Source organism: Chionomys nivalis, unplaced genomic scaffold (assembly GCF_950005125.1).
Source record: "Chionomys nivalis unplaced genomic scaffold, mChiNiv1.1 scaffold_68, whole genome shotgun sequence".
In the NCBI taxonomy this organism is placed as follows: domain Eukaryota; kingdom Metazoa; phylum Chordata; class Mammalia; order Rodentia; family Cricetidae; genus Chionomys; species Chionomys nivalis.
In genome coordinates, this window is record NW_026646970.1 from 149,521 (window position 1) to 293,699 (window position 144,179).

Consider the following 144,179-nt stretch of genomic DNA (forward strand, 5'->3'; position numbering starts at 1 on the left):
TTGAACTACATAAAGCAACAATGCTTTACCACTGAGTTGAATCCCCAGTGGCCTTTTAGCTCTCCGCCCCGCCCTTTTTTTTTGCCAGTTCTTTCACACAATTGCTCCCCTGTCCTCTTTGTATCATAATCATGCTCCTCTCATTCCCTGTTTTCTTGTGTTGTGGAAGGCCAGTGATTTTCATTTCATAGTCCTTTATAAAAGCCCAGGGACCCTCACTAATCCTCTCCTAAATGTGTGGCTATTACTGTTTGGCTTTTAGTGACGGGAAATGTTCTGTTCTCGTCTGTTAGGAAATCTGGCTGCTGAATTGAGTATTTAGGACCAAAGTTTAGGCAGGATTCCTTATCAAAGCAGCATCCGTGTTGTTTTGAGTTGCTTGTGGTTTTCAGTTGCTGTTGTTTTATACAATAAATAACTTAGTTAGTACCATAAATTTAGTTTACTGTGATTAATATGTTAATTCTCGGTGTAAAACATTTTAATTTTTTACATGGTAGATGTAGTTTCCTGTATCTCAGGCTGTGATCATACTTGCCGGATAGTTGAGAAAACCCTTGAACTTCTCAACTTCATCAAACGCACACTTCCTAAGTGCCGGGATTACCGTCTAGGACCACTGTGCTTAGTCTTATGCCATGCTCGGGTTTGTACCTACGGCTTGCTGCCGATTAGGTGAACATCCCATTAATTGAGCCACGTGTCTAGCACTAGTAATGTATTTGTAGCAACTGGATTTTGGTGTTTAATTTTCTGGCCTCTTGGCTTTAGTAATGTATATGTTATAATTTAAACATGTTATGCATACTCCCCAGATTTTCTCATTATTATTACTGAACACTTTTTCTTCTGGTTCTGTGCTTGTGCATGAATTACGAAGCCTTTTATTTTATGGGAACATTGTTAAGTAGCAACATAAAAGAAAGTTCAGGAACTATCACATGACCCTATATGTTTTAGTTGTTTTTCGTGACTATATTGTTAGAGGATTTGGATTAAATTTTTTACAATTTATTTCATTTTCATTGGTGACCTGACCAGCGGCGGCGGAAGCAGCCCTGGACAGGGAACTCTGAAGTTCCTCATCCCCCACCCTATACTCCCTGGGCTCCCTGCAGGGGCTCTACACCCTGCATACTGCCTCTCTCTTCTTGTCCCACCCAGCTTGCACCCAGAACCCTTCTTCCTTCTGCCCCCTTTCCTCTTTGGGCACGTAACACCATCCAGCTCAGTCTGTCTGGTGCTGGGGGCAAATCCTCAGGGCAAGTAGGCAGGCGAGACTTCCTTTGTTTCTCCAGCCTGCCTGCACCAATCAAGGTAAGGCCTTTGTTTACAAACTACCCAACCTGCATGGAGATCTGATCTAGGTACGAGGAGAGACAGCAGCGGGGTGAGTTTGTGACCTGACCGGCGGCGGCAGAAGCAGCCCTGGACAGGGAACTCTGAAGTTCCTCATCCCCCACCCTATACTCCCTGGGCTCCCTGTAGGGGCTCTACACCCTGCATACTGCTTAATCTTCTTGTCCCACCCAGTTTGCATCCAGAACCCTTCTTCCTTCTGCCCCCTTTCCTCTTTGGGCACATAACACCATCCAGCTCAGTCTGTCTGGTGCTGGTGGCAAATCCTCAGGGCAAGTAGGCAGGCGAGACTTCCTTTGTTTCTCCAGCCTGCCTGCACCAAGCAAGGTAAGGCCTTTGTTTACAAACTGGAATATATACATATTAGAGTACTACTAAGCAGTAAAAACAATGACTTCTCGAATTTTCCGTGCAAATGGATGGAAATAGAAAACACTATCCTGAGTGAGGTATCCTAGACCCAAAAAGAGGAACATGGGATGTACCCACTCATAATCGGTTTCTAGCCATAAATAAAGGACATTGAGCATATAATTTGTGATCCTAGAGAAGCTAAATAAGAAAGTGAACCCAAAGAAAATCGTATAGTCACCTGCCTGGAGAGGGGAAGTAGACAAGATTGCAGGGCAAAAACTGGGAACTTGCCGGTGAGGTGGCATGGGGCAAAGGGGAAATGGGATGAGAAACATGAGAAGGGGAGGATGGGAGGAGCTTGCGGGATTGGGATGGTTGGGATATAGGAAGGGAGGTTACGGGAGCAACAAAGTATATATCCTAACTAAGGGAGCCATCTTAGGGTTGGCAAGAGACTTGACTCTAGAGGGGTTCGCAGGTGTCCAGGGAGATGTCCCCAGCTGGTACCTTGGGGAACTGATGAGAGGGAACCTGAAATGACCCTATCCTATACTGATGAATGTCTTACATATCACCTTAGAACCTTCATCTGGCAATGGATCGAGTTAGAGACAGAGACTCATTTTGGAGCAATGGTCTGAGCTCTTGAGGTCCAAATGAGGAGCAGAAGGAGGGAGAACATGAGCAAGGAAATCAGGACCACGAGGGATGCACCCACCCACTGTGACAGTGGAACTTATTTATTGTGAGCCCACCAAGCCCAGCTGGTCTGGGACTGAATAAGCATGGGTTGAAACTGGACTCTCTGAGCATGGTGGACAATCAAGGCTGATGAGAAGCCAAGGACAATGGCACTAGGTTTCGATCCTAATACATGAACCTGCTTAGTGGGACCTAGCCTTTTTAGATGCTCACCTTCCTGGACGTAGATAGAAGACCATCATCTTCCCGCAGGGCAGAGAATTTGGACTGCTCTTCAGTATCGAAAGGGAGGGGGAATGGTGGGGGGGCAGAGAAGAGGAGTGGGGATAGAAGGAAGGGTTGGGGGGAGGGAGCAATATTTGGGAGGAGGGGAGTGAAATGGGAAAAGGGAAGCAGGTGGAAATATTAATTAAAAAAGAATAAAAACAATGGTGTTTTCTAGTTGAAAAGCTAATCCTGATACATTATTGCATAGAACAGTGTCTTGCTGGCAACTCTATCTTGAGAAGTCTATACCCACCCTTACTACTGTGTGTACAACTGCCACTTTCCTTAACACACACACACATACACACATATGCGTGTGTTTATTTATATTAAACCATTTTCTTAAAAAAAATACCTCGAACTTTCAGGAAAAAACAATTTAGCTCATGCCAAAAAAAAAAGAAAGAAAGAAAAAAAAGCAGTAGGTAGAGGTCAGTGGTGAAGTACCTGAGTGCAAGAAGCCCTGAGTGATATATAAAACAAATGAGCACATGTAAAATGTTAAACATCATTAACAACAATAATTAAAATGAAAACTACAATGAAGCCTGATGCAGTAGCTCACATAGAGGCAGGAGAACACCAGAATGTCAAGAGCAGCCTCAGTTACCTAAGAACCAGTTGGAAAAAAACAAAACACAAAACACCTACAGTTAAAACTGTTACATATATAAGAGAATAACCAAACTTGTAAAGATGGCAACACCAAATGCTAGTAATGATATGAAGGAATTAGAACATTTTGGCAATCAAGTTAGTTACTATAACACTAGCAATTCTACTCATGGATAAGCTAAAAGAATCAAAAGTAGATGTTCAGCCAGGCGGTTGTGGCACACAGCTTTAGTCCCACCACTCATGAGGCAGAGGCAGGCGGATCTCTGTGAGTTAGAGGCCAGCTTGGTCTACAAGAGGTAGTTCCAGGACAGTTTCCAAAAGCTACAGAGAAACCATGTCTCGAAAAGAACAAAACAAAACAAAATTTAAAAAAAAGAAAAGAAAAGCATATGTACAAAGACAAGTCTATATGTATATGTTTATATAAGAGCTTTATTTATAATAGCCAAGACCCAGAGACAACCAAGATGTCTTCATGAGTAAATGATAAAAGGTGGTACAGTTAAACTGCGGCAAACTACTCGGCAATTAAAAAAAGTACACTGTTGCTACATTATAACAAAAGGATAAACCTCAGCGCTAAGTGGAAAAAGTCAGTCCTAGAATGTTAGGTAGGGTATATAAGATATGGTTCTTTGAAAACCTGATACAAAACACATGACTGGTTGTCAGGTTGGAAGAGAAAATACAGGCAGAGGGAAATGGGCCAAGCTATAAGAAAGGTACCCTGAGCATTCCTTGTGATGATGAAGTATGTCAATTTAATTATCAAGGTACAATATCAATACTGTGGACCTGACATCGTAGTATTTATAAGATGTTATCAATGGGGAAAACTGAGTAAAGAGTACAGAGGAATCCCTGTATTATTTTGTTCAACTACATGCAAATTTATAGTCATCTAAAAATGATTCAAATCCTACGATGTCAGATTCTCTTGAACTGGAGTTACAGACAGCTGCGAGCTGCCTGGTGGGTGCTGGGAATTAAACCAGGGTGTAGCATGAGTGAGCTGGCTGGTTGGGGTTAATGTCGCGCCCGGTACCCCACAGAAACAGCTGACCTGAGCTAGTGAGAGCTCACTGACTCTGGACTGACAGCGGGAAAACCTGCAGAAGACCAAATTAGGCCCACTGAATATGGGGGACAGTGTAAGGCTTGGGCAGTCTGTGGGGCCACAGGCTATAGGACCAGGTTTTATCCCTAGTACTTGAACTGGCATCTAGGAGCACATTCTTTTTGGAGCGATAACGTTGCTAAGGGGAGGGCCTTGTTCCTGCCTCAAGTTGAAGTGTCAGACTTTGTTGACTCCCCACAGGATGCCTTACCCTTTATGAAGACTGGATGGGGGAGTGGGATGGGGAAGGTGAGGGAAGCAGGAGGAGAGGAAGGGGTGGGAACGGGGATAGTTATGTAAAAGGAGGAGACTGTATGTTTTAAAAAATCTTAATTAAAAAAATAAAGATAAAAATGAAACATTCTTCTGATGTCTATTTTTTAATAAGTAAAAATCTTGGAGAATGGAGCAATCTGATTTTCTAATTGGCAGCTGCTATACACTCCCTTGCTCTAAGTGCCTTCAGCAAAGGGGATGTCAGTCAAGCAGACAACCAAATCACCCTTACACCACTGGAAATTTGGAACATTCTGAGACTGCCTTAGGGAAGCTGCACAATGATCACAACTGCTTGTTCTAATCACCAGAAAGGAAAACATGAGTCAACACACACACACACACACAAAAAAAAACAGGACATAGGTCATTGTTCTCAACAATCCCAAAATGGAAATTATCAAATTATGCATCACCTTCATGAAAAAAAAAATGTGATACATGTACATTCATACAATGGAGTTTATTCAGCAATAAAAAGAAATAAATTCAGATACATAGCCATATGGATAAACCTTGAAAACCTTTCTGTAAGTAGCAAAAAAATAATTCCTGTATAAATTTATTTACACAACATGGCCAGATGTCCAAAGCAGCAAGTGGGATACCGAATGTGGTGATGCACAACTGTAATTCCAGCATTTAGGAGGTGGGGCAAAAAGATCTAGAGCTCAAAGTTATTCAAGAACAGCCTTGAAAAAAACTAAACAAAACAGGAAAGGAAGAATGGCATGGAAGAGAGGCAAATAATGAACAGTGTTTCTCAAAGAATATGTGTTTGTTTGTGGAAGGTAAAATAGTCCTAAATTAGACTGTGGTGATTGCTGCACAACTCTACCAATATAATGCAAGCCACTCAGTTACACATTTATTTGTTTGTTTGTTTGTTTGTTTGTTTCTGGTTTTTCAAGACACGGTTTGTATGTGAAACAGACCTGGCTATGAAAGAACCCACAGGGGACTAACTGCCCGCCTCTGCCTCATGAGTGCTGGGATTATAGGTGTGCATCACCACCACCTAGGCAGTTACACATTTTAAACAATATGTAGATCATATGCTATCATATGAATTATATCTCAGTAAAGCTACTTTTGAAAGATAGTGTTTCATATACTACAGGCTGGTCTGGAACTTGCAATGTAGCCAAAGATGACTCTCTTATCTCCCTGACTTCCTGCTGTCACCAACCAAGTGCTGGGATACATGCATGAACACTTGGGTATAAAGCTATTTTTTAAATGGCAATGTATTTTATTATTCAAGGTAAACATTTTAAAAACAAAATTTTAATACAATTAGAGTGAATGCCAATTGCTCTGACCCACCAAGCAAAATACGGAAATGACTATTAGTTTAATAATGTGATAAATTACATTAGAAATACAGATATGTGATTTGAAAAATGAAAAACAGAGCTACAGTTCACAACTTATTTGGAATATGAATGTAAGCACTTGAGATGTGAAGGTAATACGGTGGTGACATCATAACCCCATTGATCACAAGATTGACAGGCTGATATGGCTAGCCAGGAAGGTGTTCTTTTCCTTCCTCACTGTTCTAAGTGTGACCTTCTCAATCTGCACTTAAGAGGATGGCCCTCTATGATAATTGACTTTCTTCAGCCAAGGGTTGAAGTATAGCTGTATTTTTATTTCGCAGCCTCTAAAGAAGCTCTCAGCTGGGCATAATTGGTAAGTGCCTTAATCCCATCTGGAGAAGCAAAGGCAGGCAGATTTCTGTAAGTTCAAGGACAGCATTTTCCACGTGGCCATGCAGGGGTGGAGAAATTGCTCAGAAGTTAAGAGCACTGACTGCTCTTCTAGAGGACATGGGTTCAATCCCAGCATCCACATGGTGGTTCACAACCATCTCTAGTGAGATCTCATGCCACCTTCTAGCATGCAAAATTACATGCAGGTAGAATTCTATATACATAATTGATGGAGGAAGTTCATTGGTTAAAAAATAAAGAAACTGCTTGGCCCTCATAGGTTAGTATATAGGTGGCTGGAGTAAACAGAACAGAATGCTGGGAGGAAGAGGAAGTGAGCTTATACAACTTAGCTCTGCTCTCTGGGGCAGATGCGATGAAGCTCCGACCCAGGATGGAAGTAGGCTAAAATCTTCCCGGTAAGCGCACCTTGGGGTGCTATACACATTATTAGAAATGGTCTAGTCCAGGTGCGAGTTAGCAGAGGAGAGGCTAGATATAATAGGCTAAGCAGTGTTTAAAAGAATACAGTTTGTGTGTTGTTATTTTGGGACATAAGCTAGCCAGGCGACCAGGAACTGTGGCAGCAGGAGCACAGCCTGCAGCTCCTACTACAGAATGGCGCCCAACGTGGGGCTCGAACCCACGACCCTGAGATTAAGAGTCTCATGCTCTACTGACTGAGCTAGGTGGGACGATGACACCCTGCGGATATTAAGCGATCCCAATATGGTATGATAGACCATGCCCTCCTGGAATGTTGTTGTGAACACCCTCAAAAAATTGCTTTATTATAAGGAACTAATAGTTATGTCACTGTAAGGTTTAGGAGTCATGTGGTTTCACAAAGAAAAAAGAAGTCCATGAGTACAAGGTACAGTCAGCAGTGAACGGGAACAGACAAGGACAGGGTTGAAGAACTCTACAAAATGTGTATATGTGTTTGTGCATGATACATGCATGGCCATAAGTCTGTGTGTGGTTGTTTGTTTGTGGCTGTCTGTGTGTCCTCACCCTTTGAGCACAAACTTAGACCAGGAATATTCATCAAATGCTTTTATTCCTTAAATCTTTTTGCTTGTTTTTTGAGACAGGGTTTCTCTGTGTTTACTTGGCTGTCCTGGAACTGGCTCTCTAGACCAGGCTATCCTTGAACTCACAGAGATCTGCCTGCATCTAGCTCCCCATCTTGAGGCAAATGGGTGCTTCCCTACTTTAATCTTGGAGACAGGGTGTCTCACTGATATGGGCTAGCAAGTTCCCATACCTGCTCCCTTCCCCAGCAGGCGAAGAAGACACAAGGATGCTGGCATGTCCTGTTGCCACACAGTCCCGTCCACCCATCTCGCCAGCCCTGGTCTCCAGATTTGATACTTCAGAACATTTAGAATTTGCATATTCTTTTGGAGACAGGTTTCCATTCAGCCTGGAACTCACCCATGCCTACCCTGACCTGGAGGTTTTCCTACTTAACATGGCAGAGTGGCTCGAGAGCAGGAATTCCTGCAGTGGGCGGTTAGAGGTGAGAAGATGAGGATCCTGCTCAAGGTCATCGCTGGCTACAGAGTGGCCAGCCTGGGCTATATGAGTCCTTGATTAACCCACAAACTAACAGTGATTCAGTGCAGCTATGGAGGACCTGAAGCAGCAGCATCTTCAGGACTATAAAGTCAGCCTAGACTACATACACACTGTGTTTCAGTCCAGCACGACTTAGAGGGCAAGACTCTGTGTGTGATGTTGGAGGGTCTTCTGTTTTGTGTTGATTTCATTGGTTAATAAAGAAATTGCCTTGGCCATTTGATAGGCCAGCACTTAGGTGGATGGTGTAGACAGAACAGAATGCTGAGAGGAAGAGGGAAGGGAGGCAATCGCCATGCCTCTTCCCTCTGGGCCAGATGCCATGGAACCAGACATCAGGACAGACACGCTGATTCTTTCCCGGTAAGCCACAACCTCGTGGTGCTAAACAGATTATTAGAAATGGGTTAATCAAGATGTGAGAATTAGCCAATAAGAAGATAGAACTAGAGAGCAGTGAGTGCCTGACTAGAGGGCAGGCCTCAAGGTCCCCGCCAGTGAAGACGGGCCCCTGCTGCTGGGGCTGCATTGTCTGTTGTGTTCTCCTGGACATGCTCTGCCTGCCTCCTACTTGCCTTGGTCCCTGGCTCATTGGGGCTACCAGGAGTCACTGTGTAGGTGCTGAGAAGTTCCATCTGAACGGGTGAGTGTGTGCTATCCTGGGGCAGACTGTCCCAGTAGAGAGCACAAACACCCCTCCCCCAGGTCCTGCTGTAGGGCTTTCTTTCCTTCACACACGCCCCCACGCCAACCCCCAAGCCTGCCTTGTCTGCAAGGTCCTTTGCTGTGGAACAGCTTCCTGCCCTTTCACTAAGGCTACCAACCCAGAGCAGTGAGTGCCTGACAAGAGAGCAGGCCTCAAGGTCCCCGACAGGGAACGCGGGCCCCTGCTCCTGGGGCTGCTGGGTCTGCTGTGCTCTCCTGGACCCGCTCCTCCTGCCTCCTACTTCCCTTGGTCCCTGGCTCATTGGGGCTACCAGGAGTCCCTGTGTAGGTGCTGAGAAATTCCATCTGGTCAGGTGAGTATGTGCTATCCTGGAGTACACTGTCCCGGTAGAGAGCACAAACCCCCCTTCACTAAGGCTACCCAACCAGAGCAGTGAGTGCCTGCCTAGTGGGCAGGCCTCAACAACCCCCTAAAGGGAGCGCAGGCACCTCCAGCTTGTACTGCAGTGTTGCCTGTGTTCTACTTGACCCTGCCCTAACCATGCATTCGCCCTTTTTTTCCGCGGGTCATTGGAATACAAGGTGTCCCTGTTTTGGTGTTGAGGAGTTCATCTGGAAGGGAACAGTTCCTGCCCCTACACTGAGAAGATACACCCAGAGAGTTAGTCACAGCAAAGACTGGTCCAAGACACCAGGCCTCTCCTGGCTCCATTTGAAGGAAGAGATGGGCAGGCGCCAATGCAAGAATTCCCCCAACAACTTGAAAGGCAACGTGACATCATCAGAATCCAGGAATCCCAAAATAAGAAGTGTACACCCTAATCCAGAAGAATTAGAAGAATTCGACTCAAAAGTGAATTATATGAAAATAATAGAGGTCCTTAAACAGGAGGGGAAAAACTGCCATAATCAATTAGAGATTACAAACAAAAAGGTAGAGGAAATGAATAAATCCCTCAAAGATACCCAAGAAAACCAAGAGAAACAAGAGAAAGAAATCAAACAGGTAAGGGAAGCAGTTCAAGACTTGAAGAATAAACTAGAAGTAATAAAGAAAACACAAACCGAGGGAAGGATGGAGATGGAAAATTTGAATAAATGAACAGGACCTACAGAGACAAGTACTACCAACAAATTACAAGAGATAGAAGAAAGAATCTCAGACACTGAGGATACCACAGAGAAAATAAATACTATATTCAAAGAAAAAAGCATAACCAACAAATTCTCATCACAAAACATTCAGGAAATCTGGGACACAATAAAAAGACCAAACCTAAGAATTATAGGGATAGAAGAAAGAGAAGAAGTACAGCTCAATGGTCTAGAAAATATTCTTAATAAAATTATAGAAGAAAACTTTCCCAACCTTAAGAAAGATATTCCTTTGAAGGTCCAAGAAGCATACAGAACACCAAATCAACTGGATCAAAAAAAAAAAAAACATCTCCTCGTCATATAATAATCAAAACACAAATATACAGAATAAAGAAAGAATATTAAGAGCTGCAAAGGAAAAAGGTCAAGTTACCTATAAAGGTAAACCTATCAGACTAACACCTGACTTCTATATGGAAACCATAAAAGCCAGAAGTTCCTGGATAGATGTACTGCAGAAACTAAGAGACCATGGATTCAAGCCCAGACTACTATACCCAGCCAAGCTTTCGTTCACTATAAATGGAGAAAAATAAATTTCCAACAATAAAAACAAATTTAAACAATACGTGGCTACAAATCCAGCATTACAGAAAATAATAGAAGGAAAATCACAATCCAAGGAGTCCAACAATGCCCACAATAACTCAGATATCTAATGACCCTTCACCAGTACAACTTGAAGAAGGGAAACACACAAACTCAACTACCAAAAGAAAGAAGGAAGGAAAGAAAGAAAGAAAGAAAGAAAGAAAGAAAGAAAGAAAGAAAGAAAGGAAAAATGACCGGAGTTAACAACCACTGGTCATTAATATCACTTAATATCAATGGACTCAACTCACCTATAAAGAGGCATAGGCTAAGAGATTGAATACAAAAACAGGATCCAACATTCTGCTGCTTACAAGAAACTCACCTCAACCACAAAGACAGACATCTAGTCAGAGGAACGGGATGGGAAAAGTTTTATTAAGCAAACGGACCTAAGAAACAAGCAGGTGTGGCCATACTAATTTCTAAGAATGTTGACTTCAAACTAAAATCAATCAAAAGAGATGGAGAGGGACATTTTTTACTCATAACAGGAACAATTCTTCAGGATGAGGTCTCAATCCTGAATATATATGCCCCTAATATAAAAGCACCCACTTATGTAAAAGAAACGTTACTAAAACTCAAGGCAGTCATCAAACCACACACTCTAATAGTAGGAGCTTTCAACACTCCTCTCTCACCAATGGACAGGTCAATCAGACAGAAACCTAATAGAGAAATAAGAGGATTAAGGGAGGTAATGAATCAAATGGACTTAACAGACATCTATAGAACATTCCACTCAAATAGGAAAGAATATACGTTCTTCTCTCCAGCACATGGAACCTTCTCAAAAATAGTCCACATACTCAGTAAGAAAGCAAACTTACACAGTTAAAAAAAAAATATCGGTAACCACCTCTGTCTTATCAGAACACCATGGAATAAAGTTAGATTTCAACAACAATGCTCTCCCCAGAAAGCCTATGAACTCATGGAAACTAGACAGTCAACGACTGAACCACTCCTGGATCAACGAAGAAATAAAGAAAGAAATTAAAGTCTTTCTTGAATTCAATGAAAACAAAGACTCAACATACTCAAACCTATGGGACACTATGAAAGCAGTGCTAAGAGGAAAGTTCATAGCATTAAGTGCCCACATAAAGAACATGGAGAAGGCACACATTGGAGACTTAATATCCCACCTGAAAGCTTTAGAAAAAAAAGAAGCAGACTCACCTAGGAGAAGTAGAAGACTGGAAATAATCAAATTGAGGGCTGAAATCAACAAAATAGAAACACAGAAAACAATCCAAAGAATCAATGAAACAAAAAGCTGGTTCTTGGAGAAAATCAATAAAATTGATAAACCCCTATCCAAACTAATTAAACGGCGGAGAGAGAATATGCAAATTAACAAAATCAGAAATGAAAAGGGAGACATAACCACAGACACAGACGAAATTCAGAGAATTATTAGATTTTACTACAAAAACCTGTATGCCACAAAATTGGAAAATGTAAAAGAAATGGACACATTTTTAGATAAGTACCATATACCAAAGTTAAACCACGACCAGGTGAACAATCTAAATAGACCTGTTATTCGCAAAGAATTAGAAGTTGTTATAAAAAGCCTCTCCACCAAAAAAAAGTCCAGGTCCAGACGGCTTCAATGCAGAATTCTACCAGAACTTCCAATAAGACCTAATACCTATACCCCTTAATGTATTTCACAATATAAAAACAGAGAACTCATTGCCAAATTCCTTTTATGAAGCTGCAGTTACTCTGATACCAAAACCACACAAAGACATAACCAAGAAAGAGAATTACAGGCCAATCTCACTCATGAACATCGACGCCAAAATACTCAATAAAATACTGGCAAACCTAATCCAAGAACACATTAGAAAAATTATCCATTATGATCAAGTAGGCTTCATCCCAGAGATGCAGGGCTGGTTTAACATACGAACATCTATCAATGTAATCCATCATATAAATAAACTGAAAGAAAAAACCCATATGATCATTTCATTAGAAGCTGAAAAAGCATTTTACAAAATTCAACATCCCTTTATGATAAAGGTCTTAGAGAGATTAGGGATACAGGGGTTATACCTAAGTATAATAAAAGCTAGTTATAAAAGCCGACAGCTAACGTCAAATTAAATGGAGAGAAACTCAAAGCTATTCCACTAAAATCAGGAACACGACAAGGTTGTCCACGCTCTCCATACCTCTTTAATATAGTGCTTGAAAATCTAGCAATAGCAATAAGACAACATAAAGGGATCAAAGGGATTCAAATTGGAAAGGAAGAAGTTAAACTTCCATTATTTGCAGACAATATGATAGGGTACATAAGCGACCCCAAAAACTCCACCAAAGAATTCCTTCAGCTTATAAACACCTTTAGTAGCGTTTTAGGATACAAGATCAATTCCAAAAATCAGGTGCCCTCCTATGCACACCTAACACTTAATATACCTGTCAGGGAATGAGAGCCAATTCTCATCTATGATTGCAGATAGAATGTGTTCCCTTAGTATATTTCTGTGGGTGTGTAATTTTTAGGGTGGGTCACTCAAGGTATTATGTCAGTTTATTTGTTTTAATTTTCTGTGTCTATTAAACCAATTGAAATTTTTATATTGTATTTGCATTATTATTGCTGTTTATGGCCATCTTCAGTGCTTGGTGATTCCCTGGGGGTTTAACATATGACAGAGCAGCTGACCTGCCTGAAAGTTGTTTATGTGCAAGAAAAACACACAAACACAGAGGCAGAGGCAGAGAAAGACACAGAAAAGAGAGACTCACCAGTGGCTGTGTGTTCGAGTGGATAGAGGGCAGGGGAACAAGGCAATTAGCTGGGACCTTTAGTCTGTATTTAAAAAGAATAAATGCGTTTTTCTAGGTGCTTCTGATATATGAACTGTTAGAGCAGTGGAACTTTAGAATAACACACAAATGCAATCACTCTGTGGCACAATTTCTCTCCAAGATATATAGGTAGCTTTCTTTTTTCCTTCTTTTTCTTTCTTTCTTTCCTTCCTTCCTTTCCTTCTTCCCTCCCTTTTCTTTCCCTCTAGCCTTCGTTTCCTTTCCTCCCTTTCTCTCTCCCTCTCATCTTTCTTTTCCTTTGTCTCTTCAGTAGGGTATACTCTCCCACCCAAGTTGGCACTCAGCACACACCCGTATTAGCTTCCAGCTCACAATGATCCTCCTGTCTCACTTCCATACTGGTATTGAGATCTGCCTACCTCTGCCTCCTGAGGGCTGGAACTAATGAATGTGCCACCAAACCTGGTTCCTAAGGATGCTTCACAAGGCCACGTGGCATCATATTTTTCATTTACCCAAAATTACACATAATACAAATGTGTGTATACAAACAAAGAAATAGTTTAAATGAGATTAAGCCACTTTGACTGACCATCTTCCCCTCAAGAGCTATAAACTACCTAATAAGGAACCCCAGTAACGAATACGAAAAGCCCCCTTTTGAGTGTTAGTTCAGGTAGTCCAAGAGACTGCTGAAAGAGTACAGGCTATGGTCATTGCCTTGGCTATCAGAAGGTGGGGCTCAGTTTCTATTGCTGTATATACTATGCACTTTTGACATTAGACTCAGAGCTGTATCTCCCCTGAAATTCTCCTCCCTGAGGAATAACTTTCATGGAACTGGAAGGTATTTTTCAAAATATGAGAGAATGAAGCAACCAATAGTCCTACGAAGTACAGCAAGCACCAGCATAGAAGATCTCTGTTAAGGTGCATTCATGACACTCTATGTTTTGTTGGTAACCAGAAGTTGTCTACTGGGATTTAAAGCCCACTTTGGGGTGGGGTGTTGGGGAAAGCATGCCTGGTACTGAAACTTAGTCACCTATTGGGCTAGTGAGGTTATGGGTCATAGAGGAGTGTGTACTACTGCTACTTTATTAAACCAGTATAATTCCAAATGCCTTCTAAATACTTTATAAGTCACTCCCAACCTCACCAAAGAACTTCTCTTTCCAACAGACAGTAACCATTACAGAACACAAGTAGCCTAAATATAGAGAACAACTGATCATGGGTGCCCAACCCCGGTGGATTCATCTACAACACAACTCCTGTACCCAAGACTCAGGGAACATTTCAGAAGACAACCTCAGAAAGATTTCAAAAGTCAGAGATGAGGAATTCTGCTATGAGTTTGTGTCTCCTAGAAGCCACAGGGAAACTAAACCTGTGATAATGCAACTGTATGGCTGCTTAAACAAGACCTGATTGAGGAAAACAACAATAGGCAAGCTAATGCAGAAGCGGGAAACAGGTGGTGCCCCAGCCCTGGAGAAGAACTACAAGCAACTAAGGAATGCTGAGAAAGAGAGAGAGGGAGAAGGAGTCTTTCCCATGGGAGCCTCCAAGTCAGTTCTCCAATACCAAATGGCCAGTCTTTTCTTATTTTTCTCCCCCCTCCTTCTCTCTCTCTCTCTCTCTCTCTCTCTCTCTCTCTCTCTCTCTCTCTCTTTTAGTTTTTCAAGACAGGGTTTCTCTGTAGCTTGGGAGCCTGTCCTGGAACTAGCTCTTGTAGACCAGGCTGGCCTTGAACTCACAGAGATATGTCTGTCTCTACCTGCTGAGTGCTGGGATTAAAGATGTGTGCCACCATGGCCTGGCAACCAAGTGGCAGTCTTGAAATCATGTACATCAACACTGATAGTATTGCATCTCTATATTTATCTGTGTATACACACACATACACACACACACACACACACACACATTAGCACACAATTAGAGAGGAGGAGGCCAGGAATTTAAAAGGTGTTAGTTGGGGTAGTGCATAGATGGAGGGAGGAAGGAAAGGGAAATAATGTGATTTTATTTTAATTAAAACAAACAGGTGTGGTGGTACATCCTTAAACCCAGAATTTGGAGGGCAGAGGCAGGTTGGTCTTTGTGAGTTCAGGGCCAACCTAATCTACCTAGAATGTTTCAGGTCAGCTAGGCCTACCTAATGAGACCCTGTCTCCAAACAAAACCAAAACCAAACTAACTGTTTGTGGTGGGGCTTGCTGGTAGGGTTTGGTTAAGAGGTGGAAGAAGTGTTGTCATAAAAACAGACACGTGGACCAATGGAATCAAATTGAAGATGCAGATGTAAAGCCATATATCAGCCCATCCCTCCTGGGCTCCCTGCAGACACTCTACTCCCCACAGACTACCTCTCTGTTCCTATCCCACCCAGCTTGCATCAAGAACCCTTCTTCCTTCTGCCCTCTTCCTTCTTTGGGCATATAACACCACCTAGCTCAGCCTGTCTGGGCACTGGGGGAGAATCCTCAGGACAAACAGGCGAGTAGGAGTTCCTTTGTTTCACTGGCCTGCCTGTACCAAGCAAGGTAGGCGCATTGTTTACAAAATACCCAACTAGCATGGAGATCTGAGCTCGGTACCAGGAGAGCCATCATTGGGGTGAGTTTGTGACCCACAGCAGCAGCCCCAGACAGGGAACTCAGAAGTTCCTCACCCACCACCCCTCCTGGGCTCCCTGCAGAGACTCTACTCCCTGCAGACTGCCTCTCTGTTCCTATCCCACCCAGCTTGCTCCAGAACCCTTCTTCCTTCTGCCCCCTTCCTTCTTTGGGCACATGACACCACCTAGCTCAGCCTGTCTGGGTGCTGGGTCGAATCCTCAGGGTAAACAGGCAGGCAGGAGTTCCTTTGTTTCACTGGCCTGCCTGCACCAAGCAACGTAGGCGCTTTGTTTATGAATACCCAACCAGCATGGAAAACTGAGCTTGGTACCAGGAGAGCCATCATTGGGGTGAGTTTCTGAACCATGGCAGCAGCACAAAGGTAGGCGCTTTGTTTATAAAATACCCAACCAGCACAGAGAGCTGATCTTGGCACCAGGAGAGCCATCGTTGGGCAAGGAGATCTGATATTGTCACCAGGAGAGACATCATTGGAGCACCAGGAGAACGATCACTGGGGAGTACTATCATTGGGAAGGTACAACAGTAGGCAAGGAGACCTGATCCTGTAAAAGAAGATCCATAGGAGAGCATTCAGAGGAAGAGATGGCCAATCACCAATGCAAGAATTCATCCAACATTCTGAAAAATAATATTAAACCACCAGGACCCAGCGAAAACACAACAGGAGAACATGAACACCTTAATCATGAAGAAGTAGAAAAAATGACTTTATGAAAGTGTTTGACACCCTTAAACAGCATGTAAAAAATGCCCTTATAGAAATGGATGAGAAGTATAACAGAAAGTTTGAAGAATTGAGTAAATCAGTGAATGATACCCTAAGAAACCAAGGAAACACAATCAAACAGATAATGGGAACAGTTCAAGTTTTGAAAACTGAAATTGAGGCAAAGAAGAAAACACAAACAGAAGGCTGGCTGGACATGGAAAATCTAGGTAAATGAATAGAGACTACAGAAACAAGCATAACCAACAGAATACAAGAGATAGAAGAAAGAATCTCAGATTCTGATGATACCATAGAGAAAATAAACACGCTGATCAAAGAAAACAGCAAGGCCAACAAACTCTCATCACAAAACATTCAGGAAATATAGGACAAAATAAAAAGACCAAACCTAAGAATAATAGGAGTAGAAGAAGGGGAAGAAGCGCAGCTCAACGGTCCAGAAAATATATTTAATAAAATTATAGAAGAAAACTTTCCCAACCTAAAGAAAGATATACCTACAAAGGTTCAAGTAACATAGAGAACACCGAATAGGCTGGATCAAAAAAAAATCCCCTCGCCATATAATAATCAAAACACAAAGCACACAGAACAAAGAAAGAAAATTAAGAGCTGCAAAGGAAAAAGGCCAAGTTACTTATAAATGTAAACCTATCAGAATTACACCTGACTTCTCTATGGAATCAATGAAAGCCAGAAGGTCCTTGATAGATGTACTGAAGAAACTAAGAGACCATGGATGCAAGCCCAGACTACTATACCCATCCAAGCTTTCATAGAATATAAAGGGAGAAAACAAAATTTTCCAGGATAAAAACAAATTTAAACAATACATAGCCAAAAATCCAGCCTTACAGAAAGTAATTGAAGGAAAATCACAACCCAAGGAGTCCAACAATGCCCACGATAACTCAGATATCTAATGACCCTTCACCAGCACAACTCAAAGAAGGGTAAAAAAGAGAGAAAGAAAAACTGGCCAGAGTTAACAACCACTGGTCATTAATATCACTTAATATTAATGGCCTCAACTCACCTATAAAGTGACACAGGCTAAGACATTGGATATGAAAACAGGGTCCAACATTCCTCTGCTTACAAGAAACACACCTCAACCACAAAGACAGACATCTACTCAGGGTAAAGGGCTGGGAAAATATTTATCAAGAAAATTTACCTAGGAAACAATGAGGTGTGACTATACTAATTCCTAACAAAGTTGACTTCAAACTAAAATCAATCAGAAGAGATGGAGAGGGTCATTTTTTACTCATAACAGGAACAATTTATCAGGACAAAGTCTCAATCCTGAATATCTATGCCCCTAATATAAAAGCACCCACTCATGTAAAAGAAACATAATTAAATCTCAAGGCAGTCATCAAACCATACACACTAATGTAGGAGATTTTAACACTCCTCTCTCACCAATGGAAAGGTCAATCAGACAGAAACCTAACAGGGAAATAAGAGGATTAAAGTAGGTAATGAAGCAAATGGACTTAATGGACATCTATAGAACACTGCATCCAAATAGGAAAGAATCTACCTACTTCTCTGCAGCTCATGGAACCAAAAATTGACCACATACTCAGTAATAAAGCAAACATCCACAGTTAAAAAAATATTAGCAACCACCTGTATCTTATAGATTACTTTGGATTAAAGTTAGAATTCAACAACAATGCTACCTCCAGAAAGACGACGAACGCATGGAAACTGGACAGTCAACTACTGAACAACTCCTGGATCAAGGAAGAAATAAAGAAATTAAAGTCCTTCTTGAATTCAATGAAAATGAAAACTCAACATACTCAAACCTATGGGACAGTATGAAAGCAGTGCTAAGAGGAAAGTTCATAGCACTAAGTTGACAGATGAGTTTATCCTGCCTATTCCCAGAGTGACTTACTTCTAAAGAGCACACAGAGGCTTATATTAATTATGAAATATTTGGCCGATTAGCTCACACTTATTATTGGCTAACTGTTACATTTTATATTAACCCTTAATTCTTATCTATGTTTAGAAACATGGCTTATTACCTTTTCTCAATAAGTCATTCTCATTATTTTTTTCTGCCTCTAGCTGATAAGTCACTCTGCCATCCCCTTCCCATATTTCACTTAGTGTAGTAGCCTCAACTGTATTACCTGCCTATTTACAGGAAAGTCTGTACCTTTCCAGTGACTAATCTTTATAGTCTACAAGAATGTTATCCCACAGTAGTTCCCCTTTTTTCTTTAATACAAAGAGCTCTGTTTGATTTCATTTGTTTAGCTTTAGTATATATATTGAAGTTAGAAGTTGCAGTCTATAGGTGTGAATGGCCTTAGCCAATGAAAAGGCATATCATGTTAGTCACAAGGAAGTTGAATTTTCATATTTAATGTGTTCCCTTATCTGGAGTTTGGCAGAGATTGGAGAGTTTGAGAGCTTGGCCAAACTTTCTGAAATTAAAAGAAAAGCATCCTTTTTGTCTCAAAGTATAGAAGACCAAATTATGAATATATGGGTTTTGAAATTTCAGTCCTATATATACACTCTATGCATCAGCCTTGAGCCCTCGTCATGCTAAGAGCTGATAGTCCTGCACATATTGGTCATCTAAAAATTTTCTAGCAGAATATTTAGAGTCATTTGCTTAGACCTAGAATGACTCTGTATCAAGTAATTTGTTTCTATGGCTTCTGCTGACTCATGTATATAGTGAGGGAACTCCCAAGTTAGTTTACCTGTGTGCCTCCTATAGTTTGAGGGATTGTCCTGACCTTGTGGAAAAGTGTCTTGATACAGTGTAACTTAGTAGACCAGAATTCCAGGGTAAGGCTCCATATTGCAAAAGTGGCCAGGTTTGAACTCAGTTTTCTTGAAGTGTTGGGACATTTTGTTTACTACTGTGGAATAAAGCTCTTATATCCTGTATATATTTGTTATTTGTGTTGGTTCAATAAAATGTTCATTGGCCAGAATCCAGGCAGGTAGTATAGGCAGGGTAAACAGACTAGGAGAATCCTGGGAAGAGGAAAATATTCATTCTACAATCGCCATCCAGATGTATTGGAAACAAGATGTGAATGCTGCACTGAGTAAGCTACCAAACCACAAGGCTAATCTTAGATAAGACTTATGGGTTAATTTAAGGTATAAGACCTAGCTAGGTATATGTGTGAGCTACTGGACAAACAATGTTGTAATTAATGTAGTTTCTGTGTGAAAACTTGGGTCTCCATGACCAAGTAATGAAAGGGCTATCTGTATCTACAATTTGCTCTTCTTTCTGTATGTATTTCATGATTTCTTTCCATATACCTTTCACCATCTCTCTATCATCTCTATACTCCATCATTTATTTTTCTATACTATCATCTTTTCCTGTATTATCTCTAGGTCATCTCATTGTCTATCATCTCACTATAATCTCTTTGTCATCTCTTTATCATCTCTATCATCACTCTGTCATCTCATTATCATCTCATTTTCTATCATCTCTCTATTGTCTCTATGTCTATCCTCCAGCATTTATTTTTTTTGTCTCTCTTCCATCCCTTTCTCTATCCCATGTATCATCGTTTCTATTTCTCTATCATGGCTCAATCATCACTTCCTCTATCATCACTTTATCCTCCATGTCTTTGTCTATCATCACTACCTCTTTCATCTCTTTCTCTATCATCTCTTCCTCTATCATTGCATTTACTATCATATCTTACTATGATAACATTTTCTTTATCATCTCTTTCTGTATTGTCTATTTTCTATCATCAGTTTCTCTAATACCTCTGTCATCACTTACTCTATCATCTTGTTCTCAATCATCTATTATTCATTTCTCAATTACCTCTTTCTGCCATCATTTCATTCTCCAGTCTATCATCTCCTATTCTACCATCTCTCTATCTTCTCTTACTCTATTATTTCTCTGTCATCTTTCTCTATCTTCTATTTCTCTACTATGTCTTTTTCTATCATCTCTTCCTCTATCATATTTCCTCTATCATGATTTCCTCTAACACTTCTCTATCATCTGATTCTCTCTCATCTTTTCTTCTATCATCTCTTCCACTACCATCCCGTACTCTACCATCACATTTTCTAGCATCTCTTCTCTAGCATCTCTTTCTCTATCATATCTTCTTCTATCATCTTTTGCTCTATCATCTCTTGCTCTTTAATCTCTATGTCATCTCTTTATCTATGACCTCTTCATTATCATCTGTCTTTATCACATATGTATCATCTCTTCTATAAGATCTCTATCACATATTTTTTTAGCATCTTTTCCTATTTCTCTTGATCTTATTAATGGTAGGCAGAAAATTCCACTGATAAAAATGTATCTCTTGGTATGGTATTATTTTATTTAATTTATTTATTGAAAATTTCCACTTCCCTTTTTCAAATTTCACTCACACTCTGCCATCCCCCTCTCTGTCCCTCTGGAGTTCTCAGAGATAACAGAGTGCCCTACCCAGTGGGAAGTCCGAGGCCTTCCCCACTCCATCCATGTCTAGGAAGGTCTGAATCCAAACAGACTAGGCGTGCAAAAATCAGTACACGCAGTAGAATCAAAACCCAGTACCATTATCATTGGCTTCTCAGTCAGTTTTCAGTGTCAGGCACATTCAGAGAATCTTGTTTGATCACATACTCATTCAGTATCAGTCCAGCTGGACTTGCTGAGCTTCTATTATATATGTCCCATAGTCTCTGTGTGTGGAAGCAATTCTTGAGGTCCTAACTCCCTTACTCATGTTCTCTCTCCTTATGATCTTCATCTGAACATTGGGAACTAAGTCCAGTGCTCCAATGTGTGTCAGTGTCTCTATCTCCATACATTGCTAGATGAAGGTTCTAAGGTGATATGCAAGATTTTTATCAGTAGGGCTATGGAATAAGGCCAGTTCAGGGACACCCTCATCTGCTGCAAGATGAAAGAGCTAGGGACATCTTCCAAGGCACCTGGGACCCCCTCTAGAGCCAAGTCTTTTGCCAAACCTAAACTGGTTCCCTTCCTTGTGATATCTTCTTTTCTGCTCCGATATCCATCCTTCCTCAATCTCATTCATCCCTATTCCCAATCCTCCCATTCTCCCTTCTCTCTCCCCACTGCCACCCCCATGATCCCAACTTTCACCTGGCATACTTGTCTACATCCAGTAACTAGGAGGATAAATATATGTTTTTCTTTGGGTTCTCCTTCTTGTTTTCTTCTGTAGGATCATGAATTATAGGCCCAATGTCCGTGGCTTATGGCTTGAATCCACTTCTGATGGAGTTCATAACTTATTCATCTTTTTGTATCTAGGTTATCTCAGTAAAATATTTTCTATTTCCATTCTTTGAATGCAAAATTCAAGATGTCATTGTTTTATTGTACTGAGTGCATCTCTAAAGTGAATATATGCCACACCTTCTTTATCCATTTTTCTATTGAGGGGCACCTAGGTTGTTTTTAGGTTCTGGCTATAACAAATAGTGCTGGTATGAACATAGTTGAACAAATGCTTTTGTAGTATGATTGGGTATCTCTGGATGTATTCCCCAAAATTGAAATTACTGGATTCCAAGGTTGGTTGACTCCTCTATTATAATGTATCATACATCTCTACTTCTGATCAAGGTATCTATAAGCTGCTTCCATTTTGAGGCTGTTGTCATCATTTGTTGCACATTTGTTCAAAGATTGTTTAATATTGTAATATGAAGTAATAGTCTTTACGTTATATATTAAAGTAGTAAGTATTATAGGTTAATATTCACCCATGTTTTCCATACTTATATTTACACTAATCAGGTTCTCATGATACATAGAGACTGTATTCTGTACAGATAGGTAATCATCAAACACTTAAAGGAACTGCAGAAACTGGGATTTAAATAACTTAGGTTTTTTTGATGTGAGACACAATGGCTCTTTGCAGCACTGATCTATTCCTGAAAGAATGTTGAGCATCAAAGACACTGTACTTGGAGTTTGTACTATTCTTTGTAAAACTGGGCTTTGATGAATGAATTGCACTTGTTTGACTGATAAAATGCATGGTGTCTGGACTGGAAAGCAAGATACAAGAAAAATGACTGTCAAACCTTGCCAAAATAGGGTAAGATTGTTTTCAAAATCTTCCTGCCTCTATAAAAGGGCTGTCAGTTACTCTAGGCCTTAGCCAAAGTGGTTTGCTTCAACATTGCAAATGAGACACTGGGTGATTTCCCAGGTAGACATATGTCTCTGTAATCTACTGTACATTTTGGAAACAGCTTTATTCCATTTATTGGCTACTCAAGTAATATTCTATCTCAATTCTCAGGCCTTGATGGAGGTTGAAGACTTGATAGTTGTAGATAACTTCCTCTTATGGTCTAGCCAACCCATTTCTAATACAAGACTAAGACTCCTGGGAATAAAATAATCATTGAAACTTTGAGCATATATTTCTTGCTCAATATTGCCTATACTGGCTATCAATCTAACTTTTATACTTGATATCTGTTCTTATTATATGTAGTCCTGTATTGGTTTTGAACATTCTTATTAGGTAAAAGAGGAGGTGATGTGGAAACTCCTTTGGCCAATGGCCTTTGAGAGGCTGGACCTTGTGTGGTGTGACTTTGTGGTACCAGAAACACTTAGGAGAGCCCATTCTGTGTCTTGTGCAAAGCAACAGCCTCTCGTCAACCTGGGGAGCTACTGGGAGAAAAAGATTCCAAGAGTGTGGTAAACTTCAATGATTTTTTTCTTACTGAAGAGTTGCTGACAGGAGGAGTTACTGTGGGTAACTCTCCAGGTTTTCTCCCTTACTTAAGCTAATGGTAGTAAGACTGGCAATTCTGTCTTAGGAAAGTATCTTTTAGGTCATATTTTTACTTGGGACAGCTGGCAAATGAAGCTATCATGAATTTGATGCTCTTCCAGCCCTCCTGTTTCTTTTTAAGTTGTTGGTAACATACGCGGCCTTATGCCTAAGCCAAGAACTTTTTCCCATGAAGTGGCCATTGAGGACAGGTCCTCTAGGCCTTAGCTCTTATTGGGGAGCTATTAGCAATTGAAACTGCCATCAGATATGTTTTCCTGGCCTCATCAAACACTGAGTTCTTATTGGAGGAGTAGATGGAGGATGGGGAAGGGAGAAGTTGGCAGGAGTGGAAGGACAGTGGATTGATTTAACTCGGGTATGTAAAATGAGATTGTCCTAAAAAGAAAAAAAAAAGAAAGAAAAAAAAAACCACTACCAGAAGAGGCCCAGACATTTATTGGGGACGTACTGGCAGCTGAATCTGAAATCAAGGAAGTGCATTATTCCCTATCACTTTACTTATAGGCTACTGACAGTTGAGGCTGCCATGGAGGATGTGCTTTCCAGGCAATATCTTATATTGCCTAGGCCCACTTGCTACTGGATGCACTAAGGTAACACCCACAGTGGTATTACTGTCATGTATCAATTAGCAGTAATTGTTAGCCCCATAGACATTCACTTATTCCATTCAGATAGCCACGGTTCCATCTTTCCATATGACTCAAGGTTAATAGCTAGTTTAAAGGTAAAGCAAACTGTGATGAGCAGCAAGTGACAGAAACCCACTGGAAACACTAGGAGCCAAAAGTGTTGATTCTTTGCTGGGCATGGTGCATCCTGGCATATGAGGAGGAGGAAGGTGTCATATGCAAGCAAGGACTGAGAAGCCCCCAATTCTCATCTCTGCCATTCCTTCTTTATTGCCTGCATGATGGCTTATATGCCTCATCACTCCCTCTTAGATTAGATTTCAATAAATGACAGATATCACTTGTCATATTAACTGCTGCTTATCGAATATTTAAGAAAGCATTATCTGTGTTTACTTATATTCATCAGGCACTTCAACCTCAAGTCCTGATTGATTATTTCTCCTTGCTGTGCTCTGTTGGTCTTTTGATTGCTTTCATGATTCTGAAAAATTCCTTTCTCAAATTTCTTCTCCAGAATTCCCACAATGGTTAGTGTTCTTTCTCAAGACAAACAAATGACATTATTATTATTATTACTATTATTACTATTGTTATTGATGTTACTTTTATTATTGTTGTTGTTTTTCTGCTGTGATTTTATCCTGAAAACTTATCCACAGGGATTCACTGGGGTTCTCAATTGTACAAAGAGACATTTCTACAAATGATTACTTCAACTCCATGCTTTCTAATCATTTTATTATTTGTCTGATTGTGTTCATTGCAGCCAAATTATTGTTTTCCAATTAGTCCTTAGTCTAAGACACTGTATGTGACCTGTCCCTATTCCATAGCACATTCCCACACTTTGTGTTCAGACTGTGACATGCTTATACAATCCATTCTCTCTTTGTTGAACAACCTCTGGCTGGTATTATTTCATGTCCTTGTTCCAAGTTCTGTTTGTACTTCCAATGGGTCCTTTTAAATATCCATGCTGTTTCTTCACAAGTGATGGTATCTTTGATCATCAGGATGAGCTGCAGTTGCTTCATTTCAAAGTTGTTTCTTCTGCATCAAGATGCTGACACTTTGCAAATAGCCATTTTCTTAGACTTCCAGTCAGCGGCAGAATCCATTAACGATTCTTACCTGAGCCAATTAAGGCATATATGGTGGCTGCCAGGTGGTGGATTTCTAATTTCATGATTCCTTTGCATTTATGAGTTGGAATGCCACCCCAAGGACCCAGTTTTCTCCTCCACTGTTTTTTTAGTCCAAGCAGTTGGGATTCAAACATTTTCTTCCAAAGATTTAAAATGGCAGCTATTATTGTTTTCTGCGATGTTAAATTGTCCCTGGTCGGCAACCAACAAGCCTTCATGCCATCTCATGTTTTCCTTTTGACATTTGTGTTGTTTGAGAACTTAGTTACTCCCTGGATGCATGAGATATTTTAGGCTTCTGCCTTCTGCTTCCCTCTGCCTATCAATCCACCATTTCTCCATGGAGTGCTGTTATCTTCTTCTTCGGGGAATAATATCAGAAGTTAAACCCCAGCACTTGGAATGGTGAATACTGAATGAGTCTGATGTTTGCATCTGTGGCCTTTCAGAGAACTAACATCAGGAAAAGCCTTTTATATAAACACACGTACACTCACTACTGTATACACGTGAAAACCTATAGGTCAGCACATGAGTTTTCTCACTTGTTCTCCCTGATCTACTTCGTGCTTAGAGTTCCCATTGCATCTCCTTTCCATTTTAAGACTCACTTTTCTAGTGGAAAAGCTGTTGCTCTCATTCCTCACTATCCCGATATGGTTTTATTGCTAAATCACCTGCTAGACTGTAAAAGACACAATCTAAACAGGGCTCAGTGTGTGTGTATAGAGTAAATTTGAATCTTTATTCTGAGAAGTTATAATCAATGTGTCAGGAAGTTACTTACAGCTACTTTTAGTAGTATTGTGCATTGGAGGCACATTACTCATTTTGCATATCAAGAACTAGGCAACTGGAGGAATCTTCTCTGTCTTTTCCTGGGTCCTAGAAGCCATGAGACTTTCAATAATGTATTAATTATATTTCTTTTAATCTATTAATATCATCTCTCTCTTATTATTCATCTATCCATCCACCCTTCCATCTATCCATTTATTCCTCATTTGTATATCAAATATCTAATACCTGTCTCTCTGTCTCTCTGTCTATCTATCTTTCTATTTATCTTGTCTTAGTTATGGTTTCTACTGCTGTGAAGAGATAACATGACCACCAGCAGACTTATAAAGGAAAGCATTTAATTGGGTTCTGTCCATTAACATCATGGCAGAATTATACCAGACTTCAGGGAGACACGGTGTAGGAGAAGGGAAGAGTTCTACATCCAGACCCTTGGGGAGCACGAATGAAGAATAAGACACTGGACCTATGTTGAGCTTCAGACATCAAAGAGTATCTCTGGTGACACTCTTTCTCCAACAAGGCCACACCTCCCAATAATGTCTGTTAACCAAAGCCTCTGACAACACTGGTATTAAATTATTGACCTTAATTCTGCTTGACAAACTACTCTTAATAGAAGGATTTAACATTTGCTGAACCTAGACTCAGATCTCACACAGTATGCCAAGCAGGTCCAACTGTGACGAGATATTGAAAAATCTCCAGCTGCACCCATTAGGTAGTGTCTACACTATAGGCATTCCTGTGAAGGTAAGGTGACAATGTTTAAGAGCACTGTAGCTCTGAAGACAAGGAGAGATCTTAGGGTATTGTCACTGAGTTCTCTGTTTCCTTCTGCTTAAAAAGCCCAGATTCTGCATTCTTGAAAAAAGGGTCCCATATGCATTTGGAATAATTGTTATCCATGGTATTTGTCAGCTTCTTTGTTGCTTTCAAAGGACATACAATCTTCTTTCTATTTATCTTACCCAGCCATCTTCTGTGGTATCATTCAGTTGAACACTCTTGGAAATACACTTCTGAAAGGCTGTCTGCCCATATTAGTGTGAAGTCTAACCCTTCCCAGATCAGGAGATGAGGAGTTATTTCCCCCGACAGATGATTTCCGTACATCTTAGGCAGTGGATGATAGTGCTGTGATGTTGATCATGGCAATTTCTTTTTCAATTTGCTGAGAGAAGGGAGTGATAGATATACATGGATGATGGTAAGGAGCAGAAATCTAAGCAACTGCAGGAAGAGAGGAAACATGGAAACAGCGACACTGAGAAACATACAACAGGGTTGTGATTCAGGGACAGCCTTGATTTGCTATAGGACACTTATCCTTGCACTTGAAACTCAAGCTGGTAGAAATGTCAGTGTCTCTTTAACAGCTCCCCTAGGACATATAGGGATAATTGAGCTGGCTTCATTCTCCAGAGCCCATCATATCCCCTAGTCTCGCAGGAGACTTTTCAGTTCCAAGTGATAAAACACAATTCAAACTGGCTTTAGGGAAAGGCAAAGTTTAGTTAAAGCCGAAATTCATCTAGGCATCAAAAGACAGTGAGTAACCTTCAGATGGGACTGGAATCGTGATTAAAATATCTTGACCAGGATGCAGGTCTTGCTTTCTATTTTTTTTTTTTTTACTGACATTATAATGGACACAATGTTAGGATATTTTACCTGGCTGTTTTAAGGTCATTTGAGTTTTAAAAAGCCTAAAGTGGTCAGTTGAGGTAACTCTAACAAAAACATTATGCCATAAAATGACTGGTCTAGCTAAATGAGGAAGATAGAACATACAGTGTCCAACAGTTTGCCACGGCAAGGCAGGAAAAGCCACCCATGCCTGGATTTGGAGGAGAGTTTCAGGGAGAACTAAAGGGAAGGGGCAGGAAGGTCCATGTGGCAGATGGGGTATACAAGTGCTTACTTATAATCAGTACTCTGTTTAACTTTGTGATATTGTTTTCTTAATTTGAACACCATTGGAATTCTGTAGTCACTGTGCTGTGAATTCAAAAATGAGCAATCACTTTCTATATGAGAATCAATTTAAGACTAACATACTGAAAAGAGAGTTTGTTTGTCAGTGATAAAGAAGCTGTGTGTATACAGGCCTGAGTTCAGACTCCAGAGACCTTATTCAAAGCTTTCCAAGGTGGAGTGTGTGCTTGTAATGTCACTGCATGGGAGGCAGACACAGTGGATTCTGGTACTGTCTGGCCCAACTGCATCTTCTATTCAGGAAATCCTAGGTCCCTGTAAGTGATACTGTCTTAATTAGCATGGTAGATGATTTCTGAGGAATGACCACTGAAGTTGTCCTTTGGTCAAATCACACACACACACACACACACACACACAGAGAGAGAGAGAGAGAGAGAGAGAGAGAGAGAGAGAGTGAGAGAGAGAGGAAAAGCCACCAAATAACCTTCCAAACCACATAACTGCAGATGCACAAATGCTAATTGTTTAATACACTTGCCATCATTTTTGTGTCAAGTGGCAGTCATGTGTGCAAGATTAGATGGTTGAACAGTGCCCCTTCCAATGGGAATGAGATTTTAGCTATTGGGTGGCTTAATTTTCTTCATTGTGAGGCAGAACCCCACCCAACATTCTGGAATCTTCCAGCTATCAGGGTCCCATCCCATTTTAAGAACTCCATCTATTAACATCTCCATAAGGTCTCAAAGAGTGTCACTGCTACTGGCTGTTAAATATATTGTAGCTGCTTTGGAGTGGTTGGGAAAAGAAGCCAGCTCATCAGGTGTGTGGTACTTTAGTTGAAAAATTCACATTATCGTTATCAGACCTGGAAGTAAGAGGGAGAGCAGAATGAACTATATGAGAAATACAGCAGGTGAACATGACAGGAGCTGTAATGGGAAGAATTTGTTTCCTTTAAAGCATGGAGAAAGACTTGTGAAGACAGACAGCATAAATGGGTGTCAACCTGTAGAAGAAGAAAAATAGATCCATATTGTTCATCATGCACAAAATGCAACTACAAATAGATTAAAGACCTCAATATTAATCTGACCACACTGAACTTGATAGATGAGAAGTTGAAATGAGTCTGCAATACATGGACCCAGGAGACCACTTCCAGTGTAGAACCTGAGTAGCATAGACCATGAGACCAAAAAGGAATAAATGTGACACCTCCTGAAAGTGAGAAGCTTCTGTAATGCAAAATACATTGTCACTAAGACAAAAAGGCATCCTTTTGAATGTGAAAAATCTTCACCAGTTTGTAATCAAAATTCTGATCTCCAAATATGTAAAGAAATCCAGAAACTAGACATTAACACTCAAGTTACTGCAATTAAAAAGGGGTACTTAACTGAACACAGATTTCTCAACAGAAGACTTTCAAATGGGCAAAAGACAATGCCATGCTTAGTCTTTTTAGCAATCAGGGAAATGCACATCAGAACATCTCTGCTATACCATGTTACAACTGTCAGAATGGCTAAAATCAAAAACACCAATGATAGACTATGCTGAAAAGGATGTAGAGTAGAGGAACACCCATCCCTTGTTGTCGGGAATGCAGACTAGTGAAACTACTTGGAAAATCAATGTGGCAGTTTTTCATGAAACTGGGAGTCATGCTACCTCAGAACAGAAGAATTCCACTCTGTAAGAGCATTGTGCTCTTGAATACAGTTCCGTGCTTGTTTGAAGTAAAAGAGTGACTACTATTTTTAATAGAAATGATTAAATTTTTTTTATGAGTGTGAGTTTATCTGCACATTAGTGTGTTCACCATGTGCATTCAGTGCTTGTGTTGGCCAGGGTCAGATGTTCTATTACTGGAGTTACAGATGTTTGTATGGGTGGGAGGAATTGAAACCGGGTCCTCTGGAAGACAAGCAAGTGACCTTAAATGCTGAGCCATCTCTCTCATGCAAGAATGATAGTTCCCTTTCAGGGGAAGGCCTAATTACTAACAGACCTAACCACCAAAACCTGTGGAGGATATTTTGTTGTCCTAACAGGAGTCCAGGTGGTGGGTGACTCACTCATTCGCCCTCCCTCCCCTTCTCACTCTTGTCACCTGCTTGCTAACTTGTGCCCTTTTCTCTCTTGCTTAGGACACAGAACTCTTGAACAACACCATCCTCACTGGAAACATCATAGGGTTCAAGAAGAAAATTCTGTGTTGGATGTCTTGGAGTATCTGGAATGCTGCTGGCCTGATAAAGATTTTGTGAAGGTACCAGAGAAACACTCATGCTCTGATGTTTCATTCTCTCTGTCTTTAAATCTCCAGAATGTTTTCTTTCTTTTTCTCTCCCTTCACCTTCACCATGTTCACACTTCTCACTCATACATGTTCTGTCTGAATATCTGTCATTTGAATCATTGGAGATGACCTTACAGAAGAGGAGATTATTGTCAACAAAGAAGCTTTTGTTTCCTTTGCTGGTTTTTGGTCTCAACAAATGATCTCTTCCCTTTTCCCTCTTCTTCCTTCCTCTCTGTCTTTCTCATAAGAGGGCTGCTTCCTTTACTTTGGCAATCGATACATCATTGCAGGTTTGACCAACTGGCAATGCCTAGTTGAATTATTTACTGAGTAGTCTTTCATTATGTACCCTACTTCATGCAGCAGCTGTCTGCATTATCTAGATGAAGTCTCATACCAATAAAGCCTCCTTTACTTTGGCTCAAAAACTAATTTGGGGTCAATGTAAGATAATAAAACACACAAGCTTGATGCGTTAAAATTTTATTAATATACATTAAAGTAAAAACTATTAAAATAACAAAATAAATGGAGAAAACAAAATTTTCCAGGATAAAAACAATTTTAAACAATACATAGCCACAAATCTAGCCCTTCAGAAAGTAATTGAAGGAAAATCACAAACCAAGGAGTCCAACAATGCCCACATTAACTCAGACTTCTAATGACCCTTGACAAGCACAACTTGAAGAAGGGAAACACACAAACTATACTACCAAAAGAAAGAAAGAAAGAAAGGAAAAATGGCCGGAGTTAATAACCACTGGTCATTACTATCACTTAATATCAATGGACTCAACTCACCTATAAAGAGGCACAGGCTAAGAGATTGGATACAAAAACAGGATCCAACATTCTGCTCCTTACAAGAAACACACCTCAACCACAAAGACAGACATCTACTCAGAGTAAAGGACTAAAAAATGTTCATCAAGCAAACGGACCAAAGAAACAAGCAGGTGTGGCCATACTAATTTCTAACCAAGTTGACTTCAAACTAAAATCAATCAAAAGAGATGGAGATGGACATTTTTTACTCATAACAGGGACAATTCACCAGGATGAAGTCTCAATCCTGAATATATATGCGCCTAATATAAAAGCACCCACTTTTGTAAAAGAAACGTTACTAAAACTCAAGGCAGTCATCAAACCACACACACTAATAGTAGGAGATTTCAACACTCCTCTCTCACCAATGGACAGGTCAATCAGACAGAAACCTAATAGAGAAATAAGAGGATTAAGGGAGGTAATGAATCAAATGGACTTAACAGATATCTATAGAACATTGCAATCAAATAAGAAAGAATATACCTTCTTCTCTGCAGCTCATGGAACCTTCTCGAAAATAGATCACATACTCGGTAACAAAGCAAACTTACACAGTTACAAAAAAATATCGGTAACCACCTGTGTCTTATCAGATCACCATGGATTAAAGTTAGAATTCAACAACAATGCAATCCCCAGAAAGCCTATGAACTCATGGAAACTGGACAGTCAACTACTGAACCACACCTGGATCAAGGAAGAAATAAAGAAATTAAAGTCTTTCTTGAATTCAATGAAAAGAAAGAATCAACATACTCAAACCTATGGGACACTATGAAAGCAGTGCTAAGAGGAAAGTTCATAGCATTAAGTGCCCACTTAAAGAACACGGAGAAAGCACACATAGGAGACTTAATAGCACACCTGAAAGCTTTAGAAAAAAAGAAGCAGACACACCTAGGAGAAGTAGAAGACTGGAAATAATCAAATTGAGGGCTGAAATCAACAAAATAGAAACACAGAAAACAATCCAAAGAATCAATGAAACAAAAGCTGGTTCATGGAGAAAATCAATAAGATTGATAAACCCCTATCCAAACTAATCAAACGGCGGAGAGAGAATATGCAAATTAACAAAATCAGAAACGAAAAGGGAGACATAACCACAGACTCAGAGGAAATTCAGAGAATCATTAGATCTTACTACAAAAACCTGTATGCCACAAAATTGGAAAATGTGATAGAAATGGACACTTTTTTAGATAAGTACAATATACTACATTTAAACCAGGATCAGGTGAACAATCTAAATAGACCTGTTAGTCATGAAGAATTAGAAGTTGCTATAAAAAACCTCCCGACCAAAAAAAGCCCAGGTCCAGACGGCTTCAATGCAGAATTCTACCAGAACTTCCAAGAAGACGTAATACCTATACTCCTTAATGTATTTCACAGTATTGAAAAAGAGAAGTCAATGCCAAAATCCTTTTATGAAGCTGAAGTTACTCTGATACCAAAACCACACAAAGACACAACCAAGAAAGAGAACTACAGGCCAATCTCACTCATGAACATCGACGCAAAAATACTCAATAAAATACTGGCAAACAGAATCCAAGAACACATTAGAAAAATTATCCATTATGATCAAGTAGGCTTCATCCCAGAGATGCAGGGCTGGTTCAACATACGAAAATCTATCAATGTAATCCATCATATAAATAAACTAAAAGTAAAAAACCATATGATCATTTCATTAGATGCTGAAAAAGCATTTGACAAAATTCAACATCATTTGTGATAAAGGTCTTAGAGAGATTAAGAATACAAGGGTCGTTCCTAAGTATAATAAAAGCTATTTATAGCAAGCCATCTGCTAACATCAAATTAAATGGAGAGAAACTCAAAGCTATTCCACTAAAATCAGGAACATGACAAGGTTGTCCACTCTCTCCATACCTCTTCAATATAGTGCTTGAATTTCTAGCAATAGCAATAAGACAACATGAGGGGATCAAAGGGATTCAAATTGGAAAGGAAGAAGTTAAACTTTCATTATTTGCAGACGATATGATAGTGTACATAAGTGACCCCAAAAACTCCAGCATAGAACTCCTTCAGCTGATAAACACCTTTAGTAGCGTTGCAGGATACAAGATCAATTCCAAAAAATCAGTTGCCTTCCTATACACAAAGGATAAGGAAGCAGAGATGGAAATCAGAGAAGCATCACCCTTCACGATAGCCACAAATAGTATAAAATATCTTGGGGTAACTATAACCAAGGAAGTAAAGGATCTATTTGACAAGAACTTTAAGTCAATGAAGAAAGAAATTGAGGAGGATACCAGAAAATGGAAGGATCTCCCTTGCTCTTGGATTGGGAGGATCATCATAGTAAAAATGGCAATTCTACCAAGGGCAATTTATAGATTCAAAGCAATCCCCATTAAAATCCCAAAAAAATTCTTCACAGATCTTGAGAGGACAATACTCAACTTTATATGGAGAAACAAAAAACCCAGGATAGCCAAAACAATCTTATATAATAAAGATCGTCTGGAGGCGTTACCATCCCTGACCTCAAACTCTATTACAGAGCCTCAGTATTGAAAACAGCTTGATATTGGCATAAAAACAGAGAAGTCGATCAATGGAACCGAGTAGAAGACCCTGATTTTAACCCACAAACTTATGAACACCTAATTTTTGATAAAGAGGTAAAATTATTCAATGGAAAAAAAGAGAGCATCTTCAACAAATGGTGCTGGCAGAACTGGTTGTCAACGTGTAGAAGAATGAAAATAGATCCATATCTATCACCATGCACAAAACTCAAGTCCAAATGGATTAAAGATTTCAATATTAGTCTGAACAATCTGAACCTGAGAGAAGAAAAAGTGGGAAGTACTCTACAACATATGGGTACAGGAGATCACTTCCTACGTTTATCCCCTGCAGCACAGACATTAAGGACAACATTGAATAAATGGGACCTCCTGAAACTGAGTAGCTTCTGTAAAGCAAAGGACATTGTCACTAAGACAAAAAGGCAACCCACTGACTGGGAGAAGTTCTTCACCAACCCTGCAACAGACAAAGGTCTGATCTCCAAAATATATAAAAAACTCAAGAAACTAGACTTTAAAATGCTAATTAATCCAATAAAAAATGCGGCACTGATCTGAACAGAGAATTTTCAACAGAAGAAATTCAAATGGCCAAAAGACACTTAAGGTCATGCTCAACCTCTTTAGCGATAAGGGAAATGCAAATTGAAACAACTTTGAGATACCATCTTACACCTGTCAGAATGGCTAAAATCAAAAACACCAATGATAGCCTTTGCTGGAGAAGTTGTGGAGAAAGAGGCACACTCACTCATTGTTGGTGGGAATGCAAACATGTGCAACCACTTTGGAAATCAGTGTGGCGATTTCTCAGGAAATTTGGGATCAACCTACCCCAAGATCCAGTAATACCACTATTGGGAATAAACCCAAGAGATACCCCATCAAATGACAAAAGTATCTGTTCAACTATGTTCATAGCAGCATTGTTTGTAATAGCCAAAACCTGGAAACAACCTAGATGCCCTTCAATGGAGGAATGGATGAAGAAAGTGTGGAATATATACATATTAGAGTACTACTCAGCAGTAAAAACAATGACTTCTCGAATTTTGTGTGCAAATGGATGGAAATAGAAAACACTATCCTGAGTGAGGTATCCCAGACCCAAAAAGAGGAACATGCGATGTACTCACTTATAATAGTTTTCTAGCCATAAATAAAAGACATTAAGCATATAATTTGTGATCCTAGAGAAGTAAAATAAGAAAGTGAACCCAAAGAAAATCATATAGTCATCTGCATGGAGATGGGAAGTAGACAAGATTGCAGGGCAAAAACTGGGAACTTGCCAGTGAGGTGGCATGGGGCAAAGGGGAAATGGGATGAGAAACATGAGAAGGGGAGGATGGGAGGAGCTCGGGGGATTGGGACGGTTGGGATATAGGAAGGGAGGATACAGGAGTAGCGAAGTATATATCCTATCTAAGGGAGCCATCTTAGGGTTGGCAAGAGACTTGAATCTTGAGTGGTTCGCAGGTGTCCAGGAATATGTCCCCAGCTGGTACCTTGGGCAACTGAGGAGAGGGAACCTGAAATGACCCTCTCCTATACTGATGAATATCTTGCATATCACCTTAGAACCCTCATCTGGCAATGGATCGAGGTAGTGACAGAGTCTCAGTTTGCAGCAACGGTCTGAGCTCTTAAGGTCCGAATGAGGAGCAGAAGGAGGGAGAACATGAGCAAGGAAATCAGGACCACGAGGGATGCACCCAGCCACTGTGACAGTGGAACTGATTTATTGGGAGCCCACCAAGGCCAGCTGGTCTGGGACTGAATATTCATGGGTTGATTCTGGACTCTCTTAGCATGGAGGACAATGAAGACAGATGAGAAACCAAGGACAATGGCACTAGGTTTTGATCCTAATACATGAACTGGCTTTGTGGGAGCTTATGCTGATTAGACGCTCAACTTCCTGGACGTAGATAGAAGACCTTCCTCTTCCCGCAGGGCAGAGAATTTGGACTGCTCTTCAGTATTGAGAGGGCGGGGGAATGGTGTGGGGGGAGGAGAAGAGGATTAGGGATAGGGGGAAGAGAGTTGGGGAAGGGGCAATATTTGGGAGGAGGGGAGGTAAATGGGAAACGGGGAGTAGGTGGAAATTTTAATTTAAAATGAATAAAAAAATAAAGAAAAGTTAACAGATGAATTGCAAAAAAAGAAAAAAAGAAAATTAAGGCGATGTAAGACATTTTCAGCTAAATGACAGCGGAGAGAATTTGCTGATAATGTTGCAGCACTATAAGAGATGCTAAATGAAAGTTTCAAGCCAAAGGAAAAATGCCATCGCATGGAAATTTAGGTCTTAAAAGGCAAAGAAATGATGTGAAATTGAAAATGTTGTTCTACATTCTATAAAGCTAATTAGCTTGTTAAAGTAAAGCTGGTGATAGTATATTGGGATTTAAGTATATTTAGAAGTGAAATAAAGAGCAGTGGTGCCGAGGATGGTAAAATAAATAAATAAATAAATAAATAAATAAAAACTAATTTGGGGTCAATGTAAGATAATAAAACACACAAGCTTGATGTGTTAAAATTTTATTAATATACATTAAAGTAAAAGCTATTAAAATAACAATAAAAAGCCTCATCATGCACATCCTGGCTTAATTTGAATACCAGCAAAGGAACACCCAGCTTGTAGTTGAGATATCTGGAAATGGGATACTTCTCCCGAATTCTCTTTATTAGTGATCGATGAATATTTTGGCTCCAAATTTTTTCGGAACCTTATGGATGTTTCATTGTCCTTAATTTTGTCAGAAAGATTTAAGATTTGTATTTATGTTGTCCCCACTATTTTTTGCATATTGGTTGCTCATTGCTCTTCTAACAGAATCCACAGAGAAAAAGGATTCTAAATTTGAATCAATCAGAGAGCTCCCAGTTCCAATTGGCTCAGATAGTGTAGGAAATTCACCCAAAGATCCTGCTCTTCAGATCTCATCTGCTTCTTTTGAGAGGTGAAAGGAGACCTGGTCTTAGGCTTTTCCAACTTACATTATACATCTGTTTATGTAGAGGTCAGAAGACAGCTTTTTCTCTCCCTTCACCACCACCATGTTCACACTTTTCTCTCTTGCATGTTCTGTCTGAATGTCTGTCATTTGAAGGAATGGAAATGCCCTTACAGAAGAGGAGATTATTGTCAACAAAGAAGCTTCTGTTTCCTTTGCTGGTTTTTTGTCCCAACGGATGATCTGTTCCCTTTTCCCTCTTCTTCCTTCCTCTCTGTCTTTCTCTTAAGTGGGCTGCTTCCTTTATTTTGGCAATCGATACATCATTGCAGGATGTACCCACTGGCGATGCCTAGTTGAATTATTTACTGAGTAGTCTTTCTTTATGTACCCTACTTTCCTGCAGCAGCTGTCTGCATTATCTGGATGAAGTCTCATACCATTAAAGCCTCCTTTACTTTGGCTTAAAAACTAATTTGGGGTAAATGTAAGATAATAAAACACACGAGCTTGATGAGTTAAAATTTTATTAATATACATTAAAGTAAAAGACTATTAAAATAAAAAGCCTCATCATGCACATCCTGGCTTAATTTGAATACCAGCAAAGTAACACCCTTATTGCATTTGAGATATCTGGACATGGGACACTTCTACCCAATTCTCTTCATTTGTGATCAATATTTTGACTCCAATTTCTTTCAGAAACTTCTGGATGTTTCATTGTCCTTACTTTCTGTCAAAATTCTTTAAAATTAGTATTTATGTTGCCCCCCCTTTTCTTTGCATATTGGTTGCTCATTGCTCTTCTTACAGAAACTGCAGAGAAAAAAGGTTCTAAATTTGAATCAATCAGAGAGCTCCCAGTTCCAATTGGCTCAGATAGTGTAGGAAAATTAAATTCACCCAAAGATCCTGCTCTTCACATCTCATCTGCTTCTTTTGAGAGGTGAAATGAGACCTGGTCTTAGGCTTTTCCAACTTACATTATTCATCTGTTAATGTGGAGGTTACAAGACAGCTGTCTAGACTCATGTTCTTCCTTCCACTCTCTGGGTCTTTGTTTCCTGGGTCTGGGCTGGTTTAATACTTATAATATGGCCTTGCCTTAGAACTCCTGGCAATCCTTGTGCTCGTTAGGTTAAACAAATTAAACAAAGCAAGGGCTTCCATATTAGGAGTCAATAAAAACCTGAGTTTAGGAGATAGGTACATATGAGACAGACTGACAATGCATATCTTCACACATGGAAACACACATACAAACACACACACACACAGCCATATATTTGAGACGGGTTACCTCATTGAACCAGATGGTTATTCATTTTTCCAGAACAGGTGGTCTAATTGGTGTATAAGTATGGATATGGTTGGCTCTAGATCAAAGAGAGGTAGCTTAGTGCCAGACTTGGCCGAGAAGTGCCTAAGGATGTGTATGTGTGCCTTCATACATATGGAAGCTGTTTCATTCTTTGTGTGTGTGTATATATGTGTGTGTGTATTCATGAATGTGAGTGTAAGTGGGCATTGCCACAGTAAGCATGTGGGCTTGAGGAGAGGAGAGGACAACCCAGCATATCAGTAGTTGCTTTCCATTTTGTTTGATATGGTGTCTTTATTGTTTTTGTTGCTTATTCAAGGCTAGTTGACTAGCTAGCTTCTGAAGAGTCTCCTGTCTCCACCACCCAATTTGTCTTAAGAGAACTGGACTTGCAGATACTTGTACACATCCTGATTTTACGTTGATTCTGAGAATTCAGTCACAGTGCCTTTCACTTTCATGGCAAGTGTTTTGCCTACTGTGGCAACTTCCTGGCCCATGAGTTAATTAATGTTACTATTATTTAATTCAGTAACATTTCTATTAGCCATAGTTTTCTATAGTAACAGAACTTATAGAAAAATTTTTAACACAATGGTTTATAGGTTGTGGCCTTGTTAATCCCACTATGAAAGGAATGTCCAAAAGCAAAGTAGGTATTCAGTCCGAGACTCTGAATGTGTCAGCTAGTCTTTTGTACACACAAGAATTATAAAGAATTCTGTGTTAATGCTGGTGAGGGAATAGCCTTGCCTTTGAGAGCAAGCAGGCCGAGAAAGAGATTCCTCCTTTCATCTTTTTTTTAATAAAAGCTGCAAGCAGATGGTGTGGCCCAGACAAAAATGCCTCTTCCTACCTCAAAAGAGTCCTATCTCAAAGATCCAGATTAGGAGTGTGTCTTACCACTTCAAAATTGAAATTAAGAAGAAATACCCCTCCATAAATATGCCCAGGCATTAAAATACTTATTAACTCTAAATGTAGTCAAGTTGACAACTAAGAATAGCCATCCCATCATTATGAATATATTGTCTATTCATATAGAAATCTGTATTTCTACCTCATAAAATCCTCCAAGGTTGTATGGCCACAGATCTACTTCACTTCCTATGAGACTTTTCTTAAGTCGGGCAGAGATGCCCCTTCATTGGAATGTCAATCCTGTTCACTGCAATCTACACCACCAGTTTAACAACTTGTAGGGGTGCAGGGATGTCACATTTACATGCTGATTTTCTGGTTTAGATTTTGCAGGAATCTAGAAAGGTTATTATTCAGGGCCCCTCTTTTTTAAAATAATGGGACACATACTACAGTTCATCCCAACACTCTGGTGGCAAAGTCTGTCTATGTAAAATCTGAAAGCGGCATTGGGAAGTGTGTGACTTAGCAATGATGTGAAGGGATGGAGGATTCTGGAAATCCAATCACAGAAAGAAATATTGAGTAAGGTAGGTGGCCAACTGGCCAGTCAACTCCAGAGGAATAAAATGTCATTGTATCAGGGGCCATCATAATGCTCTTCACATCTGTCAAGGAGCAATGTGGGGTAGATGCAGTGTGAATTTGCCTTTCAGCTCTTCAGAGTGTGGGTTCATTCTCAGTGGAAAGAAAAGTATGGTCATGCACTGAGTTCCTTGGTTAAGATTTTAGACTTTGGCAATGAATTCAGATCTTGATTCCATCCTTCTTTTCTGTTGGAACTTTGTTAGACTGTGTAACATGTCTAAGCCTAGCTTCCTTATGTCTTAGGAAGAGAGGAGACAGGATTCAAAAGGCCAAATGAGAGAGTGGACAGTGTTCTTATAGAAAGATTTCTTCTAATGTCATTGTGTGAGGCAGGCCAAAGTGATGGAGGAGGGCTGTATGTCTATAGGTTTATAAAGAAACTGCCTGGCACTTTTGATAGGACAGCAGGTTAGATAGGCAGAGTAAACAGAACAGAATTCTGGGAGAAAGAAGCTGAGTAAGACAGACACCATGCCACTCCTCTCTGAGACAGAAGCAGCTTAAGAATCTCCCTGGTAAGCCAGCAGCTCATGGTACTATACAGATTATTTGAAATGGCTTAATCACGATGTGAGAACTAGCTAATAAGAGGCTAGAAATAATGGGTCAAGCAGTATTTAAAAGAATACAGTTTCTGTAAAATTATTTCTGGAAAAGCTAGCCAGAGCTAGAGACAGCTGGCAGGATGCAGCCTGCCATTCCTATAACACCAAAGAGCAGTCAAAGTTAAGCTCAAAGCTCTGCCACTGAAATGTGTATAATATAAATTGGAAACACAGTTGTTTAAAAAGATGAGTGTAACATTTTATGGAAATGTGTATGCATGCATGCAGAGGCCAGAATTAACTGTGGGTGTCTTCCTTACTTACTCTCTGTCATGTTTAAGATACATCATATCTTTGAACCTGGAGCTGTCCAATTCCCCTTGACCAAAGAGTGAGACTCAGAGACCCAGGTGTGGCTGTCTCCACAGAACTGAGTGATGGGTTTATATCTTTAATTCTGAGATTCTTGCACAAGTTGAAGGGATCAAATTTATGTTCTTCATTTGTATGGCAAGCACCTTAATGACTGAGCCATGGCTGAAGAACAAGACAGTTGGTTAAAAAGTATTGAGCTCTGAGTTAATATTCTGAAACAGAAAAGGGAATGGTATGACTTTAAAAGAAATGTTGGGGAGATTGAGATGAGAGACATTAAAACATGAATGCAGTTGCTTCCTCCCCTCAAGACTCCTGGTGGATGTGTCCAGAGGGCTACTGAATTATCACAGCATGGGGAAACGGCGAACTGTGACGTCTGTTTGGGCTCAGGTCTTGATATCAAATTTAGGGTGTAAATATATAAAAGTGTACATCCAGAGTAGCATGCTATGGTTGGTCTATCCCAGTAGTATATTTCATTTGAAAGCAGATGTTAATTTCTGTAGATGCTCATTTTAGAGGGGCATGACAGCAGATGCTCAAGGCAGAGGTGCATTGTTATAGATGCTTAAGGCAAAGAAATATTGCTCCAGATGCTCAAGGCAGAGATACATCATTTTAGATGCTTAAGGCAGAGATTCATTACATGGGATTGAAATGGCATTCCATCTCCTGAGCTTTGACTGCCAGGATTTGTGGCTCATTAACCTTTAAAAATGCTTTCATTATCTTCCTGGAACTGGGACATGGGGTTCTTCATTTTCAGTTACCACCTTTGTCTCATCACTGCCTATATTTCGCATATTCTCAGTTTTTTATACTTTCTGATTAGAAAAGCCATCTTTTGCAGTCTTAGCTTCTTCCAGAATGTAACTGAATATATTCTCTGGAACTCTGCAACTCCCCATGGTGTTACATGTCTTAGCTTTGGTATTACGTCCTCTGCTTCCATTGATGCTCAGAATTCTTCATCTGTTTCTTGTTGCTGCCAATGTGATTGTGGCCATGTATGTCATATCTCAAGCTGGATGCTCTATCTGTTTTTATTATTCCTGCAAGTGGTTCAATGCACTGTACCTGAGATAGAGACTCCTCTGGGGGAGAAGACGAGCAAAGAGGACATTTTGATGCCCTGGTATTACAACGCCTGATGAGATGCTTCCTCAAGCATCAAGCATCCTGTTTATATGATCAGAAGAAAGGCAGATGTGACAGTGTAGACTGACATCATAACATCCTGGAAGATGCATTTTTTCCCAATTATGTTAGTTTTGAATCTTCCCCAAGGGTCCTTCATAAGCCGTTTGTTATATCACTGAGACTTTTGGTTGAGACTCTAGTGAGATATGCCTCCTTCTGCCAATGGTGAGGATAACTCCAGGGAAAAAGGTCATCTGTGCCACACTCTAGCTGACCCTCTCAGAGTAGAAACTTCCAATGCTTGGGCTAGCTGCTTGGAGATTTTGTGGCCTAGACAGGAGTAGTGACTATGGAAAATGCTGTGGCTGTTTCCTACTTAGCTCAGGTCTCCTCCTCCATTTTGAAATCCTACAGGGTAGTGCTCTCATACTCCCTCTCCTTTTCTTTTATCTCTCCTGTGTGAACCCATAATTTTACTTTCTTATCTGACTCTGACCCTTCCATCTCCACATATAAAGTTTTTTAATGCCAATATGTAGTTTTGGTTGATAGACTCTATCCTGCAGGAAAGCTACTTAGATAGGAAAAAAACAACTCAAATTAGTTATAGAGAGTATGATAACCTGAGCAGATTCACAAGGCAACATCCTCCAAACAGTATATTGGCAGTAAATATATAACCGAGCAATCATCACAGACAAATAGAGATGTTTAGATGAGGCTCAGATCAACTGAGCCAAGATTAAAAAAAACACTCTTCAGATCACTGATCTGCCTCAAGGCTGCACAGTGAATTTCAGGTTCTCAGCCTTACTGAACTATTAACCATGCTGGGGTGGGCTTTGTTGAACCAACTGCTATTGAGTCATTTCTAATTTATAGGTGAGTTGAGCCCATTGATATTAAGTGATAGTAATGACCACTGAGACACTGTGTCTGAGCTAATGGGAGCTCAACAAAACAGCTGTGCTGGAACTGACAGAGCCTGGGATCAAAGTGGAAGCATTGTATGTGGCTGACAATTGGGGCAGAAGGAGAACCAAATGATAATGGCACTGGGATTTGTCTGTACTGCACATACAGGCTTTAATCGATCATATTATATGTAGATGCATACCTTCCTCAAAAGGGATGGAGGGGGGGAAAGGGCTTCCCACAGGTCAAGGTACCCTGCCCTCTATGAGGACTGGATTTGGAGTGGAGAGGATTGGTGGTTGCATGGTAGTTAGGGGGAGGAAGAAAGGTAGTGGAAATTTGAAATTTATTATATACGAAGGAAGAAAAAATCAATAGAAGATAACCAATGGAGAGATGGGGTGTAAGAAAAAAAACTTTCATGTGAGTTGTTGACTCAGACACCAAAGATTTTTCAGAAAAATAAGATACAGGGATTGAGTTGCTTGGGCAAGAGTGTGACTTGAGTAATTGTGAAGATGAGTGGGGGCTTATTTTGGGTCCCCTGGTGGCTGTATACAGCTTTTGAGGAGCTGAATGTTGGATGTTTCTCTGGGTAAATAGGGAAGTAACAAGCTTGTGAGGGGATTTCTGACATAAGTAGAGCCTTGGTGATGTCACAAAGCCTTGGTTCGTTGGGTAGCAACTCTGTTCCACTCAAAGCACTAGTCTTCCATGAAGGTGGGTTTATTATCCTCACAGTGCCTGAGGAGGACAGTTCAGCTCCTGGTCTCCAGAACTGTTCAACATTTCCGGAAGATGGAATCTGGAGAGGTAGGACATTTTCTTTTGGTAAATATGTTTCCAAAGCAACTAAGACCTCTGTCGTACAAAAAAGTTTTCCTTCAAATGTCCTGCGGGTCCACCATTTCTGTTGTTACCAGCTCCTATATTTGATAGCTGTGGGGATGGTGAATGCCAGCTATTCTTCCCACTTTATCTTTGCTAACAATATCAAATTCATCAATCCACTAAAATGGCAAAGCTCCTCTTTGTCCATAGGTGTTTTAAAAGATACTAATTATTTCTCAATGGCTGCTGTTGCCCAGAATAATGAGTCTTTCAGGTTGAAGTGGTCTCACAGTACTCACTTCCACAATGAAGACACAGAATGGCTTTATGTAATAGACCTGGGTATGGATCAGGAGACCCAATGCAGAGAGCCAGTGGATTGGAGTGCCATGACCTTGGGCAGGCTGTCTTGGATTGAGCCCCCTACCTATTAGCTTGATGTCGAAGGAGACTTGTGGATGTCCTTCGAATTCTTTGTTATCTGTTCAGATTTTTCTTACTCGTTTCGGGGATAGGCATACCTTCTCCTCTCATTGACTTAGTCAGTCAGAAAGTAGGTTTCTCAGCAGAGGTCATTTGCCTTTGGGCAGCAGGAATGTGTCTCTGAGATTGATATACTGAGCTGTAGAGAAAAATTTGCAAATTGTCCTATTTATTTCTTAAGAGAAAATTACAGTTAGGTATGCAAACCTGTTGATCAATATCTTTGTCTCCTGCACCACAGTTCTTCCAGAAAAGAGCCTTGACCTCATAGCCTCCCCTTGTTGTCCTTGCAGGCACTCATGGTTGAGGCCACGACTTGGTTTCTGAATTAAACAGAAGGAAATTTCTTTCAACCTAGAGAGTGGGCAGCTATGAAGCCCAAGCACAGAAAGATAGCCAAGAAACAGCGGACCAGGAGGTCAGTGGCCTATCTCAGTAAGTCTACAGCCATGATGAAGATGCCTCTTAGTATGAGATGCATGCCACCTGTCCAGAAGAGGAATGGGTCATCTCTCCAGAAGCAAAAACTGAGGAGGCCTTTTGAGGCCCTGGAGAATATTGTCGGCCGCAGAATTTCTCACGGCTGGAAGGAAGCCAATGTACCAGTCACCCAGTGGAAAGCCATCATTCTAGATCAACTGCCAACAAATCCCTCTCTCTATTTGTTGAAGTATGATGGGATAGATTGTGTCTATGGATTGGAGCTTCACAGTGATGAAAGGATTATAAACCTTAAGTTCCTGCCTAACAACGTACCATTTCCTCAGGAGACAGACACTCATCTCTCAAACACCATAGTTGGCAGAGCAGTGAAACATACATTTGAGGGCACAAATGGCTCTAAGGATGACTGGAAGGTGATGGTCCTAGAGGAGGTGCCAATCATGAAGACCTGGTTCTATATTACCTACAAGAAAGATCCGGTCTTGTACGTTTACCACCTCCTGGTTGACTACCTTGAAGGCAACCTCCACATGATGCCAGGCTCTATGGAGGAGTGGACTGGGGTGGTCCAAGATGAGGTGCAGACCATGAAGACCTGTTTCTACATTACCTACAAGAAAGATCCAGTTGTGTACCTTTACCACCATCTAGATGACTACATTGAAAGCAACCTCCACATTATGCCAGGATGTCCTCCAATAGGGGTGAATTTGGAATTAGGCAGGGATTCCTTGGCAGGCAAAAGCTTGCAGCACAACGAAAAAGATGGAACCCAAAAGATAGGTAAAATTATTTACCAAGTTCCCACCAAACCTTCCGTGCATTTCATCAAGTGTGATAATGACTTCCATATCTATGTCTATGATTTGATGAAGATCTCTTAAAGTGAAATTCACAAATTTTGGGGGTCAGACTTAAAACTGTGTTTGGGGAACTCTTTTTTTCAGAAATACCTCAGGTCTTCTATTAATCCTGGTATCTTTCCCAATGGAATTTTTTTTTGCTCTAAAAATAAAATTTGTGAATGTGTTATGTTGTTTGGTCAACGATGGAGTTTCGGGTGGATGGGACATCACAGAAAGACAGGCCTCAAAACAAAACAGGACTTATGGTCTTTTCCCCTTGGAGAGGGAATGATGAAAGGAGATGCAGTGTGTGGAAGAGGACAAGATGGCTGTTTAGGAAACAGAGGAGAGTGGCCAAAAAGATGTAGGATCTCAGAGAGGGAAAATGCGGGAGGGAAAAACATGTCATATGGAAAGATGTGACATCGAGGTGTTGGGACTTAAGAGGATAGAGAGTGATCATGAAGGGTCACAAATGTGTACTCAGAAGCAAAGAAAATTGGGTTTCATTTGATTAATGGTTTAATTCATACCATCTGGAAGTCACTGGGTATATGAACTCCACTGGAGGATGTTTAGTGACCCGGATCCTCCTGCCTAAAGAAAAGTGTCTCCTCTCAGTGGCTCTTCCTCAATGGGGTGGACCTCAGGCTACCTACTTACTTTTGCCAGGCTTCTATCTACTACCTATTTTGTCATGCCTTGATTCTTTCTGTCTTGCACTCTCACAGGTCTTATGCATGCCATTCAACCCCTGTGAGTTCATTTAAACAATTGGCCTGCCTTAACTGTAAAACATTCTTCCCATGTCATTGATCATGTTCTGTGGGATTTGGGCTATAAAACTCATGACCAGACTCACCCGCACCCAGGCTAAACTAGTACACATTGAATCACATTGGTGTGTGACATGCACAGATATGATGAATGCACCGAGCTCCATAAAATCAGTTACCTAGGGAATCAGTGATGTTAGGTGAAGTGTGGCAAAGACCCCACAAACCCATCAGACCTGAGGATACCAGTATGATATTGATGCCTGACTCCCATCATGCAAGGATCCTGACATCATTAACAGGGCAGTTTTGGTTCCTTCATCTTCAAAAACTTGGTTAGTAAGGTTGGAGTTGTCAAACTGCCATTCAGGGCCCAGCATGTAGGTCACCTGTGCCAGGTCAGGTGATTTGGCTACAATGTGGGTGAAAACTTGTACCAGGGCATGCTGGTACCCTCGCCCCTTCTTCTCCTCAACATCATCATCACTCTCCTGGGTGGGTCTTGAGCACAAAGAAGGCAAAATGGACTAAGCTTCCTCCTTAGTGGATAACCTTATCTACCCTCAATTTGGACTGACTTTCAGAGGGCATGCAGCACATTTTATCCTATTAGCCATCTCTTTCATTAGATCACTCACTTATCCAATGAATGATTGAATTTATCCATTCCTCCATGTCTCTATCTTCTTCAATCCCTTATTCCATTTCCCCATGTCTCGTGTCTACAGGTTGCCAAGATAAATCTACTATGTCTCTTCTGTTCTAGAAACTTTCATTTGTAAAGAACTTGCCCTCTCAGGGGTGGATTTTTCTGAGTTCTCTGTAGATGGAGACCATATGAGGAGGAACAGAGGAGCAACCATGACAACACTTGCGCAGTAGAGTTAGGCAGATTACAGATTGATGCCTGGCAAGCCTGTACAATGAGTCAGATTCCCATGAGCTCTGTCACTGTGATCTCACATAGATAACTCATTCAGTGTTCACGTCCAGGACATTGAGTTTTAATTTTTGTCCTAATCTGGTAAAGAAACCAAGATGAGGAGAATAGAGGAGCCTGATGTAAGGACACAAAATGGGTCATTTGAAAAGGTAAGACTACATGCCTCCATGTGTGCTGCCACCCTTCTTAGGAAATCCATCTTTCCTTAGATTAGGTATAGGCAACCCAAGTATCCAGCACACTGCTAACCACAGGTTTGAACCTAACTGCCTTTGATTTCTGAAAAAATTGCTGTCCCGTTAAGGTCTCACAACAACACAGCAAGGTATGTAAGAATGCCCCACCATCACCTTAGAGCAATTTCAGGACACCAAAGAGCCAGCAAGTTATCTTTATTGGAAATACAAATGTTTCTGGAGGGACAAAAGGATGTACAAAAAAAAAAAAAAAAAAAAAAAAAAAAAAAAAAAAAAAAAAAAAAAAAAAAAACGATTGGTGTACTCACTACGATTTTATGTGATATGGCCCACACAGGCTTCTGGTTCTGAATACTTGGTCCTCAGGAAGTTTTGTAGGTTGTGGAGACCCAGAACCTAGCTGGAGGAATTGCGGTCTGAAAGCTCAAGCCTTGATGTTTCAGGGCATCCTTTCACTGGTCCCCAATGTTTACTGATTTCCTTACAGAGAATGAGAGGCCTCCTACTCCTGCTGCCATGGCTTCGGCAACCTGAACAATGAGAACCCCCTTCACACCCTGGTTGCTCTCATCACATAGGAAGGTGTAAGTCACAAACAATCTCCCACACTAGTTTAGAATTATGATTCATAAAATGGTTATTACTTTTAAGGGGCAAACCTTACAGATTGCCATGCCAGACAACAGCCCTCTGCAGGATGAGGAGAGGAGCCTAGTAGCTGGATGTGGAGATGGATGCAAGAGAGCAAGCTGAAGGCAGTTGCTACATTTTGAAAGAGAGAGACACCACACCCCAATGGCCTTTATCTCAGTTGCTATAGCCTGAAGGAGCAGAAAGAGCTCCTGCAACACACATATTTGGACATAGCAGCAAAATTTACCACTATGTGACAAAAACCTATTTTAGTTTATTTTTTCATGCTTTCAGGTACATGGCAGAGACAGGCTCTGCTTCGTGCATTTGTGTGACCAATGATTTCCCTTTAAGAAAAAACCCACAAACGCTCCCAACAACATCATCAGCATTCAACAACATGTCCATGATTTCTTTGCTTTGCCTTTGATTGAGTGGTAAATCATGCTGCTAGTTAATCTGTGCAAGCAATGTGAATTTCTCTGTAAATATATAGACAGAATTGACAGGTATCTTAAACATGTCATGGGGTCACACTGCAATGGAGTGGGTTAATCATCACCATGTGACAGTGACATATTTAAGATCTCTCCTTTGTCATTAAATCTCAGAATTGTCAAGATGTTATGTTTTTGTGCAGACTTCTCAGGGTTTTCTCCCATTCATGGTTTCCATGGATGTTTGCTAGTTACGCTTACATGTCTTTTGCCAGATTCTGTCAGTTTTTGGCATGCACTCTCAGCTCCACAACTTCTCCTGCCCTAAGATTCTAGTTCCAGGCATTTTAGACCCTTGTGACTGTTGCACGAGTGTCTCATGTTCCGCCTAAATGATTTGGAATGTTATTTAGCCTGAGTTTTAACTTCCATCCCTGAGTTCATTGACTTTCCTTGACCATCTTTCTTGGGCCACTGAGCTGAACTACTAGGGGTTTGCTCCAGTTACTTCTCCATGCTGAGACAGCCTACACTCTCAGTACAACTGTGATAGTGTTTCTGTAGCAAGTATTCTTCTCAAGATAAGAAGAAATTTCAATATTATAATCCATCTGCTGTTATTGTGTCTTAAACACACAAACACACCCCCATAAGTTAATGCACACACACTGTTGATATCTCAACTTAGGGTGCCGTTCTGGGGTTAGTAAGAGGCTTCTCTCTAGAGGTGTTCCCAGAAAGCCATGGGGTGACACCAACGAGGACCTTGGGCAGGTGAGCTGTGGGTGCCTGCACTGTGCCATGTCCCTAGGCACTACGGGTGCTTTGTCCCATAATCAGACTGATGACTATCTTGAATATCACCATAGAACTGTTGTACAGAAAAGGATGGAGATAAAGACAGGGACCCACATCAGAAAACTAGACTGAGCTACCAAGCTCCAGTTGAAGAGCTGAAGGGGAGAGAATAAGAGCAAAGAACTAAGGAATACAAGGGCTTGGTCCACCCACTGAGACACTGTGTCTGAGCTAATGGGAGATCAACAAAACCAGCTATGCTGGGACTGACAGAGCATGGGATCAAAGTGGAAGCATTGAATGTGGCTGACAATTGGGGCAGAAGGAGAACCCAATGATAATGTCACTGGGATTTGTCTGTACTGCACATACAGGCTTTAATCGATCATATTATATGTAGATGCATACCTTCCTCAATCTGGATGGAGGGGGGGCAAGGGCTTCCCACAGGTCAAGGTACCCTGCCCTCTATTAGGACTGGATTGGTGTGGAGAGGATTGGTGGTTGCGTGAGTAGTTAGGGGGAGGAGGAAAGGAAGTGGAAATTTATGAAGGAAGAAAAAATTAATAGAAGATAACCAATGGAGAGATGGGATCTAAGAAAAAAAAACTTTCGCCGGGCGGTGGTGGCGCACGCCTTTAATCCCAGCACTTGGGAGGCAGAGGCAGGCGGATCTCTGTGAGTTCGAGACCAGCCTGGTCTACAAGAGCTAGTTCCAGGACAGGCTCCAAAACCACAGAGAAACCCTGTCTCGAAAAACCAAAAAAAAAAAAAAAAAAAAAAAAAAAAAAAAACTTTCATGTGATTTGTTGACTCAGACACCAAAGACTTTTTCAGAAAAATAAGATACAGGGATTGAGTTGCTTGGGCAAGTGTGTGACTTGAGTAATTGGTAAGATGAGTGGGGGCTTATTTTGGGTCCCCTGGTGGCTGTATACAGCTTTTGAGGAGCTGAATGCTGGATGTTTGTGTGGGTAAATAGGGAAGTAACAAGCTTGTGAGGTTATTTCTGACATAAGTAGAGCCTTGGTGATGTCACAAAGCCTTGGTTCGTTGGGTAGCAACTCTGTTCCACTCAAAGCACTAGTCTTCCATGAAGGTGGGTTTATTATCCTCACAGTGCCTGAGGAGGACAGTTCAGCTCCTGGTCTCCAGAACTGTTCAACATTTCCGGAAGATGGAATCTGGAGAGGTAGGACATTTTCTTTTGGTAAATATGTTTCCAAAGCAACTAAGACCTCTGTCGTACAAAAAAGTTTTCCTTCAAATGTCCTGCGGGTCCACCATTTCTGTTGTTACCAGCTCCTATATTTGATAGCTGTGGGGATGGTGAATGCCAGCTATTCTTCCCACTTTATCTTTGCTAACAATATCAAATTCATCAATCCACTAAAATGGCAAAGCTCCTCTTTGTCCATAGGTGTTTTAAAAGATACTAATTATTTCTCAATGGCTGCTGTTGCCCAGAAAAATGAGTCTTTCAGGTTGAAGTGGGTCTCACAGTACTCACTTCCACAATGAAGACACAGAATGGCTTTATGTAATAGACCTGGGTCTGGATCAGGAGACCCAATACAGAGAGCCAGTGGATTGGAGTGCCATGACCTTGGGCAGGCTGTCTTGGATTGAGCCCCCTACCTATTAGCTTGATGTTGAAGGAGACGTGTGGATGTCCTTCGAATTCTTTGTTATCTGTTCAGATTTTTCTTACTCGTTTCGGGGATAGGCATACCTTCTCCTCTCATTGACTTAGTCAGTCAGAAAGTAGGTTTCTCAGCAGAGGTCATTTGCCTTTGGGCAGCAGGAATGTGTCTCTGAGCTTGATATACTGAGCTGTAGAGAAAAATTTGCAAATTGTCCTATTTATTTCTTAAGAGAAAATTACAGTTAGGTATGCAAACCTGTTGATCAATATCTTTGTCTCCTGCACCACAGTTCTTCCAGAAAAGAGCCTTGACCTCATAGCCTCCCCTTGTTGTCCTTGCAGGCACTCATGGTTGAGGCCACGACTTGGTTTCTGAATTAAACAGAAGGAAATTTCTTTCAACCTAGAGAGTGGGCAGCTATGAAGCCCAAGCACAGAAAGATAGCCAAGAAACAGCGGACCAGGAGGTCAGTGGCCTATCTCAGTAAGTCTACAGCCATGATAAGATGCCTCTTAGTATGAGATGCATGCCACCTGTCCAGAAGAGGAATGGGTCATCTCTCCAGAAGCAAAAACTGAGGAGGCCTTTTGAGGCCCTGGAGAATATTGTCAGCCGCAGAATTTCTCACGGCTGGAAGGAAGCCAATGTACCAGTCACCCAGTGGAAAGCCATCATTCTAGATCAACTGCCAACAAATCCCTCTCTCTATTTGTTGAAGTATGAAGGGATAGATTGTGTCAATGGATTGGAGCTTCACAGTGATTAAAGGATTATAAACCTTAAGTTCCTGCCTAACAACGTACCATTTCCTCAGGAGACAGACACTCATCTCTCAAACACCATAGTTGGCAGAGCAGTGAAACATACATTTGAGGGCACAAATGGCTCTAAGGATGACTGGAAGGGGATGGTCCTAGAGGAGGTGCCAATCATGAAGACCTGGTTCTATATTACCTACAAGAAAGATCCGGTCTTGTACGTTTACCACCTCCTGGTTGACTACCTTGAAGGCAACCTCCACATCATGCCAGGCTCTATGGAGGAGTGGACTGGGGTGGTCCAAGATGAGGTGCAGACCATGAAGACCTGTTTCTACATTACCTACAAGAAAGATCCAGTTGTGTACCTTTACCACCATCTAGATGACTACATTGAAAGCAACCTCCACATTATGCCAGGATGTCCTCCAATAGGGGTGAATTTGGAATTAGGCAGGGATTCCTTGGCAGGCAAAAGCGTACATCACAACGAAAAAGATGGAACCCAAAAGATAGGTAAAATGATTTACCAAGTTCCCACCAAACCTTCCGTGCATTTCATCAAGTTTGATAATGACTTCCATATCTATGTCTATGATTTGATGAAGATCTGTTAAAGTGAAATTCACAAATTTTGGTTGTCAGACTTAAAACTGTGTTTGGGGAACTCTTTTTTTCAGAAATACCTCAGGTCTTCTATTAATTCCCAATGGAATTTTTTTTTTGCTCTAATAATAAAATTTGTGAAGGTCTTATGTTGTTTGGTCAATGATGGAGTTTCTGGTGGATGGGACATCACAGAAAGACAGGCCTCAAAACAAAACAGGACTTATGGTCTTTTCCCCCTGGAGAGTGAATGACGAAAGGAGATGCAGTGTGTGGAAGAGGACAAGATGGCTGTTTAGGAAACAGAGGAGAGTGGCCAAAAAGATGTAGGATCTCAGAGAGGGAAAATGCGGGAGGGAAAAACATGTCATATGGAAAGATGTGACATCGAGGTGTTGGGACTTAAGAGGATAGAGAGTGATCATGAAGGGTCACAAATGTGTACTCAGAAGCAAAGAAAATTGGGTTTCATTTGATTAATGGTTTAATTCATACCATCTGGAAGTCACTGGGTATATGAACTCCACTGGAGGATGTTTAGTGACCCGGATCCTCCTGCCTAAAGAAAAGTGTCTCCTCTCAGTGGCTCTTCCTCAATGGGGTGGACCTCAGGCTACCTACTTACTTTTGCCAGGCTTCTATCTACTACCTATTTTGTCATGCCTGGATTCTTTCTGTCTTGCACTCTCACAGGTCTTATGCATGCCATTCAACCCCTGTGAGTTCATTTAAACAATGGCCTGCCTTAACTGTAAAACACTGTTCCCTTGTCATTGATCATTTTCTGTGGGATTTGGGCTATAAAACTTATAAACAGACTCACCAGCACCCAGGCTAAACTAGTAGTACATTGAATCACATTGGTGTGTGACATGCACAGATATGATGAATGCACCGAGCTCCATAAAATCAGTTACCTAGGGAATCAGTCATGTTAGGTGAAGTGTGGCAAAGACCCCACAAACCCATCAGACCGGAGGATACCAGTATGATATTGATTCCTGACTCCCATCATGGAAGGATCCTGACATCTTTAACAGGGCAGTTTTGGTTCCTTCATCTTCAAATCTTTGTTAGTAAGGTTGTAGGTGTCAAACTGCCATTCAGGGCCCAGCATGTAGGTCACCTGTGCCAATTCAGGTGATTTGGCTACAATGTGGGTGAAAACTTGTACCAGGGCATGCTGGTACCCTCGCCCCTTCTTCTCCTCAACATCATCATCACTCTACTGGGTGGGTCTAGAGCACAAAGAAGGCAAAATGGACTAAGCTTCCTCCTTAGTGGATAACCTTATCTACCCTCAATTTGGACTGACTTTCAGAGGGCATGCAGCACATTTTATCCTATTAGCCAACTCTTTCATTGGATCACTCACTTATCCAATGAATGATTGAATTTATCCATTCCTCCATGTCTCTATCTTCTTCAATCCCTTCTTCCATTTCCCCATGTCTTGTGTCTACAGGTTGCCAAGATAAATCTACTATGTCTCTTCTGTTCTAGAAACTTTCATTTGTAAAGAACTTGCCCTCTCAGGGGTGGATTTTTCTGAGTTCTCTGTAGATGGAGACCATATGAGGAGGAACAGAGGAGCAACCATGACAACACTTGCGCATTAGAGTTAGGCAGATTACAGATCGATGCCTGGCAAGCATGTACAATGAGTCAGATTCCCATGAGCTCTGTCACTGTGATCTCACATAGATAACTCATTCAGTGATAACGTCCAGGACATTGCGTTTTAATTTTTGTCCTAATCTGGTAAAGAAACCAAGATGAGGAGAATAGAGGAGCCTGATGTAAGGCAACAAAATGGGTCATTTGAAAAGGTAAGACTACATGCCTCCATGTGTGCTGCCACCCTTCTTAGGAAATCCATCTTTCCTTAGATTAGGTATAGGCAACCCAAGTCTCCAGCACACTGCTAACCACAGGTTTGAACCTAACTGCCTTTGATTTCTGAAACAATTGCTGTCCCGTTAAGGTCTCACAACAACACAGCAAGGTATGTAAGAATGCCCCACCATCACCTTAGAGCATGTTCAGGACACCAAAGAGGCAGCAAGTTATCTTTATTGGAAATACAAATGTTTCTGTAGGGACAAAAGGATGTACAGAAAAAAAAAAAAAAACGATTGGTGTACTCACTACGATTTTATGTGATATGGCCCACACAGGCTTCTGGTTCTGAATACTTGGTCCTCAGGAGGTTTTGTAGGTTGTGCAGACCCAGAACCTAGCTGGAGGAATTGCGGTCTGAAAGCTCAAGCCTTGATGTTTCAGGGCATTCTTTCACTGGTCCCCAATGTTTACTGATTTCCTTACAGAGAATGAGAGGCCTCCTACTCCTGCTGCCATGGCTTCTGCAACATGAACAGTGAGAACCCCCTTCACACCCTGGTTGCTCTCATCACATAGGAAGGTGTAAGTCACAAACAATCTCCCACACTAGTTTAGAATTATGATTCATAAAATGGTTATTTCTTATAAGTGGCAAACCTTACAGATTGCCATGCCAGACAACAGCCCTCTGCAGGATGAGGAGAGGAGCCTAGTAGCTGGATGTGGAGATGGATGCAAGAGAGCAAGCTGAAGGCAGTTGCTACATTTTCAAAGAGAGAGACACCACACCCCAATGGCCTTTATCTCAGTTGCTATAGCCTGAAGGAGCAGAAAGAGCTCCTGCAAAACACATATTTGGACATAGCAGCAAAATTTACCACTATGTGACAAAAACCTATTTTAGTTTATTTTTTTTCATGCTTTCAGGTACATGGCAGAGACAGGCTCTGCTTCATGCATTTGTGTGACCAATGATTTCCCTTTAAGAAAAAACCCACAAACGCTCCCAACAACATCATCAGCATTCAACTACATGTCCATGATTTCTTTGCTTTGCCTTTGATTGAGTGGTAAATCATGCTGCTAGTTAATCTGTGCAAGCAATGTGAATTTCTCTGTAAATATATAGACAGAATTGACAGGTATCTTAAACATGTCAGGGGGTCACACAGCAATGGAGTTGGTTAATCATCACCATGTGACAGTGACATACTTAAGATCTCTCCTTTGTCATTAAATCTCAGAATTGTCAAGATGTTATGTTTTTGTGCAGACTTCTCAGCGTGTTCTCCCATTCATGGTTTCCATGGATGTTTGCTAGTTACGCTTACATGTCTTTTGCCGGATTCTGTCAGTTTTTGCCATGCACTCTCAGCTCCACAACTTCTCCTGCCCTAAGATTCTAGTTCCAGGCATTTTAGACATCTTTTGACTGTTGCACGGTGTTTCATGTTCCGCCTAAATGATTTGGAATGTTATTTAGCCTGAGTTTTAACTTCCATCCCTGAGTTCATTGACTTTCCTTGACCATCTTTCTTGGGCCACTGAGCTGAACTACTAGGGGTTTGCTCCAGTTACTTCTCCATGCTGAGACAGCCTACACTCTCAGTACTACTGTGATAGTGTTTCTGTAGCAAGTATTCTTCTCAAGATAAGAAGAAATTTCAATATTATAATCCATCTGCTGTTATTGTATCTTAAACACACAAACACACCCCCATAAGTTAATGCACACACACTGTTGATATCTCAACTTAGGGTGCCATTCTGGGGTTAGTAAGAGGCTTCTCTCTAGAGGGGTTCCCAGAAAGCCATAGGGTGACACCAACGAGGACCTTGGGCAGGTGAGCTGTGGGTGCCTGCACTGTGCCATGTACCTAGGCACTAAGGGTGCTTTGTCCCATAATCAGACTGATGACTATCTTGAATATCACCATAGAACTGTTGTACAGAAAAGGATGGAGATAAAGACAGGGACCCACATCAGAAAACTAGACTGAGCTACCAAGCTCCAGTTGAAGAGCTGAAGGGGAGAGAAAAAGAGCAAAGAACTAAGGAATACAAGGGCTTGGTCCACCCACTGAGACACTGTGTCTGAGCTAATGGGAGATCAACAAAACCAGCTATGCTGGGACTGACAGAGCATGGGATCAAAGTGGAGGCATTGAATGTGGCTGACAATTGGGGCAGAAGGAGAACCCAATGATAATGGCACTGCGATTTGTCTGTACTGCACATACAGGGTTTAATCGATCATATTATATGTAGATGCATACCTTCCTCAATCTGGATGGAGGGGGGGCAAGGGCTTCCCACAGGTCAAGGTACCCTGCCCTCTATTAGGACTGGACTGGTGTGGAGAGGATTGGTGGTTGCGTGAGTAGTTAGGGGGAGGAGGAAAGGAAGTGGAAATTTGAAATTTATTATTTATGAAGGAAGAAAAAATCAATAGAAGATAACCAATGGAGAGATGCGATCTAAGAAAAAAAAACTTTCATATGATTTTTTGACTCAGACACCAAAGACTTTTTCAGAAAAATAAGATACAGTGATTGAGTTGCTTGGGCAAGTGTGTGACTTGAGTAATTGGTAAGATGAGTGGGGGCTTATTTTGGGTCCCCTGGTGGCTGTATACAGCTTTTGAGGAGCTGAATGCTGGATGTTTCTGTGGGTAAATAGGGAAGTAACAAGCTTGTGAGGGGATTTCAGACATAAGTAGAGCCTTGGTGATGTCACAAAGCCTTGGTTCGTTGGGTAGCAACTCTGTTCCACTCAAAGCACTAGTCTTCCATGAAGGTGGGTTTATTATCCTCACAGTGCCTGAGGAGGACAGTTCAGCTCCTGGTCTCCAGAACTGTTCAACATTTCCGGAAGATGGAATCTGGAGAGGTAGGACATTTTCTTTTGGTAAATATGTTTCCAAAGCAACTAAGACCTCTGTCGTACAAAAAAGTTTTCCTTCAAATGTCCTGCGGGTCCACCATTTCTGTTGTTACCAGCTCCTATATTTGATAGCTGTGGGGATGGTGAATGCCAGCTATTCTTCCCACTTTATCTTTGCTAACAATATCAAATTCATCAATCCACTAAAATGGCAAAGCTCCTCTTTGTCCATAGGTGTTTTAAAAGATACTAATTATTTCTCAATGGCTGCTGTTGCCCAGAATAATGAGTCTTTCAGGTTGAAGTGAGTCTCACAGTACTCACTTCCACAATGAAGACACAGAATGGCTTTATGTAATAGACCTGGGTCTGGATCAGGAGACCCAATACAGAGAGCCAGTGGATTGGAGTGCCATGACCTTGGGCAGGCTGTCTTGGATTGAGCCCCCTACCTATTAGCTTGATGTCGAAGGAGACGTGTGGATATCCTTCGAATTCTTTTTTATCTGTTCAGATTTTTCTTACTCATTTCGGGGATAGGCATACCTTCTCCTCTCATTGACTTAGTCAGTCAGAAAGTAGGTTTCTCAGCAGAGGTCATTTGCCTTTGGGCAGCAGGAATGTGTCTCTGAGCTTGATATACTGAGCTGTAGAGAAAAATTTGCAAATTGTCCTATTTATTTCTTAAGAGAAAATTACAGTTAGGTATGCAAACCTGTTGATCAATATCTTTGTCTCCTGCACCACAGTTCTTCCAGAAAAGAGCCTTGACCTCATAGCCTCCCCTTGTTGTCCTTGCAGGCACTCATGGTTGAGGCCACGACTTGGTTTCTGAATTAAACAGAAGGAAATTTCTTTCAACCTAGAGAGTGGGCAGCTATGAAGCCCAAGCACAGAAAGATAGCCAAGAAACAGCGGACCAGGAGGTCAGTGGCCTATCTCAGTAAGTCTACAGCCATGATGAAGATGCCTCTTAGTATGAGATGCATGCCACCTGTCCAGAAGAGGCATGGGTCATCTCTCCAGAAGCAAAAACTGAGGAGGCCTTTTGAGGCCCTGGAGAATATTGTCGGCCGCAGAATTTCTCACGGCTGGAAGGAAGCCAATGAACCAGTCACCCAGTGGAAAGCCATCATTCTAGATCAACTGCCAACAAATCCCTCTCTCTATTTGTTGAAGTATGATGGGATAGATTGTGTCTATGGATTGGAGCTTCACAGTGATTAAAGGATTTTAAACCTTAAGTTCCTGCCTAACAATGTACCATTTCCTCAGGAGACAGACACTCATCTCTCAAACACCATAGTTGGCAGAGCAGTGAAACATACATTTGAGGGCACAAATGGCTCTAAGGATGACTGGAAGGGGATGGTCCTAGAGGAGGTGCCAATCATGAAGACCTGGTTCTATATTACCTACAAGAAAGGTCCTGTCTTGTACGTTTACCACCTCCTGGTTGACTACCTTGAAGGCAACCTCCACATCATGCCAGGCTCTATGGAGGAGTGGACTGGGGTGGTCCAAGATGAGGTGCAGACCATGAAGACCTGTTTCTACATTACCTACAAGAAAGATCCAGTTGTGTACCTTTACCACCATCTAGATGACTACATTGAAAGCAACCTCCACATTATGCCAGGATGTCCTCCAATAGGGGTGAATTTGGAATTAGGCAGGGATTCCTTGGCAGGCAAAAGCGTGCAGCACAACGAAAAAGATGGAACCCAAAAGATAGGTAAAATGATTTACCAAGTTCCCACCAAACCTTCCGTGCATTTCATCAAGTTTGATAATGACTTCCATATCTATGTCTATGATTTGATGAAGATCTGTTAAAGTGAAATTCACAAATTTTGCGGTCAGACTTAAAACTGTGTTTGGGGAACTCTTTTTTTCAGAAATATCTCAGGTCTTCTATTAATCCTGGTATCTTTCCCAATGGAATTATTTTTTACTCTAAAAATAAAATTTGTGAAGGTGTTATGTTGTTTGTTCTGGTGGATGGGACATCACAGAAAGACAGGCCTCAAAACAAAACAGGACTTATGGTCTTTTCCCCCTGGAGAGTGAATGACGAAAGGAGATGCAGTGTGTGGAAGAGGACAAGATGGCTGTTTAGGAAACAGAGGAGAGTGGCCAAAAAGATGTAGGATCTCAGAGAGGGAAAATGCGGGAGGGAAAAACATGTCATATGGAAAGATGTGACATCGAGGTGTTGGGACTTAAGAGGATAGAGAGTGATCATGAAGGGTCACAAATGTGTACTCAGAAGCAAAGAAAATTGGGTTTCATTTGATTAATGGTTTAATTCATACCATCTGGAAGTCACTGGGTATATGAACTCCACTGGAGCATGTTGAGTGACCCGCATCCTCCTGCCTAAAGAAAAGTGTCTCCTCTCAGTGGCTCTTCTGCAATGGGGTGGACCTCAGGCTACCTACTTACTTTTGCCAGGCTTCTATCTACTACCTATTTTGTCATGCCTGGATTCTTTCTGTCTTGCACTCTCACAGGTCTTATGCATGCCATTCAACCCCTGTGAGTTCATTGAAACAATTGGCCTGCCTTAACTGTAAAACACTGTTCCCTTGTCATTGATCATGTTCTGTGGGATTTGGGCTATAAAACTCATAAACAGACTCACCCGCACCCAGGCTAAACTAGTAGTACATTGAATCACATTGGTGTGTGACATGCACAGGTATGATGAATGCACCGAGCTCCATAAAATCAGTTACCGAGGGAATCAGTGATGTTAGGTGAAGTGTGGCAAAGACCCCACAAACCCATCAGACCCGAGGATACCAGTATGATATTGATGCCTGACTCCCATCATGCAAGGATCCTGACATCATTAACAGGGCAGTTTTGGTCCCTTCATCTTCAAAAACTTGGTTAGTAAGGTTGTAGGTGTCAAACTGCCATTCAGGACCCAGCATGTAGATCACCTGTGCCAGGTCAGGTGATTTGGCTACAATGTGGGTGAAAACTTGTACCAGGGCATGCTGGTACCCTCGCCCCTTCTTCTCCTCAACATCATCATCACTCTCCTGGGTGGGTCTAGAGCACAAAGAAGGCAAAATGGACTAAGCTTCCTCCTTAGTGGATAACCTTATCTACCCTCAATTTGGACTGACTATCAGAGGGCATGCAGCACATTTTATCCTATTAGCCAACTCTTTCATTGGATCACTCACTTATCCAATGAATGATTGAATTTATCCATTCCTCCATGTCTCTATCTTCTTCAATCCCTTCTTCCATTTCCCCATGTCTTGTGTCTACAGGTTGCCAAGATAAATCTACTATGTCTCTTCTGTTCTAGAAACTTTCATTTGTAAAGAACTTGCCCTCTCAGGGGTGGATTTTTCTGAGTTCTCTGTAGATGGAGACCATATGAGGAGGAACAGAGGAGAAATCTTGACAACACTTGCGCAGTAGAGTTAGGCAGATTACAGATTGATGCCTGGCAAGCCTGTACAATGAGTCAGATTCCCATGAGCTCTGTCACTGTGATCTCACATAGATAACTCATTCGGTGTTCACGTCCAGGACATTGAGTTTTAATTTTTGTCCTAATCTTGTAAAGAAACCAAGATGAGGAGAATAGAGGAGCCTGATGTAAGGCCACAAAATGGGTCATTTGAAAAGGTAAGACTACATGCCTCCATGTGTGCTGCCACCCTTCTTAGGAAATCCATCTTTCCATAGATTAGCTATAGGCAACCCAAGTGTCCAGCACACTGCTAACCACAGGTTTGAACCTACCTGCCTTTGATTTCTGAAACAATTGCTGTCCCGTTAAGGTTTCACAACAACACAGCAAGGTATGTAAGAATGCCCCACCATCACCTTAGAGCATGTTCAGGAAACCAAATAGGCAGCAATTTATCTTTATTGGAAATACAAATGTTTCTGGAGGGACAAAAGGATGTACAAAAAAAAAAAAAAAAAACGATTGGTGTACTCACTACGATTTTATGTGATATGGCCCACACAGGCTTCTGGTTCTGAATACTTGGTCCTCAGGAGGTTTTGTAGTTTGTGGAGACCCAGAACCTTGCTGGAGGAATTGCGGTCTGAAAGCTCAAGCCTTGATGTTTCAGGGCATCCTTTCACTGGTCCCCAATGTTTACTGATTTCCTTACAGAGAATGAGAGGCCTCCTACTCCTGCTGCCATGGCTTCTGCAACATGAACAGTGAGAACCCCCTTCACACCCTGGTTGCTCTCATCACATAGGAAGGTGTAAGTCACAAACCATCTACCACAACAGTTTAGAATTATGATTCATAAAATGGTTATTTCTTTTAAGGGGCAAACCTTACAGATTGCCATGCCAGACAACAGCCCTATGCAGGATGAGGAGAGGAGCCTAGTAGCTGGATGTGGAGATGGATGCAAGAGACCAAGCTGAAGGCAGTTGCTCCATTTTGAAAGAGAGAGACACCACACCCCAATGGCCTTTATCTCAGTTGCTATAGCCTGAAGGAGCAGAAAGAGCTCCTGCAACACATATATTTGGACATAGCAGCAAAATTTACCAGTATGTGACAAAAACCTATTTTAGTTCATTTTTTTCATGCTTTCAGGTACATGGCAGAGACAGGCTCTGCTTCATGCATTTGTGTGACCAATGATTTCCCTTTAAGAAAAAACCCACAAACGCTCCCAACAACATCATCAGCATTCAACAACATGTCCATGATTTCTTTGCTTTGCCTTTGATTGAGTGGTAAATCATGCTGCTAGTTAATCTGTGCAAGCAATGTGAATTTCTCTGTAAATATATAGACAGAATTGACAGGTATCTTAAACATGTCAGGGGGTCACACTGCAATGGAGTGGGTTAATCATCACCATGTGACAGTGACATATTTAAGATCTCTCCTTTGTCATTAAATCTCAGAATTGTCAAGATGTTATGTTTTTGTACAGACTTCTCAAGGTTTTCTCCAATTCATGGTTTCCATGGATGTTTGCTAGTTACGCTTACATGTCTTTTGCCAGATTCTGTCAGTTTTTGCCATGCACTCTCAGCTCCACAACTTCTCCTGCCCTAAGATTCTAGTTCCAGGCATTTTAGACATCTTTTGACTGTTGCACAAGAGCCTCATGTTCCGCCTAAATGATTTGGAATGTTATTTAGCCTGAGTTTTAACTTCCATCCCTGAGTTCATTGACTTTCCTTGACCATCTTTCTTGGGCCACTGAGCTGAACTACTAGGGGTTTGCTCCAGTTACTTCTCCATGCTGAGACAGCCTACACTCTCAGTACTACTGTGATATTGTTTCTGTAGCAAGTATTCTTCTCAAGATAAGAAGAAATTTCAATATTATAATCCATCTGCTGTTATTGTGTCTTAAACACACAAACACACCCCCATAAGTTAATGCACACACACTGTTGATATCTCAACTTAGGGTGCCGTTCTGGGGTTAGTAAGAGGCTTCTCTCTAGAGGTGTTCCCAGAAAGCCATGGGGTGACACCAACGAGGACCTTGGGCAGGTGAGCTGTGGGTGCCTGCACTGTGCCATGTCCCTAGGCACTACGGGTGCTTTGTCCCATAATCAGACTGATGACTATCTTGAATATCACCATAGAACTGTTGTACAGAAAAGGATGGAGATAAAGACAGGGACCCACATCAGAAAACTAGACTGAGCTAGCAAGCTCCAGTTGAAGAGCTGAAGGGGAGAGAATAAGAGCAAAGAACTAAGGAATACAAGGGCTTGGTCCACCCACTGAGACACTGTGTCTGAGCTAATGAGAGATCAACAAAACCAGCTATGCTGGGACTGACAGAGCATGGGATCAAAGTGGAACCATTGAATGTGGCTGACAATTGGGGCAGAAGGAGAAGCCAATGATAATGGCACTGGGATTTGTCTGTACTGCACATACAGGCTTTAATCGATCATATTATATGTAGATGCATACCTTCCTCAATCTGGATGGAGGGGGGGCAAGGGTTTCCCACAGGTCAAGGTACCCTGCCCTCTATTAGGACTGGATTGGTGTGGAGAGGATTGGTGGTTGCGTGAGTAGTTAGGGGGAGGAGGAAAGGAAGTGGAAATTTGAAATTTATTATTTATGAAGGAAGAAAAAATCAATAGAAGATAACCAATGGAGAGATGGGATCTAAGAAAAAAACTTTCATGTGATATTTTGACTCAGACACCAAAGACTTTTTCAGAAAAATAAGATACAGTGATTGAGTTGCTTGGGCAAGAGTGTGACTTGAGTAATTGGGAAGATGAGTGGGCGCTTATTTTGGGTCCCCTGGTGGCTGTATACAGCTTTTGAGGAGCTGAATGCTGGATGTTTCTGTGGGTAAATAGGGAAGTAACAAGCTTGTGAGGGGATTTCTGACATAAGTAGAGCCTTGGTGATGTCACAAAGCCTTGGTTCGTTGGGTAGCAACTCTGTTCCACTCAAAGCACTAGTCTTCCATGAAGGTGGGTTTATTATCCTCACAGTGCCTGAGGAGGACAGTTCAGCTCCTGGTCTCCAGAACTGTTCAACATTTCCGGAAGATGGAATCTGGAGAGGTAGGACATTTTCTTTTGGTAAATATGTTTCCAAAGCAACTAAGACCTCTGTCGTACAAAAAAGTTTTCCTTCAAATGTCCTGCGGGTCCACCAATTCTGTTGTTACCAGCTCCTATATTTGATAGCTGTGGGGATGGTGAATGCCAGCTATTCTTCCCACTTTATCTTTGCTAACAATATCAAATTCATCTATCCACTAAAATGGCAAAGCTCCTCTTTGTCCATGGGTGTTTTAAAAGATACTAATTATTTCTCAATGGCTGCTGTTGCCCAGAATAATGAGTCTTTCAGGTTGAAGTGGGTCTCACAGTACTCACTTCCACAATGAAGACACAGAATGGCTTTATGTAATAGACCTGGGTCTGGATCAGGAGACCCAATACAGAGAGCCAGTGGATTGGAGTGCCATGACCTTGGGCAGGCTGTCTTGGATTGAGCCCCCTACCTATTAGCTTGATGTCGAAGGAGACGTGTGGATGTCCTTCGAATTCTTTGTTATCTGTTCAGATTTTTCTTACTCGTTTCGGGGATAGGCATACCTTCTCCTCTCATTGACTTAGTCAGTCAGAAAGTAGGTTTCTCAGCAGAGGTCATTTGCCTTTGGGCAGCAGGAATGTGTCTCTGAGCTTGATATACTGAGCTGTAGAGAAAAATTTGCAAATTGTCCTATTTATTTCTTAAGAGAAAATTAAAGTTAGGTATGCAAACCTGTTGATCAATATCTTTGTCTCCTGCACCACAGTTCTTCCAGAAAAGAGCCTTGACCTCATAGCCTCCCCTTGTTGTCCTTGCAGGCACTCATGGTTGAGGCCACGACTTGGTTTCTGAATTAAACAGAAGGAAAGTTCTTTCAACCTAGAGAGTGGGCAGCTATGAAGCCCAAGCACAGAAAGATAGCCAAGAAACAGCGGACCAGGAGGTCAGTGGCCTATCTCAGTAAGTCTACAGCCATGATAAGATGCCTCTTAGTATGAGATGCATGACACCTGTCCAGAAGAGGCATGGGTCATCTCTCCAGAAGCAAAAACTGAGGAGGCCTTTTGAGGCCCTGGAGAATATTGTCGGCCGCAGAATTTCTCACGGCTGGAAGGAAGCCAATGAACCAGTCACCCAGTGGAAAGCCATCATTCTAGATCAACTGCCAACAAATCCCTCTCTCTATTTGTTGAAGTATGATGGGATAGATTGTGTCTATGGATTGGAGCTTCACAGTGATTAAAGGATTTTAAACCTTAAGTTCCTGCCTAACAACGTACCATTTCCTCAGGAGACAGACACTCATCTCTCAAACACCATAGTTGGCAGAGCAGTGAAACATACATTTGAGGGCACCAATGGCTCTAAGGATGACTGGAAGGGGATGGTCCTAGAGGAGGTGCCAATCATGAAGACCTGGTTCTGTATTACCTACAAGAAAGATCCGGTCTTGTACGTTTACCACCTCCTGGTTGACTACCTTGAAGGCAACCTCCACATCATGCCAGGCTCTATGGAGGAGTGGACTGGGGTGGTCCAAGATGAGGTGCAGACCATGAAGACCTGTTTCTACATTACCTACAAGAAAGATCCAGTTGTGTACCTTTACCACCATCTAGATGACTACATTGAAAGCAACCTCCACATTATGCCAGGGTGTCCTCCAATAGGCTTCTGTCTGCTACCTATTTTTTCATTCCTGGATTCTTTCTGTCTTGCACTCTCACAGGTCTTATGCATGCCATTCAACCTTTGTGAGTTCATTTAAACAATTGTCCTAAAATAACTCTAAAACACTGTACCCTTTTCATGGATCAAGTTCTGTGGGACTTGGCTATAAATGTCATTAACAGACTCACCTGCACCCAGGCTAAACATGTACACATTGATGTACATTTTTGTGTGACATGCACACATATGATGAATGCACCGAGCTCCCTAGAATCTGTTACCTAGGGAATCTGTGATGTTAAGAGGAGTGTGGAAAAGATCCCACAAACCCATCAGATCCGAAAATACCAGTACGATATTGATACCTGACTCCCATCAAGGGGTTTTGGGGAGTGTGTCAATTAGGATTGAAGTGAGGGGATGGAGGATTCTGGAAATCAAATCACTGAAGGAAAGATTGAGTAAGGTATGTGGCCAACTGGCCCATTAAATACAAAGGAATAAGATGTCAATATATCAGTGGTGAGTTGTCCAACATAATGCTGTGCATATCTGTCTAGGGCCAATGTGAAGTTAATGCAGTATGAACTTGCCTTTCAGCTCCTCAGAGTGTGAGTTCATTCTCAGTTGAAAAAAAAGTATGGTCGTGCAGTGAGTTCCTTGGTTAAGATTTTAGACTTTGGTAATGAATTCAAATCTTGATTCCATCCTTCCTTTTTTAGACTGTGTAACATGTCTAAGACTAGCTTCCTTTTGTCTTTGGAAGAGAGGAGGGAGGATTCAAGAGGCCAAATGAGATAGTGGAGAGGGTTCTTACAGAAAGATTTTTTCTAATGTCATTGTATGAGGAAGGCCAAAGTGATGGATGAGGGTTAAATGTCTATAGGTTAATAAAGAAACTGCCTTGGCCCTTTTGATAGGACAGCAGGTTAGATATGCAGAGAAAACACAGAATGCTGGGAGAAAGAAGCCTAGTCAACAGACGCCATGCCCCCCTCACCCCCCCCAGACAGAAGCAGCTTATGATTCTCATAAGCTCATGGTGCTTCACAGATTATTTGATATGGGTTAATCAAGATGTGAGAATTAGCAACTAAATGGCTAGTCCTAATGGGTAAAGTATTATTTAAAATAATACAGTTTCTATGTAATTATTTTGGGTAAAGCTAGCCAGTGTGGGAACCTGGTGGCAGAAAACATTCAGCTGTTCCTACAACTCAAAAGAGCAGTCAAAATTAAGCTCAAAACTTCACCACAGAAATGTGTATATTTAGAAATTCAAAAGACAGTTGATTAATATATGAGTGTAACTTTTTATGGAGATGTGTATACATGCATGCAAAGGCCAGAATTAACCGTGGGTGTCTTCCTTAATTACACTCTGTCATGATTAAGATACGTCATCTCTTTGAACCTGGAGCTGACCAATTCCCCTTGACCAAACAGCGAGTCTTAGAGACCCAGGTGTTGCTGTCTCCTCAGCACTGAGTGATGAGTTGATATCTTTAATGCTGAGATTTTTGCACAAGTTTGAAGGGATCAAATTTATGGTCTCCATCTGTATGGAATGCACCTTACTGACTGTGCCATGGCTGAAGAACAAGACAGTTGGTTAAAAAATATTGAGCTGTGAGCAAATATTCTGGATCACAAAAGGGAATGGTATAACTTTAAAAGAAGTGCTGTCGAGATTGAGATGAGAGACATTCAAACGTGAATGCCTTTGCTTCCTCCCCTCAAGTCTCCTGGTGGATGTGTCCAGAGGCCTACTGAATTATCACAGCATGAGAAAACTGGGAACCGTGAAATCTGTTTGTGCTCAGGTCTTGATATCAAATTTAGGGTGTAGTTATATAAAAGTGTACATCCAAAGGAAACATGCAATGGTAGGTCTATCCCAGTAGTATATCGCTTTTTAAAGCAGATGTTAATTTCTGTAGATAATCATTTTAGAGGGGTATGACAGCAGATGCTCAAGGCCGAGGTGCATTGCTATAGATGCTTAAGGAAAAGAAATATTGCTCCAGATGCTCAAGACAGAAATGCATCATTGTAGATGCTCAAGGCAGAGATTCATTACATGGGATTGAGATGTAATTTCAGCTCCTGAGCTCTGACTGCCAAGATTTGTGGCTCAATAACTTTTAAAAATGATATCAGTATCATGTTGGGATAGGGACTTGGGGTTCTTCATTGCTCAGTGACCACCCTTGACTCCCTCACTGCCTCCTTTTTGCATTCCCAATTTTTCTACTTTCTGATTATGAAAGCCATCTTTTGCAGTCTTAGCTTTTTCCAGAATGTAACTGAATTTACTCTCTGAAACTCTGAAACTACCCATGGTGTTACATGACTTAGCTTTGGTATTAGGTCCTCAACTTCCATTGATGCTCAGAATTCTTCATCTGTTTCCTTGTTGCTGCATATGTAATTGTGGCCATGTATGTTATACCTCATTCTGGATGCTCTACCTATTTTTCTGTTATTCCTGCAAATGGTTCATCCCAATGTACCTGAGAGAGAGAACACTCTGAGGTAGAAGACAAGCAAAGAGGACATTTTAATGCCCTGGTATTACAATCCCAGATGAGATGCTTCCCAAACCAGCAGGCATTCTGTTCATATGATCAGTAGACAGGCAGATGTGCCTGTGTAGATTGACATCATCACATCCTAGAAGATGTATTATCTCCCAACTCTGTTAGTTATAATGCTTCTCCAAGTGTCCTTAATAAGCCTTTTTATTTTCATCTGTGAGATTGTTGTTGAGATTCTAGGGAGACATGCCTCCTTCTGTCCATGATGAGGATAACTCCAGGGAAAATGGTCATATGTGGCACACTCTGGCTGCCCCTCTCAGAAGAGAAACTTCCAATGCTTGTGCTAGCTGCTTGGAGATATTGTGGCCTAGACAGGAATAGTGACTGTGGAAAGAGCTGTGGCTGTTTCCTTCTTAGCTCAGGTCCCCTCCTCCATTTTGAGACTATAGGGTAGTGATCTCATACTCCCTTTCCTTCTCTTTTCTCTCTCCTGTCTGCGTCCACAATTGCAACTTCTTATCTGACTCTGACCCTCAACCTCCCCATTTATAGATCTTTAATGCCAACATGTAGTCTTGGTTGGTAAACACTATCCTGCAGGGAAACTACATAAGATAGAAAGTAACCAACTCAAATTAATTATAGAGAGTCCATTAAACTGAGCAGATTCAATAGACCCCTTCCTCCAAACAATATTTTGGCAGTAAATATATAACCGAGCAATCATCACAGACAAATAGACATGCTTAGATGAAGCCCAGATCAAGTGACCAAACAGATTTAAAAAAAAAAAAACACTCTTCAGTTCAACAAGCTGATTTGTTTGTGGAGGCCACTCAATTAGTTAGTTTTCTGACCACGTTGATTTGAAATAATCACATAAAACCTATATTATTCACAATAGTCTTTGGCCAATAGCTTAACCATATTTCTAGATTCCTCCCTCATTCTAAACTAACCCATTTGCATTTATCTGTATCACCACTAGTTCATGTCTTACCAACAAATTTTTGTAGCTCCAGAGTAGGTGATTTTGCCTGGTGGTGTCTAGGTGGCTTCTCACTGACCCCACCTCCTTTCTCCCAACATTGTTTACTTTTACCACCTAGGTCTATTCTGCTAAGCTACTGGCTGAAATAATGTTATTCATTAACCAATAAAAACAAACATAGTCAGAAGGACTTCCCAAACCAACCCTTTGTCCAAAGTATAAATTCCAAGAACTGGTATAAAAATTTATTATTAAATGAAGTACTTGAAAGAGGTTGATGTTTATTCTCACGATCTGGAATTAATGTGTTGGTGGGGAACCTACTTCCTCAAGATGGGCTAGGAAATTTGGCTTTTGATATTCATCATTTTGTATCACTTCTCTTAATGTCTTCATTATTTTATGAGCACACCACTGTTTTCCTGTGTGACTCTTTTGATATAGGGGTTTGCCATTGAATTTAAAGACCATCATAACCTGAAATGACCAATTTTGAGAATCTTAAGCTTCTATTTACCAAGTTCTTTTTTTAAATAAAATCCCTCAGATGGCTACCTTAATTAAGATATATGCTTCCCTGCTCCCATATTCATACTTACTTTTTCCCAATCATCCCAATTCCCCAAGTTCCCCCCATCCTCTCCTTCTTACTTTTCTCCTCCCATCCCCTCTTATCCTATCCCACCCCACCCCCCAGATCCCAAATTTTTGCTTGAGAATCTGGTCTACCTTTCATATCCAGGACAATAACTATATGTTTTTCTTTGGGTTCACCTTCTTATATAGCTTCTTTGGGATCACAAATTATAGATGCAATGTTCTTTGTTTATAGCTAGAAACCAATTATGACTGAGTACATCCCATTTTCATCTTTTCGGGTCTGGGACACCTCACTCAGAAAAGTGTTTTCTATTTCCATGCATTTGCATGCAAGATTCAAGAAGTCATTGTTTTTTACCACTGACTAGTGCACTACTGTGTATATTTTCCACACTTTGTTCATCCATTCTTACATGGAAGGGCATCTAGGTCATGTCCAGATTCTGGCTATTACAAATAATGCTGCTATGAACATAGTTGAACAAATGATTTTGTAATATGATAGGGAATCTCTTGGGTATATTCTCCAGTGTGGTATTGCTTTGTCCTTGGTTAGGTTGATCCCAAATTTCCTGAGAAACCGCCACACTGATTTCCAATGTGGTTGGACAAGTTTGCATTCTGACCAGCATTTGATGAGGGTACCCCTTCCTCCACAACCTCTCCAGCAAAGGCTATCATTAGTGTTTTTGATTTTAGCCATTTTGACAGGTGTAAGATGATATCTCAAAATTGTTTTGATTTGCATTTCCCTGATTGCTAATGAGTTTGAGCATGACCTTAAGTGTCTTTTGTCCAATTAAACTTCTTCTGTTGAGAATTCCCTGTTAGTTCAGTGCCCCATGTTTTAATTGAGTTAATTAGCATTTTAAAGTCTAGTTTTTTGATTTCTTTATATATTTTGGAGATCAGACCTTTGTCTGTTGCAGGGTTGGTGAAGATCTTCTCCCAGTCAGTGGGTTGCCATTTTGTCTTAGTGACAGTGTCCTTTGTTTACAGAAGCTTATCAGTTTAAGTAGGTCCCAATTATTCAATGTTGCCTTTATCATCTGTGTTGCTGGGGTTATACATATAAAGCAATCTCCTGTGCCCATATGTTGTAGGGTACTTCCCACTTTCTCTTCTCAGGTTTAGTGTGTTCAGATTGATATTGAGGTCTTTGATCCATTTGGACTTGAGTTTTGTGCATGGTGATAGATATGCATTTATTTTCATTCTTCTACAGGTTGACATCGAGTTCTGCCAGTACCATTTGTTGAACATGCTTTCTTTCTTCCATTGTATACTTTTAGCCACTTTATAGAAAATGAGGTGTTCAGATGTTTGTGGGTTAAAATCAGTATCTTCTATATGATTCAATTGGTCGAATTCTATGATTTTATGCCAATACCATGCTGTTTTTATTACTGTAGTTCTGTAATAGAGTTTGAAGTCAGGAATGGTAATGCCTCCAGACATTTTTTTATTGTATAAGATTATTTTGGCTATCCAGGATTTTTTGTTTTTCCATATAAATTTGATTAATGTCCTCTCAATATCTGTCAAGAATTTTGATGGGCCGGGCGATGGTGGCGCATGCCTTTAATCCCAGCACTTGGGAGGCAGAGGCAGGTGGATCTCTGTGAGTTCGAGACCAACCTGGTCTACAGAGCAAGTTCCAGGACCGGCTCCAAAGCCACAGAGAAACCCTGTCTCGAAAAACCAAAAAAAAAAAAAAAAAAAGAAAAAAAAAGAAATTGCCTTTGCTAGAATTGCCATTTTTACTATATTGATGCTCCCAATCAAAGACCAAGGGAGGTCCTTCCATTTTGGTATCCTCTTCAATTTCTTCCTTCAATTTCTTAAAGTTCTTGTCAAAGAGACCTTTCACTTTCTTTTGTTAGAGTTACCCCAAGATATTTTATGCTGTTTGTGGCTACGAGAAAGATGATGCTCTTAGTGGGAACTAGGACTTGGGTATATCTCTTTTATGTCCTGGTTCCCTACTCTACTGTGTATTCACATGTTCTCATTACAAAGACTATGTTACTTGGCAAGAGGCACTACATTTTACTTAACCCTGTGTGATTTGTTTTTCCTTTGTTAAATAGTATCTTTAATGTATTTGAGAGAAAGGAAAAGAAATGCTATTTCAATATCTTAAATATGCCTTAATCCTTGGTCATCTTTCTTTCTGAGGGTTGGTTTTGTGTTAATTTCATGTGTGTACTTGCAAAATGTCATGGTTTCATTCCGTTTGCTGTGACAAAGCATCGTGACAAACAAGCAATCAAAAAGCATCATGAGAAAAACAACTTAAGGGAGAGAAAAGGTTTAATTTGGTTCACCATTTCAGAGGGATTGGTTCAATAGCTTTGGGAATAGCATAGCAACAGGAGTGTGAGGCTGACTGGCCACATTGCCTAAACAGTTAGGAGGCAGAGAGAGAAGAGGAAGTTGGGTGATTCTATAGATTCTTAGAGCCTATCTTCAGTGGCATACTTCCTCCAGCAATTCTATGCCTCCTAAAGGTTTTGCAACCTCTTTAAAGAGCAGCACATGTTGCCGATAAAATGTTCAAATATGGGAGCTTATGGGGGACATTTCTCACTCAAACCACAATAAGTTCTATGACAGTAGCTTCCAGAAATAACCAGTGAAAACTATTATCACCGATGAAGGGCAGCTTCTCATACTCAGGGAGAGATAAATATTAACTCATGCACAACCTAAAGATTGCTCCTGTAACTTTAAGCTGTCATAATTACATGCACAATGTATAGGCATCAGGTAGATTCATAAAAATGCAACCTTGAAAGTCTAATCAATATTAATACTTTAAAGTCTTTTAACCCCATGTAAGGATCCTTCTTTGAAGAAGCTGGTCTGTGATAGAAGAAGAGGCGACAAGTTGAATTACAGGGAAAAGGATAAAATGTTCTCTAGCTTGATCAGCTGTTTGAGGAGCTGGTCAGTGAAGCTCCATGGGAAATGAGCACAAGCCCCACAGTAGCAGCTTTATTGGATCAGTGTGTGCCAGCACAGTAGGCTGTTTGATCGAAGTCTCCCTAAGTATTTGGGCTTCCAGAGTAGATTAAATGGAAGTCAAGTGTGTTCTGAGAGGGCTCCTCAGAGAGACACAGGAGTTGACATCATCCCTCAAGCAGTGGGAACAGGCCAGGTGTAACAGACAGGGAGAGGGGGATTTGACAGGACAAGGATGAATTCTGGAATGAGCAACTATTATTTCCATTGTATTTTGACATCATAGAAACCCAAATAAATCTGCCTCTTTCAATTTGACTTGAAAGAACATAGAGAGAATTCTAAAAAATCAAAGAGACAAAGCCATTTCTTTTCCTCTTTTAATGTACAATGCTTCACACAAAAAAATACTATATAATAAAGCCCAACTCTTTGTCTATTTCTGGGCACAAATTTCCTTCTTTTCCATCATTGCCAGGAGCCACACAGCTAAGAAAAAGTTGTCAGGCAGTTTGGCTCTTGGTCATTTTGCTGGTACTTTGGAAACTTTTTGTTTCATTTCGTGTTGGAGATGTGTGATATATTGTTCAGGCATATACACTGTGTATTCTCAATCTTTTTTTTCTGAAACTTCATTACTGAAGGCGCAAGTCATAAACAATCCCACACCAGTTTGGAATTGTGATTAATAGGGTGGTATTTATTTAAAGGGGAATAAACTTACAAATCACCATCCCAGACAACAGCCCTCTGCGCACGCAATTAGGAAGAAGTCTAGTCGCCAGAACCAGAGCAGGAAGTAAAGAGAGAGAGGAGGGAAGTAGCCACTTGTTTTTTTAAAGGGAAAGAGACCATGCCCCAATGGGCTGGTATCTCGGTGGCTATTGGCTGGAGGAGCAGAAGGACGTCCCACAACACCCCCCCCTTTTGTTTAAGTAAGAGAGTTCTAAACCTACTATGAAATTATATACAATAAGTAAAAATATCCGAATCTAACTAGCTTAGGTCTTATATAATAAATAGCTGGGCTAAGTCATGAGTCGAAAGTAACAACATTTATATAGTCTTCAACCCCATCGAAGATCTGTGAAGGGAAATAATGTTTCCTGAGTAATTAGAAAGTGCAATCAAACACCTTCCAAAACATGCAACAAATCACAGAGACAACTAGCTACCTGGACAATCACCCAAGGTCACTTTTGCAGTGTTGAAGCAACCAACTTTGGCTAAGGCCTAGCATAACTGACACACCATTTTCAACGTCAAGAAACTTGTCAAAACTATCTTACCCTGTCTTGGCAGGATATGACAGTCCTGTTTTTTCCATTCACAGATACTCTGTATTTCTGTCAGTGGTTGAGGTATGAGCATTTCTTTACCCAAAGGCCAGTTCAGCCAAGAAGAAAGGCTCCAGGTGGAGTGTCTTTGGTGCTCAACATTCTCTCGGGAATAGAGCGGTGTTGCCAGGAGCAATTGTGTCTCACTACCACAAAACTCTGAGTTAGATTAAAAGACATTTTCTACAGCTCTTTGAAGAGGTTGAAGATTATCTATCTATACTGAGTATAATCTCTATGTATCTAAAGAACCTGATTAGTCTAATTATAAATGACAAACTTAGAATACTATTGATCTATATAATTCTCAATACCTATCTAACTTAAAGACTAAGACAATAAACAACTGTGAAACAAATGAGGATAATGACCTCCAAATATAAGCAATGTACAAATATACATTGCAGTATGGTAAATATATATCAATACACAAGCAAAATGTAAGTATCTTAATCAGAGGTAGAAATGTACACTGCAATATGGTAAATATATACAATATATATCAATACAATATATGTCAATACATAAAAAATGTTTTTAAACAGAGGTAGAAACATGCATGCATACAATAGTCAATATAATTTCACTTTGTATCAATATATAAGAATCGATACCAATTCATTTGTCTCAAAACAATAACTCACAAGTACCAACAAGTACCAATCTATTATCCCTCTTTTTTTTTCCCAAATGATCCCCGAGCTTATAAAATTTTTTCCCCAACCCTCAACCATATACCAATTTATAATCAACCCCTAAATGATGTCCCTAAACCCAAGGGCAAACTTTACTGGGAGAGGGGACGTCGTCCTCTAGAGTTACTTCTAGCTGTCATGGGGGCGACGTACTTTCTGGGGGATCCTGTGAAATTAAAATGATGGTTAAATTTCAAGATCGATGTCTTTTAAAATTGCAAGTCGTCTCTGACATATTGTGCAAGTCTGGCCAGAATGTTGTATAAGAGGTGCACCATTTCAGCTAACCAAGTTGGGATCATCTTGTGCAGCTGGTACCCAAAACAGGTCTTGTAGTAGCTCTATCAGTATCATGACGTCATATCAACCAGGTGTAGTCGTTGTTATGGGGCCCCATCTTCTTCCTGGAAACTTTAAATGTCACTTCAGGAAAAACTCATTGTTCATTGTGAAAAACTTAAACATTAATCATATAGACACACACACACACACACACACACATATATATTCAATGAAAGGAATGATAGATATATTCAATGAAAAGTATGATAGATATTAAGAAAAGCCAAGATGTTTTCTAAACTCATATTTCTTTCTATCACCTATCATGGCTCTTGACAATAGACAGAAACTCCAGAAACTCTGGGTTTTTCTCTTACCAACAGGCTTGGAATTGGAGAGGGACTGAGCCAGAGTCCACCTTCAAAACCAGCTCTATAAATTTAGAAATATGGTTTAGTATATTTTACTTACACAACTTATTCAGTTTTCTTGATAGTTCCTATTGGGCAGGTATTTTTCCATCTGTCAGTATCCAAACATCCAGGATCCCTTGAATTTTTCAAAGATGAGTGTTTTCCTGTGGAGATAAGAACAGAACCCTGCCCCCATTCTATATGTTTTTCTTACCACCTGTAGGAATATCATCATTGTGGATGAGTTGTCATTTCTCCTTTCCAAGAGGTTTCTTCTCTTCAAATCAAACCTTTATTAATTTTGATGGTACCCACAATTTTTCTTCTCCTGTGGAAACCAGAGCAAAACCCCTTCTCCAACGTAGCACATCTCCTGGCTTTCATTGAGAGGTCAGGACATTTTTGAAGTAAATTGGTTGATTTAGTTCAGCAGACTTTTCCATTATCCAATGTCTTTCTGCTGCTGCCGTTCCTTTCTCATTAGCGTTAAGAAATTTCAAGGTCAATAAAGCATTATGTAATCTATTTCTGGGAGTATTTTTGGTCCCTTTCTGTTTGTTCAGCATATCGTTTATAGTACAATTTGATCTTTCTATAACTGCCTGACCTGTGGGATTATGTGGTATACCTGTAATGTGTTTTATATTATAATAAGCAAAAAAGCATTTCATTTTCTTAGATACATATGCTGGACCATTATCTGTCTTTATTTGTGCAGGTATTCCCATGATGGCCATAACTTCCAATAGATGTGTGATTACTGAATCAGCCTTTTCTGAGCTCAGGGAAGTAGCCCATTGAAAACCTGAATACGTGTCTATGGTGTGGTGTACATATTTTAATTTACCAAATTCCATAAAGTGGAACACATCCATCTGCCAGATTTCATTTCTCTTAGTACCCTTTGGGTTACTCCCTGCAGGCAACGGTGTTTGATTATAGAAGGAACAAGTAGGACATCTCTTTATAATGTCCTTAGCTTGTTCCCATGTAATGGAAAATTCTTTCTTTAGGCCTTTACTATTGACATGATGCTTCTTATGAAATTCTGAGGCCTGCAACATGCTTCCAATCAATAATTGATCAATCTCAGCATTGCCTTGTGTTAGAGGACCAGGCAGACCTGTATGGGACCGGATGTGTGTTATGTACATTGGACAAAGCCTGTTCCTGATTATGTCTTGTACCTGGATAAACAATGAAGTCAACTATGTGTCATCTGGTATAAATTCAGTGGTTTCAATATGCAAGATAACTCTTTCTGCATATTGTGAATCTGTAACTATATTAAGAGGTTCTTTAAAATCCCTTAGCACCATAAGAATGGCATATAATTCTGCCTTCTGGACAGAATTATAAGGGCTTTGTTCCACCTTACTCAATTAATCTGACTTATAACCTGCTTTCCCTGATTTATTTGCATCAGTATAGAACGTACAGGCTCCAGTTATTGGAGCATCACGTACAATTCTAGGAAGAATCCAAGAAGTTCTCTTTATGAGGTTAAGTCTACCACTTTTGGGATAGTTGCTATTAATTTCTCCCAAAAAATTAGCACAAGCTCTTTGCCATGGTTCATTGTCTTCCCATAACTTTTTTATTTCTTCAGTAGTAAAAGGCACTATAATTTCTGCTGGGTCTATACCTGCTAGTTGATGAAGTCTCAGTTTACCTTTTATAATTAATTCAGAGACTTTTTCCACATAAGTTTTTAATTTTTTACTTGGTTTATTAGGTATAAATATCCACTCTAAAATAATATCTTCCCTCTGCATTAGAATCCCTGTAGGAGAAATTCTGGAAGGTAATATGACTAGGATGCAGCTAAGATTTGGGTTCATCCTATCCACATGTGCCTCCTGTAATTTTTCCTCAATCATTGTCAGTTCCTTTTCTGTTTCAGCTGTCAGTTTTCTTGGACTATTCAAATCTTTATCACCATCTAAGGTTTTGTTTAAATGAACTATTAGATCAGGTGTTATGCCAACAGCTGGTCGTAGACTGGAAATGTCTCCTAACAATCTTTGGAAGTCATTAAGAGTCTTTAACCGGTCTCTCCTAATTTGTGCCTTTTGTGTTTTAATTTTCTCTAACCCTATTCTGTAACCTAGGTAATTAATAGAATTTCCTCTTTGAATCTTTTCAGGGGCAATTTGTAATCCCCACCTAGGCAAGACTTTCTTTACTTCTTCAAACATCCTTTCTAAAGTATCTTTATTTGAATCAGATAACAAGATGTCATCCATGTAATGGTAAATTACGGACTTGGGGAATTGTTTACGAATTATTTCCAATGGCTTACTTACAAAATATTGGCACAATGTAGGACTATTGAGCATACCCTGTGGGAGGACAGTCCATTGATATCTCCTATTAGGCTGAGAATTATTATAAGTAGGCACTGTGAAGGCAATTTTTTCTCTATCATTTTCTTGTAATGGTATGGTGAAAAAACAATCTTTCAAATCAATAACTATAAGAAGCCATCCTTTTGGTAATAGAGAAGGCAAAGAAATTCCAGATTGTAGTGGGCCCATAGGTTGAATTACCTTGTTGACAGCTCTTAAATCTGTCACCATTCTCCATTTACCGGATTTCTTTTTTTTACAACAAACACAGGAGAATTCCAAGGGCTGGTTGATTCTTCAATATGGTGAGCATCTAGTTGCTCTTGCACCAGCTGTTCCAATGCCTGTAATTTATCTTCAGCTAGAGGCCACTGTTTTATCCATATTGGCTTCTCAGTTAGCCATTTTAAAGGTAGGGCTGTTGGTACCTCTAAAGGTTCGGTATTTGCTGTATGTTCTTGTACAGCCTGAATGGCTGGTGACGTTTTCCCATAATATCTCATCATGTCCTTCCCAGAATTATGAGTTCCTGGAACTACAGGAATGTTAATCTGGGTATTCCATTGCTGTAGCAGGTCGCGGCCCCAGAAATTTATTGCGATATTGGCAATATATGGCCTTAGTCTTCCTATTTGCCCTTCAGGCCCTATGCATTCAACCCATCTTGTGCTTTGTTTTACACGAGATAGGGTTCCAATTCCCAGGAACTGAACATCTACCTCTTGAAGAGGCCAATTCGGATGCCAAGATTCTGGAGTAATGATACTTACATACACACCTGTGTCTAATAAGACTTCAATAAAAGTGCCATTTATACAGACTCTTAGCTTTGGTCTTTGATCATTAATAGAAGTCTGCCAAAATATGCGTTTACTCTGTCCTACTGGGTTTTTTGACTCATCCTCCATGCGTAATTCATCATTTAGACCAGTAATATTTTTTAGGGCAGAAATTGGAGCTTTTAATTTTCTTGGTGAGGCACGTTCTCTACTGTGACTGGGAATGACTGGGCCACTGTTGGCTTGGGGGCCTGCGAGAGGCCCCTCAAGGAGTTTCCCGGCGGTATCGGGTTGCCTTGTCTGTCTGTTGTTGTCCTGCATTCGCTGGACCAATGTTGGCCTTTACCGCATCTCCTACATATACCTGAAGGCAGAGGTCTCCTATTTTTGTCATTCCCAGAAGGGATATTATTCCTAGAAATCCTTTGCCTGCAATCCCTTTTCAGATGTCCTAATTTACCACAATTAAAACACCTGGCAGTTTGATGTCTCCTCATTGCTTGGGAATTCGCTTCTCCTACCCAAGTTTCATCATTATAGCTAAACGTCTCAACATTCATTGTATGCTGAATCCATTCATCCATAGGTGCTGATCTAAACTTTAAAGGCCTAATTATCTTTTTGCATTCTATGTTTGCATTCTCAAAAACTAGAGATTCAAGAAGTAGTCGTCTAGCTTCTGGGTCTATTAGCCCTATGTCCAGAGCCTTATTAATCTTTGCAAAAAGTCAATAAAGGGTTCTCTCTGTCCCTGCCTAATTCTGGTATATGATTCAACCCTTTTTGCTGGATCTTGTAGCCTATTCCAAGCATTTAAAGCTGCTTGGTGACATAAACACAGTACTTCATCATCATAAAGAGCTTCTACCTGTGGATCAGCATATTGTCCTACACCAAGAATTTGATCTTGGGAAACCTCCACACCTTTTGCTCTTCCTTGCTGTTCCATATGTTTGGATTCTTCTCTGAAATAGATTCCAAACATCAAGGAAGGTCCATTATCTAAAACTGCAGACACTAACTGATGGAAATCGTGGGGGGTAGCTCTAGCATTAGAAGCCCAAGTCCTTATCATTTCCTTAATATATGCAGAGTGCAAGCCAAAGGTAACAATAACTTGCTTAATTTTTTTTAGATCATTCATTGCTATTGGCATCCATCTAGCTTCTCTGACTCCCTTTGAGCCTTTAGAAGTTGACGCTTTATTAGAATGAATTACAGGGTATGTCGCTAATACCCTGGGTAAGCCAGATCTAATAGCTGGTGGTGGCATTGTATCCTGTCTTTGTGACTTCTCACTCTGTTCACCAACTCCAATAATTTCTTCAATCATTTCAAGTCTTCTTATCATTTTCTCTCTTAAATCCTGAATCTCCTGAGCTACATGTGTTTCTAGTGATTTCACTGAGGTATCAATTTTTTTGTCCGCATTCTGCACCTGTGATTTCAAAGCTTTTGAATCCTGAATCTCCTGACCTGTATTAGTTTCTGTTAATGATTGTATGGTTCTTAGGACCATATTTTTCCTAAGTAATAGAATATTCAAAAGAATACTGAAATCTACTAACCAGTAAATTAAGTTATCTCCATAGTGATATAAACCTTGCATGAAAAAACCCATTGTTTTGGTAGTCAAAACAGTAAAATTCATGTTGGAAACGAGAACTTTCATATTACCTATTATCCAGCAGGTGGCGCTGTTCCCAAGTCGCGACGAAAACAGGGTCCTGTTTCAGTGTCCGCCTAGTATTTGTTAAATGCCAGTTGCTCAACAAAGTAAATGTAATTAAATCAATTCCGTACATGGAACCATAAACCCAGAATCCAGGGGTAGAGAAGAGTAACCCAGAAGCCGTGTATGCCTCCAGGTGACAGAGTTGTCCCAAGGGGTTGCAGCTTTCCGCAACCGGTAACCGCGTGCTCTGGTTAGTTCCGCTTAAGAGCTGCGCTTGCAAGGGAGATTTGAAAGTGATACAGAAAAGAGAAAACCATGTGGGCAGAGACTATGCAGGCCTGTGAAATTTAAATCCACATAGCGAGGCAAACGATAAGCTGCGTTGAGACTTGAAGTCAATCTGAGGTGTCTAAAGGGAAAATATAAAAAACTGCAGCAAGAAAAGCAACTGCATGATGATTTATGTTAAACTGCTGGCTCCACGCACAAGGCACAGGCCGCAAGGAACAGGCCATGGCCGAACTGGCGGCCGGCAGCCGAGCGGGGGGAAGGAGGGGTCCTAAAACCAAACGTTGGGTGCCAGATGAAGACGCAAGTCATAAACAATCCCACACCAGTTTGGAATTGTGATTATTAGGGTGGTATTTATTTAAAGGGGAATAAACTTACAGATCACCGTCCCAGACAACAGCCCTCTGTGCACACAATTAGGAAGAAGTCTAGTCGCCGGAACCGGAGCAGAAAGTAAAGAGAGAGAGGAGGGAAGTAGCCACTTTGTTTTTAAAGGGAAAAAGACCACGCCCCAATGGGCTGGTATCTCGGTGGCTATTGGCTGGAGGAGCAGAAGGACCTCCTGCAACACATTACACTTTCAATATCAATTAGAGCATATTTTAATTTTTGTCTAATTAAGAATAAGCATCCTGGCACTACTTCTACCTTTATCTAGGCAATCTTGGAATGAGCCATCTTGAACCTACATACTTCCAGCATCTCTCAGGAGTTGTGCAACTTCACTTCCTTCCCACCCATTACATGATTTGAATACCTGTTGCTCTCCTTCTCTAGACAGAGACCTGGGCAGATCTGGTTGCTGGTACCTATGACTTCCATGGATACAATTATTGTCTGCTGTACATGTGCTCCCTGGGAATTAAGTGATTCAAATACATTTTGTTATTTGATGTAAGTGTAATTAGATAGTGGGTGGAACTATCAGCTTTATTGGAATTAATTGAAACAAACTGCCAAGTTCAACTTAGTCACACACATGTAAGATTCAGTCCCAAGTAGGGGTGTATCTAGGGACAGGATATATGTGACAAGGCTAGTGACCACTTCTGCCATATGTTTCCTAACAACTTTTCAGAGCAGTAATGGATGTCCATGAAAGGTAAATCTTTAAATGAATACCGGATAGGCTTTCTTTTATGTTATAGGTGTTTTTCCAATGCATTGATGTTATCAAAATTACTCACCATCAATATCACAGTTGACTTTTTTCAGTTTTTTTTTTATTAATTTATTTCTTTATTAAAGATTTCTGTCTCTTCCCTGGCACTGCCTCCCATAACCTTCCCCCTCCCCCATCAGTCCTAAGAGCAATCGGGGTTTCCTGCCCTGTGGGAAGTTCAAGGACATCCCACCTTCTTCCAGGTCTATTAAGGTGAACATCCAAACAGCCTAGGCTCCCACAAAGCCAGTATGTGCAGTAGGATCAACACCCAGTGCCATTGTTCTTGACTTCTCAGCAGTCCTCATTGTCCGCTATGTTTATTGAGTCCAGTACTATCCCATGTTTTTTGAGACCCAGTCCACCTGGCCATGGTGAGTTTCCAAAAGAACATCCCCTTTGTCTCAGTATGTGGGTGCACCCCTCGTAGTCCTGAGTTCCTTGTTCATGCTCTCTCTCCTTCTGCTCCTGGTTTGGGGTTGTAGTCTGTTGCTCCAATGTGGGACTCTGTCTCTGTCACCTTTCATCGCCTGATGAAGGTTAAAATCCAGGAGGATGTCTATATGTTTTCCTTTGTGTTCACCATCTTATTTAGCTTTCCTAGGGTCATAAATTATAGAGTCAATGTCCTTTATTTATGGCTAGAAACCAAATATGAGTGAGTACATCCCATGTTCCTCTTTTTTTGGGGGTCTGGCTAACCTCACTCGGGATAGTATTTCTATTTCTGTCCATTTGAATGCAAAATTCAAGAAGTCATTGTTTTACTGCTGAATAATATTCTAATATGGATATATTCCATACTTTCTTCATCCATTCTTCCATTGAAAGGCATTTCGATTGTTTCCAGGTTCTGGCTATTACACACAATGATGCTATGAAAATAGTTGAGCATATACTTTTGTTGTATGATAGGGCATCTCTTGGGTATATTCCCAAGAGTGATATTGCTGGTTCAGGAGTATGTTGATCCCGAATTTCCTGAGAAAGTGCCACACTGCATTCCAAAGTGGTTGCACAAGTTTGCTTTTCCAACAGCAATGGATGAGTATACCCCTTTTTCTACAACTTTTCCAGCAAAGGCTATCATTGGTGTTTTTGATTTTAGCCATTCTGACAGGTGTTAGATGACATCATAAAGTTGTCTTGATTTGGATTCTCCTTATCTCTAAGGAAGTTGAGCATGACCTTAAGTGTCTTTTGGACATATGAACTTCTTCTGTTGAGAATTCTCTGTTCAGTTCATTGCCCCATTTTATAATTGGGTTGATTAGCCTTTTACGGTCTAATTTATTGAGTTCTTTATATATATTGAAGATCAAACCTTTGTCAATTGTGGGGTTGGTGAAGATCTTCTCCCAGTATGTGGGTTGCCTTTCTGTCTTATTGACAGTGTCCTCTGCTTTACAGAAGCTTCTCAGTCTCAGGAGGTCCCATATTTTCAAAGAGGCCCTTAATAACTGTCCTGTTGTGGTTATACGTAGGAAGTGGTCTCCTGTGCCCATCTGTTGTAGAGTACTTCCCACTTTCTCTTCTATCAGGTTCAGTGTGTTCTGACTCTTATTGAGGTCTTTAATCCATTTGGACTTAAGTTTTGTGCATGGTGATAGACATGGATCTATTTTCATTCTTCTACAGATTGACATCCAGTTTTGCCAGCATAATTTGTTGAAGATGATCTTTTTTATCCATTGTATGCTTTTAGCTCCTTTATCGAAAATCAGGTGTTCATAGGTTTGTGGGTTAAAGTCTGGGTCTTCTTTACATTCCGTTGGTTGACTTCTCTGTTTTTATGTCAATACCAAGCTGTTTTCAATACTCTAGCTCTGTAATAGAGTTTGAAGTCAGGGATGGTAATGCCTCCAGACAATCCTTTATTGTATAAGATTGTTTTGGCTATCCTGAGTTTTTTATTTTTCCATATAAAGTTGATTATTTTCTTCTCAAGGGCTGTGAAGAATTTTGATGGGATTTTGATGGGGATTGCATTGAATCTATATATTGCTTTTGGTAAAATTGCCATTTTTACTAGATTGATCCTCCCAATCCAAGAACAAGTGAGATCCATCCATTTTCTGGTGTCCTCTTCAATTTCTTTCTTAAAAGACTTAAAGTTCTTGTCAAAGAGATCTTTCACTTTCTTGATCAGAGTTACCCCAAGATATCTTATGCTATTTGTGGCTATCGTGACAGATTTGTGGCTATCGTGACAGGTGATGCTTCTCTGATTTCCCTCTCTTCTTCCTTATCCTTAGTGTATAGGAAGGCACCTCTTTCTTGGAGTTGATCTTGAATCCTGCCACATTACTAAAGGTGTTTATCTGCTATAGGAGTTCTTTGGTAGCGTTTTTGTGGTCGCTTATGTATACTATCATATCATCTGCAAATAACAAATTTTCACTTCTTCCTTTCGAATATAAATCCTCTTGATCCCCTTATGTTGTCTTTTTGCTATTGCTAGAACTTCAAGCACTATATTGAAGAGGTATGGAGAGAAAGGACAGCCTTGTCGTGTTCCTGATTTTAGTGTGATGGCTTTGAGTTTTTCTCACTTTAATTTAATGTTTGCTGTTGGCTTGCTGTAAATAGCTTTTATTATATTTAGGTATGACCCTTGTATCCCTAATCTCTCCAGGACCTTTATCATAAAGGGGTGTTGGATTTTGTCGAATGCTTTTTCAGCATCTAATGAAATGATCATATGGTTTTTTTCTTTCAGTTTATTATATGATGGATTACATTGATAGATTTCCCTATGTTGAATGAGCCCTGTATCTCTGGAATGAAGCCTACTTGATCATAATGGATAATTTTTTTTCATGTGTTCTTGGATTTGGTTTGCCAGTATTTTATTGAGAATTTTAGCATCACTGTTTAGGAGTGAGATTGACCTGTAATTCTCTTTCTTGGTTAAGTCTTTGTGAGGTTTTGGTATCAGGGTGACTGTAGCTTCATAAAAGCAATTTGGCAGTGACTCTTCTGTTTCTATATTGTGAAATACCTTCAGGAGTATAGGTATTAGGTCTTCTTGGAAGTTCTTGTAGAATTCCACATTGAAACCATCTGGTCCTGGGCTTTTTTTGGAAGGGAGGTTTTGGATAACAGCTTCTAATTTTTTGCGACTAACAGATCTATTGAGATTGTTCGCCTGGTCTTGGTTTAGCTTTGGTATATGGTACTTATCTAAAAAAATGTCCATTTCTTTTGCATTTCCAGTTTTTTGGCATACAGGCTTTTGTAGTAAGATCTAATGATTCTCTGAATTTCCTGTGTGTCTGTGGTTATGTCCCCTTTTTCATTTTTGATCTTATTTATTTGAGTGTTCTCTCTCTGTCGTTTAGTTAGTTTGGATAAGGGTTTGTCGATCTTGTTAATTTTCTCCAAGAACCAACTTTTTGCTTCATTGATTCTTTGGATTGTTTTCTGTCTTTCTATTTTGGTGATTTCAGCCCTGAGTTTGATTATTTCCAGTCTTCTACTCCTCCTGGGTGTGTCTGCTTCTTTTTTTTTTCTAGAGCTTTAAGGTGTGCTGTTAAGTCCCCATTGTATGGTTTTTCTGTTTTCTTATGTGGGCACTTAGTGCTATGAACTTTCCTCTTAGCACTGCTTTCATACTTTCCCATAGATTTGAGTATGTTGTCTCTTCAATTTTATTAAATTCACGGAAGATTTTTATGTTTTTCTTAATTTCTTTCTTGACCCAGGTGTGGTTCAGTAGTTGACTATTCAGTTTCCATGAGTTGGTCGGCTTTCTGGGGGTAACATTGTTGTTGCCTTCTAAATTTAATCCATGCTGATCTGATAAGACACGGGTGGACACTGATTTTTTTTGTATCTGTGGAGGTTTTCTTAGTTACCAAGTATTTGTTTAATTTCAAGAAGATTCCATGAGAAGAAGGTGTAGTCTTTCCTATGTGAGTAGAGTGATCTATAGATGTCTGTTAAGTCCATTTGCTTCATTACCTCCAATAATTCTCTTATTCTCTATTAGGTTTCTGTCTGATTGACCTGTCCATTGATGAGAGAGGTGTGTTGATGTCTCCTACAACTAGTGTGTGTGTGGTTTGATGTCTGCCTTGAGTTTTAGTAATAATTCTTTTACATAAGTGGGTGCTTTTATATTATGGGCATAGATATTTAGGATTGAGACTTCATCCTGATGAATTTTCCTGTTATGAGTATAAAAAGTCTCAACCTCTTCTGATTGATTTTGTTTGAAGTCAGTTTTGTTAGAAATTAGTATGGCCACTCCTGCTTGATTCTTAGGCCCGTTTGCTTGAAAAACTTTTTCCCAACCCTCTAGTCTGAGTAGATGCCTGTCTTTGTGGTTGAGATGTGTTTCTTGTAAAACAGCAGAATGTTGGATCCTATTTTCGTATCCAATATCTCAGCCTGTGCCTTTTTTTTTCTTTTTTTTCTTTTATTTATTTTTTATTCTTTTTTAATTAAAATTTCCACCTGCTCCCCGTTTCCCATTTCCCTCCCCTCCTCCCAAATATTGCCCCCTCCCCCCACTCCCCTTCCCCTATCCCCACTCCTCTTCTCCTACCCCCACACCATTCCCCCTCCCTCTCGATACTGAAGAGCAGTCCAAATTCTCTGCCCTGCGGGAAGCCGAAGGTCCTCTATCTACGTCCAGGAAGGTGAGCTTCTAAACAAAGCCAGTTCATGTATTAGGATTGAAACCTAGTGCCATTGTCCTTGGCTTCTCATCAGTCTTCATTGACCGCCATACTCAGAGAGTCCGGAATCAACCCATGCTTATTCAGTCCCAGACCAGCTGGCCTTGGTGGGCTCCTAATAAATCAGTTCCACTGTCACAGTGGGTGGGTGCATCCCTCGTGGTCCTGATTTTTTGCTCTTGTTCTCCCTCCTTCTGCTCCTCATTTGGACCTTAAGAGCTCAGACCGTTGCTCCAAATTGAGAATCTGTCTCTACCTCGATCCAAGATCCAGTAATACCACTATTGGGAATATATTTTTATTCCCAATGATTATTATAATGTGAGGGTTTTTTTTTGACTCATTCTATTCGGTATTCTCTATGCTTCTTGAACTATTATAAGAATATCCTTTTCTGAAGTTCATTGAATATATTTTTGGGCCTTTGAGCTGCAATTTATCTTCTTCTTCTAACCCTATTATTTTTATGTTGGGTCTCTTTATTGTGTCCCTGATTTCCTGGATGATTTGTGATGAGATATTTTTAGATATGCTGTTTTCGTTGAACAGTGTGTTTATTTTCTCTATATGGTCTTCAGCATCTGAGATAGCTTCTTCTATCTTTTGTATTCTGTTGGTTATGCTTGCTTTTCTCTGTAATCTCTGTTTGTTTACCTAGATTTTCCATATCCAGATGGCCCTTGTTTCTTGTTTTCTTCATTACCTTCATTTTAGTTTTCAAGTCTTGAACTGTTTCCATTATCTGTTCATTGTTTTTTCTTGGTTTCCTAGGGTATCTTTTCGGAATCATTTCTTCAAACTTTTTGTTATTCTTCTCATCCATTTCTTTAACGGAGTTTTTCACATCCTGTTTAAGGGACTCTATCATTTTCATAATGTCTATTTTTTCTATTTCTTCGGCATAAGTGTGTTCCAGTCTTCCTGTTAAACGTTTATTGGATTCTGGTGTAATCATGCTTTTCAGGTTGGTGGAGGAAATTGTCTTCTCATTTCTTCCTTCCATTGCCTTCTGATGGATCTTCTGGTACAGAATCAGAGCCACTTGCTGGCCAGGGACATCTAAGAAAAATGGACTAGCTTGCTGTTTCCAAACTGAGTGAAACAAAGAAAATCCTGCCCGGTTGCACTCACCACACCATCCCAGAGCCTCAGCCCTCAAACAGTCTGAGCAGGGGTATTTTATGGCCTCACAGAAGGGAATGTGTTCCTGGGAGCAAGCTGGAATGGAATCGGATAAGAGAGGCAGTAACTGGGGAGAGAAGCTCCTGCAGAATGACCACAAAATTTAGGGCGTTTGGGGGTGTCTGTGCTCCATTAATAGCATCGGCCAACCATTCAGGAACACACTCAACTTGCTGATGGATCTACTCTTCAGAATCAGGACCACCTTCTGTTCAGGGAACTCACAGATAAGAGGACTAGCTTGCTGCTTGAAGATCAGTGAAACAAACAAAATTCCTTCCTGGCTGCCCTCACCTCCTGACTTTATTTATTTTCCTATCTAAATAACAAGGCATATGAAAGAATATACAATAATGTGACTTGCTTGTTTTGGCAAGGGTCATTCATTACATAAATTCAGACTTGTTCTCTATTGTCATTTGATTGGAACATATCAGTACACTCTAGTGAGCCTTGAATTGACAACTAAAAGGCAGAGAAGCATTTCTATGTTGAAGCATACTCAATACAAAGCATAAAATTATGGATAGGGCAGAACGGGATGCAGAGAAATGTAACCTTAACTCTTGAGCACATAACTGTGAAAGAAGATTATAAGAAAATGCTTTACACTAAGTATCAAGATCACTAAAATTTGTACCCAAATTTTTCATTTGGTGTACATGCACTACACAAAAAGAACACTGCATATGCCAGACCGAGATCTCATGTAAGGGAAAAACAAATTTTTAATTTATTTATTACTTTAAAACAATCTATTTTATATACTAGTCCCAGTTCTTACTTCCTCTGTTTCGTACACTCCCCCCAACTTATACCCTCCCAAACTCCCATCCACTGCTCAGAGATGGAAAGTCTTCTCATGGAAAGTCAGCAAAGTCTGATACATCACTTTGATGCAGGATCAAGTCCCTCTCCCCTTATCTAGTGTGAGCATGATAGCCATCCCTCCATAGTAAATGGGGTTGAAAAAACGAATTCAAGAAATAGGATTACATACCAGTCTTACTGCCAGTGGACCCACAGTCTGCCCAAGCCATATACATGTCAGTCACATTCAGACAACCTAGTTTTGTTCAATGTGGTATTCTCAGATGTCATCCCTGAGTCAGTGAGCTCCCACTAGCTCAGGTAAGCTGTCTCTGTGGGTTACCCCACCATGGTCTTGACTCCATTGCCTGTATACTCTCTTCTGCCTCTCTTCAACTGGACCTCAGTAGCTTTGCTCACTGTTTAGCTATGGATCTTAGCATCTTTTTCCATCAGTGGTTGAATAAAAATTCTACGATGATATTAGAGTGGTCAAGAATGTGATTACAGATGCAGGCCAGTTCAAAACCCTCTCCACTAGTACTAGAATTTTTATCTGGGACTGTTTTTATGGATTACTGAGAATTTTTCTGGCAGCAGTTTTCTCTCTAAGCCTAGTATTGCTTTCTATATCAAGATATTTTCAGGGCAGACGCACGTGCTCGGGGAGACCAGTGGGCAGACGCACGCTGCGGGTGGAGACCAGCGGGCAGAAGCGGCAGAGACAGGCATGCAGACGCGGCAGGAGACTGGCACACAGACATGGTGGAGACCTGCGGGTAGAAGTGGCAGTGACAGGTGCGCAGATGCGGCGGAGACCGGCAGAGGTGGGATAGTCTAAGCATGAAACAGTGAAGCCCACACTGAGAGCAGATCACCCCACTACTATTAAATCAAGTAGGTTTCTTGGTGCCTAACCTACAGATTGGGAGGCCTTGTATTGGCGAGATCCACTGGCCTGCCCTGAAGACACTCCTGGGTGGGGAGAGTGTTCTTGGCCCAGGGCGGGACACAGGAAATGTAGCAGGGGCATTCCCAGACCCCCTTGACCCCTCAGTTAGTGTATGAGGGATGGTACCCTCTGCTGGGGCTGCTCTTCCTCTGCTGTGACCTCTCTCCCCCTGGCCCAGCTTGCGCCCAGGGGACGCCATCACTCTCCCTCCCTTAAGCAGGGCCATGGGATCACCCAGTTTAGCTTATTTGGGCTCTGGGTCAGGCGCTCAGGACAAAGGGCAGTGGGAGATTCTCTGTTTTGGTGGCTAGCCCACAGAGTGGTAGGCCTTTTTTTGGTGAGATCCCTGGCAAACGGGGAGCCTGGCCCTGTTCCTGAAGACCCTTCTGAGTGGTGAGAAGGATCTTTGCCCGTGGTGGGAGACAGGAAACGAAGCAAGGGCATTTTGTAAGCGAGGCCACTGGCCCAGCAGGGAACCTGATCCTGCCTTAAAAGACCCATTAGATCACATTGATAGGAGGAGATGGACAGGTACCAAGGAAAGAATTCACCCAACAATCTGAAAACAACATGAAAACACCAGAACCCAATGATCTTACATCAGAAGGACTTGAACACCCTAAAACAGAAGTAGTGGAAAAATTGACTTTATGAAACAATAGAGTCCCCTAAACTACATAAAAAATGCCCTTATAGAAATGGATGAGAAATATAACAAAAGGTTTGAAGAAATGGGTAAATACGTGAATGATACCCTGGGAAACCAAGAAAAAACGATCAAACAAGTAATGGAAACAGTTCAAGAATTGAAAACTGAAATGGAAGCAAGGAAGAAAACACAAACTGAAGACCAGCTCGGTATGGAAATTCTAGGTCAACCAGCAGAGACTAAAATATCAAGCATAATCAATAGAATACAAGAGATGAAGAAAGAATCTCAGATTCTGAGGACATCATAGAGAAAGTAAATGCACTGATCAAAGTAAACAGCAAAGTCAACAAATTCTCATCACAAAACATTCAGGAATTATGGGACACAATAAAAAGACCAAACCTAAGAATAATAGGTATAGAAGAAGGAGAAGAGTCACAACTCAAAGGCACAGAACATATTTTTAAGAAAATTCTGGAAGAAAACTTTCCAGAACCCAATGACTTACATCAGAAGGACTTGAACACCCTAAAACAGAAGTAGTGAAAAAATTGACTTTATGAAAGCAATAGAGTCCCTAAAGAAAGATATTCCTTTGAATATTCAAGAAGCATCCAAAACACCAAACAGACTGGATCAAAGAAAAACATCCCCTCACAATATAATATTCAAAACACAAAATATAGTGATTAAATAAAGAATATTAAGAGCTGCAAAGGAAAAAGGTCAAGTAACTTATAAAGGTAATCCAATCAGACTTACACCTGACTTCTCTATGGAAACCATGAAAGCCAGAGGTCCTGGATAGAGGAACTGCAGAAACTAAGAGACCACGGATGCCAACCCAAACTACTAGACCCAGCCCAGCTATCATTCACTATCAATGGAGAATACAAGACATTCTAGGTAAGAACAAATTTAAACAATACGTAGCCACAAATCCAGCCCTGCAGAAAGTAATAGAAGGAAAATCACAACCCAAGGAATCCAACATTGCTAACACTGCCTACAATAACTCAGGCATCTAGCAACCCTTCAACAGCACAACTCAAAGAAAGGAGACACACAAACTCTACTACCAAAAACAATAAGAATAACTGGAGCAAACAACCACTGGTCATTTATATCACTTAATATGAATGGTCTCAATTCACCTATAAAAAGGCACAGACTTAGATGTTGGAGACAAAAACAGGATCCAACATTCTGCTGTTTTGCAAGAAACACATCTCAACCACAAAAACAGGCACCTACTTAGAGTAAAGGGTTGGGAAAATCTTTTTCAAGCAAATGGTTCTAAAAAAAATCAGGTGTGGCCATACTAATTTCTAACAAAACAGACTTCAAACTAAAATCAATCAGAAGAGATCGAGATGGACATGTTATAATCATAACAGGAACAATTCATCAGGGTGAAGTCTCAATTCGGAATATCTATGCTCCTAATTTAAAAGCACCCATGTATCTAAAAGAAATATTACTAAAATTTAAGGCAGACATCAAACCACACACACTAGTAGTAGGAGACTTCAACAAACCTCTCTCACCAAGGGACAGGTCAATCAGACAGAAACCTAATAGAGAATTAAGGGAATTGTTGGAGGTAAAGGCTTAACAGACATCTATAGAACACTCCACCCAAATAGGAAAGAATATACCTTCTTCTCTGCAGCTCATGGAACCTTCTCCTAAATTGACCACATACTCGGAAACAAAGGAAACCTCCACAGATACAAAAAAAAATCAGTTTCCACCTGTGTCTTATCAGATCACCATGGATTAAAGTTAGAAGGCAACAACAATGCTACCCCAAGAAAGACAACAAACTCATGGAAACTGAACAGTCATCTACTGAACCACACCTGGGTCAAGGAAGAAATTAAGAAAGAAATTAAAGTCTTCCTTGAATTTAATGAAAATAAAGAGACAACATACTCAAACCTATGGGACACGATAAAAGAAGTGCTAAGAGGAAAGTTCATAGCACTAAGTGCCCACTTAAAGAAAACGGAGAAAGCATACATTGGGGACTTAACAGCACACTGGAAAGCTCTAGAAAGAAAAGAATCAGACTCGCTCAGGAGGAGTAAAAGACTGGAAATGATCAAACTGAGGGTAGAAATCAACAAAATAGAAACACAAAAAACAGTCCAAAGAATCAATGAAACAAAAAGTTGGTTCTTGGAGAAAATCAACAAGATTGACATACCCCTATCCAAACTAATTAAACGACAGAGAGAGAACATGCAAATAAAGAAGATCAGAAATGAAAAGGGGGACATAACCACAGACACAGAGGAAATTCAGAGAATCATTAGATCTTACTACAAAAGCCTATATGCCACACAACTGGAAAATGCAAAGAAATGGACATTTTTTTTTAGATAAGTACCACATACCAAAGCTAAACCAAGAACAGGTAAAAGATCTAGTAGACCTGTTAGTCGCAAATAATTAGAAATTGTTATAAAAAATAGTCCTTCCTAAAGAAGTCCAGGAGCAGATGACTTCAATGCTGAATTCTACTTGAACTTCCAAGAAGAGCAAATACCTATACTCCTTAACATATTTAACAATATAGAAACAAAAGAGTCATTGCCTAATTCTTTTTATGAATCTACAGTTACTCTGATAACAAAACCACAAAAGACATAACCAAGAAAGAGAATTATAGGCCTATCTCATTCATGAACATTGATGCAAAAATTCTCAATAAAATACTGGCAAACCAAATCCAAGAACACATTAGAAAAATTATCCATTATTATCAAGTAGGCTTCATCCCAGAGATGCAGGGCTGGTTCAACATATGCAAATCTATCAATGTAATCCACCATATAAATAAACTGAAAGAAAAAAACCATATGATCATTTCATTAGATACTGAAAAGCATTCGACAAAATTCAACACCCCTTTATGATAAAGGTCTTGGAGAGATTAGGAATACAAGGTTCATACCTAAATATAATAAAAGCTATTTAAATCAAGACAACAGCTAACATTAAATTAAATGGAGAAAAACTCAAAGCCATCCAACTAAGATCAGGAACAGGACAAGGATGTCCACTCTCTCCATATCTCTTCAATATAGTGCTAGAAGTTCTAGCAATAGCAATAAGACAACATAAGTGGATCAAGGTGATTTGTATTGGAAAGGAAGAAGTTAAGCATTCATTATTTGCTGATGATATGATAGTATACATAAGCGACCCCAAAAATTCTACCAAAGAACTCCTACAGCTGATAAATACCTTTAGTAATGTTGCAGGATACAAAATCAACTCAAAAAAATCAGTTGCCTTCCTATACACTAAGGATAAAGAAGCAGAGAAGGAAATCAGTGAAGCATCACCCTTCACGATAGCCACAAATAGCATAAAATATCTTGGGGTAACTCTGACCAAGGAAGTGAAAGATCTATTTGACAAGAACTTCAAGTCTTTGAAGAAAAAAATTGAAGAGGACACCAGAAAATGGAAGGATCTCCCTTGCTCTTGGATTGGGAGGAATAACATAGTAAAAATGGCAATTTTACCCAAAGCAATCTTTAGATTCAATGCAATCCCCATCAAAATCCCATCAAAATTCTTCACAGATCTGGAGAAGACAATAATCAACTTTATATGGAAAAGCAAAAAACCCAGGATAGCCAAAACAATCTTATACAATAAAGGACTGTCTGAAGGCATTACCCTCTCTGACTTTAAACTCTATTATAGAGCTACAGTATTGAAAAAAGCTTGGTACTGCCATAAAAACAGAGAAGTTGACCAATGAAATCGAATAGAAGACCCTGACTTTAACCCATAAACCTATGAACACCTGATTTTGACAAAGGAGCTAAAAGTATACAATGGAAAAAAGAGAGCATCTTCAACAAATTGAGCTGGCAAAACTGGATGTCAATCTGTAGAAGAATGAAAATAGATCCATGTCTATCAACATGCACCAAACTTAAGTCCAAATGGATTAAAGACCTCACTAACAGTCAGAACACACTGAACCTGATAGAAGACAAAGTGGGAAGTACTCTACAACACATGGGCACAAGAGACCACTTCCTACATACAACGACAACAGCACAGACATTAAGGGCATCATTGATTAAATGGGAACTCCTGAGATTGAGAAGCTTCTGTAAAGCAAAGGACACTGTCACTAGACAAAATGGGAACCCACTGACTGTGAGAAAATCTTCACCAACCCTGCAACTGACAAAGGTCTGATCTCCAAAATATATAAAACACTCAAAAAACTAAGACCGTAAAAGGCTAATCAACCCAATTACCCAATTATAAAATCTGGCACTGAGCTGAGCAGAGAATTCCCAACGGAAGAATTTTAAATGGCCAAAAAACACTTAAGGTCATGCTCAACTTCCTTAGCGATCAGGGAAATGCAAATCAAGACAACTTTAAGATACCATCTTACACCTGTCAGATTGGCTAAAATCAAAAGCACCAATTATATCCTTTGCTGGAGAGGTTGTGGAGAAAGGGGTACACTCATCCATTGGTGGTCGGAATGCAAACTTGTGCAACCACTTTGGAAAGCAGTGTGGTGGTTCCACAGGAAATTTGGGATCAACCTACCTCTGGACCCAGCAATACCACTCTTGGGAATATACCCAAGAGATGCCTTATCATACAACAATATATGCTCAACTATGTGCATAGCAGCATTGTTTATAATAACCAGAACCTGGAAACAACCTTGATGCCCTTCAATTGAAGAATGGATGAAGAAATATGGAATATATACATATTAGAGTCCTACCCAGCAGTAAAAAACAATGACTTCTTGAATTTTACATGCAAATGGACAAATATAGAAAACAGTATCCTGAGTGAGGTAAGCCAGCCCCAAAAAGAGGAACATGGGATGTACTCACTCATATTTGGTTTCTAACCATAAATAAAGGACATTGAGCCTAGAATTTGTGATTCTCGAGAAGCTAAATAAGAAGGTGAACACAGTGAAAAACATATAGGCATCCTCCTGAACAGTAACCTTCATCACACGATCAAAGGAGACAGATACAAAGACCCACAGTGGAGCACCAGACTGAAATCTCAAGGTCCAAATCAGGAGCAGAAGGAGAGAGAGCACGAGCAAGGAACTCAGGACCATGAGGGGTGCACTGAGATAATGGGGATGTTCTATTGGGAACTCACCTAGGCCAGCTGGCCTGGGTCAGAAAAAGCATGGGATAAAACCAGACGCACTGAACATAGCGGACAATGAGGACTACTGAGAACTCAAGAACAATGGCAATGGGTTTTTGATCCTACTGCACATACTGGCTTTGTGGGAGCCTAGGCAGTTTGGATACTCCTCCTACTAGATGGGATGGAGGTGGATGGTCTTTGGACTTCCCACAGGGCAGGGAACCCTGATTGCTATTAGGGCTGATGAGGGATGGGGACTTGATTGGGGGAGGGAAATGGTAGGTGGTGGTGGGGTGGAGGCAGAAATCTTTAACAAACATAGAAATAAATAAATAAGAGATATTTTCTTCATTTTTATCCATCTCTGTCCTTCTTGAATCTCAACCATCCCATTCTTTCATTTCTCCTTGCCTTCCCCTTCTTCCATCTCCATCCTCTTCCTCCCACCTTTCCTCCTCCACTGTTCCCAATTTTTTCGGGTGCTCTTTTCTGTTTCTACTTCCCAGGGCTATCCATGCATGCATCATTTAAGATCCTCCATATTACCTTCTTGTTGACAGATGAGTTTATCCTGCCTATTCCCAGAGTGACTTACTTCTAAAGAGCACACAGAGGCTTATATTAATTATGAACTATTTGGCCGATTAGCTCACACTTATTATTGGCTAGGGCTAGCTGTTACATTTTATATTAACCCTTAATTCTTATCTATGTTTAGAAACATGGCTTATTACCTTTTCTCAATAAGTCATTCTCATTATTTTTTTTCTGCCTCTAGCTGATAAGTCACTCTGCCATCCCCTTCCCATATTTCACTTAGTGTAGTAGCCTCAACTATATTACCTGCCTAGTTACAGGAAAGTCTGTACCTTTCCAGTGACTAATCTTTATAGTCTACAAGAATGTTATCCACAGTAGTTCCCCTTTTTTTTCTTTGAAAGAAAGAGCTCTGTTTTATTTCATTTGTTTAGCTTTAGTATATATATTGAAGGTAGAAGTTGCAGTCTATAGGTGTGAATGGCCTTAGCCAATGAGAAGGCATATCATGTTAGTCACAAGGAAGTTGAATTTTCATATTTAATGTGTTCCTTTATCTGGAGTTTGGCAGAGATTGGAGAGTTTGAGAGCTTGGCCAAACTTTCTGAAATTAAAAGAAAAGCATCCTTTTTGTCTCGAAGTATAGAAGACCAAATTATGAATAGATGGGTTTTGAAATTTCAGTCCTATATATACACTCTATGCATCAGCCTTGTGCCCTCGTCATGCTAACAGCTGATAGTCCTGCACATATTGGTCATCTAAAAATTTTCTAGCAGAATATTTAGAGTCATTTGCTTAGACCTAGAATGACTCTGTATCAAGTAATTTGTTTTTATGGCTTCTGCTGACTCATGTATATAGTGAGGGAACTCCCAAGTTAGTTTACCTCTGTGCCTCTTATAGTTTGAAGGATTGCCCTGACCTTGTGGAAAAGCATCGTGATACAGTGTAACTTAGTAGACCAGAATTCCAGGGTAAGGCTCCATATTGTAAAAGTGGCCAGGTTTGAACTCAGTTATCTTGAAGTGTTGGGACATTTTGTTTACTACTGTGGAATAATGCTCTTATATCCTGTATATATTTGTTATTTGTGTTGGTTCAATAAAATGTTCATTGGCCAGAATCCAGGCAGGTAGTATAGGCAGGGTAAACAGACTAGGAGAATCCTGGGAAGAGGAAAATATTCATTCTGCAATCGCCATCCAGATGTATTGGAAACAAGATGTGAATGCTGCACTGAGTAAGCTACCAAACCACAAGGCTAATCTTAGATAAGACCTATGGGTTAATTTAAGTTATAAGAGCTAGCTAGGCATATGTGTGAGCTACTGGACAAACAAGGTTGTAATTAATTTAGTTTCTGTGTGAAAACTGGGTCTCCGTGACCAAGCAATGAAAGGGCTATCTGTATCTACAATTTGCTCTTCTTTCTGTATGTATTTCACGATTTTTTCCATATACCTTTCACCATCTCTCTATCATCTCTATACACCATTATTTCTTTTTCTATACTATCATCTTTTCCTGTATTATCTCTAGTTCATCTCATTGTCTATCATCTCTCTATAATCTCTTTGTCATCTTTTTATCATCTCTATCATCACTCTGTCATCTCATGATCATCTCCTTTTCTATCATCTCTCTATTGTCTCTATGTCTATCCTCCAGCATTTATTTTTCTTGTCTCTCTTCCATCCCTTTCTCTATCCCATGTATCATCTCTTCTATTTCTCTATCATGGCTCAATCATCACTTCCTCTATCATCACTTTTTCCTCCATGTCTTTGTCTATCATCACTTCCTCTTTCATCTCTTTCTCATCATCTCTTCCTCTATCATTGCATTTACTATCGTATCTTACTATGATAACATTTTCTTTATCATCTCTTTCTGTAGTCTATTATCTATCATCAGTTTCTCTACTACCTCTGTCATCACGTACTCTATCATCTTGTTCTCGATCATCTATTATTCATTTCTCAATTACCTCTTTCAGCCATCATTTCATTCTCCAGTCTATCATCTCCTATTCTACCATCTCTCTATCTTCACTTACTCTATTATTTCTCTGCCATCTCTTTCTCTGTCTTCTATATCTCTACTATGTCTTTCTCTATCATCTCTTCCTCTATCATATTTCCTCCATTATGATTTCCTCTAACACTTCTCTATCATCTGATTCTCTCTCATCTTTTCTTCTATCATCTCTTCCACTATCATCCCGTACTCTACCATCGCATTTTTAGCATCTCTTCTCTAGCATCTCTTTCTCTATCATATCTTCTTCTATCATCTTTTGCTCTATCATATCTTGCTCTTTGATCTCTATGTCATCTCTTTCTCTATGACCTCTTCATTATCATCTGTCTTTATCACTTATGTATCATCTCATTCTCTAAGATCTCTATCACATATTTCTTTAGCATCTTTTCCTATTTCTCTTGATCTCATTAATGGTAGGCAGAAAATTCCACTGATAAAAATGTATCTCTTGGTATGGTATTATTTTATTTAATTTATTTATTGAAAATTTCCACTTCCCTTCTTCAAATTTCACTCACACTCTGCCATCCCCCTCTCTGTCCCTCTGGAATCCTCAGAGATAACAGAGTGCCCTACCCAGTGGGAAGTCCGAGGCCCTCCCCACTCCATCCATGTCTAGGAAGGTCTGAATCCAAACAGACTAGGCGTGCAAAAATCAGTACACGCAGTAGAATCAAAACCCAGTACCATTATCATTGGCTTCTCAGTCAGTTTTCAGTGTCAGGCACATTCAGAGAATCTTGTTTGATCACATACTCATTCAGTATTAGTCCAGCTGGACTTACTGAGCTTCTATTATATATGTCCCGTAGTCTCTGTTTGTCAAGGCAATTCTTGAGGTCCTAACTCCCCTACTCATGTTCTCTCTCCTTATGATCTTCATCTGAACATTGGGAACTAAGTCCAGTGCTCCAATGTGTGTCAGTGTCTCTATCTCCATACATTGCTAGATGAAGGTTCTAAGGTGATGTGCAAGATATTTATCAGTAGGGCTATGGAATATGGCCAGTTCAGGGACACCCTCATCTGCTGCAAGATGAAAGAGCTAGGGACATCTTCCAGGGCATCTGGGACCCCCTCTAGAGCCAAGTCTTTTGCCAACCCTAAAATGGTTCCCTTCCTTGTGATATCTTCTTTTCTGCTCCGATATCCATCCTTCCTCAATCTCATTCATCCCTATTCCCAATCCTCCCATTCTCCCTTCTCTCTCCCCACTGCCACCCCCATGATCCCAACGTTCACCTGGCAATCTTGTCTACATCCAGTATCTAGGAGGATAAATATATGTTTTTCTTTGGGTTCTCCTTCTTGTTTTCTTCTGTAGGATCATGAATTATAGGCCCAATGTCCGTTGCTTATGGCTTGATTCCACTTCTGATTGAGTTCATAACTTATTCATCTTTTTGTATCTAGGTTATCTCAGTAAAATGTTTTCTATTTCCATTCTTTGAATGCAAAATTCAAAATGTCATTGTTTTATTGCACTGAGTGCATCTCTAAAGTGAATATATGCCACACCTTCTTTATCCATTCTTCTATTGAGGGGCACCTAGGTTGTTTCCAGGTTCTGGCTATAACAAATAGTGCTGGTATGAACATAGTTGAACAAATGCTTTTGTAGTATGATTGGGTATCTCTGGATATATTCCGCAAAATTGAAATTACTGGACTCCAAGGTTGGTTGACTCCTCTATTATAATGTATCATACATCTCTACTTCTGTCAAGGTATCTATAAGCTGCTTCCTTTTTGAGGCTGTTGTCATCATTTGTTGCACATATGTTCAAAGATTGTTTAATATTGTAATATGAAGTAATAATCTTTACGTTATATATTAAAGCAGTAAGTATTATAGGTTAATATTCACCCATGTTTTCCAAACATATATTTACACTAATCAGGTTCTTATGATACATAGAGACTGTATTCTGTACAGATAGGTAATCATCAAACACTTAAAGGAACTGCAGAAACTGGTATTTAAATAACTTAGGGTTTTGTTGATGTGAGACACAATGGCTCTTTGCAGCACTGATCTATTCCTGAAAGAATGTTGAGCATCAAAGACACTGTACATGGAGTTTGTACTATTCTTTGCAAAACTGGTCTTTGGTGAAGGAATTGCACTTGTTTGACTGATAAAATGCATGGTGTCTGGACTGGACAAGCAAGATACAAGAAAAATGACTGTCAAACCTTGCCAAAATAGGGTAAGATTGTTTTCAAAATCTTCCTGCCTCTATAAAAGGGCTGTCAGTTACTCTAGGACTTAGCCAAAGTGGTTTGCTTCAACATGGCAAATGAGACACTGGGTGATTTCCCAGGTAGACATATGTTTTTGTAATCTACTGGATATTTTGGAAACAGCTTTAATGCATTTATTGGCTACTCAAGTAATATTCTATCTCAATTCTCAGGCCTTGATGGAGGTTGAAGACTTGATAGTTGTAGATAACTTCCTCTTATGGTTTAGCCAACCCATTTCTAATACAAGACTAAGACTCCTAGGAATAAAATAATCATTGAAACTTTGAGCATATATTTCTTGTTCAATATTGCCTATGCTGGATACTCCCTGGGCTCCCTGCAGGGGCTCTACACCCCACATACTGCCTCTCTCTTCTTGTCCCACACAGCTTGCATCCAGAACCCTTCTCCCTTCTTCCCCTTTTCTTTTTTGGGCACATAACACTATCCAGCTCAGTCTGTCTGGCGCTGGGGGCAAATCCTCAGGGCAAGTAGGCAGGCGAGACTTCCTTTGTTTCACTGGCCTGCCTGCACCAAGCAAGGTAGGCGCTTTGTTTACGAACTACCCAACCTGTATGGAGATCTGATCTCGGCACCAGGAGAGACAGCAGTGGGGTGAGTTTGTGAACGGTGGAGGAAGCAGTCGTGGACAGGGAACTCTGAAGTTCCTCATCCCCCACCCTATACTTCCTGGGGTCCCTGCAGGGGCTCTACACCCCGAATACTGCCTCTCTCTTCTTGTCCCACCCAACTTGCATCCAGAACCCTTCTTCCTTCTGCCCCCTTTCCTGTTTGGGCACATAACACCATCCAGCTCAGTCTGTCTGGCACAGGGGGCAAATCCTCAGGGCAAGTAGGCAGGCGAGACTTCCTTTGTTTCACTGGCCTGCCTGCACCAAGCAAGGTAGGGGCTTTGTTTACGAACTACCCAACTGGGACGGATATCTGATCTGGGCACCAGGAGAGACAGCAGTGGGGTGAGTTTGTGACCGGAGACGGAAACAGCCCTGGAGAGGGAACTCTGAAGTTCCTCACCCCCCACCCTATACTCCCTGGGCTCCCTTCATGGGTTCTACACCCCGCATACTGCCTCTCTCTTCTTGTCACACCCAGCTTGCATCCAGAACCCTTCTTCCTTCTGCCCCCTTTCCTCTTTGGGCACATAACACCATCCAGCTCAGTCTGTCTGGCACTAGGGGCAAATCCTCAGGGCAAGTAGGCAGACGAGACTTCCCTTGTTTCACTGGCGTGCCTGCAACTAGCAAGGTAGGGGCTTTGTTTACAAACTACCCAACCTGCACGGATTTGATCTTGGCACCAGGAGAGCCATCAGTGGGAGAGCTAATCTCAGCACCAGGAAAGCCGTCTTTGGGCACGGAGATCTGATATTGGTACCAGGAGAGACATCACTGGAGCACCAGGAGATCTATCACTGCAGAGTGCCATCAATGGGAAGGTACATAAGTAGGCAAGGAGACCTGATCCGGTAAAAGAAGACCCATAGGGGAGCATTCGGAGAAAGAGATGGGCAGGTGCCAATGCAAGAATTCACCCAACAATCTGAAAAACTATATGAAACCACCAGAACCCAGCGACCTCACAACAGGAGGACATGAACACCTTAATCATGATGAAGAAGTAGATAAAATTGACTTTATGAAAGTGATTTACACCCTTAAACAGCATGTAAAAAATGCCCTTATAGAAATGGATGAGAAGTATAACAGAAAGTTTGAAGAATTGAGTAAATCAGTGAATGACACCCTAGGAAACCAAGGAAAAACAATCAAACAGATAATGGAAACAGTTCAAGACTTAAAAACTGAAGTGGAGGCAAAGAAGAAAACACAAAGAGAAGGCTGGCTGGACAGGGAAAATCTAGGTAAACGAATAGAGACTACAGAAGTAAGCATAACCAATAGAATACAAGAGATAGAAGAAAGAATCTCAGATTCGGAAGATACCATAGAGAAAAAAAACACGCTGATTAAAGAAAACAGCAAGGCCAACAAATTCTCATCACAAAACATTCAGGAAATATGGGACACAATAAAAAGACCAAACCTAAAAATAATAGGAATAGAAGAAGGAGAAGAAGTGCAGCTCAAAGGTCCAGAAAATATATTTAATAAAATTATAGAAGAAAATTTCCAAACCTAAAGAAAGATATACCTATGAAGGTTCAAGAAGCATACAGAACACTGAATAGGCTGGATCAAAAACAAACATCCTCTCACCATATAATAATCAAAACACAAAGCAAACAGAATAAAGAAAGAATACTAAGGGCAGCAAAGGAAAAAGACCAAGTTACTTATAAAGGTAAACCTATCAGACTTACACCTGACTTCTCTATGGAAACCATGAAAGCCAGAAGGTTCTGGGTAGATGTACTGCAGAAACTAAGAGACCATGGATGAAAGCCCAGACTACTATACCCAGCCAAGCTTTCATTCACTATAAATGGAGAAAAAAAAATTTCCAGGATAAAAACAAATTTAAACAATACGTAGCCACAAATCCAGCCTTACAGAAAGTAATAGAAGGAAAATCCCTAATCAAGGAGTCCAACCATGGCCACAATAACTCAGACATCTAGAGACCCTTTACCAGCACAACTCAAAGAAGGGAAACACACAAAATCTACTACTAAAAAAGTGACCGGAGTTAACAACCACTGGTCATTAATATCACTTAATGTCAATGGACTCAACACACCTATAAATAGGCACAGACTAAGAGATTGGATATGAAAACAGGATCCAACATTCTGCTGTTTACAAGAAACACACCTCAACCACAAAGACAGGCACTTACTCAGAGTAAAGGGTTGGGATAAGGCTTATCAAGAAAATGGACCTGAGAAACAAGCATGTGTGGCCATACTAAATTCTAACAAAGTTGACTTCAAACTTAAATCAATCAGAAGAGATGGAGAGGGACATTTTAAACTCATAACAGGAACAATTCATCAGGATAAATTCTCAATCCTGAATATCTATGCCCCTAATATAAAAGCACCCACGTACGTAAAAGAAACATTGTTAAAACTCAAGGCAGCCATCAAACCGCACACATTAATAGTAGGAGACTTTAATACTCCGCTCTCGCCAATGGATAGGTCAAATAGACAGAAACCTAACAGAGAAATAAGAGAATTAATGGAGGTAATGAATCAAATGGACTTAACAGACATCTATAGAATATTCCACCCAAATAGGAAAGAATATACTTTCTTCTCTGCAGCTCATGGAACCTTCTCAAAAATCGACGACATACTCGGGAACAAAGCAAACATCCACAGTTACAAATAAAATCTGTAACCACCTGTATCCTATCAGATCACCATGGATTATAGGTATAATTCAGCAAAAATGCTACCACCAGAAAGCCTACAAACTCATGGAAACTGAATAGTCAACTACTGAACCATACCTGGATTAAGGAAGAAATAAAAAAGAAATAAATGTCTTCCTTGAAGACAATGAAAATAAAGAAACAACATACTCAAACCTATGGGACACTATGAAAGCAGTCCTGAGAGGAAAGTTCATAGCACTAACTGCCCACTTAGAGAAAACAGAGAAAGCACACATTGGAGACTTAACAGCCCACCTGAAAGCTCTAGAAAAAAAAGAAGCAGATTCACCTAGAAGGGGTAGAAGACTGGAAATAATCAAACTGGGGGCAGAAATGAACAAAATAGAAGCACAGAAAACAATTGAAAGAATCAATGAATCAAAAAGCTGGTTCCTGGAGAAAATCAACAAGATTGATAAACCCCTATCCAAACTAATCAAACGGCAGAGAGAGAATTTGCAAAGTAATAATATCAGAAATGAAAAGGGGGACATAACCGCAGACACAGAGGAAATTCAGAGAATCATTAGATCTTACTACAAAAGACTGTATGCCACAAAACTGGAAAATGTAAAAGAAATGGACACTTTTTAAGATAAATACCATATACCAAAGTTAAACCAGAACCAGGTGAACAACTTAAATAGACCTGTTAGTCGTGAAGAATTAGAAGCTGTTATCAAAAACCTACCTTCCAAAAAAAGTCCAGGACCAGATGGATTCAATGCAGAATTCTACCAGAACTTCCAAGAAGACCTAATACCTATACTCCTTAATGTATTTCACAATATAGAAACAGAAGAGTCATTGCCAAATTCCTTTTATGAAGCTACGGTAACTCTGATACCAAAACCACACAAAGACCCAACCAAGAAAGAGAATTACAAGCCAATCTCACTCATGAACATTGACGCAAAAATCCTCAACAAAATTCTGGCAAACCGAATCCAAGAACACTTTAGAAAAATTATCCATTATGATCAAGTATGCTTCATCACACAGATGAAGGGCTGGTTTAACATACGCAAATCTATCAATGTAATCCATCATATAAATAAACTGAAAGAAAAAAACCATATGATCATTTCATTCGATGCTGAAAAAGCATTTGACAAAATTCAACATCCCTTTATGATAAAAGTCTTGGAGAGATTAGGGATACAAGGGTCATACCTAAATTTAATTAAAGCTATATACAGCAAGCCGACAGCTAATATCAAATTAAATGGAGAGAAACTTAAAGCCATCCCACTAAAATCAGGAACACGCCAAGGCTGTCCACTCTCTCCATACCTCTTCAATATAGTTCTCAAAGTTTTAGCAATAGCAATAAGACAACATAAGGGAATAAAGGGGATTCAAATTGGTAAGGAAGAAGATAAACTTGCATTATTTGCAGATGATATGATAGTGTACATGAGCAACCCCAAAAACTCCACCAAAGAACTCCTACAGCTGATAAACACCTTTAGTAATGTGGCAGGATAGAAGATCAACTCCAAAATTCAGGCACCCTCTTATACACAAAGGATATGGAAGCAGAGAGGGAAATAAGAGAATCATCACCTTTCACGATAGCCACAAAAAGCATAAAATATCTTGGGGTAACTCTAACCAAGGAAGTGTTTGACAAGAAATTTAAGGCATTAAAGAAAGAAATTGAAGAGGATACAAGAAAATGGAAGGATCTCCCTTGCTCTTGGAATGGGAGGATCAACATAGTAAAAATGGCAATTCTACCAAAGCCAATTTATATATTCAATGCAATCCCCATTAAAATCCCATCAAAATTCTTCACAGATCTTCAGAGGACAATAATCAACTTTATATGGAGAAACAAAAAACACAGGATAGCCAAAACAATCTTATACAATAAAGGATCTTCTGGAAGCATTACCATCCATGACTTCTAATCCTATTACAGAGCTACAGTAATGAAAACAGAGTGGTACTGGCATAAAAACAGAGAAGTCGACCAATGGAATCTTATAGAAGACCCGGATTTTAACCCACAAACCTATGAACAACTGATTTTTGATAAAGGAGCTAAAAGTATACAATGGAAGAAAGAAAGCATCTTCAACAAAAGGTGCTGTCACAATTGGATGTCAACCTGTAGAAGAATAAAAATAGAGCCATATCTATCACCATGCACAAAACTCAAGTCCAAATGGATCAAAGACCTCAATATCAATCTGAACACACTAACCTGATAGAAGAGAATATGGGAAGTACCCTACAACATGTGGGCACAGGAGATCGCTTCCTATGTATAACACCAGCAGCACAGACATTAAGGGCAACATTGAATAAATGGGACCTCCTGAAACTGAGAAGCTTCTGTAAAGCAAAGGACACTGTCATTAAGACAAAAAGGCAGCCTACTGACTGTTAGAAGATCTTCACCAACCCTGCAACAGACAAAGGTCTGATCTCCAAAATATATAAAGAACTCAAGAAACTAGACTTTAAAAGGATAATTAAGCCAATTAAAAAATGGGGCACCGAACTAAACAGAGAATTCTCAACAGATGAAGTTCAAATGGCCAAAAGATACTTAAGGTCATGCTCAACCTCCTTAGCGATCAGAGAAATGCAAATCAAAACAACTTGGAGATATCATCTTATACCTATCAGAATGGCTAAAATCAAAAACACCAAGGATAGCCTTTGCTGGAGAGGTTGTGGAGAAAGGGGTACCCTCATCCATTGCTGGTGGGACTCAAACTTTTGCAACCACTTTGGAAATCAGTGTGGTGGTTTCTCAGAAAAATTGGTATCAACCTACCCCTGGACCCAGCATTACCACTCTTGGGAATATACCCAAGAGATGCCCTATCATATGACAAAAGCATTTGTTCAACTATGTTCATAGCAGCATTATTTGTAATAGCCAGAACCTGGAAGCAACCTAGATGCCCTTCAATGGAAGAATGGATGAAGAAAATGTGGAATATATTCACATTAGTGTACTACTCTGCGGTAAAAAACAATGACTTCTCGAATTTTGCATGCAAATGGATGGAAATAGAAAATAAGATCCTGAGTGAGGTAACCCAGACCCGAAACGAAGATCATGGGATGTACTCACTCATAATTGATTTCTAGCCATGGATAGTGGCCACTGAGTCTATAATTTGTGATGCTAAAGAAGCTAAACAAGAGGGTAAACCCAAGGAAAAACATATAGATATCCTCCCAGCTATGGGAAATAGACAAGATTGATGGGCAAAAAATTGGAATCTTGGGGGTGGGGTGGGATGGGGATGAGGGGTGATGGGGAGAGGAAAGTGTGAAGGAGAGGATGAGGGGAACTGTGGAAATCGGGGTGATTGGGGATATCGGAAGTTTGGATAGGGGAGCAGAGAAACTCATACCTTAGTTAAGGGAGCCACCTAAGAGTTGGCAAGAGACTTGAACTTGGAATGGCTACCAGATGCCCAGGGCAATGTCCCCAGGTAGTTCATTGGGGCACCTGAGGATAGGGAACCTGAAATGAACCCATCCTATAATCATACTGATGAATATCTTGCATATCGCCATAGAACCTTCATTTGGCGATGGATGGAGATAGAGACAGAGACCCACACTGCAGCACCGGACAGAGCTCCCAAGGTTATAATGAGGAGCAGAAGGAGAGAGAACATGAACAAGGAAGTCAGGACCATGAGGGGTGCACCCAACCACTAAGACAGTGGGGCCGATCTTTTGGGAGCTCACCAAGGTCAGCTGAACTGCTACTGAAAAAACATGGGAAGAAACCTGACTCTTTGAATGTGGCAGACAATGAGAGCTGACGAGAGGCCAAGGAGAATGGCACGGGAACCTTCATCTGGCGATGGATCGAGAGAGAGACAGAGACCCAATTTGGAGCAACGGTCTGAGCTCTTAAGGTCTAAATGAGGAGCAGAAGGAGGGAGAACATGAGCAAGGAAATCAGGACCAAAAGGCATGCACCCACCCACTGTGACAGTGGAACTGATCTATTGGGAGGTCTCCAAGGCCAGCTGGACTGGGACTGAATAAGCATGGGTTGAAACTGGACTCTCTGAACATGGCGGACAATGAAGGCTGATGAGAAGCCAAGGACAATGGCACTAGGTTTCAATCCTAATACATTAACTGGCTTTGTGGGAGCTTAGCCTGTTTGGATGCTCACCTTCCTGGACCTAGATAGAAGTGGGAGGACCTTGGTCTTCCTGTAGGGCAGGGAATTTTGACTGCTCTTCAGTATCGAGAGGGAGGGTGAACTGACTGGGAGGAGGACAAGAGGAGTGGGGATAGGGGGAGGATAGCAGGGGGAGGGGCAATATATGGGAGGAGGGGGAGGGAAATGGGAAACGGGGGGCAGTTGGGAATTTTAATTAAAAAAGAATAAAAAAAATGAGAAAAAATATTGCCTATACTGGCTATAAATCTAACTTTTATACTTGATATCTGTTCTTATTATATGTAGTCCTGTATTGGTTTTGAACATTCTTATTAGGTAAAAGGGGAGGTGATGTGGAAACTCCTTTGGCCAATGGCCTTTGATAGGCTGGACCATGTGTGGTGTGACTTTGTGGTACCAGAAACACTTAGGAGAGCCCATTCTGCCTCTTGTGCAAAGCAACAGACTCTCGTCAACCAGGGGAGCTACTGGGAGAAAAAGATTCAAAGAGTGTGGTACACTTCCATGATTTTTTTCTTACTGAAGGGTTGCTGACAGGAGGAGTTACTGTGGGTAACTCTCCAGGTTTTCTCCCTTACTTATGAGCTAATGGTAGTAAGACTGGCAATTCTGTATTAGGAAAGTATCTTTTAGGTCATATGCTTACTTGGGACAGCTGGCAAATGAAGCTATCATGAGTTTGATGCTCTTCCAGCCCTCCTGTTTCTTTTGAAGTTGTTGGCACCATATGTGGCCTTATGCCCAAGCGAAGAACTTTTTCCCGTTGAAGTGGCCATCGAGGACAGGTGCTCTAGGCCTTAGCTCTTATTGGGGAGCTATTAGCAATTGAAACTGCCATCAGATATGTTTTCCTGGCCTTATCAAACACTGAGTTCTTATTGGAGTAGTGGATGGAGGATGGGGAAGGGAGAAGTTGGCAGGAGTGGAAGGACAGCGGATTGATTTAACGCGGGTATGTAAAATGAGATCGTCCTAAAAAGAAAAAAAAGAAAGAAAAAAACCACTGCCAGAAGAGGCCCAGACATTTATTGGGGAGGTACTGACAGCTGAATCTGAAATCAAGGAAGTGCATTATTCCCTATCACTTTACTTATAGACTACTGACAGTTGAAGCTGCCATGGAGGATGTGCTTTCCAGGCAATATCTTATACTGCCTAGGCCAACTTGCTTCTGGATGCACTAAGGTAACACCCACAGTGGTATAACTGTCATGTATCAATTAGCAGTAATAGCCCCATAGACATTCACTTATTCCATTCAGATAGCCACGGTTCCATCTTTCCATATGACTCAAGGTTAATAGCTAGTTTAAAGGTAAAGCAAACTGTGATGAGCAGCAAGTGACAGAAACCCACTGGAAACACTAGGAGCCAAAAGTGGTGATTCTTTGCTGGGGCATGGTGCATCCTGGCATATGAGGAGGAGGAAGGTGTCATATGCAAGCAAGGACTCAGAAGCCCCCAATTCTCATCTCTGCCCTTCCTTCTTTATTGCCTGCATGATGGCTTACATGCCTCATCACTTCCTCTTAGATCAGATTTCAATAAATGACAGATGTCACTTGTCATATTAACTGCTGCTCATCTAATATTTAAGAAAGCATTATCTGTGTTTACTTATATTCATCAGGCACTTCAACCTAAAGTCCTGATTGATTATTTCTCCTTGCTGTGCTCTGTTGGTCTTTTGATTGCTTTCATGATTCTGAAAAAATTCCTTTCTCAAATTTCTCCTCCAGAATTCCCACAATGGTTAGTGTTCTTTCTCAAGACAAACAAATGACATTATTATTATTATTACTATTATTACTATTGTTATTGATGTTACTTTTATTATTGTTGTTGTTTTTCTGTTGTGATTTTATCCTGAAAACTTATCCACAGGGATTCACTGGGGTTCTCAATTGTACAAAGAGAGATTACTTCAAATGATTACTTCAACTCCATGCTTTCTAATCATTTTATTATTAGTCTGATTGTGTTCATTGCAGCCAAATTACTGTTTTCCAACTGAGGCCTTAGTCTAAGACACTGTATGTGACCTGTCCCTATTCCATAGCACATTCTCACACTTTGTGTTCAGACTGTGACACGCTTATACAATTCATTCTCTCTTTGTTGAACAACCTCTGGCTGGTATTATTTCATGTCCTTGTTCCAAGTTCTGTTTGTACTTCCAATGGGTCCTTTTAAATATCCAGGCTGTTTCTTCACAAGTGATGGTATCTTTGATCATCAGGATGAGCTGCAGTTGCTTCATTTCAAAGTTGTTTCTTCTGCATCAAGATGCTGACACTTTGCAAATAGCCATTTTCTTAGACTTCCAGTCAGCGGCAGAATCCATTAACGATTCTTACCTGAGCCAATTAAGGCATATATGGTGGCTGCCAGGTGGTGGGTTTCTAATTTCATGATTCCTTTGCATTTATGAGTTGGAATGCCACCCCAAGGACCCAGTTTTCTCCTCCACTGTTTTTTTAATAAAAGCACTTGGGATTAAGAAACATTTTCTTCCAAAGATTTAAAATGGCAGCTATTATTGTTTTCTGCGATGTTAAATTGTCTCTGGTCGGCAACCAACAAGCCTTCATGCCATCTCATGTTTTCCTTTTGACATTTGTGTTGTTTGAGAACTTTGTTACTCCCTGGATGCATGAGATATTTTAGGCTTCTGCCTTCTGCTTCCCTCTGCCTATCAATCCACCATTTCTCCATGGAGTGCTGTTATCTTCTTCTTCGGGGAATGATATCAGAAGTTAAACCCCAGCACTTGGAATGATGAATACTGAATGAGTCTGATGTTTGCATCTGTGGCCTTTCAGAGAACTAACATCAGGAAAAGCCTTTTATATAAACACACGTACACTCACTACTGTATACACGTGAACACCTACAGGTCAGCACATGAGTTTTCTCACTTGTTCTCCCTGATCTACTTCGTGCTTAGAGTTCCCATTGCATCTCCTTTCCATTCTAAGACTCACTTTTCTAGTGGAAAAGCTGTTGCTCTCATTCCTCAGTATCCCGATATGGTTTTATTGCTAAATCACCTGCTAGACTGTGAAAGACACAATCTAAACAGGGCTCAGTGTGTGTGTATAGAGTAAATTTGAATCTTTATTCTGAGAAGTTATAATCAATGTGTCAGGAAGTTACTTACAGCTACTGTTAGTAGTATTGTGCATTGGAGGCACATTACTCATTCCGCATATCAAGAACTAGGCAGCTGAAGGAATCTTCTCTGTCTTTTCCTGGGTCCTAGAAGCCATGAGACTTTCAATAATGTATTAATTATATTTCTTTTAATCTATTAATATCATCTCTCTCTTATTATTCATCTATCCATCCATCCTTCCATCTATCCATTTATTCCTCATTTGTTTACCAAATTTCTAACACCAGTCTCTCTGTCTATCTATCTTTCTATTTATCTTGTCTTAGTTATGGTTTCTACTGCTGTGAAGAGATAACATGACCACCATCAGTCTTATAAAGGAAAGCATTTAATTGCGTTCTGACCATTAACATCATGGCAGAATTATACCAGACTTCAGGGAGACATGGCGCAGGAGAAGGGAATAGATCTACATCCAGACCCTTGGGGAGCGGAATGAAGAATAAGACACTGGACCTATGTTGAGCTTCAGACATCAAAGAGTATCTCTGGTGACACTCTTTCTCCAACAAGGCCACACCTCCCAATAATGTCACTCCCCATAGGCTGATAGAGTATCATTTTCATTCAAACGACCACATATCTATTAATCATTTATATTTGGATGATCAATTATTATTTACCATCGCGCTATAATTTATCTGTCACATATGTGTATATTTGTTACTCTATCAGTCATATATCTATCCATCTATCTACTTATCTACCTATGTTAACTCCTATTTATCACACTTTCAATCTATTAGGTGTATCTATGTATCTATTAGTCTTTCTATGTATTTATCTCTGTATCTCTAAGATATGTATAATTATTCCTCTGTACATGTTTCCTCTATGTTTCTATATTATTCTATTGATGTATCAATCTATCTATCTGTATATATCTGTATGTTGATTATTATATTAATCAATGTCCATTTATATAATTCTTTCTGTCCATTAATCTATCTATTCTCTATCTATTTTCCATCTATATAACTTTTTATCTATCTACAATCTCTCTATGTGCTTTTCAATTTTCATATCTGTTATTTCCCAGTATTAAGTCATAACCTTTTAAAGTTCCCACCATCCACTCTCTCCCTGTGTTTTGCCCATAAGATTTTGATCAAGATCTGTCTGTTAACCAAAGCCTCTGACAACACTGGTATTAAATTATTGACCTTAATTCTGCTTGACAAACTACTCTTAGTAGAAGGATACAAGTGCTTATTTATAATCAGTACTCTGTTTAACTTTGTGATATTGTTTTCTTAATTTGAACACCATTGGAATTCTGTAGTCACTGTGCTGTGAATTCAAAAATGAGCAATCACTTTCTATATGATTCTAAAATTAAGACTAACATACTGAAAAGAGATTTTCTTTGTCAGTGATAAATCAGCTGTGTGTATACAGGCCTGAGTTCAGACTCCAGAGACCTTATTCAAAGCTTTCCAGCGTGGCAGTGTGTGCTTGTAATGTCACTGCTTGGGAGGCAGACACTGTGGATTCTGGTACATACTGGCCGAACTGCATCTTCTATTCAGAAAATCCTAGGTCCCTGTAAGTGATACTGTCTAAATAAGCATGGTAGATGATTTCTGAGGAATGACCACTGAAGTTGTCCTTTGGTCAAATCAGACACACAGACACACAGACACACACACACACACACACACACACACACAAATAACCTTCCAAACAACATAACTGCAGATGTACAAATGCTAATTGGTTAATACAATTGGCATTATTTTTGTGTCAATGTCAGTCATTGTGCAAGAAAAGATGATTGAACAGTGCCCCTTCAATGGGAATAATGAGATTTTTGCTATTGGGTGGCTTAATTATCTTCACCCCACTCAACTTTCTGGAATCTTCCAGCTACCAGGGTCCCATCCCATTTTAAGGACTCCATCTATTAACATCTCCATAAGGTCTCAAAGAGTGTCACTGCTACTGGCTGTTAAATATATTGGAGCTGCTTTGGAGTGGTTGGGAAAAGAAGCCAGCTCATCAGGGGTGTGGTACATTAGTTGAAAAATTCACATTATCGTTATCAGACCTGGAAGTAAGAGGGAGAGCAGAATGAACTATATGAGAAATACAGCAGGTGAACATGACAGGACCCAGGAGACCACTTCCAGTGTTGAACCTGAGTAGCATAGACAATGAGACCAAAAAGGAATAAATGTGACACCTCCTGAAAGTGAGAAGCTTCTGTAATGCAAAAGACATTGTCACTAAGACAAAAAGGCATCCCTTTGAATGTGAAAAATCTTCACCAGTCCGTAATCAAAATTCTGATCTCCAAATATGTAAAGAAATCCAGAAACTAGACATTAACACTTAAATTACTGCAATTAAAAAGGGGTACTTAACTGAACACAGAATTCTCAACAGAAGACTTTCAAATGGGCAAAAGACAATGTCATGCTTAGCCTTTTTAGCAATCAGGGAAATGCAAATCAGAACATCTCTGCTATAACATGTTACAACTGTCAGAATGGCTAAAATCAAAAACACCAATGATAGACTATTCTGAACAGGATGTAGAGGAGAGGAACACCCATCCCTTGTTGTCGGGAATGCAGACTAGTGCAACTACTTGGGAAATCAATGTGGCAGTTTTTCATGAAACTGGGAGTCATGCTACCTCAGAACTGAATAATTCCATTCTGTAAGAGCATTGTGCTCTTGAATATAGTTCCCTGCTTGTTTGAAGTAAAAGAGTGACTACTATTTTTAATAGAAATGATTAAATTTCTTTTTATGAGTGTGAGTTTATCTGCACATTAGTGTGTTCACCATGTGCATTCAGTGCTTGTGTAGGCCAGGGTCAGATGTTTTATAACTGGAGTTACAGATGTTTGTATGAGTGGGAGGAATTGAAACCCGGTCCTCTGGAAGACAAGCAAGTGACCTTAAATGCTGAGCCATCTCTCTCATGCAAGAATGATAGTTCCCTTTCAGGGGAAGGCCTAATTACTAACAGGCCTAACAGGCCTAACCACTAAAACCTGTGGAGGATATTTTGTAGTCCTAACAGGAGTCCAGGTGGTGGGTGGCTCACTCAGTCGCCCTCCCTCCCCTTCTCAGTCTTGTCACCTGCTTGCTATCTTGTGCCCTTTTCTCTCTTGCTTAGGAAACAGAACTCTTGAACAACACCATCCTCCCTGGAAACGTCATAGGGTTCAAGAAGAAAATTTTGTGTTGGATGTCTTGGAGTATCTGGAATGCTAGTGGCCTGATAAGGATTTTGTGAAGGTACCAGAGAAACACTCATGCTCTGGTGTTTCATTCTCTCTGTCTTTAAATCTCCAGAATGTATTCTTTCTTTTTCTCTCCCTTCACGTTCACCATGTTCACACTTCTCTCTCATGCATGTTCTGTCTGAATGTCTGTCATTTGAAGCAATGGAGATGACCTTACAGAAGAGGAGATTATTGTCAAGAAAGAAGCTTTTGTTTCCTTTGCTCGTTTTTGGTCTCAACAAATGATCTCTTCCCTTTTTCCTCTTCTTCCTTCTTCTCTGTCTTTCTCATAAGAGGGCTGCTTCCTTTACTTTGCAATCGATACATCATTGCAGGTTTTACCAACTGGCAATGCCTAGTTGAATTATTTACTGAGTAGTCTTTCTTTATGTACGCTACTTTCCTGCAGCAGCTGTCTGCATTATCTGGATGAAGTCTCATATCATTAAAGCCTCCTTTACTTTGGCTTAAAAACTAATTTGGGGTCAATGTAAGATAATAAAACACACAAGCTTGCTGTGTTAAAATTTTATTAATATACATTAAAGTAAAAGCTATTGAAATAACAATAAAAAGCCACATCATGCACATCCTGGCTTAATTTGAATACCAGCAAAGGAACACTCAGCTTGTAGTTGAGATCTGGACATGGGACACTTCTCCCGAATTCTCTTTATTGGTGATTGATGAATATTTTAGCTCCAAATTTTTTTGGAACCTTCTGGATGTTTCATTGTCCTTACTTTTTGTCAGAAAAATTTAAGATTAGTATTTATGTTGTCCCCACTATTTTTTGCATATTGGTTGCTCATTGCTCTTCTAACAGAATCCACAGAGAAAAAGGATTCTAAATTTGAATCAATCAGAGAGCTCCCAGTTCCAATTGGCTCAGATAGTGTAGTAAAATGAAATTCACCCAAAGATCCTGCTCTTCACATCTCATCTGCTTCTTTTGAGAGGTGAAAGGAGACCTGGTCTTAGGCTTTTCCAACTTACATTATGCATCTGTTTATGTGGAGGTCAGAAGACAGCTTTTTCTCTCCCTTCACCACCACCATGTTCACACTTTTCTCTCTTGCATGTTCTGTCTGAATGTCTGTCATTTGAAGGAAGGGAAATGCCCTTACAGAAGAGGAGATTATGGTCAACAAAGAAGCTTCTGTTTCCTTTGCTGGTTTTTTGTCTCAACGGATGATCTGTTCCCTTTTCCCTCTTCTTCCTTCCTCTCTGTCTTACTCTTAAGTGGGCTGCTTCCTTTATTTGGCAACCAATACATCATTGAAGGTTTTACCCACTGGCGATGCCTAGTTGAATTATTTACTGAGTCGGCTTTCTTTATGTACTCTACTTTCCTGCAGCAGCTGTCTGCATTATCTGGATGAAGTCTCCTACCATTAAACCCTCTTTACTTCGGCTTAAAACTATTTTGGGGTCAGTGTAAGATAATAAAACACACGAGCTTGATAAGTTAAAATTTTATTAATATACATTAAAATAAAAGACTATTAAAATAAAAAGTCTCATCATGCACATCCTGGCTTAATTTGAATACCAGCAAAGTAACACCCATATTGCATTTGAGATATCTGGACATGGGATACTTCTACCCAATTCTCTTCATTTGTGATCAATATTTTGACTCCAATTTCTTTCAGAAACTTCTGGAAATTTCATTGTCCTTACTTTCTGTCAAGAATCTTAAAAATTAGTATTTATGTTGCCCCCCTTTTCTTTGCATATTGGTTGCTCATTGCTCTTCTTACAGAAACTGCAGAGAAAACAGGTTCTAAATTTGAATCAATCAGAGAGCTCCCAGTTCCAATTGGCTCAGATAGTGTAGGATAATTAAAATCACCCAAAGATCCTCCTCTTCACATCTTATCTGCTTCTTTTGAGAGGTGAAATGAGACCTGGTCTTAGGCTTTTCCAACTTACATTATTCATCTGTTAATGTGGAGGTTACAAGACAGCTGTCTAGACTCATGTTCTTCCTTCCACTCTCTGGGTCTTTGTTTTCTGGGTCTGGGCTTGTTTAATACTTATAATATGGCCTTGCCTTAGAACTCCTGGAAATCCTTGTGCTCGTTAGGTATAACAAATTAAACAAAGTAAGGGCTTCCATATTAGGAGTCAAGAAAAACCTGAGTTTAGGAGATAGGTACATATGAGACAGACTGACAATGCATATCTTCACACATGGAAACACACACAGCCATATATTTGAGACAGGTTATCTCATTTAACCAGATGGTTACTGATTTTTCCAGAACAGGTGGTCTAATTGGTGTATAAGTATGGATATGGTTACTCTAGATCAAAGAGAGGTAGCTTACTGCCAGACTTGGCCCAGAGGCGCCTAAGGATGTGTATGTGTGCCTTCATACATATGGAAGCTGTTTCATTCTTTGTGTGTGTGTATATATGTGTGTGTGTGTATTCATGAATGTGAGTGCAAGTGGGCATTGCCACAGTAAGCATGTGGGCTTGAGGAGAGGGGAGGACAGCCCAGCATATCAGTGGTGGCCTTCCATTTTGTTTGATATGGTGTCTTTGTTGTTTTTGTTGCTTATTCAAGGCTAGTTCACTAGCTAGCTTCTGAAGAGTCTCCTGTCTCCACCTCCCAATTTGTCTTAAGAGAACTGGACTTGCAGATACTTGTACACATCCTGATTTTAAGTAGATTCTGAGAATTCAGTCACAGTGCCTTTCACTTTCATGGCAAGTGTTTTGCCTACTGTGCCAACTTCCTGGCCCATGAGTTACTTATTGTTACTATTATTTAATTCAGTAACATTTCTATTAGCCATAGTTTTCTAGAGTAACAGAACTCATAGAAAAAGTTTTAACACAATGGTTTATAGGTTGTGGCCTTGTTAATCCCACTATGAAAGGAATGTCCAAAAGCAAAGTAGGTATTCAGTCCGAGACTCTGAATGTGTCAGCTAGTCTTTGGTACACACCAGGATTATAAAGAATTCTGTGTTAATGCTGGTGAGGGAATAGCCTTGCCTTTGAGAGCAAGAAGGCAGAGAAAGAGATTCCTCCTTCCATCTCCTTTATATAAGCTGCCAGAAGATGGTGTGGCCCAGACAAAAATGCCTCTTCCCACCTCAAAAGAGTCCTATCTCAAAGATCCAGATTAGGAGTGTGTCTTACCACTTCAAAATTGAAATTAAGAAGAAATACCCCTCCATAAATATGCCCAGTCATTAAAATACTTATTAACTCTAGATGTAGTCAAGTTGACAACTAAGAATAGCCATCCCATCATTATGAATATATTGTCTATTCATATAGAAATCTGTATTTCTACCTCATAAAATCCTCCAAGGTTGTATGGCCACAGATCTACTTCACTTCCTATGAGACTTTTCTTAAGTCGGGCAGAGATGCCCCTTCATTGGAATGTCAATCCTGTTCACTGCAATCTACACCACCAGTTTAACTCCTTGTGGGGGTGCAGGGATGTCACATTTACATGCTGATTTTCTGGTTTAGATTTTGCAGGAATATAGAAAGGTTATTATTCAGGGCCCCTCTTTTATAAAATAATGGGACACATACTACAGTTCATCCCATCACTCTGGTGGCAAAGTCTGTCTATGTAAAATCTGAAAGCGGCATTGGGAAGTGTGTGACTTAGCAATGATGTGAAGGGATGGAGGATTCTGGAAATCCAATCACAGAAGGAAATATTGAGTAAGGTAGGTGGCCAACTGGCCAGTCAACTCCAGAGGAATAAAATGTCATTGTATCAGGGGCCATCATAAAGTTCTTCACATCTGTCAAGGACCAATGTGGGGTAGATGCAATATGAATTTGCCTTTCAGCTCCTCAGAGTGTGGGTTCATTCTCAGTGGAACGAAAAGTATGGTCATACACTGAGTTCCTTGGTTAAGATTTTAGACTTTGGCAATAAATTCAGATCTTGATTCCATCCTTCCTTTCTGTTGGAACTTTGTTAGACTGTGTAACATGCCTGAGCCTAGCTTCCTTATGTCTTAGGAAGAGAGGAGACAGGATTCAAAAGGCCAAATGAGATAGGGAACAGGGTTCTTATAGAAAGATTTCTTCTAATGTCATTGTGTGAGGCAGGCCAAAGAGATGGAGGAGGGCTGTATGTCTATAGGTTTATAAAGAAACTGCCTTAGCCCTTTTGATAGGAAAGCAGGTTAGATAGGCAGAGTAAACAGAACAGAATGCTGGGAGAAAGAAGCCGAGTAAGACAGACGCCATGCCACCCCTCTCTGACACAGAAGCAGCTTAAGAATCTCCCTGGTAAGCCAGCAGCTCATGGTGCTACACAGATTATTTGAAATGGCTTAATCAAGATGTGAGAATTAGCTAATAAGAGGCTAGAAATAATGGGTCAAGCAGTATTTAAAAGAATACAGTTTCTGTAAAATTATTTCTGGAAAAGCTAGCCAGAGCTGGAGACAGGTGGCAGGATGCAGCCTGCCATTCCTATAACACCAAAGAGCAGTCAAAGTTAAGCTCAAAGCTCTGCCACTGAAATGTGTATAATATAAATTGGAAACACAGTTGTTTAAAAAGATGAGTGTAACATTTTATGGAAATGTGTATGCATGCATGCAGAGGCCAGAATTAACCATGGGTGTCTTTCTTAGTTACTCTCTGTCATGTTTAAGATACATCATTTCTTTGAACCTGGAGCAGACCAATTCCCCTTGACCAAAGAGTGAGACTCAGAGACCCGCCACCACCTCCTATTCCCTCCCCCTCCCCCAATCAAGTCTTCCTTCCTCCTCAGCCCAAAGAGCAAGCAGGTTTCTCTGCCCTGTGGGAGGTCTAAGGGCCACCCACCTCCATCCAGGTCTATTAAGGAGAGCATCCAAACATCCTGGGATCCCACAAATTCATTACGTGCAATAGGATCAAGAACCCATTGCCATTGTTCTTCAGTTCTCAGTAGTCCTCATTGTCCATTATGTTCAGCAAGACCGGTTTTGTCCCATGCTTTTTCAGTCCCCGGCCAGCTGGCCTTGGTGAGTTCCCGATAGAACATCCCCATTGCCTCAGTGTGTGGGTGCACCCCTCGCCGTCCTGAGTTCCTTGCTCGTGCTCACTCTGTATTGTATTGAGTCATATCTTTCTGTGATGTCCCATCTACCAGACACTCCATCACTTGGGGTGGGCTTTGTTGAACCAACTGCTATTGAGTCATTTCTACTGTAAGTTCTCGCTCACCGATTTTCCTGTAAGTAACCCGAAAATTATTCATTGGTTCACCTAGTTAGACTTTGTCTATTGTTAGTTCCATATCTCTGGTGTGTAGCCAATTTATTCATACAACATAGGTTTTACCCAGACAAGCCATCTCAGGATAGTCAATGAATCTGCAATACCCTTTGTTGGTGGAGGCCACTCATTAGTTAGTTTCCTGACCACCTTGACTTGAAATAATCACATAAACCTATATTATTCACAACACTGTTTGGCCAATAGCTTAATCGTATTTCTAGATTCCTCCTTTATTCTAAACAAACCTATTTGCATTTATCTGTATCACCAGTAGTTCATGTCTTACCAACAAATTTTTGGCAACTCCAGAGAAGGTGTTCTTCCATGGTGGTGTCTATGTGGCTTCTCACTGACCCTACCCAGTTTCTCCTATCATTGTTTACTTTTACCACCTAGGTCTATTCTGCTAAGCTACTGTCTGAAACAACATTATTCATTAACCAATAAAAGCAAACATAGACAGAAGGACTTCCCAAACCAACCCTTTGTCCAATGTATTAATTCCAAGAACTGGTATAAAATTTTCTAATAAAACAAATACTTGAAAGGGGTTGATGTTTATTCTCAGGATCTGGAATAAATGTGTTGGTGGGGACCCTACTTCCTCAAGATGTGCTAGGAAAGTTGGCTTTTAATATTCCTCAGTATGTATCAGTTCTCTTACTGTCTCCATTGTTTTGTGAGCACACCACTGTTCCCTGTGTCTCTTTTGATACAGAGGTTTGCCATTGAATTTAAAGACCATCTTATCCTGAGATGACACATTTTTGTGAATCTTAAGCTTCTATTTGCAAAGTAATATTTTTAAATTATGATCCCGCTCAGTGGGGCCTAAAACTTGGATATATCACTTTTATGGTGTGGTTTCCTGCTGTACTGTGTATTTACAAATTCTCAGGATTAAGACTGTGTTACTTGGCAGGAGTCACTACATTTTAGGTGACCCTGTGTGATTGGTTTTTCCTTTGTTAAATTGAATCTTTAATGATCTTGAGAGAAAGGAAGTGAAATGCTATTACAATATTTTAAATATTCTTTATCCTTGGGCATCTGTCCTTCTGAGGGTTGTTTTTGTTTTAATCTCATGTATGTACTTACAAAATGTAATGGTTTCATTCCATCTGCTATGCAAAACATTGTGGCAAATAAACAAGCCAGCAAAAAACATCAACACAAAAACAACTTAAGGGAGAGAAGGTTTTATTTTGCCCAGAATTTCAGAGGGATTGTTTCAATAGCTATTGAAATGGCAGAGCAACAGGAGTCTGAGGCTCGCTGGCCACATTGCATTAACAATTAAGAAGCAGAGAGAGATCAGGAAGTCGGGTGAGTCTATAGATTCTTAGAGCCTATCTTCAGTGTCCACTTCCTCCAGCAATTCTCTGCCTCCTAAAGGTCCGGCAACCACTTCAAAGAGCACCACCTGTTTGGGAAAAAATGTTCAAATATGGGAGCTTATGGGGGACATTTCTCACTCAAACCACAACATGTTCTATGCCAATAGATTCCAGAACTAACCAGTAAAATCTATTATCACCCATGATGGGCAGCTTGTTATACTCAGGTGGAGAGAAATATAAACGCATGCACAACTTGAAAATGGCTCCTGTAACTTTAGGCTGTCATAATTACATGCATAACATATAGGTATCAGGTCGGTTCATAATAATGCAACCCTGAAAGTCTAATCAATCTTAATATTTTAAAGTCTATTTAATATTTTATTAAAATATAATATTTTAAAGTCTAACCACAATCAAGGATCCTGCTTCGGAAGAAGCTGGTTTGTGGGAGAGAAGAGGCAACGAAGTGAATAACACAGAAAAGGATAAAGTGTTCTCTAGCTTGATGAGCTGTTTGAGGAGCTGGTCATTGAAGCTCCATGGGAAATGAGAGCAAGACCCACAGTAACAGCTTTATTGTGTCAGTGTGTGCAACCACAGTAGGCTGTGTGATCAAAGTCAGCCTAAGTGTTGGGCTTCCAGAGTAGATTAAATGGAAGGCTAGTGTGTTCTGAGAGGGCTCCTCAGGGAGACACATGAGTTGACATCAGCCCTCAAGCAATGGGAACAGGCCAGGTGTAAGAGACAGGGAGAGGGCTATTTGAAAGAAAAAGGATGAATTCTGGAATGAGCAACTATTATTCTCATTATTGTTTCACAACACAGAAACCCAAATCCACCACCTGCCTCTTTCAATTTGACTTGAAAGAACATGGAGAGAGTGCTAAAAAAATCAGAGATTTAAAGCCATTTTTTTCCTCTTGCAATGTACAATGCTTTACACAAAAAATATTTTATATAAAAAAGCCCCACTCTTTGTCTATCTTTGGGCACAAATTTCCTTCCTGCCCCACATTGCCAGGAGCCATACAGGTAAGAACAATTTGTCAGGCAGTTTGGCTGTTGCTGTTCCTGAATTCTGTCCTTCTTTTTGCTGGTAATTTGGATGTTTATTGTTTCATTTTGTGTTGGAGATCTGTGATATATTGGTCAGGCTTACACACTGCTGTATTCTCAATCTTTTGTTCTGTAAACTTCATTACAATTCCAACATCAATCCGAGCATTTGTTCCTTTTCATCTTTGACATTTCTAATTAAGAAATAAGAATCCTGGCACTACTTCTGCATATATCTGGGCAATCTTGGAGTGAGCCAGCTCAAACCTACATTCCTCTGGATTCTCCCAGGAGCTGTGCACCTGCACTTCCTTCCCAACCATTTTATGATTTGAACACCTGTTGCTCTCCTTCTTTTTACAAAGACCTGGGCAGATCTGGTTGCTGGTACCCATGACTTCCACAGATACATTATTGTCTCCTAGACATGTGCTCCCTGGGCATTCCGTGATATCAAATGTATTTTTTATTTGACCTAAGTGTAATTTGATTGTAGGTGGAGATATCAGCTATATTGGCATGAATTGAAACAAGCTGCCAAGTTCAACTAAGTCACACACATGTAAGATTCAGTCCCAAGTAGGAGTGTATCTAGGGAGAGGTTATATGTGACAAGGATATATATGACACAAGAGGGTCAACCTCTGCCAGACGTGTCCTAACAAATTTTCAGAGCAGTAATGGATGTCCATGAAAGGTAAATATTTTAATGAAAATCAGATAGCCTTTTTTTATATTATAGGTGTTTTACCAATATATTAATTTATCAAAATTACGCATCATCCCTATCACATTAGGCTTTAACTGCCAACCTGACGCAACTTAGAAGCAGATAAGAATATCAGTTGAGGAATTGCCTCATCAGGTGGGTCTGTAAGCATGACTGTTAGTCAAGTGTTAATCAAGCCCAGTCCACTGTGGGTAGCATCATTCCCTTGGAAGTGATCATGTGCTGTGTATGAAACCTAGCTGAGTTTGAGGCTGCAAGCAAGTTAGCAAGTGGCATCCACTACACTTGTGCTGCAGGGACTGCCGAAATTTTAAAGTTATAAATTAAACAACACACACAGCTTGGGTCTATATTGGAGTCAACAGTCGAGGTAGAGTCAAGTGTAAATGTAGGCTCTTTGGTATAGAAGAGACAGGTATTTAACTCTTCACTTTAGACCTATCTTGCTGAAACTTTAGAATGTACCAGGGACATTAAAATGGAAATAACTGAAGTGCTTTTCCTTGGTAGTGTCTCTCTGCTGAGCTTAACTGAGTATTCTTAAATACAGAGAGTTTTGTCTGGTCTTGGAGTAAGCATATCTCTTCCTTCACCTGTCCTACATAAGAGGGAAGGGTCAGAAGTTTGTGCCAGACCCAAAAAGCACCTAGTTAACAACTGGTATCAGAGGCCCCTGGAGGAGGGTATAATTCACTCAGTGATGAATTTTCTCCCCCTGTGGCTGACTTGGTGGACTGTATGTTCTTTAAGATTTTATTGAAGGCAAAAACTTCAATATCATCTAAGAGTAAAACCCAAAGAAATATAGGAATGTTGCTGCTCTCCCTCAATTCACTTGCTTCTCTTGCAGATAAAGAACACTCCAGAATGTAGGTGGTATCTATAATGGTGTGTCTGTGTTAGCTAAGCATACCTCATTGGAGTTTTACAACTCTTGAGGCACCAGCTTACAAAAAATGCCTGCAGGATACAGTGGGGTTAGCACAGGACTCAAGAAAATTCTTAGGGAACTGGGTTTCCGGCCATCTCCAATGTCTACTTTCTTCCAGCACCCTCAATTAGGCAGGGGCTTTCGTATCAGCTACAGCTGAATTTTCTTCTGACCCTAAAAATTTCACAGTATCTAGGACAAACTTTTCCATCTGACATCTCTTTGGAATATAAGATGAGTTCCCTGAAGGCCATAGATATGTCTCAATTTTCACCTCCCAGTCCCAGAAGTTTCAATGGTACCTTACAAATTCAGGGCTCTCAGTAAGTGTTAAAGGGATGAATAAGGTTTTGGCATATCCAAAGGGATCAGAAAGGTCCTGAGGGAATGAAGCATGGCCAGGTGTTTCCTTAGATCTGCTGTTTTTCTCCATGCTTTTCTCCTGAAAGTTCATGGAAGGAAATATGACTGTAAGTCTGTGTTTGATGTCAGGAAGGTGTGAAAGAATGCTGGCTTATTGAGCTTGTGAGAACTTTTCCCTTAGATGAAGGCTGTGTGATGAGGTGGGGATCATGCTAACTATCTTCTCAGTTTATCTGGGTAACCTTTCAACATGAGTGTCCTGTGCAAGTGTTCTATGGACAGATCCCAGTGTGGTCTGATGAGGAATGCTAAAGGTACTGAAACATAATGTCATGGCCTGGGAAGACAGACATTCTTTGAAGTCCTTTGTAAGAGGTTTATAAAAGACCCCAATTACCATTTCCTGGGGTACTGTGGGATCAAACAGAGAATTAGGCACTCTTTGCCTTTTATTCATTTTGTGTGGTTTACTTACAGCGTATATGGGTGTATGCATGTTTCTTCATGTGTGTGGGTTCACATGCATGTATGTGTGAACTTGAATTAAGCAGCACAGAGATCAATGTTGGGAGTAAAGCTCAGTAATTCTCTAACCTCAGTCATTCATGCAGAACTTCTTAAACAAATATATCCATTGACAGTGAGGCCAGACTCTTTAGCCAGAACACCAAGTGGGTTTCTGGGGGATCAGACCTTTGATGCTTACACTATACCAAGCAGCCATCACCACAACATGCTAGGCACCAACTTTACATGAGATAAAGTGTAGCATTTATTGTGCACCCAGATGCTTCATGCATATCAATTCCTGCAGTATTTCAAACCTCTTGGGACTTGCCTCATAAACTCCACATCCTTCTGATGTGAAAACCATGTAGACCAACAAAGAGGTAGGACTCAGGCTGGGACTTGAGCCTTAGAGCTCTGATCACTATATTCAAAAGAGTGCCCTAATTTCTCAGTTAATGCAGCCCCTGCAAAGGCTTGTGACAGAGACTCCACTCTCTCCTTACCTCTTCAATATAGTGCTTGAAGTTCTAGCAATAGCAATAAGACAACATAAGGAGATCAAGTGGATTCAAATTGGAAAGGAAAAAGTTAAACTTTCATTATTTGCTGATGATATGATACATAAGTGACCCCAAAACTGTACCAAAGAACTTCAAAAACTGATAAAGACCTTTAGTGATGTGGCAGGATACAAGATTAACTCTAAAAAATCACTGGCCCTCCTATATACTGAGATAAGTATGCAGAGATGGAATTCACAGAAGCATCACCGTTCATGATAGCCACAAATAGCATAAAATATCTCGGGGTAACGCTGAACAAGGAAGACAAAGATGTATTTGAAATCATCTCTAAGACTTTTAAGAAGGAAATTCAAGAGGATACCAGAAAATGGAAGGATCTCCCTTGCTCTTGGTTTGGGAGGATCTAGTAAAAATGCAATTCTCCCAAAAGAAATCTATAGATTCAGTGCAATCCCCATTAAAATCACATCAAAATTCTTCATATAACTTGAGAGGAAAGTAATCAACTCTATATGGAAAAACAAAAAAACCCAGGATAGCCAAAGCAATTTTTAAAATTTATTTATTTATAAAAGATTTCTGCCTCCTCCCCTCACCGCCTCCCATTTCCCTCGCCTACTCCCAAAAAAGTCCACATCTCTCCTCAGCACTAAGATCAATCAGGGTTCCCTGCCCTTTGGGAAGTCCAAGGTTCACCAACCTCCATCCAGGTCTAGTAAGGTGAGCATCCAAATGGCCTAGACTCCCACAAAGCCAGTATGTGAAGTACGATCAAAAACCCATTGCCATTGTTCTTGAGTTCTCAGTAGTCCTCATTGTCCACTATTTTCAGCGAGTCCTGTTTTATCCCATGCTTTTACAGAACCATGCCAGCTGGACTTGCTGAGATTCTGATAGACCATCCCCATTGCATCAGTGTGTGGGTACACCCCTCGCGGTCCTGAGTTCCTTGCTCGTGCTCTTTTCTCTTTTGCTCCTGATTTGGACCTTGAAATTTCAGTTCAGTGCTCCAATGTGGGTTCTGTCTCTGTCTTATTTCATTGCCTAATGAAGGCTAATATTCAGGAGGATGCCTATATGTTTTTCTTTAGGTTCACCTGCTTATTTAGCTTCTCTAGGATCATGAATTATAGGATCAATGTCCTTTAATTATGACTAGAAAACAAATATGAGTGAGTACATCCCATGTTCCTCTTTTTGGGTCTGGCTTAACTCACTCAGGATAGTGTTTTATATTTCCATCCATTTGCATGCAAAATTCAAAAAGTCATTGTTTTATTTTTACTCCTAAGTAGTGCTCTAAAATGTATATATTCCATACTTTCTTCATTCATTCTTCCATTGGTAGGCATCTAGGTTGTTTCCAGGTGCTGGCTATAACAAACAATGCTGCCATGAACATAGTTGAGCATACACTTTTGTTTTATGATAGGGCATCTCTTGGGTATATTCTCAAGAGTGGTATTGCTGGAGCAAAGGATATGATGATCCAAAATTTCCTCAGAAACTGAAGCACTACTTTTCAAAATGGTTGCACATGTTGAATTCCCAACAGCAATGGATGAGTATACCCCTTTCTCCACAATTTTCCAGCAAAGGCTATCATTGGTGTTTTTTATTTTTGCCATCTGACAGGTGTAAGATGATATCTCAAAGTTGTCTTGATTTGCATTTCCCTTTATTGTTAAAGAAGTTGAGCCTGACTTTAAGTGTCTTTTGTCCAATTGAACTTCTTCTGTTGAGAATTCTCTGTTCAGTTCAGTACCCCAATTTTTAATTGGGTTAATTAGTATTTTAACATTGAGTTTCTTGAGTTCTTTATATATTTTGGAGATCAGACATTTGTCTGTGAGGGGTTGGTGAAAATCTTCTTCCAGTCAGTTGTTTGCCTTTTAGTCTTAGTGACAGTGTACTCTGCTTTACAGAAGCTTCTCAGTTCCAGGAGGCCCCATTTATTCAAAGTTGCCATCAATGTCTGTGCTGCTGGGTTTTTATTTAGGAAGTGTTCTCCTGTGACCATATGTTGAAGAGTACTTCCTTCTATCCCTTCTATCAGGTTCACTAGTGGTCTGCTGTCTTTTGGCTATCTTTCTGTGCTTGAGCTTCTTACCTGCCCACTCTCTAGGTTGAAAAAAAACTCTTATGTGTAAGTCAGAAACAAATTCGTTGTCTCCATTATGAGTTCAAGCAAGCATAAGAAGGGAAGGATGTATGTATTTTGCTCTCTGCTGAGAAACCTACTTCCTGACTGACTGAGTCAATGAAAAGAGAAGGTATGCCTATCTCCAAAATGAGTAAGAAAAGTCTGAACAGATAGAAAAGCATTTGCAGGACAGCTACACCTGTCCTTCAACACTGAGTTAATAGTTAGGTGGTTAAATACAAGAAAACCTGCCCAAGGTCATGGCACTCCAGTCCACTGACTGTCTGTATTTTGTCCTCTCATTGAGACTCAGGATATTACATAAAGTCATTCTGTGTGTTTTTTAAAGAAGTGAGTTCTGTGAGACCCACTGCAAAATAAAAGATTCATTATCGGGACAACCCTAGTCCCCCTCAATGCAGATTGATGAAGGTAGGCATTCACACATATTAGGATCACATAAAGCCTGTATGAGAAGTAGAGACAAATCCCAGTGCGATTATCATTGGGTTTTCAATCTGCCCCAATTGTTAGCCACATTTAGATCTTCCACTTTGATCCCATGCTCTGTCAGTCCCAGCACAGCTGGTTCTGTTGAGCTCCAAATAGCTCAGGCAGAGTGTCTCAGAAGATGGACTTAGCCTTATATTCCTGACTTCTTTGCTCCTATTCTCCCCCCTTCTGCTCTTCAACAGGAGCTTGAAAGCTCAGTCTAGTTTTCTGATATGGATCACTGTCTTTATATCCATCCTTTGCCGAACAAAACTTTTGTGATGATATTGAAGATAGTCATCTGTCAGATTATGGGACAAGGCAGTCTTAGTGCCTAGGGACATGGTACACTGCAGGCACCCTCTCCTCACCAGCCCAAGGTCCTAGTTGGAGTAACACCATGGCCTTATGGGAACACTGCTAAAGGTAAGTCTCTTACCAACCCCAGAATGGCCCACTAAGTTGAGCTCTCATCAGTTGGTGAGCATTAACTTGTGTGTGTATATGTGTTTAATAACAATAAAAATAGAGGGATTGTAAAATTGAAATTTCTTATGTTGAGAAGAATATTTGCTAAAGAAACAGAGTCATAATAGTACTGAGAGTGTAGCCTGACATATGACATCTTTTCCCTCATGCATTATCCCTCTGAGATCCTACATCTTTTTGGCCACTCTCCTCAGTTTCCTAAACAGCCATCTTGTCCTCTTCCACACACTGGATCTCCTTTCATCATTCCCTCTCCAAGGAGAAAAGACGATAAGTCCTGTTTTGTTTTGAGGCCTGTCTTTCTGTGATGTCCCATCTACCAGACACTCCATCATTGACCAAACAACATAACATCTTCACAAATTTTTATTTTTAGAGCAAAAAAAATTCCATTGGGAAAGATACCAGGATTAATAGAAGACCTGAGGTATTTCTGAAAAAAAGAGTTCCCCAAACACAGTTTAAATCTGACCCCCAAAATTTGTGAATTTCACTTTAACACATCTTCATTAAATCATAAACATAGATATGGAAGTCATTATAAAACTTGATGAAATGCACGGAAGGTTTGGTGGGAACTTGGTAAATAATTTTACCTATCTTTTGGGTTCCATCTTTTTCGTTGTTTTGCATGCTTTTGCCTGCCAAGGAATCCCTGCTAATTCCAAATTCACCCCTATGGGAGGACATCCTGGCATAATGTGGAGGTTGCTTTCAATGTAGTCATCTAGATGGTGGTAAAGGTCCACAACTGGATCTTTCTCGTAGGTAATGTAGAAACAGGTCTTCATGGTCTGCACCTCAGCTTGGACCACCCCAGTCCACTCCTCCATAGAGCCTGGAATGATGTGAAGGTTGCCTTCAAGGTAGTCAACCAGGAGGTGTTAAATGTACAAGACCGGATCTTTCTTGTAGGTAATATAGAAACAGGTCTTCATGATTGGCACCTCTTCTAGGACCATCCCCTTCCAGTCATCCTTAGAGCCATTTGTGCCCTCAAATGTATGTTTCACTGCCCTGCCAACTATGGTGTTTGAGAGATGAGTGTCTGTCTCCTGAGGAAATGGTACGTTGTTAGGCAGGAACTTAAGGTTTAAAATCCTTTCATCACTGTGAAGCTCCAATCCATAGACACAATCTATCCCATCATAATTCAACAAATAGAGAGAGGGATTTGTTGTCAGTTGATCTAGAATGATGGCTTTCCACTGGGTGACTGGTTCATTGGCTTCCTTCCAGCCGTGAGAAATTCTGCGGCCGACAATATTCTCCAGGGCCTCAAAAGACCTACTCCGTGTTTGCTTCTGGAGAGATGACCCATTACTCTTCTGGAGAGGTGGCATGCATCTCATACTAAGAGGCATCTTCATCATGGCTGTAGACTTAGTGAGATAGGCCACTGACCTCCTGGTCCGCTGTTTCTTGGCTATCTTTCTGTGCTTGGGCTTCATAACTGCACACTCTCTAGGTTGAAAGAATCTTCCATCTGTTTAATTCAGAAACAAAGTCGTGGCCTCAACCATGAGTGCCTGCAAGGATAACAAGGGGAGGCCGTCAGGTCAAGGCTCTTTTCTGGAAGAACTTTGGTGCAGGAGACAAAGATATTGATCAAAACGTTTGTATACCTAACTGTAATTTTCTCTTAGAATTGAATAGGACAATTAGCAAATTTTCCTCTAGAGCTCAGTATATCAATCTCAGAGACACATTCCTGTGCCCAAAGGCAAATGACCTCTGCTGAGAAACCTACTTTCTGACTGACTAAGTCAATGAGAGGAGAAGGTATGCCTATCCCCGAAATGAGTAAGAAAAATCTGAACAGATAACAAAGAATTCGAAGGATATCCACACGTCTCCTTCGACATCAAGCTAATAGGTAGGTTGCTCAATCCAAGACAGCCTGCCCAAGGTCATGGCACTCCAGTCCACTGGCTCTCTGATTTGTGTCTCCTGATCCAGACCCAGGTATATTACATAAAGCCATTCTGTGTCTTCATTGTGGAAGTGAGTACTGTGAGACCCACTTCAACCTGAAAGACTCATTATTCTAGGCAACAGCAGCCATTGAGAAATTATTAGTATTATTAATACACCTATGGACAAAGAGGAGCTTTGCCATTTTAGTGGATTGATGAATTTGATATTGTTAGCAAGGATAATGTGGGAAGAATAGCTGGCATTCACCATCCCCACAGCTATCAAATATAGGAGCTGGTAACAACAGAAATGGTGGACCCGCAGGACATTTGAAGGAAAACTTATTTGTACTACAGAGGTCTTAGTTGCTTTGGAAACATATTTACCAAAAGAAAATGTCCTACCTCTCCAGATTCCATCTTCCGGAAATGTTCAGGTGCAAAAAGCCTGTTGAACAGTTGTGGAGACCAGGACTGTCCTCCTCAGGCACTGTGAGGATAATAAACCCACCTTCATGGAAGACTAGTGCTTTGAGTGGAACAGAGTTGCTACCACGAACCAAGGCTTTGTGACATCACCAAGGCTCTACTTATGTCAGAAATCCCCTCACAAGCTTGTTACTTCCCTATTTACCCACAGAAACATCCAGCATTCAGCTCCTCAAAAGCTGTATACAGCCACCAGGGGACCCAAAATAAGCCCCCACTCATCTTCCCAATTACTCAAGTCACACTCTTACCCAAGCAACTCAGTCCCTGTATCTTATTTTTCTGAAAAAGTTTTTGGTGTCTGAGTCAACAACTCACATGAAAGTTTTTTTTCTTAGATCCCATCCCTCCATTGGTTATCTTCTATTGACTTTTTTCTTATTTCATAAATAATAAATTTCAAATTTCCACTTCCTTTCCTCCTCCCCCTAACTACTCTTGCAACCACCAATCCTCTCCACTCAAATCCAGTCCTAATACAGGGCAGGGTACCTTGACCTGTGGGAATCCCATGCCCCCCCTCCATCCAGATTGAGGAAGGTATGCATCTATATGTAATGCTTCCACTTTGATCCCATGCTCTGTCAGTCCCAGCACAGCTGGGTTTGTTGACCTCCCATTAGCTCAGACACAGTGTCTCAGTGGGTGGACCAAGCCCTTGTATTCCTATGTTCTTTGCTCTTATTCTCTCCCCTTCAGCTCTTCAACTGGAGCTTGGAAGCTCAGTCTAGTTTTCTGATGTGGGTCCCTGTCTTTATCTCCATCCTTTTCTGTACAACAGTTCTATGGTGATATTCAAGATAGTCATCAGTCTGATTATGGGACAATACACCCGTAGTGCCTAGGGAAATGGCACAGTGCAGGCACCCACAGCTCACCTGCCCAAGGTCCTCGTTGGGGTCACCCCAAGGCTTTCTGGGAACCACTCTAGAGATCAGATCCTGTCTCTGGAATGATAAACTAAAATAGGTTTTTGTCACATACTGGTAAATTTTGCTGCTATTTCCAAATAGGTGTGTTGCAGGAGCCCCTTAAAAGAAATAACCATTTTATGAATCATAATTCTAAACTGGTGTGTTACATTGCTTCTGACTTACACCTTCTTATGTGATGAAAACAACCCGGGTGTGGAGGAAGTTCTCACTGTTCATGTTGCAGAAGCCATGGCAGCAGGAGTTGGAGGATTCTAGTTCCCTGTAAGGAAATCAGTAAACATTGGGGACCAATGAAAGATGCCCTGATACATCAAGGCTAATCCTTTCAGACACCAATTCCTCCAGCAAGGTTCTGGTTCTCCACAACCTCAAAAACCTCCTGAGGAGCAAGTATTCAGAACCAAAATCCTGTGTGCGTCATATCACATACAATCATAGTGAGTACACCAATCTGTTTTTTAATGTACATCATTTTGTCCCTGCAGAAACATTTGTATTTCCTAAAAGATAACTTGCTGCCTCTTTGGGGTCCTGAAATTCCTGTAAGGGGGTGTGTGGGGCATTCTTACATACCTTGCTGTGTTGTTATGAGACATAGATGGGACAGCAATTGTTCCAGAAATCAAAAGCAGTTAGGTTTAAACTGTGGTTTGTAGTGTGCTGGACACTTGGGTTGTGTATAGCTAATATATGGAAGGATGGATTTGCTAATACAGGTTGGAAGCACACATGGAGGCAGGCAGTCTTACTTTTCAAATGATCCATTTTGAGGCCTTACATCAGGCTCCTCTATTCTCCTCATCTTTTTTTTCTTTATCAGATTAGGACAAAAATTAAAACTCAATGTCCTGGACGTGAACACTGAATAGGTTATCAATATGAGATCACAGTGACAGAGCTCATGGGAACTGACTCATTGCAGGATATGAGATTTAGCCAGTAACGGCTAGAGCTAATGGACCAAGCAGTGTTTAAAAGAATACTGTTTGTGTGTCGTTATTTTGGGGCATGAGCTAGCCAGGCAGCCATGAGCCCGCCTGTGGGAAGAGGCCCGCAGCTCACCACTACAAAACACAAGTCCTCCCCCTGTCACTCTGTATCAATGGGTATTTACAGTTTGGTTGAAGAGTTCTTCTGGGCATCCCCCCTCAGCTCCTCTGACTCAGTCTTCAACCACACCAGTTTCACTCAGCCTCAAGAGATCACCCATGAACAAGAAGGAGACAATTACCAAGAGGGAAAAAGTATACCACAAAGTACACTTCCCAGTGGATCAAAGTTGATGTTGTTCAAATACATCTCAGGCTAGAGTATTGCTCAGCACTGGACACTGGTGGCAAATGCTTGTAATCCTAGCACTTGAGAGACTGAGGGGAAAGGATCCTGAGTCCCAGGCCAGCATGGGCTGCATATTAAGTTCAAATATAGACCTCAGAAAAACTTTAAGATAAACAAATAATAAACATATAAAGTACACCTCCGGAGGGGAAGCACAAAGATCATTAAGTACCTGAAGAGACCTCTTATGAAACGGCAATTAGAAACAAAATAGAATTGAAAAGAAACTTCTGCTGGAAAACACCATACTGGATCTCAATGCCTGAGTCCGGTAGGAAACTCAGACAACCCCCTCATTTTCTCTGGCTTATCACTCCCAATACTAAATAGGCAAACTTGGCATACACCTGGTCCCTCAACAAGGGTAGTTTTCTGAAGAGACAGAGACAGAGAAAATGTGTGCAAAACATCCTTCCATACTCCAACTGCAAACATTCTCATGCCCCACTAAGAAAAAGGCCCTTTCTGTGGTTCTTCAGAATAAGGGAGGAAGTCTATTCCCTTATTCCAGTGAAAATATAAGAGGGCTCAAAAGGCAAAGGTTTTTGCCACCAAGGCGTGGCAACCTGAGTTTGATCCCTGTAACTTGCATAAAGTAGAAGAAAACCAACACCATAAAAATGTCTCCTGAGTCCTTCAGGGTTCCTGCTTCATGAAATGTTCCAGACATTCTGCAGGACACAGAAGAAAGTGACTGACAAACTGCCAATAGAGGCAAAACAGCATTTCAAATTCACTGCTTCATGGAAAAGTCTGCCAGATACAATGGGCCTGTAGGCTGAAGAAAAATTTCCCGATGTTACAGAAGAACTTTGGGTTACTGTCCAGGCAGCACGATATCTCTGTCAAGTTTTAGAAGTTGCTTATAATGCTTATAATATATATTTCTTTTCTCTAGTAGTCTCTGAATCTGCTTTGCTGTTTCTTAATCATATAATATTGAGCAATTTGGGTCCTAAAATAGTATTTTGATTAATGTGTTGGTTTGAAAGAGAATGGTCCTATAAAAGCTCCTATATTTAAATGCTTGATCCTTAGTTGGTGGAACCATTTTGAGAAAGATTAGATGTGATATCGTTGGACAGGTGTTTCACAGGAGGTGGAGTTTGAGATTTCAGAAGCCTAAGACAGGTCCAGCCCCTCCCTCCACCACCTCTGCTACCAACTTGTAAATCAGGTTAAAACTCCCAGCTACTCTCCAGTGTCATGCCTGTGTGCTGCCATGCCCCATGACGTGATGGTCATGGACTCACTCTCTGACCATGAGCAAGCCCCCAATTAAATGTTTTCTTTTATAAGCTGCCTTCATCATGGTGTCTCTTTACAATAGAAAAGTAACTATGATAACGTTGTTACATGGTATTGCTGTGACAGGACTGTTCAAGCTGCTTGTTAGAGGAATGTTGACTTGGGAACTTTGCATGAGGGAAGTGGTTGAATGTTTTAAGTGGGGCTTAGAAATGCTACAAGAGCTTTGAAGACAGTAGTACTGAGAGCAATGTGGATTATAGAGTCCCAGTTCAAGAAGTTTCAGGGTGAAACAGTATTAGAAACTGGAATAAAGTGAATCCAAAGAAAAACATATAGATCCTCCTGGAAACTGGAAGCAGACAAGAGCACTGGGCAAAAGTTGGGAACGTGGGGATGGGGTGGGATGAAGGGGAGGGGGGAGAGAGAAGGGAGTAGGGAAGAATTAGGAAGAGCTTGGGAGAGTGGGATGGTTGCAATGGAGGAAGTGTAGATATGGGAGCATATAGCCATAGTGGTGAATATCTTCCATATCACCATCTAACCTTCATCTAGCAATGGATGGAGGGAGAGACAGAGACACACACTGGAGCGCTGGACTGAGCTCCCAAGGTCCTAATGAGGAGCAGAAAGACTGAGATCATGAGCAAGGATTTCAGGACCACGAGGGGTGCACCCACCCACTGAGACAGTGGGGCCGATCTATTGGGATCTCACCAAGGCCAGCTGGACTGTGACTGAAAAAGCATGGGATAAAACCGGACTTTCTGAACATGGCAGACAATGAGAGTTGATGTTAGTGGCCAAGGACAGTGGCACGAGATTTTGATCCTACTTCAGGTTTGGCTTTGTAGGAGCCTAGTCAGTTTGGATGTTCACCTTCCTAAACCTGGATAGTGTGGGGAGGACCTTGGAATTTCCACAGGGCAGGGAACCCTGACTGCTCTTGGGACTGGAGAGGGAGGAGAAGAGAAGTGGTGGGAGGTGGAGGGGGGGGCAGAGGCAGAGGGAAATGGGAGGCAGAGGGGAAGCGAAAAAACCTAACCAAGGAGTCCAACAATGACCACAATATCTCTGACAACTAGAGACGCTTCACCAGCGCAACTCGAAGAAGGCAAACACACAATTTTTTTTTAAAGAAATGGTGCAAATATTTATTTTATATTTCGATTACTGAACATTTCCAGATTGTGTAATTGGGATATTTTGACTTTACATTGTTAATAAATGGCATTCTGCAAATCAACAGTTATGACTTTACTTCCAACTAAGCAAACATCCACAGTTACAAAAAATATCTGTAACCACCTGTATCTTATCAGATCACCATGGATTAAAGCTAGAATTCAAGAACAATGCTACCCCCAGAAAGCCTACAAACTCATGGAAACTGTACAGTCATCTACTGAAAGCAAGTTTTTCATTTCTAAGACTTTGGAGTTGCTAACCTGTGCATGAAATAAACAGAAAATTCAATTAAAAGAACCTTTCTTCGAAGCCGGAGAGATGGCTCAGAGGTTAAGAGTACATAATGGCATTTCCAGAGGACCCTGGTTTGGCTCTCAGCACCCAAATGGAGGCTAGCAATCATCACTCCAGTTCCAAAGGCTCCAGTACCCTCTTCTGCACTTTGGGCACTTCACCCAGAATATACATCCAGGTAAAACAGTCACATATAAAATAAAAATAAAATCAATCTATAAAATAAACCAAGTTCTCTGGTCTGAGGATGAAGCTAAGAATTTGTCTAGTATGTATAAGATCGAGGTTCTACCCTAAAAATGAAGAAAAAATGGCCAGTCTGCTTTGTTGGACATGGTGGGTCATATCTATAATCCTAACATTTGAGAGGCTGAGGCAGGGGATGCTTAGTTTGGAGGCAGGGTAGGCACAAAAGGTTCAAGTACAGCATGATATACAACAGCCTTCAAGCTGTTGCCAGGCAGCAGTTCCTCCTGGCTCTGGGCAACAATGGAGGCCTGACGTGAGGCAACATTCATCTTCTGGATTGGACCTCCTCGAACGACCAGTGTGGTCCACGATAGCACAAGAGGCTGTGTTGGTGTTAGAGGTTCATGCTGTTTTCCCAGACAGAGATGAAGCCTGAGATCCACATGAACCTACACAGTCTGTGCTACTGTCCAATGCCTTGGTGATGTCCTCAGGCTCTGCTGTCTTGGTGCACCAAGCCTGTGTGAGTGGCATGTGTAACCACCTGAGACCATGTTTGAGGGACATGGTCCATGCAGTCCCTAGGGTTCTGATATGGCCAACACCCAGGTTGATGTCTGTAGTCCAAGTTTACCTCCAAAGACCATGAGGAAGCCCATGGTCAGAGTTGATGTCTGAAGCCATGTTAATGTCTGTGAGTATGGGAGAGCCTGCTCTGCCCCTCAGTGCAGGCAATACAGGCAGTAGAATGGGTGCAGGACATCTAGTCCAGCCCCATCCCAGCCACTGCAAAGCTTTGCTCAGCTGATGAATGGTTTCAGGCATGGATATAGGCTGAGAAAGACTCATTCCCTTTGGGAACTTGGCCACTAAGAATTTTACCATTTCAGTGAATATACATTCAATACACAATAGACTTGCCTTTTTTGAAGTGGGGAGATCATGGTGGACAGGAAGTAGACATGGGAAGACTGGGAGGTGAGCACCATGGAGGCACATAATGTGAGATTCCCAAATAATCAATAAAAATGTAAACAGAAGAAAAAGAAGGAAATGAGAACCCTCTGAGACTCTGTCTCAAATATCCTGACAATTTCTCCCCTCTTATGAACATACATTGTAAATTAAAAAATTTGTAAAATAAAAACAATTGAGCAGCAGGAAAACTGAGCTTCCAGGGCCCAGTTTACTGTCGTGTAAAAAAAATAAAATTCCTTAACAAGCCGAGGGTAGGATATTTAATAAAAAATACAAAGATGGCCCAAGAGATTCTTTCCAGAATTCACTTTAATAATAAACCCCTAGCTTACTTTAATAAGCCTATAACAAGAACAGATTCTAGGCCATGATGTCCAAAGCATGACAGCTGACAGCTGATAAAACACTAAAGGCTTAATTTTCCTACAATAGCAATCTGCCAGAATATAACTTATTGAAAGAGGCCAATGTCTTTTTTTGTTCTAATGATGGTAGTGCATACTTTCATTTTTTCAATTTTACTCAGCTTTATTAAAGTATAACCAACAGATAAATTTACAGGGTAAATGTCTTAATGCAGATAAACATTACAAAATGTCTAAGTTGAGGTAACAAACTATCATCTCACTTACCTATCACATTTCATTGCTGACATTTCCCTGTAATTCAACTTGTCGCCTCTTCTCCCACAGACCAACTTCTTCAAAGAAGGATCCTTACATGGGGTTATAAGACTTTAAAGTATTATTATTGATTAGACTTTCAAGGTTGCATTTTTATGAATCTACCTGTTGCCTATATGTTGTGCATGTAATTATGACAGCTTAAAGTTACAGGAGCCATCTTCAAGTTGTGCATGAGTTAATATTTATCTCTCCCTGAGTATGAGAAGCTGCCCATCATGGGTGATAATAGTTTTCACAGGTTATTTCTGGAAGCTACTGTCATAGAACTTATTGTGGTTTGAGTGAGAAATGTCCCCCATAAGCTCCCATATTTGAACATTTTATCGGCAACATGTGCTGCTCTTTAAAGAGGTTGCAAAACCTTTAGGAGGCATAGAATTGTTGGAGGAAATATGCCACTGAAGATAGGCTCTAAGAATCTATAGAATCACCCAACTTCCTCTTCTCTCTCTGCCTCCTAACTGTTGAGGCAATGTGGCCAGTCAGCCTCACACTCCTGTTGCTATGCCATTCCCAAAGCTATTGAACCAATCCCTCTGAAATGGTGAACCAAATTAAACCTTTTCTCTCCCTTAAGTTGTTTTTCTCATGATGCTTTTTGCTTGCTTGTTTGTCACGATGCTTTGTCACAGCAAACGGAATGAAACCATGACATTTTGCAAGTACACACATGAAATTAACACAAAACCAACCCTCAGAAGGAAAGATGACCAAGGATTAAGGCATATTTAAGATATTGAAATAGCATTTCATTTCCTTTCTCTCAAATGCATTAAAGATACCATTTAACAAAGAAAAACAAATATCACATGGTTACCTAAAATGCAGTGCCTCTTGCTAAGTAACATAGTCTTTGTAATGAGAACATGTGAAAACACTGTAGAGTAGGGAACCAGGACATAAAAGAGATATACCCAAGTCCTAGTACCCACTAAGAGCATCACCTTTCACGTAGCCACAAACAGCATAAAATATCTTGGGGTAACTCTAACAAAAGAAAGTGAAAGGTCTCTTTGACAAGAACTTTAAGGAATTGAAGGAAGAAATTGAAGAGGATACCAAAAATGGAAGGATCTCCCTTGGTCTTTGATTGGGAGCATCAACATAGTAAAAATGGCAATTCCACCAAAGGCAATTCATAGATTCAATGCAATCCCCATCAAAATCCCATCAAAATACTTTTTTTTTTTTGGTTTTTCGAGACAGGGTTTCTCTGTGGCTTTGGAGCCTGTCCTGGAACTAGCTCTGTAAACCAGGTTGGTCTCGAACTCACAGAGATCCGCCTGCCTCTGCCTCCCAAGTGCTGGGATTAAAGGAGTGCACCACCATCGCCCGGCCCATAAAAATTCTTGACAGATATTGAGAGGACATTAATCAAATTTATATGGAAAAACAAAAAATCCTGGATAGCCAAAATAATCTTATACAATAAAAAAATGTCTGGAGGCATTACCATTCCTGACTTCAAACTCTATTACAGAGCTACAGTAATAAAAACAGCATGGTATTGGCATAAAATCATAGAATTCGACCAATTGAATCATATAGAAGATACTGATTTTAACCCACAAACATCTGAACACCTCATTTTCTATAAAGTGGCTAAAAGTATACAATGGAAGAAAGAAAGCATGTTCAACAAATGGTGCTGGCAGAACTCGATGTCAACCAGTAGAAGAATGAAAATAAACCCATATCTATCACCATGCACAAAACTCAAGTCCAAATGGATCAAAGACCTCAATATCAATCTGAACACACTGAACCTGAGAAGAGAAAGTGGGAAGTACCCTACAACATATGGGCACAGGAGATTGCTTCCTATGTATAACCCCAACAACACAGATGATAAAGGCAACATTGAATAATTGGGACCTCCTTAAACTGATAAGCTTCTGTAAACAAAGGACACTGTCACTAAGAAAAAATGGCAACCCACTGACTGGGAGAAGCTCTTCACCAACCCTGCAACAGACAAAGATCTGATCTCCAAAATATATAAAGAAATCAAAAACCTAGACTTTAAAATGCTAATTAACTCAAATAAAACATGGGGCACTGAACTAACAGGGAATTCTCAACAGAAGAAGTTTAATTGGCCAAAAGACACTTAAGGTCCTGCTCAACCTCATTAGCAATCAGGGAAATGCAAATCAAAACAATTTTGAGATATCATCTTACACCTGTCAAAATGGCTAAAATCAAAAACACTAATGATAGCCTTTGCTGGAGAGGTTGTGGAGGAAGGGGTACCCTCATCAAATGCTGGGCAGAATGCAAACTTGTCCAACCACATTGGAAATCAGTGTGGCAGTTTCTCAGGAAATTTGGGATCAACCTAACCAAGGACCAAGCAATACCACACTGGGGAATATACCCAAGAGATTCCCTATCATATTACAAAATCATTTGTTCAACTATGTTCATAGCAGCATTATTTGTAATAGCCAGAATCTGGACACGACCTAGATGCCCTTCCATGTAAGAATGGATGAACAAAGTGTGGAAAATATACACAGTAGTGCACTACTCAGTGGTAAAAAACAATGACTTCTTGAATTTTGCATGCAAATGCATGGAAATAGAAAACACTTTTCTGAGTGAGGTTTCCCAGACCCGAAAAGATGAAAATAGGATGTACTCAGTCATAATTGGTTTCTAGCTATAAACAAAGAACATTGCATCTATAATTTGAGATCCCAAAGAAGCTATATAAGAAGGTGAACCCAAAGAAAACATATAGTTATTCTCCTGGATATGAAAGGTAGACCAAATTCTCAAGCAAAAATTTGGGATCTGGGGGGTGGGGTGGGATAGGATAAGAGGGGATTGGAGGAGAAAAGTAAGAAGGAGAGGATGGGGGGAACTTGGGGAATTGGGATGATTGGGATAAAGTAAGGATGGATATGGGAGCAGGGAAGCATATATCTTAATTAAGGTAGCCATCTGAGAGATTTTATTTAAAAAATGAACTTGGTAAATAGAAGCTTATGATTCTCAAAAATTGGTCATTTCAGGTTAGGATGGTCTTTAAATTCAATGGCAAACCCCTATATCAAAAAGTCACACAGGAAAACAGTGGTGTGCTCATAAAATAATGAAGACATTAAGAGAAGTGATACAAAATGACGAATATCAAAAGCCAAATTTCCTAGCCCATCTTGAGGAAGTAGGTTCCCCACCAACACATTTATTCCAGATCGTGAGAATTAACATCAACCTCTTTCAAGTACTTCGTTTAATAATAAATTTTTATACCAGTTCTTGGAATTTATACATTGGACAACGGGTTGGTTTGGGAAGTCCTTCTGTCTATGTTTGTTTTTATTGGTTAATGAATAACATTATTTCAGCCAGTAGCTTGGCAGAATAGACCTAGGTGGTAAAAGTAAACATTGTTGGGAGAAAGGAGGTGGGGTCAGTGAGAAGCCACCTAGACACCACCAGGGAAAAACACCTACTCTGGAGCTACAAAAATTTGTTGGTAAGACATGAACTAGTGGTGATACAGATAAATGCAAATGTGTTAGTTTAGAATGAGGGAGGAATCTAGAAATATTGTTAAGCTATTGGCCAAAGAGTATTGTGAATAATATAGGTTTTATGTGATTATTTCAAGTCAAGGTGGTCAGAAAACTAACTAATGAGTGGCCTCCACAAACAAATCAGCTTGTTGAACTGAAGAGTGTTTTTTTTTTTTTAAAAAAATCTGTTTGCTCACTTGATCTGGGCTTCATCTAAGCATGTCTATTTGTCTGTGATGATTGCTCGGTTATATATTTACTGCCAATATATTGTTTGGAGGAAGGGGTCTATTGAATCTGCTCAGTTTAATGGACACTCTATAATTAATTTGAGTTGATTACTTTCTATTTTTTTGTAGTTTCCCTGCAGGGTAGTGTTTACAAACCAAGACTACATGTTGGCATTAAAGATCTTTAAATGGGGAGATTGAAGGGCCAGAGTCAGATAAGAAGTTGCAATTATGGACACAGACAGGAGAGAGAAAAAAGAAGGAAAGGGAGTATGAGATCACTACCCTATAGTCTTTCAAAATGGAGGAGGTGACCTGAGCTAAGAAGGAAACAGCCACAGCTCTTTCCACAGTCACTATTCCTGTCTAGGCCACAATATCTCCAAGCAGCTAGCACAAACATTGGAAGTTTCTCTTCTGAGAGGGGCAGCCAGAGTGTGCCACATATGACCATTTTCCCTGGAGTTATCCTCATCATGGACAGAAGGAGGCATGTCTCCCTAGAATCTCAACAACAATCTCATAGATGAAAATAAAAAGGCTTATTAAGGACACTTGGAGAAGCATTATAACTAACAGAGTTGGGAGATAATACATCTTCTAGGATGTGATGATGTCAATCTACACAGGCACATCTGCCTGTCTTCTGATCATATGAACAGAATGCCTGCTGGTTTGGGAAGCATCTCATCTGGGATTGTAATACCAGGGCATTAAAATGTCCTCTTTGCTGGTCTTCTACCCCAGAGTGGTCTCTCTCTCAGGTACATTGGGATGAATCATTTGAAGGAATAACAGAAAAATAGGTAGAGCATCCAGAATGAGGTATAATATACATGGCCACAATTACATATGCAGCAACAAGGAAACAGATGAAAAAGTCTGAGCATCAGTGGAAGTTGAGGACCTAATACCAAAGCTAAGTCATGTAACACCATGGGTAGTTTCAGAGTTTCAGAGAGTAAATTCAGTTACATTCTGGAAAAAGCTAAGACTGCAAAAGATGGCTTTCATAATCAGAAAGTAGAAAAATTGGGACTGCAAAAAGGAGGCAGTGAGGGAGTCAAGGGTGGTCACAGAGCAATGAAGAACCCCAAGTCCCTATCCCAACATGATACTGATATCATTTTTAAAAGTAATTGAGCCACAAATCTTGGCAGTCAGAGATCAGGAGTTGAAATTACATTTCAATCCCATGTAATAAATCTCTGCCTTGAGCATCTACAATGATGCATTTCTGTCTTGAGCATCTGGAGCAATATTTCTTTTCCTTAAGCATCTATAGCAATGCACCTCGGCCTTGGGCATCTGCTGTCATACCCCTCTAAAATGATTATCTACAGAAATTAACATCTGCTTTAAAAAGCGATATACTACTGGGATAGACCTACCATTGCATGTTTCCTTTGGATGTACGCTTTTATATAACTACACCCTAAATTTGATATCAAGACCTGAGCACAAACAGATTTCACAGTTCACAGTTTTCCCATGCTGTGATAATTCAGTAGGCCTCTGGACACATCCACCAAAGACTTGAGGGGAGGAAGCAAAGGCATTCACGTTTGAATGTCTCTCATCTCAATCTCCACAGCACTTCTTTTAAAGTTATACGATTCCCTTTTGTGATCCAGAATATTTGCTCACAGCTCAATATTTTTTAACCAACTGTCTTGTTCTTCAGCCATGGCACAGTCAGTAAGGAGCATTCCATACAGATGGAGACCATAAATTTGATCCCTTCAAACTTGTGCAAAAATCTCGGCATTAAAGATATCAACTCATCACTCAGTGCTGAGGAGACAGCAACACCTGGGACTCTAAGACTCGCTGTGTGGTCAAAGGGAATTGGTCAGCTCCAGGTTCAAAGAGATGACATATCTTAATCATAACAGAGAGTAATTAAGGAGAAACCCACGGTTAATTATGGCCTTTGCATGCATGTATACACATCTCCATAAAAAGTTACACTCATATATTAAACAACTGTCTTTTGAATTTCTAAATATACACATTTCTGTGGTGAAGTTTTGAGCTTAATTTTGACTGCTCTTTTGAGTTGTAGGAACAGCTGAATGTTTTCTGCCACCAGGTTCCCGCACTGGCTAGCTTTACCCAAAATAATTACATAGAAACTGTATTATTTTAAATAAGACTTTGCCCATTAGGTCTAGCCTGTTAGTTGCTAATTCACACATCTTGATTAACCCATTTCAAATAATCTGTGAAGCACCATGAGCTTATGAGAATCATAAGCTTCTTCTGTCTCGGGGTGAGGGGGGCATGGCGTCTGTTGACTAGGCTTCTTTCTCCCAGCATTCTGTTGTTTACTCTGCATATCTAACCTGCTGTCCTATCAAAAGGGCCAAGGCAGTTTCTTTATTAACCTATAGACATTTAACCCTCGTCCATCACTTTGGCCTTCCTCATACAATGACATTAGAAGAAATCTTTCTGTAAGAACCCTCTCCACTATCTCATTTGGCCTCTTGAATCCTCCCTCCTCTCTACCAAAGACAAAAGGAAGCTAGTCTCAGACATGTTACACAGTCTAAAAAAGGAAGGATGGAATCAAGATTTGAATTCCTCACCAAAGTCTAAAATCTTAAACAAGGAACTCACTGCACCACCATACTTTTTTTTCAACTGAGAATGAACTCACACTCTGAGGAGCTGAAAGGCAAGTTCATACTGCATTAACTTCACATGGGCCCTTGACAGATATGCACAGCATTATGATGGACACCTCACCACTGATATATTGACATCTTATTCCTTTGTATTTAACGGGCCATTTGGCCACATACCTTACTCAATCTTTCCTTCAGTGATTTGATTTCCAGAATCCTCCATCCCCTCACTTCAATCCTAATTCATACACTCCCCAAAACCCCTTGATGGGAGTCAGGTATCAATATCGTACTGGTATTTTCGGGTCTGATGGGTTTGTGGGGTCATTTCCACAAACCCATCAGTACAACAGAACATTATCCATAAAAAGGGTACAGTGTTTTACAGTTATTGTAGGCCAATTGATTAAATGAACTCACAAGGGTGGAATGGCATGCATAAGACCTGTGAGAGTGCAAGACAGAAAGAATCAAGGCATGACAAAATAGGTGGCAGACAGAAGCCTGGCAAAAGTAAGTAGGTAGACTAAGATTCAACCCATTGCATAAGAGCCACTGAGAGTGGAAAATTTTCTTTAGGCAGGAGGATCCTGGTCACTCAACATGCTCCAGTGGAGATAATATACCCAGGGACTTCCAGATGGTATGAATTAAACCATTAATCAAATGAAACCTAATTTTCTTTGCTTCTGAGTATACATTTGTGACCCTTCATGATCACTCTGTATCCTCTTAAGTCCCAACACCTCGATGTCACATCTTTCCATATGACACGCTTTTCTCTCATGCATTATCCCTCTCTGAGATCCTACGTCTTTTTGGTCACTCTCCTCTGTTTCCTAATCAGCCATCTTGTCCTCTTAAACACACTGCATCTCCTTTCTTCCTTTTATCTCCAAGGGGAAGAGACCATAAGTTCTGTTTTGTTTTGAGGCATATCTTTCTGTGATGTCCCATCCACCAGACACTCCATCATTGACCAAAAAACATAACATCTTCACAAATTTTATTTTTAGAGCAAAAAAAAATTCCATTGGGAAAGATACCAGGATTAATAGAAGAACTGAGGTATTTCTGAAAAAAAGAGTTCCCCAAACACAGTTTTAAGTCTGACCCCCAAAATTTGTGAATTTCACTTTAACACATCTTCATCAAATCATAGACATAGATATGGAAGTCATAATCAAACTTGATGAAATACACGGAATGTTTGGTGGGAACTTGGTAAATAATTTTACCTATCTTTTGGGTTCCATCTTTTTCATTGTGCTGCACATTCTTACCTGCCAAGGAATCCCTGCCTAATTCCATATTCACCCCTATTTGAGGACATCCTGGCATAATATGAAGGTTGCTTTCAATGTAGTAAACTAGACGGTGGTAAAGATACATAACTGGATCTTTCTCATAGGTAATGTAGAAACAGTTCGTCATGGTCTACACCTCATCTGGGACCACCCCACTCCACTCTTCCTTAGAGCCTGGCATGATGTGGAGGTTAGCTTCAAGGTAGTCAACAAGGAGGTGGCAAATGTACAAGACCGAAACTTTTTTGTAGGTAATATATAACCAGGTCTTCATGATTGGCACCTCCTCTAGGACCATCCCCTTCCAGTCATCCTTAGAGCCATTTGTGCACTGAAATATTTGTTTCACTGCTCTGCCA